Source organism: Adiantum capillus-veneris, chromosome 7, assembly GCF_014529385.1.
Source record: "Adiantum capillus-veneris isolate H3 chromosome 7, ASM1452938v2, whole genome shotgun sequence".
Lineage (NCBI taxonomy): Eukaryota > Viridiplantae > Streptophyta > Polypodiopsida > Polypodiales > Pteridaceae > Adiantum > Adiantum capillus-veneris.
In genome coordinates this window covers 98,508,507-98,652,685 of record NC_140937.1, presented here as the reverse complement: position 1 = coordinate 98,652,685, position 144,179 = coordinate 98,508,507, and the positions used below count along the sequence as shown (strand labels likewise).

Below are 144,179 nucleotides of genomic sequence, written 5' to 3'. Positions count from 1 at the left end.
AAAAAACTCTTGGGCTGATGTATGTGGTAAAAATGTGGTTCCTAATTTTTCACTCATGAAAAATGTATGCACAAACAAGTCTTGGACTAATGTATGTGGTAACAATGTGGAATTCCCGACGAGAAGTTAGAGACGCCTCCTTCTCTTGCCATTGTTATTGAAGGTTTCTTCAAAACCCACTTTGGCATGTCTGGACTTATGGTCTATGGAGCACACAGAGTGGGTAAGCAAGGAGCTTCTCATTCAAGAGAACGGCCAATTGTATACACCATGCCGGATGAAACCAAACAAAATATTATCCTTGATAATAGTTGGATCTATTTGAGGGATACAAAATGTTTTGTATGTGAAGATCGCACTATTAAGCAACAGAATATGCGTCGCAAGGCATATGAGAAAAAGAATAAGGAAAACAAGGATGTCTCTCACGAAGAAAATGTACCCAAGGAGGAGGCAAGTCCCTTGAGAAAATAGGGATGCACGACCTATGAGGCCGAGTTAAAATTGAAAATATGCTTTTGGAATCGCAATGGATATCCATGGAATGCGGAGATTGGCATTGATGAACTAACAAGCAAAGCCGATGTTGTACTACTTGGGAGCAATGATACACAAAGGATTAACGGCTTGGAGGATTACAATGTACATTCATTGATGTTGTCAAAAAACTCAAGCAACGAAGAGGGCAAGGAGGGGTAGCATGTATGGTTAAGAAAGGATTGGAAGATTTTGTATCAATTGTGAAAGATGACAAGTACAAACGTTATGTATGGCTGAAAATTATGACACCAAAAAGAGCACCCATTTTTCTAGCCGTTTGCTACATTCCTCATCATGATTCCCCTTTTTATGTTTGCATGGATAGAGATCATCCATTTTTTAATTTAGAAGAGGACAATGCTTATTTCAAAGGAGAAGGTGATGTTATTGTATTTGGCGATATGAATGCTCACACAAAAACATTGCAACATGATATTCAACAATTTGATATGTTATACATTTCAAGGGAGTTGGAAGAAGTCACTTGTATGATCGTACTTCAATGGATGAGAAAGAGCTGGATCACTATGGAAAGTTACTTTTACACATGTGTAATAGCATGGGTATGCTCATTGCCAATGGTGTATCTTTGTGGAGTGGAGCCAATGGATTTACATGTAGAAAACATAATGGGGATAGTGTGATTGACTATATGCTACTCTAAAGCATGTGGAGAAGCAACTAAGCATAATAATCTCAACCAAAGAAAAGAGAATTCATCACTTTTTATGGATTTCAAACGGGCACCAATGTACATTGAAATGGTTGAGAAAAATTCATGGATGACAAAGCTTCAATATGACGCATCATTGGAAACTACATGGGAAGCTTTCAAGAAAGTTATTTGTTCTTATACCGAAGAATGCTTTGCCATAAAGCATCTCCATGGTATCAACAAAGATAGATCACGCAAAAGGTGGTTTGATAAAGACCCGATAAAGAATGTCAAGATGCTCAAAAGTCCTTGATAAAGTTTGATGCAACTATGGACAAAGACAACTATCAAAGTCATTGCAGACATACAAGGCACTGATTCAAAAGAAGAGAAGAAGATGGAAAGTAAACCAACAACTTTCTCAAGTCCAAGAAAAGGCACATGCATATGCAAGATTTTGGAGAAACTTGAGGGGCAAGCGGATTGAGAATTTTGGTAACTTGAGTCTTGTGGATATGTACACACAATGTAAGCAATTATATGAGCAATCAAATGCTCCAAAAATACCATTTTATGGTTCACTCCCATGTATGCCTTCTTTTCTTACTATTAGGATGTATGCAGTGGGCTTGAAAATTTGGCCGCTCGCAAAGCGGGAGATCTTCAAGGTATGAAGCCGGAGATGATCAAATGGACGTAAGATTTACCCATGAGTGGATGTGTGATATGTTCAACCTTGCATTTCAACATGGTATGCCTTATGATTGCAGTACAAATTGGGTTAAGCCTTTGCATAAAGGAGGGGATGTAAAAAATGTAAACAACTACTAGACTATAATAACGATTGAGTCTCTTATGGCAAAGTTGTTTGGGTGCATAATGGAGATGAAATTGAGTGATTTGGTTGAAGAGAATGACAAGTGTGCAAAAGGACAAGCGGATTTTTGTCGATGTCATAGCATCATTGATCATCTTGTCACTCTTTGTTTTCTCATGGAAGAAAGTCGGTTGAAAGGCAAGCGATTGTATTATTGTTTTGTGGACTTTAAGAAAGCCTTTGATATGATTCCACGTAACAATTTGTGGAGAATGATGGGAGAACTCCAAGTGCCAAGTGAGTTTATACTTGCGGTTTCTTGAATCTATGAAAAGGTGATGTGCCAATTGCGCATGGGAAGAGGAACTTCAAAATTATTTGTAAGCACTATTGGGGTCAAACAAGGATGTCCATTGTCACCAACTCTCTTTGTTCTATGCACTGATCAATTGGAAAAAACGATACTTGACTTTATGCAAGAAGAAGGCATTGAAGAGTTCACTATTTGCAATGCGGTAATCATGCTTTTGTTGTATGCAGATGATGTAGTGCTTCTAGCACACAATTTAGAAGATGCACAAAAGCTTATGGAGAAGCCATGCATTGTGTACAACGATGAGACACTTGAAGTTGTTGAGAGCTTTAAGGCCTCGCGGTTACATCCAATCACAAGTGGCATGAATGTGCTATGTGTTGTTTGGAAGCGGGAAAGAGAGCATATTATGCATTTGAGAACATGTGTAATGCGAAAAACATCAAGTGTTGGGTTCTCAAGAAGTACCTTTTTGATGCATTGGTGACACCGGTTCTTCTTTATGGAGCTGAAGTGTGGGGTGGGAGCATCTCTAAGTCTACTTGGAAAGAGTTTGAGAATGTTCAAAAGCGTTAAAACTTTCTCCAAGTTAAGACACAATCATCACATATACTCCTACTTCTTAAGTAAAACCATGTTCTTTGCTGAAAGAGAAAATCGTACTCACATTTGCATGCTTGAGCCTATCCCCTTGTTGGTGATACGCACTATCGTAGCCATTTGGCTTAGCTCCCATTCCCTTCGATGTGAGACAGAGCATTGGGGCAATGGAGAAGAGTCAAATTGAATGTGCACATTATGCTCACTGCAAGTTCAAGAGTATGAGAACCACACACTACTAGAGTGCTCAGCTTTTGGTCACATCCGAACTTGCTTCTCTCACATTTTCAGTCATGACTTAGACCTACACACGTTCCTCTCCTAGCCACAGTTTCGGCTCTCCATTGCGACTCTCATCACCACAATTTAGAGTCACTCATCAACCATACACATACTACATCACATGTAACTTTGGTCCCATAGGTCATATTTGACCTTTGAGGATGATAATAAAATTTCTCTCTCTCTCTCTCTCTCTCTCTCTCTCTCTCTCTCTCTCTCTCTCTCTCTCTCTCTCTCTCTCTCTCTCTCTACAATGGCAAGAGAACTTGAAGTTGTAGAATCTCAAAAAGTGTAATGGTAGGAATCAATAGCATCAGCATATCTCATGGTCAAAAGCAATGAAATCCTCACAACCCTCCTTGGAGATCATCAATGTGTACATGAAGCATACAATCGTTCCCATCCTTCATGGCAAGAAGCGTGTGACAATGGCTTTCTCTTAAATTTACAAAAGATTTGTAGTTGAAAAGGCCATTCGAATGATTGCAGTCTTGGCAAGCAGTGGCCGGCTAAGAGAGAGAGAGAGAGAGAGAGAGAGAGAGAGAGAGAGAGAGAGAGAGAGAGAGAGAGAGAGAGAGAGAGGATAGAATCACGTGATTGGCTGACAGGTCATTGGAGTCTTGAGGAGGATCTGATGCCATGTAGGACTCGAAATCCTCTTCACTGTTATAGAATTTATTAGATGGTCAATCACTAATGATTATAGATCATGAAAAGTAAATTTCTTTCACACCTATACCCAATGCTTTGGCATCAATACACTGTACACTTTTCTTGCACACCTATGTTTTGTCTTACATGTCAATAGTAGAGTTATATTATCTCAAAAATGAATATACAATAAGCCTCAAACACATTGTGCGCCTTGAGGAGCCAAAATATACAACAGGGGGTAGACCTTTGCCTTTTCATAATCATTTACATAGATGTGATTCAAGGTGTGTATTGACTAGTAGCAAGCATCCCATAATTATCATTTATTGAGAATCCAATGTCGGAGGGTATTTGCTTCCACTTATTAGAGTCCTTGTTTTTTCTGAGAGAGAGAATGCATTCCCTACTTTCTTGTACAATTTCTTCAAATTTGGTCGTTCACAAGGTTTATTTTGAATACTTAAATGTTTCTTAATTTCCAAGTTAAGTTTAAGATATTAGAAGTGGACAATGTCTGTGCTCTTCGAATAGATGAAGGGTATTTTCTCTTTACATCCTGAGCATAGGTATGTTCCTATCCCCCTCTGGATTTTATCTTGATCCCACTTGTTATTGCCCTCCAAAGCACCTTCAACATGAAGATCGACATGGAGGACCCCAGATGTTAACTCCACCTACCACCCACTTAGACTCAGGCCATAATAGCCTCCATTGTTTGTTAAGTAAAGAGTACCAATCTATTTTGTAAATTAACTTGATGTATGTTCCCTTAGTTTGTGGTAGAAAAAAATTCATGTTATTGGTCCAATGTCAAACTTTCTAATCAAATTCTACCTCAAAAGTATGTGCAAGAACATTGCTCAGAACTTCAACCACTATAATGATGAGTAGTCTTTGAGGTTGTACTAGGTAGCCAGCTGGTCTGCTTCTTTCCAGCTGAGGATACTTCTATCCAACACTGAGTTAGATGTATTAATCCTTTGCCTATTTCCCTCCATAACGAGCTTAGTAAAACGCCTTTGCCTTGGATAGCCAATTCCTCTAAAAGGGATTTGTTTGCCAAGCACGTAATGGGGGTTTTTATGTCATCCCAAAACTCCTTGAATAACTTCGTTTTCATTCCATCCCATCCTTGTGAATTCTCATTACCCAAAGGATTGTAAGGCAGGCAAAAATTCGTCTTTGGTGATTATCTTTTCAAAGAGGTTTGCTTTTGTGGGTGCTATAGTTCGATTGGCACCATTAAGATGGCTCTCGCTTCTTCGACCTCTTTTGATTGAACTTTTGGTTGCCCTATGATTCATCTTATATGATCAAGCATCATTTTTTCCATTTCATCAAGTTCATGCACTTTGTCCCATGTGTCGTTCATAATTGTTGTTTTCCACTGGCACATGCTTGTGAGTTGAAGTGTTTAAATGGTATGTTGACTTTATACCACCCATCATCTTCCCTTCTAAAGATGGGCAAGAGAATACTCTTTTAAATTACCAGACCTTTTGTTTGTTGGTGAGGAAAGGAGGTGAATCAAAAGTAGGGGGTGGCCTTTTCAATGACATGAGAGGATTTCTTTTCCTTGGCTAGATGCTCTTTTGATTTTACATTAGTTTCAAGTCCGATACATCTTCTTTGATAAGGTAGAAATGAGGTAGAAATAGAAGGTCAAGCATGGTGCCATGGTAGTATGATGGAATGCTAACTTGGCATAGTTTGTTGACATCATTTTGGATGGTCATGTACCTCTACATCATCAACTACATATGCTAGTCTCTACAACAACCACCTAGAAGTTTCTTGAAAAGTACCAAAAAGGTAGGAGCAATTTCAAGAGGTTCAACAGGATGATTGGTAGGGGTGATATCAGCCATCTACATAGTGATCTCATGGAGAAATACAAAGAGAATTTTCTCTTCTCAATATGGACTACAATCTGGTCATGCAATTCTCCCTTATTCCACTTTTATCATTTCTAATGCAGGCGCCAAGTTGGCTACCTACAAATCTCTAGAGTGCACAAAAGAGATAAGATACCTGAAGCTACCTACTAGGAGATATATCCATGATATCTTCATGAAATGTGAAGAAAAAATGTTCTCCACATATGTCGCATCTACCTACTAAAGGTATCCATAGATGTAGATATTAGAGTAGTTTACTTAATGGAGAGAGATAATTTTTGCACATGAGAGATTATAGAGAGAGAGAGAGAGAGAAAGAGGGAGAGCGCACACAATATATGCGGTTCACCAAATGTGGCCTACGTCCACAGAAAAGTAGCCACTCAATGGCTTTAGTACTTCAAACTAAAAGTAGGCTACAAAGGGGTTATAACCTTACTGAAGCTCTTGCCTTACTTCACTCTCACCACCTCACACTCACCTTATTTCATCAACTTCACAATACACCACAATCCGTTTTGTGTGTAGAAGAGGCCTCCTTTTATAGGCCAAAAGGGTTGCCCTCTCTCATGAGAGGCAGCCGTGTGTAGCCGCCCTTGTGTAGACAAGTCCAACTTGGACTCTCCAATGCACCCATGTGTGGCCACCCTTAAGAAGACAAGTTCGCCTTGAAATCGGCCGCTGGCCATTGAATTCTACTACCAACCTTCGGCCATTGACTTTCCACCACCGATCGGCCACCGACCCAACCGGCCAACCGGTCGGCTGTTTTTCGACCACTTTTTGGTTGCCGTCCGGTCATCATAGTTGGACGGAAAGGAATATTTGGGTGAGGCTCGAGACTAGGCATGAATTTTTGGTTTTGTGGTGAGTGATTTTCTTACGCACGATGGCTTCTACTAAAAATTACAAGGGGTAAATCAGGCTCCATACTTAACAATCTCCCACTTGGAGAGTGATCTCCACATCAAAACTGTGATTTCTTTCCATCCTGGCTTCTTATCCTTGAATGCCGATTAAAGATGAGAAAAAGCTCAACTTCTCCTTGTTGACCACCTTTGTAAACATGTCTGCAGGATTTTCACTTGTGTGCAACTTTCCTAGCTTTAGTTGTCCCTCTTCCAAAAGAGTACGTATGAAGTGATATCTCACCTCAATGTGCTTTTTCCTTGAGTGAAAAGTTGAATTCTTTGCAAGATGAATGGCAGTTTGACTATCAATTGTACAAGACACAATTGTCTTGCTTGTATCCAAGCTCCTCCAAGAATTTATGAAGCCACATAATTTATTTTCTTGCCTCCGTCATTGCTACATATTTTGTTTCTGTGGTGGTAGAAAGTGAGACCACTTTTTGCAGCTTTGAAGCCCAACTTATTGTTGTGCCTCCAATTGTGAAGACGTAGCCAGTAATGTTGCTTCGAGTGTCTTTGTCACTTGCCATATCCGCATAAGCATACCCTTGCAAGAAAATGTTAGTGCCTCCAAAATACAGTTGGGGATCAATCCTTCAATCTCTCACCAAGTACCAATACTGTGTATATGGGTGGTGCACAATACCTACTTTGGTACTTACAATACCAAACTTGGTTTTTTTAGAGTACCAATTTTATTTTCTTTGTTCATTATAGTACCAAACCTTGGTACTTACAAAGTACCCAACTTGCGTGTTTTGGTGTTGTTACAAGTATGTTCTAGCATACTACAATACCTATTTTGGTAGTCTACAATAGCTCTAAAAGTACCTAAAAGTACATGAAAGTACTTCAGAGTACAAACACTATATCCCAAGGTAGTTGGCTTATTAATAAATCTAGTTCTCTGATCATATCATTGTCTCCCTTGTATTTGATTTGTGTTTATCTCCACTTCTTCTCTCACATATATCGTGGCACAAAGATTCCTTCACATCACCCACACTTTTTTCATATGGTATCACAACAAGTTGTAGTTCCTAAGAAGAGAGAGTTTGAGTGAGTGTAAAAATCCCCCTTCATCACATCACTTGTGAGAAGTTCAAAGATTGCAACAAGTCTACACAACGTGAGAGCTCAAAAGTTCAATGGCAACAGCTATGCAACTTGGAAAGTGAAGATGGAGTCTCTATTCTTCATTCAAGATTTTTGGGAGATCATTTTTGGGGAGAGATCAAGTGGAAGATATTATACTCAAGAGGATCTGGAGAAATGGGACCAGAAGGCTATGTTTGATGCCCACATGATAAAGTTGAGTGTCAATGATGACCTTCTCAATCATCTAATGGATGTGAAGAGAGTGGTAGCGGCTGAAAGTTGGTTTCTACGTTGTGATACTACCAATTCCCCAATCGATAGTACAGTTCGTTGTAGACATCCACTTGCACCCTAGGTTTATGTTACCCTTCATAGTGCCAATAAGCATGACCAAAAAGCTTTGAACACCATGGTCTGATTTTCATAGATGATAGAAGTGTGCAGGAGGACAAATAAAATTTCATAGCCGCAAAGCCTCTTTTCTAGTGGTTATAAGGTTCCTATCAGTTTCAAGTAAAGAGAGCGAAATATTATCTTATATAATTTAAGCGCTTCATAGACAACTGTTACCATATACATATGGTAGTGATGTGTGTGAACACACTAGGACCGCAGGGGCATTTTTTCCCTCTTTAGGAGGTTTTTTCCCCCGAGTATTGTATATATGCCCATCACTCTAGGGCTATCTATCTTTCCAATGCACACTAAGTAACACACTCTCTATTGTGCGCCTTGAGCTTCCTTCATCTTCTCCAACATGTGTGAGTTTCTCTGCAACCCTAATTCCAACAATTAGTAACATAGCAGGTTGCATCCTCTCGAGCTTAGTCGCTAGCTGCTCCAGCACACGCCTGCTCACTTTCTCCGATTTCAGTGAGCTTTACCAAGCGTTTGTAGGTCGCAAGTCTGCTCAAATTTTTTATTCGGGCTCATTTCGGCCTCCGTTTCCACTACATGCAGTAATGCACATGCTATTTCGTCATTTTGTGCAGAATTTTTGTCAGTGCCGTTTCCTGCATAACAGGTGCCTCATAGTCTTCTATGGTTTGTGCTATATAGCACATGTTGTTCCCCCTCCGTTTCTCCTATTTTTGGGTAGTTTTCACATCAGGTGCAACATTTACCATGGCTGACAATAACACAGATGTGTTCAAGATGTTGGCTGCTGAGGACAGGTTGGATGGGGACAACTACCCTATGTGGGCTTATATGATGCAACATGTTCTTGTGTCAAAGGGCGTCTGGAACATTGAGTAGGGCATTGATGTACGTCCTGGTTTTGAGGATGTAGGCGATGTTGAGGATGTTGCAAGTCTTGCTGCAAGGATTGCTACTATTAGAGTTGTTTTGCCTACGGCAGAACAAGCTCGTTGGGATGTAAAGGATGCATAGGCTCATGCATTGATTGCGTTGTCTATGAAGCGCACCATTGTTCCTCACATTCGTTCAGCAAAATCTGCAAAACAGGCTTGGGATATTCTAGCAGGTCTTTATGCAAGCCGCAATGAGGCTAAAATTGCTTTGCTGCGTAAAGAGCTGGAGTCGAAGATTATGCATGAGAAAGATGACATGGACACTTTCCTTGCTAGTATCAAGGATATCAATGAGCAACTTATCTCTACAGGTGAAGTCATCTCTGATAGTTTCCTTGTGCAGACTATTCTTGATGCCTTACCAGATTCCTACCAGACTTTTGCTAGTAGTTGGAGACTGATGACCCAAGGAAATCCTGAAGTTGTCAAGTTTGATGCATTATGCACATTGCTGTTGCAAAACTCACTTTCCAAAAAAAATAGGACTAGACCACGTTCAGTTCAACAGGCTTTTATTGCTTCTCAAAGAAAGGATGGTAACAACAATGCAGCCACTTCTTATGGTTCTGCTGCGAGTGGCAAACCTTCTGTTCCTAATGCTTCTGCTGGCAGCACTTCATCTCGCAATTCTGGTGATAAGGCCAAAAAGAAGATGCGTTATTGTAACGCTAATGATCACTTGATCAAGTCGTGTCCTAAGTTGAAGGCCAAAGAGGCTAAGAAGAAAGAGGGTGGTTCCACTGCAAATGCTAGTTCCACTACAAATACAGCCATTGTTGAGTCTTCTGTGAAAGGAGACTCTGTTGTTGATGTTGGTGCAAAATCGGCTTTTAGCGCAGAGGGCACTTACAATCCTTTTGTCCATGATTCATGCTTGTCAGTTGCTGCAGATTCACATGTGTGGTATTTCGATCGTGAATTGTTTACCTCTCTCGAGTCTGTCCCTCATGGGAATTCAGTCACTTGTGCCAACAATGCCTCTTATCTGGTTCAGGGAGTTGGAAAGATTGTGCTTACTGCTGCAAATGGCAGTTCCTTCACACTTGTTGATGCACTTTATGTACCTGGGATCAAGAAGAATCTCTTGTCTGTATCCGCACTTGCTAGACTTAGACTTGTAGTCAAATTTGTGGATGACAGATGTACAGTTCATGATCTCAGTTTTGGTGATGAAATTGTTGCATCTGGCCTTTTGTGCCGTGGGCTGTATAAGCTCACTTTGTATGACAAGTGTGGATAAAGTTTTGCAAATGCTATTGTAGATTCAAGGGCTATTTCAGATGCAAAACTTTGGCAGGCACGTTTTGGTCATCTGAATTTTGCCAGTTTGCTGCGTTTGCAGAAATCTGATATGGTTGCTTCTTTGCCGCCTCTTGAAGCACCTGTCAAACATGTTTGTGAAGGTTGTATTTTGGATAAGATGCAGCGTTCTAAGTTTCCAAAGGATGGTTCAGTTAGGGCCAAATGCAGGTTGCAGCTTGTGCATAGTGATGTTTGTGCTCGGGGCGGTCACTTATCAAAAGCTTCCTATATCACGTGCGTTCAAGAGGTTATTAATAATACCTCAATATACATACTATATTTACACTACGTGCCTATTTAAAAAACCCCCACCCCCATTTGTATGTATACATTTTGATACATTTTGATCTTTTAATAATCCTCTCCAGTTAACACACGTGATAGCGTACACATTCTAAAAAGTGACCGCCCCGGGTGTTTGTGGGCCCATGGAAACTCCGTCCTTGGATAATTACCTGTACTTCGTGACTTTCATTGATGATTACTCCAGGCATGCATGGGTATTTTGGCTTAAAGCAAAGTCCAAAGTTTTTATGTGCTTCAAACAATTTCTAGCTATGGCTGAAAATGTCTCGAAATGTACTATGGCCACCCTCCGTTCCAATCAATGGGGGGAGTATATGTCTCATGAATTTAATGCATTTCTGGCTAGTCGTGGGATAAAACACCAATGTATAGTGCCTTATACACCTCAGCAAAATCATGTTGCTGAGAGGAAAAACAGGTTTCTGAAAATGTTAGAGATCAGCCTATTACTGATGCAGATGTACATGATGTACTTGATAAGGAAAGGGCTGAAAATGAGCAGGCTAGCGGTATGTCAAAATGGCTCGTGCACACTTTGCGTGATAGTAAATTGGATGCACCCTTGTCTAGTCGTACTCATTCAGGCTCTCGCCATGAATCTTATGCATCAGATTGTTATGCTTTGGCTGTGTCTAGCTTACATGATGTTGAGGAGCCTCTGTCTTTTGATGAAGCACCGAATTTAGAAAATTGGATGGCTGCCATGCAATCAGAATATGATGCACTTATAGAAAATGACAGATGGACTTTATGTGATTTGCCTCTTGGCAAAAAGGCCATTGGTACGAAGTGGGTTTACAAGTTGAAATGCAAGCCGGATGGTGAGATCGATTGCCATAAGGCTCGACTTGTTGCAAATGGTTATGCACACAAAAAAGGCATAGATTCTGAAGAGACTTTTGCTCCCACTTTTTGTATGACTACTGTGCATTTTCTATGTGCATTGGTAGCTCATTTTGGTTGGAATGTACATCAATCAGACATTGTTACTGCTTTCTCTAATGGTGACATATTTGAGGAAGTTTATGTAACGCAGCCTTGTGGTTTTGTCATAAAAGGACAAGAGGACAAAGTGTGCAGATGTAAGAAGGCTTTGTATGGGTTGAAGCAATCTCCTCGTGCTTGGTATGAGAAAGCTGACACTCATTTGGTTAAACGAGGCTTTCGTAACAATCCAACAGAAAGCACATTGTATGTAAAGCGTGAGGGTGATGTACTTCTCATTGTGGCTCTCTATGTTGATGATTTGCTGATATATCACTGGACCAAATGAGAGACATATTGCTGAATTTAAGGCTGATTTGAATGCTACTTTCAAAGATGAAAGATTTGGGGCTGTTGCATCATTACTTGGGTATACAGTTTAAGCAGTGTGATGGTGGTATGCCTTGTGTCAAAAAAGTTACATAGAGACATTGCTATGTAAGTTTGGACTTGAGGATTGCAAACCTATTGCCACTCCCATGGTGACAGGTTTGAAGGTGAGTCTACATGATGCTGGCGATTCTACTGATGTCACTCTTTACCAAACTGCTGTTGGCTCCCTCATTTATGTATGCAACACGAGGCCGGATATTCAATTTGCAGTCTCGCAATTCAGTAGATTTATGCATAACCAAGGGTGTAAGCATTGGCAGGCTGTCAAGAGGATTTTCCGCTACCTTAGTAGCACTTTACATCTTGGCTTGTTTTATCCAAGGGGGGATCATTGGCGCTAGACTTACATGCTTTCTCGAACTCAGATTGGGCTGGTTGTTTTGACACGCGAGTGTCCACAAGTGGTTTTTGTTTCATGCTTGGCAGTTCATGTATATCATGGTTGAGCAAGAGGCAACCTACTGTGGCCACTTCGAGTTGTGAGGCTGAGTACAGGGCAATCTTCACAGCTACGGTTGAGTGTGTATGGCTCAGACGCCTTATGGATGATTTGGGTGTTGGACAGGACACTGCCAACACTATCTACACTGACAGTCAAAGTGCATTGGCAGTTGCGAGGAACCCAATTTTTCATGCTCGGACAAAGCACATTGAGGTGCATTAACACTATGTCAGGGAGAGGCTCTCAGCTGGAGAGATTAGCTTAGCTTATGTGCCAACACAGGACAACCTTGCAGATCTTTTCACAAAGGCATTGTCTCGTGAGAAGCTTGAAGCTTTCCACAAAGCTTTGGGCTTATTCCCCTTTGTGGACTGATCATGTCCTTAGGGCATGCCACTTTGCTTTACTCATGTGCCAGCTCTTGTTCACCGCATCACTCCAGGGAGGATTTGTTACCATATACATGTGGTAGTGATGTGTGTGAACACACTAGGACCTCCGGGGCATTGTTTCCCTCTTTAGGAGGTTTTTTCCCCCGAGCATTCTATATACGCCCATCACTCTAGGGCTATCTATCTTTCCATGCCCACTAAGTAACACACTCTCTATTGTCTGCCTTGAGCTTCCTTCGTCTTCTCCAAGCTGTGTGTGTTTCTCTGCAACCCTAATTCCAACAAAAACACAATCAATGCATGAGCCTACGCATACTTTACATCCCAACGAGCTTGTCTTTCGTAGGCAAAACAACTCTAACAAAAACAATCCTTGCAGCAAGACCTGACATCCTCAACATCGCCTGTATCCTCAGAACTAGGACGTACACCAATGCCCTGCACAATGTTCCAAACGCCCTTTGACACAAGAATATGTTGCATCATATAAGCCCACATATGGTAATTGTCCCCATCCAATCTGTCCTGAGCAGTAAACATCTTGAACACATCTGTGTTGTTGTCAGCCATGGTAAATGTTGCACTTGATGTGAAAACTGCCCAAAAAGAGGAGAAGGAGAGAGGGAACAACACGTGCTATATAGCACAAACTGTAGAAGACCATAAGGGACATATTATACAAAAAACGGCATTGACAAAATTTTTGCACAAAATGACAAAATAGCATGTGCAATACTACATGTAGTGGAATTGGAGGTCGAAATGAGCCCGAATCAAAAATTTGAGCAGACTGAGTTCTTCAAGTTGACCCAAATTTTTTGTGGACCTGCGAATGCTCGCCAATGCTCACAGAAATCAGAGAAAGTGAGCTGGCGTGTGTTGGAGGTGCTGGCGACTAAGCCCGTAAGGATGCAACCTGCTCTGATACCAATTGTTGGAACTAGGGTTGTAGGAAAACACACATAGCTTGGAGAAGACGAAGGAAGCTCAAGGCACACAATAGAGAGTGTATTACTTAGTTTGCAATGGAAAGATATATAGCCCTAGAATGATGGGCATTGTTGTGATGCTCCGCGTCCACAATGTTGGAACTAGGGTTGTAGGAAAACACACACAGCTTGGAGAAGACGAAGGAAGCTCAAGGCACACAATAGAGAGTGTATTACTTAGTGTGCAATGGAAAGATAGATAGCCCTAGAATGATGGGCATTGTTGTGACGCTCAGTCAGGACATGATTTTTGGATATTATCATTCCTCAGGCAGAATCATTGTGATTTCAAAGATATGCTCGGTATGGCAGTAGACAAAATGTATATCAAAGGTGGTGCACTTTGAGAAGCAGATCAAGTTTTAAAGTACTTTTTGGTAAAAAATTATTCCAAGAGATAGCCATGTGATGAGTTTTTTCTTTCACCAACAAAGCATTTGGAGAGTATAATGCAACCATTAATGTTTTCGGTTGATATGTAAGCTGAGTAAAGTACTTTGCGATGACTTATTCATCAAGTATACCAACGTGGCGTACTTCAAAAGCATAATAATTGCTTAGAGAGCTTATCGTTTGGGGTATTGTTTCTTAGAACGCATTGATTGCGATATATGCCAACATAGTTGTGGCAAGGAAGGACAGATGCGGGAGGAAGGTGTTTGTCCATTACAATTATCTATGCTTGCACCTTGACAATTGTGCTTAGTGATGCTTTGATCGATGTGAAAGCCAAATGTGGAGCTCTTACAATAGCACAAAAACTTCTTGATCTTTGGAATATCATCACTATGAGATCATAGAACCACAAAGGTGGACCAAAAGAGGTATATTATTTATCCAATTTCATTTTTCAAAACTAGACATATCAAGTCAAGTTGTGAGAGGTTTAGACATTGTCCTCGGGGTTCCAAATGCTTAATATGTAAGATCACTTCAAAGCCAAAAGTAAAGTCTTCATGCTCTACCTTAGGTCCACGAATTAGCCATCAGCCCAATGAGAACAACAAGTGTGAACATGCTTAGGAGTAAAGTTGGCAAGCCTCCTATGTACATCAATATGATTCAGTTTAAGGAGAGGACAACAACTTGTAAAACTTAAGAGCATGCAAAGTCGTAAGTCAAAGCTTAAAGGGAGGAGCTATGTATAAGATTTTCCTCATGTGACTAAAATGTGTATCTTTTTAGTCATATATGCACTCTAGTCATCATTTCAATCACCAAAAGTTAATATGTGGAGTCATGTACATAAGCCACCTAGACAAGGGATGCCATAAATGATACAACTATCTATGATGTATCCATGTTACCTAGCTCAACCTCTATACAAGAGACATAGATGTAGCCTCATTTCAAGCTCAATGCAAAGTGGTAAGAGGTTCCTCTCTCTCTCTCTCTCTCTCTCTCTCTCTCTCTCTCTCTCTCCTTAATTCTGGATCACATCCCAAGGAGGTTATGGGTATCAAGAGAGTCATGGAGGACATGATTAAGAAACTCCAAAAGACACACAAAAGAAAACTCTTGAGGTCGAGATGGATGCAAGACATCTAGAAGTGGTTCGGAAGATAGGATGCATTACACTTGCTTCACAATGCCTCCCCCATGCCTCCATAGACTCCAAAATTAATAAGTCTTTTCTACAACGCCAATATACCATGGCTTGGGAGCAATCCGAGGGGTTCAAACTCCATACAAAACCATGTCTTCTTCAAATAAGGAAATCGCACCAACCCTTACATGCTTGTGCCTATCCCCTTTCAGTGCAATCGGGACCATTTCTGCCATCTAGCTTAGCTCTCAACCTCTTTGATGTGAGATAGGGTGCTTGGGCATGGGCAAGGGGTCTTGTCGACTATGCACTTTATGCCCCCATCAAGTGCGCAAGTCTAAGCTTCGCACCCGACTTGAGTGCTCAACTTTTGATCACATTAGAGCTTGCTTTCCCCACATTTTCATTTATGCTCTTTCCCTACACACATCCATCTCCCAACCAGAATGTGGATTCTCTATTGCAACACTCATTTCCACAATTCTTGAGCATCAAGAGCCAATTATTAGCTCTACATACCCCACATGGTATGTTTTTTTTAATCCCATATTTCATATTGACCTTCAGGGACGATAATGATCTCTCTCTCTCTCTCTCTCTCTCTCTCTCTCTCTCTCTCCCCATGCACACACACACACACACTCACACTCACACACACAAAGCCATGAATGCAAGCTTTGTGAATTTCCTATAGTCCCCATCACTCAAAACATGCCTCTTATGCATCAAACTTTTTTGCTTTGGATATTTAGAGTATGTGTGTGATGAGAGCGAACCTGTTTCATTTGATGAGGCGCATATTTTGAAATTGGTAGGCTATTGAATATGATGTTATTATGAAGAACGACACTTGGAATTTGTGTGATTTGCCTCCTAGAAAAAAGCCCATTTCTACTAAGTGGGTTTACAAGAAAAAAGTCAAGCTAGATGATGTGAGTGTTGGTGTTAGCATACAAGACTTGTGGCAAAAGGTTACACTTGATAGAAAGGTATAGATTCTAATGGGAATTTTTGCTCCCCTTGATGTACGCCTACTATTTATAGTAATTGTGCATTGACTCCTCATACCAGTTTTCAATTGGGACATAAAAGTTATGTTTTCAAATGGTGACTTGAGTGAGAAAATATATAATACTATGCCTCATGGTTTTGTTAGAAAAAGACAATAAAACAATTTGTAAGTTGAAAACAACATTGTATGGTTCAATGAAAGCTCCTTGTGCCTGATATGAGATGATACATGCTTATTTTCCTTCACATGAATGAGAGCATTTTGTATGTTAAACGTACAAATGATATACTTATGTGATGATTGTTCTCTATATGACATGCTACTACTCATTGGACCAAAGAATAAGTGCGTTGTTGATTATAAGGTTGAGAGAGTGCCTTTGTCAACCTTAAAATAGTACATGCTTATTTTCCTTCACATGGTTTTCAAAATAGTACAAATGACATCATTTTGTAGGTTGAATGTGCGAATGATATACTTATGTGATCATTGTTCTCTATATGGCATGCTACTACTCATTGGACAAAATGAGAAGTGCGTTGTTGAGGTGTCAGATCTAAGCCTCTTGTATCATTATTTGTGAGAGGCTAGACGGAAGGGAAGCCCATGCTCCACCCAGTCATCCTACCTCTTCATATAGGCAGCCTTCGTGCCGGTTTCCTACTATCCCTTGGCCTCACATTACTCACCCCTCAGAGAAGTATTTTCGTCCTCAAAAACAAAAGTGGGGTATTTTTTCTTAAGAACACTAATGTTTTCCCAAGTGGCACCTTCTTCATGTCAACCGTTCCACTTAACTAATTCTTGGTGACGCACATGATAACAAGTACGTAAATCATGATAGTCAAGAATGTGATGCAGTTCATGTGTTTGAGTTGGAGGATCAATAAAACTGACCAAAATTTGATAATCAAATACATTGTCATCCCTATGCAATCATTTATGTAAATGACTTGCATGAAAAAACAGATGAATACGAGAGTGCCTAGATAAATTAAGTTTGTAGCCCATATCTCCAAGTCCCTTGAGTATTTTGAATAGGACACAATATTTAGGAGGTAAGTTAAGTGTAGGACCAATTCTCTGACTTTTTGAATGCTTTGAAACAAGTAAGAATGCCTCTTCACCTTCCGTGAAAGTGACTTGTCGATGTTTCTCATTAGCATATTTGTATATGTCTTATTCTTGTTGAACATTTTGACGAGCAATTTTTAGCATATCCATATAGTTTTGGATAAAGTCCTTGACTTGCTCAATTCTCTTAGTAGCCAATCCCACCGTAACTAGTGATCTAGGTTGAAAACCGTATATAAGCATGAAGGGACTAAACCGAGTCGTAACATGCTTTGCACTATTGTAAGAAAAGTTCCAAAATAGAGAGATATTTTTTGCAATCAAATATTTCTTGCCAACATATGCTCTTGCATATCGCCCCCATATCCTCTAACATCTGATTAACTTATTTAGTTTGTCCATCCATCTCTAGATGATGTGCAGTATTGATATTGAATTATGTTCCCAATTGTTTAAAGAGCACACTCCAAATATGATTGTTAAACTTGGGATCATGATCACTCAATATTGTTGGAAAATCCATATAACCTAGACAGATTTTCAACAAATAGCTTGGCTAACTCTGAAGTTTTGATGGTGGAATTGGTTGGAATAAAATTATAGATTTTAGTCAACCTATCTACAATCACCCGTACCGAGTCATGAGCCTCTAGACCCACAATAAAATGCATAGAGATACTCTCCCAAATACCATTAAGGATGCAAGAGACCTTTTGCCTTTATGCACTCTACTCTTTTAACTTGATATTTTTGGCAATGCAAGACATAGTCTTGAACATTCGGGTAAAACTGCCGTCGTATGAATGCATAAGTCTTCTTTATGCTTGGGTGCCTTGCACTAGGATTGTCATGGAAAAATTCTTCCATCTAGTTATCTCATCATTCAAATGAGGAGAACTGTGTCTGGAGAAAATAGACACACTACTAGCATTGGAGTGAGAAGGATCCCTCTTTTTGACATGACTCAATCCTTTGGAGTATGCATCATCATGCTCGCATGTACCCTAAAGAGACTCCAAAAACTCACTTTTTTGTTTCATAAATAGAAGAGAGTTGATCTCAAGCATTTTACTAAGAGCATCACCTATCACATTGTATCGTCCTTTGCAATACTCAAGATTTTCATCATACTTCTAAAGGATCTCAGCTAACTTGGCCTTTCAAACCTTCAAGTTGAATTGCTGTGTAAACCACTTTATACTTTCATAGTCAAACATGATTTCAAATTGAGCGAATAATATTGCACTTTTTCAGAGAGAACACTATTGCATAGAGATCTCTTTTTCATAAGAAAAATAATCCTGCTATGTAGAATCAAGTTTCTTGCTATCAAGCACAATTGTCTATTCTTATTGAAGAAGAACTATGCTAATAGATTGATTGCTAGCTTATGTCTCTAGCATGAAAGGTTTCATTGGATCCATAATAGCTAAGATGGATGCATTAGCTACAACAACCTTAAGTGCATCAAAGCTTTGTTGTTGAGCTTCTCCCCAATGAAATGCTTTGCCCTTGGGTTTCAATTAGTTCGTCATAGAAAAAGCAAGTATGGCATAGCTTTTAACAAACCTACAATAAAAACTCCCAAGAAAATTTGGATCTCTTTCAACTTTTTAGGAGAAGGCAATGTACGTATGGCATCCACTTTGGGTTGATCCATATGTAGGCATGCAACAGAAGTTAAATGTCCCAAATAGTGAATTTCTATCTTTCAAGAAATCACATCAGATTCTTTAGCATATAATTTATGTTGGCTAAGGAGATCAAACACCCGTTTCAGGTGTTGTAAGTGCTCTTCTTTAGACGGACTATACAATAAGATGTCATTGAGAAAAACAATGACAAACTTGCCTAGATATGGTTTCAAGACACTACCCACCATGAGCGTCATGAAAGTAGCTTCCACCTTACTTAAACCAAAATGCATAACCAAAAATTTGTAATGTCCAAATCTTTTTCAAAAATCATATTTAGGTATATCAACAAGCCTAATTCTTACCTAATAATACCATGACCGCAGATCTAATATCGCAAAAATACAAGCATTCCACCCATGACAAAGGATACTTATTCTGAATAGTAATCGTATTTGGGCCATGATAACCTAAGCACATGCACATACTACCGTCCTTTTTCTTCATCAGTAGAATGGGAGATGCCCATGGTGAAGAACTAGGTTGAATAAACCCTCTACTAAGGCAGTCTACAAGTTGATGTTCCACTTCAATAGCCTTAGAATGACTCATTCTGTAGGGTGTTTTACTAACATGCTTACTACCTGCAACCACATCTATGCCATGTTGCACAAAATGTGGTAGTAATAACCAAGGTGGTAAATCTTTTTGAGAAATCATTTTTGTATTCAATTAAAAGTTCCTTCAATGTATTAACAACATTTGCTTGATGTGGTGATAGAGAAGTAGCAAGAGAAGGACGAGAAAAAAGAGAAGCATGTAGTGTTGAGGAATCTTCAACCATAACCAAATTATTATCAACATTTGATAACAAATGACACAAGCGGTAACACAAAAATAGTTCATCTATTTCATCATTAGAAGAGAGCTTCATAAGCTTGATTGTACAAATGAGTGGTGAGAAAGGCATATCTTTTTCTCCCAACAACAACACTTGCACACCATTGGATTCAAACATACGACTCTTATGCTCATAGCTACGACATACTAATGATCTCAACCCATGCAACCACTCTTATGTTAACACCACATCTGCTCTATCATTACTTGAAAATCTAAGGTTGTCTAATAACCATGGATCTCAAGAAGTACACCTTTAGCTTATGTCTCCCACACTTTAGCATCATGGCCATTAGCTACCTTGTAGCAGTAGGAACTAGGTTTTCGAGGCAAATTGAGACATTTCACTAACTTGTAGTTAATGAAATTGTGATCCATCATCTATTAGGATTCTCATCTCGTGACCTTGGATAGAACCATGCATTCTCACAAGCTCGTGTGGCCAAAATTCGGTTGCCACATAGAGGTTGTAATACATTACTCATGAACTACTTTCATATGTGTTACTTCCATATTAGAGTACTGAGATGAGGATTCACGGGGAAGGGATTGTGCACAATTTTTCCATTACCTTAGGCAGAAAATTTCCCCTTGGGACAATCCTTTTTTCCATGCCCACTTCCTTAGCAAATAAAACCTAACTTATCTTTCTTTGCCTTTTCAAATTCCTTACTTGATAAATGGCCTCTAAGTCTTTTGGGCTTCTTGGATGCATCCAATGAGGCTACCATTTTCTTTTGTTTTGTTATGATCATGAGATGCACATGCATTTGAAATATCAGACATGTGTGTGCTATGCAATGCTTTTCATCTGGATCGTCATGACTATGGGCTTGCACTATAGCTTCCTCCAGTGTTTTGGGATCTTAGGATTTAACATGCTTCTTAAGCTTAGGACTTAACCGATGGATGAGCTTGCGTACCTTCTAGAAGGAAACTTAACCCTCTAGCTTGAGGATAACATCTCTATGATGAAAGATATATTCAAGCAATGTCTTATGCTAATGCATAGAATTCTTATCCTTCTCTATGATGAAAGATATATTCAAGCAATTAGTTATGCTAATGCATAGAATGCTTATCCCATGTACTCCAATTTTGAACACATCCTCGAAGGTAGACCATGTACATGGTATGATGCCCTTATCCTTGAGAGATATCCACCATTTATAAGAATTACCTTCTAGTGTCAAACTAGCTTGCAGTGCCTTAACCACATCCAAAATCCAACAAAGATTGTGAATACCATCCCATTACTCGATAATTCCTTTGTTGCTTTATTTCTCCTCTGTTCAAAAGATTGGCGGTTTTGTGTTTTTCAACAACTCATCCACCTCTTTCTGAGTGAGAATTAGCAACGTGTCCGAATTGGTACAGTAGCATGCAGCCGAGAGAAAAGGGGAGACCTAGAACCAAATTCTGCACGGTTGAGGGAGGTGAACAAATGTGAAACTATGCACACTCCCACATGAACTCAGCAAGCTGTCCCAATGTCAATTTGGTGTGGGGAAAAAATCACGACTATGTGTAGGGTAGAGAGCTTGCACACACCCATGACTCGAGAGCACTTGGGCTCCTTCTCCATGGCTTTGCTTCTTCCACCATGGTTTTCATGCATGTAGAAACCCCCAAAATGAATTGAAGCTCTAATGCCAATGAGAGGCTAGAGGGTAGGGAAACCCTCAACAGTGCGTGATTTGGTGCTAGGTCTCCCCTCAAATAAATATATTGAGGCATTGTTGTGTAAATTTGGCATTGAAGACTACAAGTATTAGATATGGATCAGGTTTGAAGCTTAGTCATCACAATGCATGAGATTACCTTTGTGTATGTCACATAACGTGCAAAGGTGCTCGTGGACTACTGGTACTGGTAGTAGAGCTTGATTGGGCATTAAGACCAGGTCACTAGAGAACCAATTCAAGTGTGTCTAGGGTTCAAGGATGAGGGCACCCAAGTTCCTCATGTCCATGTGGGTGGATGGGCTAGTGTGGACAAGTAGGTCACCACTATATAATTAGGTCTTGAGGTGTTACTTGCATATGATGTGCGGTGTATTGAGGACTCTCTAGCCCTCTATGGTAATTGGGCCTTGAATTTGAGCTCCTTACCTCCTCCCTTGGCCATGCTGGACTCTATGGCAGCATCATGGGCAACACTCTATTAGTTGTATTTTCGCTATTTTGTTTACATATGCATCATGTGGCTAGATATTCAATATGCAGTCTAACACATGACTAGATTTATGCATATTGTAGGTCTAAGAATTGGCATGTTGTGAAGCAAATATTTTTCTACTTAAGAGGAACTATACATCTTGTTCTGCTTTATCAAGAGTGATGGCCACTTATCTTGCCAACTCACTCAATCTTCATGTGCATTTCCCTTCTTCTCTCCCAAGCTTTATCGGCATGATTGCAACATTATGTCTAACACTTAAGCTCATTTATCTCCTCACTAATTTTCTCAAAAAATTTGCTTTATATGTGTACAATCTTTATATGCATGACTAGGCATCCTCCTTCATAAGAATGGTTTGTTGATGGCTTTGGCTCCTTGTCAGTAAGATCTTAAACATCCCTTGTTCTTGAATTATTGGGTCCCTCGTGCATGGTTGTCTTCGTCTTTTTCTGCACCATTTGTTGAACTACACTTCTTCTATTGTTAATAACGTACTTTGTATATAGAGAGGGAACATTGATTTTATTGTCACTATGTGAGTCATTGCTGTCAAATCTAGTCGTTCATTTCTCTTACATTGTTCTCTTTTTCTCTTTTTAGTGAGGTTTCCTTTCTTCTCTTCGACAATTTTGGTTTCTTGATCTCCTGTTTGAACTATAACATGTGTAAATCCTATTTGATTGAAACCTAGATGCGCTATGCTAAACATTTATATCGTTTTCTTTTTATTGTTCCGTGTAGAAATGACGCCTGAATAGAAAAAGATCATCATGCGAGCAATTCACAAAGAGTGCATATTGGCAATCTCGATGTGTGCAAACTTCATAATCCAATGTATTAATAAAAACGATATTTTTATTAAGGATTTTCTTAGCACGGTATGCAAGAATATAGAGCGGAAGCTACGTGAAGAACCTCGTCATGAGCTATTGGTACCATCAGCTATCAGAGAATTGATCCGCATCACAAATCACAACAATGCTTGTTGATAGTATGAAGATATGTTGCAGAGGTTTGAAAGAAGACATTCCTCCCACATGCAATATGACCAAGGTAGAGCTGTGGAGCAAGTAGTGGGAGGAACAGAAGGCAAAGGTGAAGAGAGTCAAAGTACAAGATTAATCCACTCTTTCCAAGCGAGTGAACATGGTGCTAGATGCGCAGGGAGCTATTGACAGGCAGATCGGATACTAGTGGCATAGAAACAATCATGCGCAGAGCATTGAATGTTGAGAGTGTCTATTTGATTGGAATTCCCCACGAAGCCTTAGTGGAAGTGTCATACTTGGATCAAGTTCATTTGGTGTTTGCAGCTTGTATACCATTAAGAAGATTTTTTTCTTTGCAAAACACATCAATTACATTGGTAAATGCTATAAGAGAGGACGAAAGAAAAATTTGACAGTTTTTAGCTAGAGCAGGGTATGCAAACAAACACCTCCTGCGTTACAAGCAAGAATGAAAAAAATTCTTGATCGTCTTAGCCAGTTTGCTACAAAACTTTTGATGGATGGAGTGGTTTCTACACATTGACGTGTGGCCACTATTACCATCTCATTTGCTTAATTAGACTTATGAAAAATAGGATGTGGAATCTGTTAAAAAAAAATCAAAAAGTGTGTATTACATATTTGGGATGGTCAATGAGTACAAATTCAAGCAAGCTCGACAAAGCATCCCTAGTGTAATAAGAAACCCATTCACTTTTGAAGAAGCACATTTTGAATATTAGCCCCTCACAACATTAGGAATTGTAATTTTGACTTAAAGTAGCAGTGTATACATTCAAGGGTTGATAAAAAAATATAAACTTTAGTTACAATTCCACGTCTCTTAAACTTGTGTTGAGTTGTGCAAGCATTGTTTTGCTATGTCTCTGTTTATTGTCTGTTCTTCTCTACTGAATCGTCTACATCTATTGTGAGGTTTTCCTTGATCTCGGCTATTGTATATTGAGATATGCCAATGTTGAACTCACCTTCATTTGATAGTCGTACGCCCAATTAAGCATTTCTTCTTCGTAGCCAACACTTTTGATATGATGCAATATCGTCTCATTGAAGAATATATAAACTAGTTTTTCAGCTATGTCTGCTAATAATTTGTTGCAAATTGTGCTATAACATACTTATACATACTTCAATTTCTCTTGGAGTTCAAATTTGCTACACATTATTGTACCAAAACTTTCATTGCGAGTGGACGTAGAGTCGAGTAATGCTCACCATCGTTCATCATCCATCACTTCTATGTAAGTTGCTCCTTGGCCATTGATTGAACGCGATCATTTGCAAAAGGTCCTTCTTTTAGCCTAAATGCTCTTAACCCTTTGATGTAATTAATATGATCTTGAGCATTGGAGTAGAACGTATTGATGACCTCATAGAAATCTATTGCAATTAGGGTTGTAAGGATGCACACATCTTGGAGAAGATGAAGAAGCTCAAAGCATACGACAAAGAGTATATTTCTTAGTGCACAATAGAAAGATAATTTAGCCCTAGAGTGATGGGCGTATATACAATGCACAAAGAATAAAACCTCAAAGTGAGTTAAAAAATTCTCCCGGCGGTCCTAAGTGCGTTCACACACATTCCAATAGGTTTGCAGTCCTCAAGTAGAATGCAAAGTATACACCAACCATTTTGGCATACCACTAGCCTCCCCTTTCCATATCAAAGTATACCTGCATCAATAATAGGCAGATCCATAACATTTTTAGAAACCCCTTATAGGTTGTACACTTGTCTCATTGGAATTCACATTCAACTTTCCACCATTAAAAAGGGGCAACAAAGTGTAATGAATGCCTTATGAGATTAGATTATTTTCTCAGGTACATAATAAGAATGGCTGAACAAAATCTTCCACAAACACATCTTGGGAAACTATGTTTCATTTGCAGATGGTATAGCCTATAAATTTTTCTCTCAATATGTAACCAACTAAAGCTAAACAACAAAAAACACACATGTGATCAATAGATGACTTCTTATCATGCCATGCTCCGTAAATAAAATTCAAGGCTTTGATAGAACACATGTTAAGTACATAAGTAGCACACATGATAGCCTCAAGCCAAAACGAATGTTGTAAAGCTTGACTCTTGATCATACATCATACCATCTCTATAAGTGACCTATTTTTCCTTTCAACAACACAATTTGTATATGACTCTACCATAGGTGTTTTATTACACGATTAGCCAAAAATTCTTTAAACTCATAAGACATATATTGGCCCCTCGATTTGAAGAGAGTGTGCCCATAGTACATTTAGAAACATTTCCATCCATAGCCAGAAATTGATTAAAGCACATGAATACTTTGAACTCAGCTTTAAGCGGATACGCCGACGCATGTATGGAGTAATCATCAATGAAATTCATGAAGTATAGGTAATTGTCTAAGGATGAAGTTTGTATAGGCCCACAAATATCACTATACACAAGTTGCAACCTGTATGCAGCCCTTATCGAATTAGGCTTTGAAAACTTGGAACGCATCTTACCCAAAATATAGCGTTCACAAGCATGATTAGAAGGTGCTTCAAGAGGTGACAAAGAATCAATAATATCAAATTTTTTCCAAACGCAGTAAACTGATAAAATTCAGATGTCCAAAATGCGTATACCAAAGTTTTGCGTGCAAAAAAGTCTTTGAATCCACAACTGCATTGCAAAATATTGCACACACTTGTCATACAACGTGAGCTTATATAACCCACAACACAAAATGTCTGATGCAACTATTTCATCACCAAAATTGAGATCAAGAGATGTACATCTGTCATCCACAAATTTGAGAACGATACTAAGTCTTGCAAGAGCAGATACAGACAAAAGGTTCTCTTTTATCCCCAGTGCATAAAGTACATTAATTAGCATTAAATAATTGCATTCACAACAATTAGCATAATCTTTTCAGTTCCCTTGACCGGATAAGAGGCATTGTTGGCACAAGTGACTGTAGTCCCATGAAGGAAAAATTCAAGAAAGGTAAACAAGTCATGATGTGAAGTAAATGTGCTTTGTAGCACCACTATCAAAGTACCACACATGTGAATCTACGGCAACTGACATACATGCATCATGGGCAGAAGGATCATAAGTACCCTCCACACTAAATGCCCACTCTGCATTTACATCATTACCATAATCTCTATTCCCAGAACATTCTACAATAGCTACACTTGTAGTGGACCCAGCCTCTTTCTTCTTGGTCTCTTTTGCCTTCAACTTAGAACATTGCTTTATCAAGTGATCATTAGCCTTGCAATGATGGAAACCCATCTTCTTTCGTACCTTTTTCACTAGAATTCCCAGATGAGGTACTACTGGCAGAAGTATTAGGAACAAGTGATCTGTTACATTGCTATTTACCACCTTTTCTTTAAGTAGCAACAAAAGCCTATTCAACTGCCAACTGTTTAGCCCTATTCTTTCTTGAAAGTGATTCTTGAAAAAAAAATGCACATAATGTATCAAAATTGATAGCTTGAGGGTTTCCTTGGGTCATAAGTCTCCAAGTACTAGCAAAAATCTGGTAAGAATCTGGCAATGCATTGAGAACAATCTGCACAAGTGAACTATTAGAAATGACCGCCTGCAAAAATAAGTTACTCCTTAATAATCCTTGATACCAACAAGGAAAGTGTCCATGTCATCTTCCTCTTCATTATCTTTGACTCCGACTCTTTACGCAACACTGCTATTTAGCCTCATTGCGACTTGATAAAGACTGCCAGAGTATCCCAAGTCTGTTTTGCTAACTTTGCTGAGCAAATGTGAAGAGTAATAGTGTGCTTTATAGATAATGCAATCAATACATGAGCCTGTGTATCTCTAACATCCAAACAAGACTGCTTAGCAATAGGCAAAACAACTCGAGCAGCAACAGACCTGCCAAAACCTAGAACATCCTCAATAACAGAAGGCGGGCATACATCAATGCCCTGCACAACATTTCAAACGTCCTTTGACACAAGAACATATGTCATCATGTAAGCCCACATTGGGTAATTATTCCCATCCAGTTTATCCTTAGCAGCAACCATCTTAAAAACATTTGTGTTGTTGTTAGCCATGACGAGTGACTGCACCTGATGTGAAAACTGCACGAAAACAGGAAACACAAAGTAGAGGTAATATGTGCTATTTAGCACAACCCAAAGGCCATTGTAAGGGACCTATTCTCTAGAAAATAACAATGAAAAAGTTTCTACACAAAAGGACAAATTTGTCTGCTCAGTACTACTTGTAGTGGAAACGAAGGCCGAGATGAGCCCGAATCAAAATTTTGAGCACACCAATCTCTTTGAGCATACCCAAAGTACTAATCGACTTACAAATGCTTACCAAAGCTCACCCAAATCGGAGAAAGTGAGTAGGCGGGTGCTGGCTACGCTGGCGACTATGCCTAGGAGGATGCAATCCACTATGATACCAATTTTTGGGACTAGGCTTGCAAAGATACACACACAGCTTGGAGAAGATGAAAAAAATTAAAGCACACAACAAAGAGTTTATTACTTAGTGCACAATAAAAAGATAAGTTAGCCCTAGAGTGATGGGTGTATATAAATGCACGGGAAATAAAACCTCCTAGTGAGAAAAAAATGCTATGACAGTCATAAGTGTGTTCACATACATCACTACCATATATATGGTAACAAAATCCTTGACCACCTTTGTATTTGCTATCAATTTTAAATTCCAATACTCAAGATCGAGCATGTAAGCCACACTATGGAGTGGACTATGAGCACTCTTTCACCTGGCACGTAAGTACTTTAGAACAAAAAAATATGTTGTTTATAATAGAAAACAAATTTTTTAACCTTTGTTGAACTGTCCACCAAGTCATCCATACTTTCCTTGAGTTTGGTGCTTTTTTATTAAGGTTGTGAATCGCAAACATAACATGCATAATTACGTGTTGTGTATCCATTATATTCATTCACCAAGCAAACTTGTTTATGGATCCCTGCAAACTCATAACCTTCTCTTTCACTCATTTGGACTAATCAAGTCGCCCATCGTCAAACGTCGTACAACCAAAAGTGTCAGTTACAATGTACTTATTATGTAGGCTCCAATGTATAGTAGTGGACGCAAACTCAAGTGGCAACATACAATTTCAATATACCTAATATGTACATCTTGTATATATCAAGCACTCTTTGTTGTGTTTCAAGATAAACTTCACAACTTGATGCGCGATGTTGATTATTTTGAGAAACCATGTAGTTTCTTCACTAGTGTACCAATCTTTTAGCGCCAAGTTTAAACTATGTATATTGCAACCATTGACATAAATGTGTGAAAATATTTTTTAAATATATTGTCAATATTTTTACAATTCTTTGCATTGTCCATGACTATTTGAACGACATGTTCAACATCTATTTCTTTAATTACACTCCACACACTAGCAATATAAGAACCATTTTCGATAGCACAAAAATTACCAATAACTTTTATGAACGTCTCTCTTCTTGGATACACCAACATAACATTGATCAATGGTCTTCTTTGAACATTAAACCATCCATCACTAATATCCGCACATTCTAAAAGCGATATATTGCTAAGAATGATTTTGAAAACAATCTTTTTTCCTTCAACGTAACATTTGTCCAAGAGATCATTCCATATCATTTCATATGAAGGGGCTGAAAAACTCAAATCGTATTCATCAATTTTTTTAATGCATGTTTTCAATGATGGCTCTCAACCATGACTAATGCACTTTCAGTGAAGAAAATTGCTTTTGCAAGCACAAATTATGTCAAAACGCCGCTCGAAAGCTTTGATGCAAAGATCTTTATCGTATTTATCCAAGCCTAACCTCACTGTCATACCTAGAAGAAACACTGCTAGGTATTTTGTCTCCTTACGCATGTTGTTCTATAGTGGTCCTTGGCATTAACACATGATTGACATGATTGGAATTCAACTCTGTTTGCACTTGGTATGCATTCATAACAAACCTCTCTAAATGTTGTCTCTTGCCACCCTTCTTATCCATCTCTTCTTTCAAATGATTTGCTGTTGTGGGTGCTTAAGGATATACACATATGGTTTGCAGTTGTGGGTGCTTAAGGATATACACATATGTTGTCTCTTGCCACCCTTCTTATCCATCTCTTCTTTCAAATGATTTGCAGTTGTGGGTGCTTAAGGATATACACATATGTCCCAACTCTTTTTAAGGCCACTCAAAAAATGCTCTCTAATACGTGGAGCCCCACCTAACTTTGTGACCATGCATAGTTTACATTTCTACTCTACATATCGATCACATATTTTATTTTTACAAATTTCCACTCTTTGCTAAGGGCTTTTTTTCTCTTTTCTGACTGTGTATTTCTTGTGCCAAAATTATCTTTCATTGATTGCAATTATAGATGAAGGTATAAGAACTATATATTCAATTTCAATTGTAAAAATATTTATTCACTTTTTAATATATATTCAAAATAAAAATTTCATTAAGAGAGCAATCAAATTTACACACTTTGCAATTTGCAAACAATAATTAACATTTATAAAAATCACATTGTCTTTATCTAGTGGTGGTAACTTTTATTATTTCCTCAATTGTTTTACATGCAACCATCACAACATTAAAATATATCGACATAAGAGTTTGAGAAAATGTCACTTTACACACACACACACACACACACACACACACACACACACACACACAAATTTAGATAAACGTAGGACCAAAAAAAAAAAAAAACTCAAGTATGGTAACGATGTTAATTATTTGCAATACATAAACGAAACTATGTATGATTTCAATCTCATGCAACAACAATCTTTCATAGTACACGATGCACTTTGTATCCACCGACATTATGCATAAAACAAAACTATGAAATCTTCAATGCAATTGCAAATAAATGATTGTAACCCCCTTACACATTTGATTAAATATTTAAGAACTCACTCTTATATTGTGTATTGACAAACAACATACATCAAACAAAGCGTATGATGGTATGAAATGCAAGACTCTAAGGATCTTTATATACTCCGTACACTAGTACATGATATCTAATTCTTGATTAAAGACTCGTTTTTAGTATATACTCATCTTTTAATACCAAATTTAACCCCTTTATGGACTGGTGGCTTCGTTGCAATGAACATGACTCTAAAGAGACCCAATTTGTTTAGCATCGTACCTTTATCTTACGCCAAGGCTTTTAATTTTTTACGATGTGGTTACCATATTAAGAATCACATCCAGCCCTGTATAAAGACTTGTCACTCAATAACCTTAGGTCAATTCACAAGGAGAATTAACTGTACCCAACACAAGGATATGTTCCCCAAGGATTTGCCTAGTCAAAAATATGAAAATGTCAACCTTTTTTTATATATTAAAGGTAACCCATCAGGATATGGAAAAAACCCAACGGGCTTATCGGTTTGAGCCGTGGTTGCAAGTTAACAGGAAGGTCACATGAATATCTAACGTGATCACGTGTTATAGAAAGTGATCACTCAAAGTTACATGTTCACGTGTTTGTGATCACGTTAATGAAATCTCTGATGACAATGAATATCACTAGGTTCCAAAGATGAACAAGAGGTGGATAATAAATGCCAAATATCAAGAGTGGTACACAAGATGCCTTAGTGTTATATAGACCTATGAGCCTCAATGAAAAGTACAAAGGTGGAACTCGGAAAACATAGGATGAAAAGATAAGGACATATATATTGCATATGTATAAAGCTTATTATAGTTATAACTGAGAGCATTTGACAAACGTTCCTATTGTTGTTTCTTTAATTTTCTTCCATTTTACAAACGTTTTTTCTTAATTAATCTTGATGTATCGAACATTTCCTTGGAAATTCAACGGTAATCCTTTTCTTGATTGAATTATAGCTAGGTACATTTAGCTTGGATTTGTTTGAGCAAGACCATTGAAGTCCCAAACTTGAAGTTTCAAAGAAAATGCATGCAATATTGAGGAGATCCATAGTTCTTGGGTGAGATGTCCTTTTCTTTGACACAATATATGAGACATCAAATCATTTGAGGTAGACTCATACGAGTTCTTAGAATCAGAGTGAGCAATGCCAAACCACATCAGTAACCTTTGTCAATAAGTGTGCATACTGCATTGAAGCGCATATGGAATTTCACATAGAGATAATCGTGATAGACTATTATTCTTTGCTCTTTATTGCATAAATTTTTGGCGATGCTCAACTACCAACATTTTTCTACCAAATTTGATCAAAGATTCAAAAAAAGGTTTTGAATAGGATTACCATTCTTAAAAACGATGGGTGCTATCACCCTTTACAACTTTGCTTTTAGTGCTTTTTTTTTGGGGGGGGGGGGGGGGGGGGGGGGGGGGGGGGTAAGGAGGGGTAATTGTTTTTTAATGCTTTGCAATATGGAGATAGTTTTCCTTTGGCATTGGTTTTTGTTGAGGCGATGTCTGCCTTCTTGCTTGGTCAAATTTCATTATTTCATGCTTCATAGATTCCTATGCCTTTGGGTAAGGCCGGCGGATATTGGTTTCATGAGGAGCGCGCTGTCAAGTTATGTCTGGTTTAGCTTGGAAGGTGCGGAGCCTATAGCTGTGAGAGTTTGTGATGAAAATCACAAACACTTTGTGAAAAAGTGTTTATGAAAAATCACTAACCCTCTTCTTCAAGATGGTTTAAAGTCTAAGAGCGTTCATAACAAAACAATCACAAACCCTCTCTCCTATTGCGCTTGAAATTTGCTTCTTGTTGAAAGTGAGTTCACGATGAAAAGATCACCAATTCACATCCAATTTTACTTAAAAAGATCAATTTGAAACACTTAAGTTTCAACCATGAAAACTCAACTCTCATACAAACACAAATTCTATTCAAAACACAAACCTCGTTCATGGAATCATGTAGCCTCGTCCCCAATTCCATAGTCGTAACAGCAAACAGTTGAAAGGAATACACAAGCTTCCACCTTCACGGCGATCATTTTTTTATTTTGCAAAGATTTAAGAGATTCTAAAATGAAATCCACACACCATTTTGATAGGGGAAAACCCTAATTCACTCCCTCACAAGCTCAGATACAAGATTGCGAAGAGGCGGAACTGCACTACACATAAATTGAGCAACCATGAAGAGAATTGAACAGTAGTGAAAAATTGCAGGTTTTTTCACTTAAAAGCAATACCCTCTCTCTTTCCCACAAAATTTTCAATTGATGTGTCAATTTTTGGGTCATTTTACCACTTTGAGCCAAAACTACGCCATTTTCAGCTCATTTTTGACCAAAAAAGACCATTTTCAATGTGAAAATCCCAAGCGGAGACAAAAAAATCCTTAAATTTGTGGTCTCACTCGCATAAGCATAAAAAGCATAGATGTGCATCAATTTTCATCAATATTCCATTTTGGGTCACTTTTCATGCAATTTTACGTTGTCCCGTGTCAACTGCTACTTTTGACAATTTTTACCCGCATCAATCTTTGTAGGCAAGGTGAGTGCCGCCATGAAACACTTGGAATATGTACATAACAAAACCAATATAAGCATCTTATCAAGTGGAAAAACACGCAAATGCACCACATCTAAGTCTACGACTCCCCAAATAGATATGTACATGATAGCGACCGCAATAGCCGCTTCAACATATATCACAATATACACATGATTTCTTTTATTTCCATGCATTAGAAGGTGTCAAAAGTGAGGTGAATGTTTTTATTTCACATTATGTACATGCCTCGGCACGACATTGCACATAATACATTGTTATGTTCTCACTCTGTAGCTATGCTCATTGCCTTGTGTGCTTCCTTGCCCGCTTTTGTTCGTCTGGTGGTTCTAACCACAAGACATGCTAGCTTTTGTATTGGTGTTGATAATTTTATATGGATGACTTTGCTGGTATCCCTTTGGGGGACTAGATATTTAGGTCTCCTATTTGGTGTGGATGGCACTTCAAAGCAGTTCTTGCTGGTTTTACACTCCGTTCATCACAAGAACTTTCACTGGTCAGTCACATATGTCGCCAACGATTGAAGTTTCAGGCACTATGTGTGGGGACATTGCAACGGAAGAGAGAGACATGTGCTAGGTGGCTTTGCATGCACTCATTATGCCCTGAGCTAAGGGAGGTTTGAGAAAGTGGTGTATAGCTATCGAAGCTCGGCATCCATTGGACTGTCCACCAAGCACTCTTTCCTAGGGATCAGTCTTACTCTTTTTGCACTATTCCTTAGCTGGAGCTCTTTCTAGATATGGTGAGATTGATCATAGGCATGCTATCAAAGTGAGCCATCCTCTAGTGCCTCCTCCTGGGTAGTGGAGAAGCTCCGTTGTCGGCTCCCAAGACATTGGTTCATTCCACACAGTATTTGATCCTCAAACAGGGCAGGATTTGGCCCTTTTGTTCATATTGCATTCCCCTTGAATGCAACCTTGATGTATAGACACTCTCCCAGATATCAAGATTCCTAATTGGAACAGGCTTTTTATAGCACTCCTAGGGGTTTTCAGGATGTAATAATTAAACTCTGTTCTTCTTCTGTTATAAAAGTGATAGTGGCAAACCTAATTTGAGCTCGCACATCATCACAATCAAAATCCAAGAGAAAGGTGTTTGACAATATCTTTGTATAGAAAGAAATAGGTTTCCTCCTAAGATCATCTCAACCTTGCTTGTGAACTTGGAACTGCTCTTCAGTGTCCGACAGGCACACACAAATATCTTGAAAATCCTGCCACATTGTCTGCAGCACATCTGTAGTATCTTGTATATATCATGTTTGTTCCTCGCTAGATGCATTGTGCTTATATTGAATGAAATCTAGAATACAATTTTATCAAGGACGTCAAAATTGCTAGTAAAAGAAACAAACAGTCCACCTTGTAAGCATTTGAATGATTCTTCTAAAATACTTAAGTGGCATCAAACCTTCTAACAAGAGCTGAATGTGTCTCATAATTCTTTCTTCGACAATTCACCATGACCTGTGTGCATAAGTGCCATCAACTTATATTCACCATGCATAATTCCCCTGGATATTGAAAACGGGAGGCAAAAACTTGCCAAGCAACCATTAATATGGAAGTCATAAACAAGATATGGCAATCTCAATGCATGGACCCATCAAACTGGTTCTTCCCTTGACGCCATCCCCGCATTCCTTGTAAACAGCACTTTACACCTAAAATTATGATACTTCTTGTCATCATTTGAAAAATCCATAACCCATCAATCCCAAAATTGAAGAACTCCTGAACTTAAGGATAATATATATTGATCGGCAAAACTATGAAAATAATAAGCCTGGAGAAATTTTTTGAATTACACACAATTTTCAAGGTCGGAGCAGAGGTCCTTGCCTACGATATTACTTTACACTATGCTTATTCTAAAGATATCTGGAACTGGTTTGGTGTATTGGATCAAATGCAGCTGAATAAATCCCTTCAGCACTTGTAACCTTGCCAGGGCAAGAGTTCGCCCTTCTGATACCGAGAAGATAGGAAAAACTCGGTAAAGAGAATCAAGAAAGATCCAGCTTTTGCTTGATGGGTGAAAGGGCATTGCTGTTATGGATGCTTAATGCTGATAGGGTATGAAGAGCCCCTCACTGCAATTTTTGCCCCTATATAATCAGAGGTACAGCAAGTACTTAATGCTCTCGAGTCACCCCAGATAGAACTGATGGAGCCCCTTCTCCACAGACTTCATCCTACCAGGTCTTCAAGTTTATCACCATCTTACCCAACACCTTTCAACTAGCAACAGCTTCTTGTAAATCAGCTCCTATACTTCCTCCACCTTTGAGAAAACAATAGTTTTGTTAGCCAAATATGTTTGCTGAGCGCGAGCTAACATGAAGGCTGGTTTGCGTGCATTTGGGCAAACCACTAGCAGGTAACAGATGCACAACATTTGCACACAGATCATGGTGAAACCAGCACCAGGACACAAGATTAAATATCAAAGTCTTGTTTTACCTGTGGCAGACTCATCAGCTCAAGAACAGCCTTTTTTGGTGTGAGTTCATTCTCTAGAATACGAGCTACTGCCGTCAAAACAGGCATTTGAACGCGGTATTTGCGGGCAAGTGCAATGACTGCTCCTGCTGTGGGAACGCCCTCAGCAACCTAAATAAATTAAAACAATCCCAAACAAAGTACCATTAGAGCTTTCCAGCATATAAAAAAAGGAAAATTTTCAGAAGAAATAGAAACACGGTATAGCTTCTTACCTACCTGATTCATGGAGGAGAGTATGTCGCTCAGTGACTCCCCTGAACCAAGCCTTACACCAAGACTCCTATTTCTTGAAAGATTAACAAAGCAGGTGAGCATTATATCACCTGTTCCAGATAATCCTGCAAGAGTTGTAGCCTTGGCACCCATCTGCAAATGCAAAAGAAAAAAGAAAAAAACAGATTTGCTCTCTCTCTCTCTCTCTCTCTCTCTCTCTCTCTCTCTCTCTCTCTCTCTCTCTCTCTCTCTCTCTCATGGTCTCCCTCCATTGGGCTACCCATTGACCCCTTTCACATGGCCTCTACAGTGGCTATAGCCTGCCTCCCTCTCAACATGAAGTTCTCGATTACCAACAAGCGGATATCAACACTTGAAGTTGAAGTGAAGGAGTGGAAGAAAAAGATGGAGGCAACCTTTCTTCAAAAGATGGGAGGAATGGAAAGAGGAGAAGAAGAACCTATGCGAAAGGATTTCTTGCGTCGAAGAGCAAGCGGCTTCACAAGAAGCCACAATCCGAACTCTCCAAGGTGAACTTGCAGCAAAAGGTGGGCGGCTCGAAGAAGGAGAAATTCAGCCATCCAGATGGAAGAATTGAATACCATGAGAGAAGAAGTACGGGTTATCACGGAAGATGAGGAGAAGAAATCATGGGCCGTGGTCATCTCCGCAACAGAAAAGGAAGTAGAAGAGGCCGAAAAATGGATTGAGGTCACCAAGAAAGGGAAAGGTAAGGAAGCTCCTTGTACACCCACTCTTATTAACATGACCCTCGAAGAGGAACAAAGGAGGAGGACGCGGGCTCTACATGTGAGGGTAACCGGCCTCAAGGACAAACAATGTGGAAAAAGAGGCCACAATCCTCACATCCATGATGGGGGTGGATATGCCTTCACACACAAAGGCATGGAGAGTGGGTAAGAAGAGTGGTGGCCCGGGAGAATCTTCAAAAGAAAGAGCTCTCATACTACGCTTCCCCTCCATCAGGCCCCTTGACAGCTTATGCCACATGTGGTGGGATACAGATGGGAGAAAGCCCACAGGACAGTCGCGAGATCTGAGCATGGGAATAGAGGTTTAGGAGGAGTAGCACTGCTATTTAGGGAGGAGTTACAGCATATTGTACTAGAGAGATGATCATGCTAGATACATGTGGGTGAGGCTGAGAGCCGACACAGGCCGATTTCTATACATTGCCATATGTTACCTTCTCCCAGTACGGCAGCATATGCTGCATCTAGAGGACACTCGCCTTTCTCTATACTAGATGATGATATATGGGAGTTTTCTAGGGATGGTGACATCATCCTCCTAGGGGACTTCAATGCCCGAACGGACAGCTCTCAGACAGTCTTCTACGACACTTCAGATGAGATGCTTAGAGAGCTGGATGTGGGTGACTTGGGGCTTGAAAGATGCTCACATGATAGACAGCAAACGGAGTATGGGAGATACCTCACGGAGATGAAGACAACACATGGGTTAGCCATACTTAATGGCTTACAGCGATTTCCTGGAGCAGCCGGTTTCACATGCTTTCCACACAGACACGAGGCCAGTATAGTGGACTATGTTATGGCACAGCCGAGCTTTATTCCTTGTATCCAGGATTTCATAGTGGGAGTAGTAGTGGATCATGCTCTTTTGACATTGTCCGTTTCATTTCAGTATAGTACAGTCCAGACATCAGGAGGCAGGTCACATACCCATTATACATTTACACCAGAGACTGACTCGGCTTATATAGAGAAGATCTATAGCCATCCATGCACAACTAGTCCTGGTCTCTCAGTGGAGGAGTGCACCACTTGTGACTTTACTGATTGAGACACTGCATGGTGCAGCATCAGAGGCATACCCACACTCAGCCGGGTTGGAGGCGACATTGAGGGAGCATGCCCCAAAATAGTTGGTATGATGAGGAGTGTAGAGAGATGAGAGTCCAACTCCAGAGAGATCTTCTTTTAGGAATCATCACTTACAAATAGTCTCGGATTGCTTCTCGGCACCTTGTGCGATGGAAGAAACGAGCTTACTTGGCCCAGATGGAGCGAGACTTGTATCAGCTGTTCTTGAGTAGAGACTCAGGAGAGGCATGGCGATTCTTTCATGAGCACTCCCCTCCCCCAGTGATTACTTCTCCTGATGTGTGGGGCCAGTATGCGACATCGTTATATACAATTCCAGATCCTACTGAGCCATGCCCACCTGCCAGCACCTTCTTTGCCACTGAGATGGTAAAGAGAGCCATTGACAGGATGAGGACCAGCAAGGCATATGATCATGATGGTCTAGTAGCAGAGCACTTTATACATGCTAGAGATATGCTGGTAGAGGTTCTTGCAGTGTTGTTCAATCGTGCCATGTGTGAGGGGTTACCTGAGATTTGGAGGTTGTCTACTATTGTGCCTATCTTCAAGGCAGGTGATCCTACAGAGCCTGGGAATTACCGCACTTTTATGGTTGGGCACACATTGGCATGGTTGTATGCATCCATTCTTGAGCAGCATTTAAGTAATTGGGCAGAGGGTGAGGGTGTACGAGCAAAGGGCCAAGCCGGTTTTAGGAGGGGTTTCTCCACTCTTGATCATATTCTGACACTCAGAGCCATCATTGAGGAGGGCAGGTCACATGGGAGATGGATTTATTGTAGCTTTGTGGATTTCCGCAAAGCATTTGACATGGTACCGAGAGCTCGATTGATGCGTAGACTGCAGGAGATGGGGGTGCCCATAGTGTTGATTTGGGGGATTATGGCTCTATACAGATCAGTGATGGGACATGTACGCACTCTGGAGGGGATGTATGATTTAGTTCACTCCACCATTGGGGTGAAACAGGGTTGCCCATTGTCTCCTACTCTATTTGGTATGTATGTTGATGAGGTGTCTGATTACATTGACAGAGAGGGTGATAGAGGTGCCCAGCTGGCAGGGACGTGGATCCCATTGTTGTTATATGCTGATGATATTGTGTTGATCTCTGACTCACCAGAGGGTATGCAGCGACAGTTGGATGCATTACACAGTTTTGCAGAGGATAGTGGGTTGTCTGTAAACCTTGGTAAAACCAAGGTTATACACCACACCACAGTGGATCAGGAGATCAGCACCGAATTTCACATATGGTCAGGAGATTGTAGAGTATACAGATGCATACACTTACCTTGGGGTTATCTTCATAGGGCCGAGGTTTTCTTTGGGGAGAGCAGCAGAGACTAGACTGACTAGAGCTTATGCGGCCTTGGGAGGCTTGGAGAGGATGTGTCACCAGGTTCACTTCCAGGAACCTCGGACAAAGTTATGGCTCTTTGATACTTTAGTAGCCTCAGCTATGTTGTATGCGCTGCAGATATGGGGACCTTCTGTAGGCCAGGATGGTTGGAGACGTATGGAGAGGCCCTTGGTATCTATGATCTCTCGACTGATCAGATCCAAGGCCTCCGTGCCCCATGCTATCATTCGAGTAGAGCTAGCTGCCCCTCCTATGGAGATTGAGGCGCTTACCAGATCAGTCTCCTTTGTGCACAGCTTGTGGGATACTACTAGAGACAGATTTGCTAGATTGGCCCTTGAGTCTTCCAGACAGTTAGCTCTTCAGGGGGACACTTCATGCTAGTATGCACAGATGACATCATGGTTTCAGATGCATGGCTTCACCATGGACAAGCTGCAGTAATCTCTTCAGACACCCTCGATGTCTCTTACACGGGTGGAGATTACTAGACTCATTCGTCAGGATCTGATCTAGCTTGATACCAGGAGGACATGGATAGAGCTGCCACAGGAGTTGGGCACGAAGATGGCTTTCTATAGAGAGCATCTTCTCCACCTCACTGGAGATGGGTTTGTGATTCGACCCAGCTACATGGATACACATATGTCTCATGGTTTGTGGTGTGCCATTGGTCAGATACGAACATCCTCACATCAGCTGGAGATTGAGACTGGTAGATTCAGAGGGATACCATCAGACAACAGGATATGCCGCTTATGTGGGCTAGAGCCAAAGACAGAGCTACATTACATATGTCATTGCACAGTATATTATGAGACATGGGGCCGTTTCCACTGCTTATTCAGAGGGGGTTTCGGTCCTTTCTCTAGGGTCATGAGTTATGAGGATCAAAGATGTCTTGGGCTATATCTACTTGAGTTACACAGATATATAGAGACGCTTTATTGGGGAGAGCTAGAGAGAGACAGTCCCAGAGACAGATTACAGATTTCTTTTCACTAGATTTGGGACAACCAAAGGAGCAGCCATCACTGCAGAGCTCGGCCCACACTCATTCGACCACTACCGGCACTCTCATCGACCGAGCACTGGAGCTATGGAGATCCAGATGCTACACAGCATCGATGGAGACTACAACAGAGGATTCGAGCCATACTCTCTCGACATCCAAGAGTTCAGATGAGGATGGATTCTAGTAGTAGTAGTATTTTTGCTCTAGTCTTTTTGTACCCAGATATGGTATCAAATTCACAATTTTGTAACAGCTTGGTCTCATAGGTCATTTTGGCCTTTTGAAGACGTTAACATAGCATTTCATTTCATTTCATCTGTGTGTGTGTGTTGTGTGTGGAACTCCTGCGCGTAAAACTTTCTGCTCTGTCGCGAATTACTCCTGCGCGCTACTGTGCTCTCTGAGCCTGCACCAACGGGGGTGTGCGAGTGTGTGTGAGCGCTCTGCCACTGTCGCGAAGGCCTCCCTGTTCCTATTGTGGTGTTCTGCGCCAGCGCAAGCGATTCAGAGTGCCCGCGAGGTCTCCCACTTGCCTTGCGTAACTGCTCCGGGCCTTGTCTTTGCTGACCTCAGCCTGCTCGTCAACTGTCAGCCCAGTGCAACCTGCTACAGCAATTGCGCCACATACTCTGCAACCAGTGACAGTTTGAATTTTCCAGGCAGAGACAATACACTGTTTCCTAGATAGTTTTTTAGCTTTGATTCTAAATCCTAAAAGTCCATATCAGTATTCAGTTTTCCAGGGTTTTTTGCGAGATGTATGTTCTCTGTGGGAGATGTATTTCTGAGGGCTTTGTAAAAGGATATTGCAATTCAAAATACAAAAAAACTATTTTGTTTTGGTCTTCGTTCGTGGTTAGCTTGTTGTATCTCAGAAATTCAGTGTGTTTTCAAGCGTCGGAAAGCCATGGACAATGTCTCAGAGAGTGCTTCTGAAATCAAAAGCTGCCTGTATGAAGACTTTGAAGAGGCCAGGAAACCATGGAATGGACAGGCACCTGCCCTTGAGGTGCGATTCCTGTACACGACTTGATGGATCCGATCGTGCAATATGCCATGAATGCGGTCATTTTGTTTTTCCCGGGCAAAATGCCTATTGCGCAGGATGTCGGACAATGGGTTGATTTTCTTCTCAAACGCCAGGCTATCCGAGGAGTTTATTTTGGTGCTTGGGGTTTCTATGAGGTTTTACTGGCAGACACTGAAGCTAGAAACCTTTTGTTGGAGATGTCCGCTCTTTTTTGGCACGCAAATGACTCATGTTCTTCCATGGGCACTTACGAAGGACTATCAAAGCCTTATTCGTCACAAATGTCCTGTGTGGGTGGAAATTGTTGATTTCCCTCGCACATGACGGCATTTCCTTCCGTTGTTGGCTGCTCAGCTTGGCAAGGTAATCTGCCCTCCGAAATTGGATGCGAATACCAATAGGTTTTGCATCCTTTGGGACACGGATAAGCATACCCCGGATAGAATTATGGTGGATTCAGGGGATCCATGGGTTGGCAAGCGTCCCTTTAAACTCAAATGGGGCAAATTTGCAAACTCTTGCTTCCGTTGTGGTAGATTTGGTCACATGCAATCTGAATGTCCTGAACCAGTTCTCCAACCCCCTCTTTCGGCTGTTCCTGCCTCTAAATTGAATGGTGTTTCTACTGTGAAGGCAATTCCCAATGTAGACAAAGGGAAAAACAAAAATCCGCAGTCTGCTGATGTAGGGAATGTAAATGCAGGGAAAGGCAAAAATGTTGGGTCAGGTGATGTTGGCTCATGGGCGGTGCCTAAAAAGATAGTGAAAATTCGTACTCCACCTTCCTCCCGTAATTATGTTCCTCTGGTTAATGCCAACAAGAATGTATCGTTTAAACAGCTTCCCTGCAATGACAATCGCACATTGATTGATGCCTGGGAAAAAGCGATGCATTCTTATAAGGATGTGCTTTTGGGTGAGGCTTCCACCTCTCAAGCAGTTCCTATGGACAAGTCTCCTGTTTTCACTCAGCGGACGGGTTCTAGCATAGATGTGGTGGATGGAGATGTCCATATGGGCATCGTGACTTGATCCAAAAAAAAATTGCCGCTGTACATATGGTTTCTAATGCACAGTCGCATTAAATGCATTACATACAATGTGCGTGGGTTATGTAACCTTGACAAATGGCGATTGACCTGGCACTATGTACATACATGTAGGGCAGAGTGGTTTTGCAAGAACACAACCAGCATGACTTGGTTGGTCAGTGTTCCTATTTTGCTGGTTATTGGATCGCATATGCTGGTTTGCAAGATTATTCAGATTTATTGATGCTGGTTCGACATGAGCTTCAGCCAGCTCTCTTGTACAATGATCCGCAGGGCCGCTGGGTGGTGGTTCATTGTCTGTTGAACGGTCACGTTTATGAATTTGGAGGTGTTTATGTACACACAACATCTGGGCAACGGGCTACTTTATGGCGAGATATCTCTTCTCGTTTGTGGACTTCAAATGCATTCCTTTGTGGTGATTTTAATAATACCCCTGCGATGCATGATAGTACCATAGGTAATTCACATATGTTGTCTGCGGAAAGGCGAGAATGGGATAATCTGTTTGCTACTGCTACGATGATTGATTTATGGCGGCATTTGCACCCACATGTTTTTGGATTTACTTTTCAGCATGTTGCTCACTCTTCTTATCGAGCGTGGTTGGATCGATGGTCTTTGCTCAATCTGCAACAATATGAGGATTTTGTGTGTGAGGCCAGCATCGATTACACCTTGCAGTTATCTGATCATTACCCTGTTTTGTTGAATGTGAGTTTTGGGCAGTCTCTTTGTGATCGACCTCTTTCTAGGAAATGTCTGTTACATATTAACAATGCCTATCTCACTCATGCGGCTTTTCGAAACATGATATCTGATATTATTCCCCCGCTTTTTGCTCCCATGCATTTACATCTTGATGTTGCCTGGCATTGCTTTGTTATGAGGGTGCAAAGTGTCATTCATGACTATGGCATGCATTATATGTAGTGCACTCGGGGGGATGTTAAGGATGCGAAGCAAGCTTGTCAACAGTTGCAAGTGTTGGCTGATTTGCGGCCTTTGTTTGACTCTGAGATGTCAGAGTTACATTCAGCATAATGACAAGCGTAAACTTGCTAAATGGCAGACGCGTGCCCGTCAACTGGCTTTCATGGATAAAGGCTATGCTTCGAAGCAATTTTTTAAGCATTTTCATCATACGAGGGTCTCGCAAGCAATCAAGCGGGTTATGCTTTCCCTAGGTGTTTGGACTTCTTCGAAGCAAGAACTTGTTGATGCCATGGTTTTGCATTATCGACAGGTGTTTGTTGCTCATTCTCAAGCATCCTCGGTTGTTTGCCATGCGCGTCAATTGATGCTTTCCTTTGTTCGTCCGATCATATCCCCACAGGATGCATGTCCCCTTGAGGACCCATTTACTACCTCGGAATTGCGTAGTGCTTTGCTTGATTTGGGCCGTTGGCGGTCTCTTGGTTGGGATGGGCTTACTGTGGAATTCTTCCTCTCCTTTTGGGAAGCTCTTGAACTTCCGTTGCTTTTCATGATAAATGCAGCATGGCAGAAACAGGATTTGCCACTATCTTGGAAAGAAGGTTTACTTAAATTGCTGCCTAAGCAAGCACTTTGCGAGCAATTCTCTCATTGGCATCCGATTACATTGATGCCGGTGATTTACAAGATATTGGCTAAGATGCTGGTGCACCACATTAAGGACCATCTTTTTGCAGGACTCCATCAGGCTCAATATGGTTTCATTCCGCGTCGCCAGATTATGGACAATTTGGCTAATGTTATGATTGGGATGGAGTATGTTAAGTACACTCATCAGGATGTGTTGGTTATGCAAATTGACATTGAGAAGGCCTTTGACACTGTACAGTGGGATTTCATTGCTGCCACGATGAGGTGCCTAAGGTTTGGTCCTAAATTCGCAAATGTGGTATATTTCTTGTATGTATGTAGTACGTCTTCGGGGATCTTGGAAGGCGAATTGACAAAATCCTGGCCTCTTGGTTGTTCAGTCAGGCAAGGTTGCCCCCTTAGTGCTCTTTTGTATGCTATAGCCACTCACCCGTTGTTGATTTATCTTGATTACTTGACTTTTGTTGAGCGTCTTCATGGTTTGCGGTTACCTTCGAGTCGTACCTTTGTTGGCCAGGCATATGCAGATGATTTGTTGTTTATGCCTCGTAATCAGAAGGCTGATGTCGAAGTGATTATGGAAGCTTTGGAACTTTTTGGCATTGCGGCTAGGCTTAAAGTCAATTTTTGTAAATCGAAGCTTTTGCCTCTTTGTTCTTGTGATTGGCATAGTCTGCTGTGGCCAAGTAAGATTGTTTCTCCGAATATGATTACTAGGCACTTGGGTTATCCAATTGGATGGAATGTCACCCATTCTCAGAAAGTAGATTGGGTTATCTAGTGTTTGAATGTCAAGCTACACTATTGGAAGTTATCCACGTGGCCATTACATGTTCGTCTGCGAATTGTTCAGAGTATTTTGTTGGCTTATGTTCAGTTCTTTTTGCCGTTGATGCATTGGCCTCGTCATTGTCTTGATTCTCTTATGTCGGACATCATGTCCCATCTGTGGCGGATTCATGCTCAGAAGAAAGGCTTGCGTTTGATGTATATGGAGAAGCTTTACACTCCTAAACGCATGGGTGGCCTTAAGATTTTGGATTTGCGCAGGCATGTTCTTGCTCGGAAAGCTATGTTGTTGCCGACAATTGTGCAACAAATTCAGCCTTGGACTCTTATGTTTGCACACCTTGGTCAGCATGTTGTTACTTCCTCTTTTGGCCATTGGAAACCATCTATCTGGGAGGTGGTTTTCGGCAAGATGGAAGGGTACATTCCTGGATGTCCTCTTGCTTCCACTTTAGTGTCTGCTTGGAAAGAGGTTACGATTCACATTTCATGGAATCCTTGGCAGGAAGGTGATTCAATTCATTTGGAGAGCCTCCATTGGAGCCGAGCATTTTCTCTTACTTTGGTCGATCGCTCCCCTCGCCAGGCTTACTTTCTCTTTGGCCGTGGTGTTCGTGTGGTTGAGGATGTAGTCGATGAGGCTGGATATACTTTTGAGTTTCCTTTCGCCGCTCGCCGTTTTGGATTGGGTACGCATTACCGTCAGTTTTGGAGAGAACTTCAATGTATGTTGCTTGACTTTTTGCCAGTTTCCCCCTTACCTGATGGTGATCGCATGTCTGATTGGGATCTTCGGGAACCGCCTTTTCGAGATATTTCTGCGGGTCGCATTTATGCTCTTCTTCTACCACAATCATGGCTTGCTGATCATTGCAATCCTCTTTGGCACATGCACAAATCTGATCTCTGGTGGAGGAGGCTTCTCTCTGCCTTGTGGAAAATCCATTTGCCGTTGAAAGAGCGACTGTTTCTTTGGCGCTGTTTGCTTGGAGTGCTTCTTGTTGGCACTTTTCTTAGGGCGCATCATATTCGCCCTTCCTCTTGCGTCCATTGCTCCAATGTAGAAGAGGATCTTTGCCACTTGCTGTGGGATTGCTGCACTACTAGAGACTTCCTTCGCCGTGTATCGGCCTATATGCGGCTCTGCTTTCCTGGGGTTGTTTTTCACAAACAGTTCTGGGTAATTGGCATTTTCTCATCGACACTATAGCAGTTTGCGCTCTTCTTTATATGGGTCAGATACTCGGCTTATTGGACCCTGTGGAGTCTGCGTAATGCCTGCATGTTTCGTCATACTCATGCAGACCTGTTCCCACTCTTCAAGCTTTCCCTGAGGCAATCGTTACGATTTGCTTTGGAAGTTGGTGATATCACTGTAGAGATACATCGACTTTCCTATGACTGTTTCTAGCTACTCTGTACAGTTGAGTAGTTCTGTGTTCTTCACATTGTACATTACCCTTTTGGTGAGTTTTTCTCGCTTTGAGGTTTCCCACTGGTAAATTAATCAAATAGATTTACAAAAAAAATAGTGTAGGTGTGTGTGCGCGCGCGCTCTGTGCTTCTACGTGGGCCTCTGCTTGCATGCGTGTCTCTGCCTGCGAGGAAGCTAGTCTGCACGTGTCTCGCCTCTGCCGTGCTGCTGCCTCTGGAGACTCGTACGTAGAGCTGGGCTAAAGGCTCTGCGAGTGTGCGCGCGCGCGCTCTACAGGACTGTATATAGTTTTCTTGAGTCAGCAATCTTTGCTCGTAGCCTTCATCTAACGATTGATTCTGCACAGTGACAGATTGGGTTGATTTGAGCTTTTGTAAATGCAATTCAGCAGCAGACCATCAAAAATAAAGATTTGACTAGTGTTTACGCACGTCTCGGTGCAATGGTCGTCATGTATTCCCTCTGTGGTTTAATGTAAAAGATTTGTGGTTCTTGTAAAGAGCTAGAGGTTACTCGAAGAAAAAGAAAAGACAACAAAAATTTCTTTATAGCGCTAGAGATTTTATCTTTGGTTGAGTTTTGCCTCTTCATGTCCAAATCTCTATCTGTGTATAAGCGTCGGAAAACCATGTTCTTTTCTATTGGCACGTGGTGCCCGTCTCGTGACATGTGGAACGACAATCATGGGATCAGTTTATGTTGAATTGTAACGGATTATATTTGTGGCCCCTTTTGGATGCAGATAATCCAAAATTCACTTTTCAACATAATGTTCGATCTATGTATCGCGCTCAACTGGATCGTTGGTATCTTTTTCACATGCAGCAGTACGATGACTTTGTATGTGATATGAGGATTGATTATGCCATGTATCTCTCGGATCATTTCCCCATATGCTTGAAACTCCATTTTGACTCCTTTTTTGTCAATGACACCCCACCCAGGAAGAGACTTTTACATGTCAATAATGCTCATCTCAAGCATGAACTTTTTGGCACCATGATTGTGGACATCATCCTGCCTTCGACCTCTCATATGCACGTTGATATGGGCACAGCCTGGTTTCGCTTTGTTATGCATGTTCGATGTGTTATCCAAGCTTAAGGCAAGTATTATTTGTCACAATTGAGAGAACATGTTAAATAGGCAAAGGATACTTGTAGCATATTAATGCACTTGGCTACCAATTCCTCTCTTGCTGAGACTCAAAAGGTTGAGTTGCTCTTTGCTCGCACTATGCTACGGCGTAACGATGAGAGGAAATTGGCCAAATGGCACTCGAGCTTGCCAACAGGCTTTTACACATAAAGGATGTGCCTCTAAACAGTTCTTCTAGCATTTACATCATTCTAGACAGTCTCAAGCCATACGGAGAGTTATCGTCAGGGAGTGGACCTCCTCCTTACGGGAGTTGGCACAAGCCCTGCACTCTCATTATGGCAAGATCTTTGAGGTTGCTCCTCCTACGCAAAAAGCTTGCCAAGCACATCACTGGAATTGAATGCTAGCTTGCTTGATTTGGTCCAGTGGAAAGGTCCCGGATGGGATGGTCTTATTGTGGAATTTCTAGTCTTTTTGGGATTATCTAAAGCTGCCATTGCTAATCATGATGAATACGGCCTCGGAGCAACAGGAATTGCCCTCCTCTTGGAAAGAAGGATTGCTCAAGTTGATACCCAAGCATGCATTATGTGAAGAATTCTCTCACTGGCAACCAATTACGCTCATGCCCGTAGTATATAAATCGATGACCAAAATGCTGGTGAACCGACTCAAGTGCTTTTTGCATGAAGGCTTGCATCAATCTCAATATGGTTTCTTTCCACGATGTCAAATTACTAATTACCTCGCGAATGTCATCATTGGAATGAAATATGCAAAACACACTCAACAGGATGTCTTGGTCTTGCAAGTTGACATTGAAAGGCGTTTGATACTGTTCTTTGGGATTACATTGCACATACCATGCAAAAGTTGGGATTTGGGCCTAGGCTATCCCATGTCGTATTTTCCTTGTATGCACACACCACTTCTGCAAGTTTGTTGGATGGTTCTCTCATAGAATCTTGGCCTTCGGGACGTTCGGTAAGGCAAGGATGTCCTCTTAGTGCTTTGCTTTATGCAATTGCTACACACCCCCTGCTTAGGTATTTGGATTCCTTGACCTCCACTGGTAGATAGCATCTGGACAGCACTTTGTCGGACAGGCCTATGCGGATGATTCTTTATTTATGCCTCACAATTACTATGATGATGTACAATAAATTATGCATACTCTTCACTTGTTTGGATTGGCGGCATGCCTCAGAGTTAATTACGTAAATCCAAGCTATTACTTTTGAATGAGTGTGATTGGCATAAGATATTGTCGCCAAGGGACATTGTTCCTTTGCACACTGTAGTTCGACATTTGGATTATCCACTGGCTTGGGATGTATTAGTTGCACAAAAATTGGATTGGGTGCTCCAACGTCTATATTCCAAGTTAAATTAATGGAAACTGTCTATTTGACCACTACATGTGCGTCTCAGGATTGTCCAGTGCATTCTCATGGCTTATGTGCATTTTTATTTACCTCTGTTATCCTGGTCCCAATTGCGCTTGCAGTCCCTTATGTCTAGGATTTTGGAGCATTTCTAGCAGACCTCGTCTAGCATAAAGGGTCTTCGGCTTTTATCGATGGACAAGTTGTGCGGCTTGGAGGGCTGAATATTTTGGTCTTGCGACATCATGTTCTGGCTCGGAAAGCTATGCTATTGCCAGTCTTGATGGAGCAACGGCAACCCTAGACACTCATGGCTTCACATTTGTGTGCGCATATTGTCACGCCATCTTTTGGTCACTGCAACCGACATATTGGGACGTCATTTTTGGGAAGCTTGAAGGACACATTCCACGATGTCTCTTTACCTCTTCTCTCATTGTTGATTGGAAGGCTGTCATTGCATTTGGCATGGCATGGTCGACAATCATCTCTGGGTAACTCCCTTCGATTGGAGAGTCTGCATTGGAGTAGGGCATTCTCTTCAACTTTGGTTCAGCGGTCTCCTCACCAGGCATATTTTTCCCCAAAAAGGAATCTGCCAAGTGCATCACGTGGTGGATGACACAGGTCATGTTCTTTCGTTCGCAAATGCGGTGTCTCGTTTTTGGTTAGGTCTCCACTATTTTCCTCTTTGGTGGAAGATTTAAAGGATACTTGCTGATCACTCACCCATTCCTCCTTTGGATATGGACTCCCGCTTCTCTGATTGGAACCTTGCTACTACCAGTCTGGAATGCATTTCGGTCGGCAATGTTTATGCCCTCCTGCAATCCAATGTGTGGATTGTGTGTCATGGTTATTAGCTATGGTCACTCTCCAAGTCATTTTTGTGGTGGCAGCGAACACTGTCTAGCATTTGGCAGAGTCATCTACCTCTGAAGGAGCGTATTTTCTTGTGGTGCTGCTGACTGGGAGCTCTACCTGTTGGTAGCTTATTGCATGCACGGTATATTGCGCCTTCTCGCTGCCTAAGATGCTATGAAGCTGAGGAGACTGTGCCACACTTATTGTGGGGTTGTCGCTGCTCCAAATCCTTCATTAGGCAAGTCTCGACTGCTCCTTGGCTACGTTTTCCTTCCGGCATCTTTCACAAACGGTTTTGTCTTTTTGGGGTGATCCAGTCTCCGTAATCTCAATTTAAGGTGTTTTTTAATTAGGTCAGATTTTGGGTTTTGTGGGCCATTTGTCACCGTAGAAACTCAATAATGTTTCAAGGCACTAATGTCGACTCGTTTCCCTATTTCAAATTGTCGCTTGGTTAAGCATTGCATTTCGCTCATGATGATGGGGACATCACTCTTGATGCTTACATGATTTCCTTTGAATGTTTCTAGCACTCGGAGCCTTATGGTGCTCCACTTTTTGTATCTCTTATTTTTCGTGGGTTTTCCTCGCTTTGAGGTTTCCCACTTGTAAATTCCATCAACAAGATTTACAAAAAAAAAAAAGAATCCATTGTAAAAACCTCTTGTAGCAGCTCACAAGAGACAAGGGACTGAAACCCCTACGCCATGCCTCCAAAATCATCAGCAGCCACTCTTAACCTTTCCACAAGGATGTTGATCTACAACACAACCATACTTGTAAGAGAGGCAGGAGGGACCTACTCATTGTCCATCTCAAAAGCCAAGGGGAGGTCCCAGTTGCACATCTCTCTGACCAAACCTGTCATGGGGACGGGGACCACGTGCCAACGGAAAAGAACAGATTGAACAACTTTAAGCACTTCAAATAACAACTGAACTAAAAGAGATGCACAACACACGAGATGGGGAGTGGCGGAGTTCCACCTCAAGAGAGCATTGACCCCAAACTTGGCGCCCCTTTCGGTATTTCTTTATATTGCTTCAACTCAGTACAAGCCGATACTCCATGCTCTGCACCTTCACCCAGAAGCGTGCCAAAGAATGAACCCATGGAAAAAATTTAAAGGCCCTTGGCCTATGAAAAGCAGTTACATGAAAAGCTTCAAACTCAAAAGCAATTGGTCAAAAAGCTGCCAGCGCATTTTGCAAAAATCCATACAGTTGCTACATCATCAGCGTAAAACGCGGAAATTGGTACAGGTGCCACGTCAGCATGTCAACCCGTTTTGCGAGCTGTCCGTACAGCTGCCACGTCATCATGCTCCACGCGATTCTTCTGTGTGTGTGTGTGTGTGTGTGTGTGTGTGTGTGTGTGTGTGGATCTTGCTTTATCTTTAGGTCACTTGGGCCCTATCAGACGAGGTCCATAAGTTGGTGGGAGCTTCTTCTACTTCTTTTTCTTCTTCTGCTCCTGCTTCTTAGGGTTTAGGCCCCTCGACCGGGATGTGCAGCTTGGCTTCGTTCTTCAATGGCTTGACACGTGAGCAATTTGTGACATCCTCCCTTCTTGAAAGAAAGTAATCGTCCATGATTACTATATCTGTGCAAAACAACTCAAGTTAGCTCAAAAATCTCCGAGGGTCATTCTGAGGAACAATTCGGTTTTTCAATCTAGATTGGGGCTCTTGATATCTTGGGTCGTTGGTTTCCCAAAAAAATATCATCCAATAAGGAGTCTCACTAGATCGGAGCTCTTGATATCCTGGGTCGTTCGCTTCCTAGAAAAATCTCATCCAATAAGGAATATTCAGTGGTTGTCACATCACAATGCAACACAAATGCTCACATATGCGTGTTACAAGACATAGAAACATAAAGTTGCCGATGAACACTCACCCCGCAAATAACCATCTTGGTCTGGGCCATGAGCTGTTCAACGACTCCCTCATCACTCAGCCCGCAAATAACCTGAAAAGGTCCGGGCCATGAGATATAGAGGCCTTTTACGACCGAACGCCCCCTAGACTACAGCCTCTGTCGTTTGGAGGTGCTGATAGTAACCACTGATCAGACTTCTTAATACTCTCCCCGTGAATAACCACAAGGGTCTAGGCCATGAGTAAAAACATCACTTTTCAAATATTCAATACCCCCCCCCCCCCCCGGCAAATAACCACAAGGGTCCGGGCCATGAGTATGGCAAGCATTCTTAAACATCATTTCTCACTACTCCACCCGAGAGTAAATCACCAAGCATTGAAACCAGTATTCAAACCAGAGTCAAACAGTTGAAATCGGCACCAAGACAGGTTTAAAACAGATACCATCCATTTCAAACAATACTTCCTCAAACAAACAGAGTTCAAAAGTATCTAACTATAAAACAACTAGAGAATTCATTCAGGTTTTTGTTCGGACAGTCAAACTTTGAGGACAGCTAGCTTGCCCTTCTGCATTGGCGTAATGGTTCGGTTCAGGATGTGGAGAGTCGCATCATTCTTGTCGTGCCATAGCATGTCCAAGGGAATGTTGCAATTCCAACTTCATAATTTTTCATGATAGCCTTGGATAGCCACTGGAAGAGCACCAATGAGCGGTACCACTTTCTGAGCTTGCCTTGTGGCTAGCTCAACTTAAATGTTTCTCCACCCTCTGCATCATAATCAAAGTGCATCTGCTTCAAGAATTATGGATGGATGAAGCTCTTTGTAGCTGCGGGGTCAAAGAAGATAAGGGATTTCAAGCCGTTGACTTTGTCATATGCTCGACACAATTTTTTAGTTCTTTCAAGGCGTATGCCATAGATATCAAGTACTAGTCCAATAGCCGCTTTAGCTCGTTTGGCTGGAGATAGTCCGGGGGTTTTGTCGACCGTCGACGCGGGCGTCGGCTCCGATGGTTTGTCAGTGCGTTGGGGACAACCAAAATAGTTATATCCTATTTGAAAGCATCCAAAGCATCAATCTTCTTGTAATAAGGTATCTCGTAGTTGAGGCGTTTGACTTTCATGAGAGTCTCTAGAATTTGTTCGTTGTTGCCGTGAGTTCAGGTGATTGGCCGAAACTCTAGCTTGCCTTTCATCAATTTGTAGCCGAGTGCAGCATGGTCCATAAGCTCTTGCATCGTTGAGGCTTGCTCGGACAGGCAATATTCCTGCAACGGTGATGGTGGTCCAATGGTGTATCGCTCACACTGGTCCTCCAAGGAAATAAACTTAAAGAAGGACACTAGAAGGTAGACATCGAGAAACCTTTGGTTATAGTCGTCCATGGTCTTGTGTGTGTGTGTGTGTGTGTGTGTGTGTGTAGATGTATATAAGACTTGACTAAGGAGAAGGCTTTACTAAGCGATAACCTCAGAGAGATGTTATAAGGCTAGACTCGAGATACTATGAAACTCAACTCCAGATGATTTACAATGAGGCGCGGCCTCCTTTATATAGAGAAGTACCTTGGCTTGGGAGACAAGCTTTCGCCTTGGTGGACAAGGTAGTGGATGTCACTTTACATGAGTGGGTATCTTTTATGCTAGTGGGTGTCACTGTCCATGTTTATTACTTTACAAAGCGAACAGGTCAAAGGGTAGTGAGAGGTGGAGGATAAGAAGTGGTAATTGGAGAATCTCGCTTTTCTCTACACATTGAACGTAAGCACAGTTGTGTGGATTATGACATAAGTGATTGTCACAAGTAAGATTCTTCTTGCTTGTGTAAGCAATGATAGTATCCCACCGCTATCTATATATATTTATACTAGTACGGCCGGCCATCTTTGGCGGCCTCTCGCTCTCCCCGTCTCTCCCCTCTTTATCGCGTGCAAAGGGGCTTTTTTTAGTTTTGGACTTTAGCCTTCAGGTTGCAGATTGCGACACGTGTAAAGGGCTCTCCCTTCCGCCATATTATGTTAGTATATATATATATATATATATATATATATATATATATATATATACAGTCCATGATGGTTTATTACTTTACAAAGCAGACAGGTCAAAGGATAGTGAGAGGTGGAGGATAAGGAGTGGTAGGTGGAGAATCTTATCGCACACCTTTTTTCTACACACTGAGTGCTAGCACAACTGTGTGGATTATGACATAAGTGATTGTCACTAGTAAGATTCTTCTTGCTTGTGTAAGCAATTATATTATCCCACCGCTATGTATACATATACATACATATATATATACACACACACATATATATCTATGTGTGTGTGTGTGAGAGAGAGAGAGACGCCAATTGCATGCATCCAATACACATATCTAGGAACCATGCATGCCACAACATGCTGCAAAGCGACATTCCAAGGTTCGTTGCCCGACAACAAACCGCGAACAATGAGCATTGAGAATAAAACGCAACCCTGCATCACTGGATTGATAATCCCCAAGCCACCTTAAAATCGTGGCAAAGTGCATGAACGCCAATCAACTCTGGCCAAGTTATCTATAGCCACATCCGAATCTCCAAAAAGGAAACTCCTCATGGGACGACACAGTCTAGACAAACTCTTTGAATGCAAAATGCAACACGAAGCTGTGAACGAAGTTGTGGCCAAAAGCACTTGGTCGGCCATCACAGCAGACCAGCCAGTGACAAACGTGATGATGACCAAACTTCCGACCGATAGACTACAAAACTTGCATGAACACTAGGTTGGTAATGAGACACTTTTATGTCCTATTAAATCACCATTTTGCTTGAATTATTTGATGAGGTTGAAAATGAATTTTCAGGTGCTATTTATCCACAAATTTGTCTTCTGAGTTGAAAAAAACTTGACATTGTTTTGGAATATTGATCTCATCATTAACCTTACTCTTCCACAACATTTCTCAATCTAAACTGTCTGAAAAAACGGGTTCTGTTTTTGGCCTTTTACAATGTTTTGCAACTATACCGCTCTAAAATTCATGTTTGTCAGGTTCATGCTAGAGGATTAGCCTTAGTAGTTCTCAACATGTTCTGATGCTTCTAGGGAGAACAATTGTCAAAGTTGAAAGTTACGACCAAATTACAAGAATTGTGTAATCCTGTTTTTCAGCCAAATTTTAGCACTTCTATGATTTTTTCCCTAGCTTTCTTGATGTTCAAATGCAGTTTTCATTGTGTAAGTGGTATGTGTAACATAAAGCTAATCTTCCTTGAATTTTGGGACACCTAATGCCCTATATAGCATACTATATGACGATGTTTGAGTTTTTCAAAGGCAGAAGAATACAAGACATTGTAGTGTAACAAGTATAGCTTTCTTAATATTGCTAGTATCTTAGGCTAATTGTGTGCATTTTGTAGGTAGTAACCATATCTAATCATAAACTTCAAATTTGGCTAGATATTGAGTCGTTTCTATGGGATTCATTGCCCCTAAGATTTAACTTGGTAAGAGATCTATTATTCTGTTGACTTGCTCCATGGCTCCTTTTGAATCCAAAGGCCAAAAGGGAGATAAGAAAACATGTATATAGTATCTGTATTGAGCGTGACTAAAGAAACTTTGATGATAGATCCGCAGAATGGCCAAAAATGCATCTTTTTTGTACCTAATTCTTTTGCCAAAAAAACAAAATAGTGAGGCAAAAGCAACCGTATGTTTTGATCATCAACCCATTGAAGTTAACGAGAAAAATCCCCAATCTTATTTATATGCAATCAATCGTAAGAAAGTGTTGTTTTGGGTAAAATGGACTGGTCCATCAACGCTTGTTGTGACCAAGAGATGAGAAATTTTACAAGTTTCTCATTTTTGCCATATGGCGTAGTCTTTGAACTATAAGCTCATGAAAGGATTTTCCAAAATGAGTGGATCTACTATGGTTTTGGAAGCATTTTTCAAACCCTTGAAAGGACACTTTCATGTCCTGTTAGGTTACCAACCTAGTGTTAACTACTGGTTGACGGGGAACATCATTCCCAACCTGAAAGCCCAAATTCCGACGATTCTGGCCAGGTGCAAGCCACAAAAAACCATCTGCTTACCCCCATTGGTACTCATTCTGCAGTCCAATGGCAATCCCTTACGACTTTCTCTAATCGGTGAGAGCACCATTAGCCACACAAAATCTTTCAAGAGCCTAGTGCATTACCAGTATACCTATCGTTATCAGAATATCAAGGTCCCCAACTTGTGTCTTTGATAAACACCATGTTGCACAAACCTTGTACTTCATAAATTCCTTGACCCTAAGACGGAAACTCCATTACCCTGTCTAAAGATTGACCATCCACTTGGCAGAGGTGCTGCTGAAAATGTATGATAACAGCTCAAGCAAGTAAGACACTTGGTGCTTACTGGTGTCTAATGTGATTCTTGAACCAATCCTCTTTCCCTAATGACTGTTAATAACAATCCAATTTTTTAAAAGTTCTACTCTCTGGTCTAATAATTCTCAAAACCATGAAAAAGACAATATCGTTATTTGACATTAAATTAAACCACAAGGATTTAAATGTTGCTGTAACAACATGATGCACCTTCTCAGCCAACCATCGGATTTCAGAGCAACCTTGAGCAACCAGAGCTGCCATGCAATTGTTGCCTAGATTCATTCCCTCCACAATTCCAGCTGCTATCGCAAGAACATTCTTCAATGCTCCAGCAATTTCCACACCAACCACGTCACTGCAAACTTTCAATGCAGCAGTGTGAAGGGATATTGACCTTTTTCCCTGCATATCACAGGGGGACTATTATGGTAAGAGTTAGAAAATGACGTCATTCGCACCTGGATGTATTGATCCTCAAATAACGAGAAGCCAAAAGTTGCTGAGCAGCTCTTGCAAGTTCTTTATCTTTTGAAGCAACAACCATGGCTACAGTAAAAGCTAGATGAGTTAGCCTCCTATGCTGCCACAAAACTCAAAAAAATTAAAACAAGACATGATTTTTCTTCATCATGCCGTATTCTCCCACCAGTAGGAAGCTCGTCCATAAGCTCAATTGAAAAGGAAGGACCAGATATCACTGCTATAGGCTGTCTTTGATTGCCAAGTGCTCGAGGAATTACTTGTGACATCATCTCCAAGGAGGAGAGTTCCAAACCCTTGCTGACTGAAAAGAATGGAAGACTAGGAGGAACATATTCTGAAATGCTTTTCAAGAAATCTGCACTGTACTGTAAACAAGAAGGAATGAGGTATGATAGCAGCCCTCTCTCTCTCTCTCTCTCTCTCTCTCTCTCTCTCTCTCTCTCTATCTATATTATATATATATATATATATATATATATATATATATATATATATATATATATATATCGCGCCCTGTGTCATGTGACACATCCCAACCCTATGTGTCCGTGGACAAGCTACACCATAGCAGGGTTTCCGTCAAGTCCAGTCAAGTTAGATTAGAAGTGATCTGGCACTTTTGTGAGTCTATTTGTAGACCGTGCATGCCCAGTCACTTAGTGTAGATGCATATCCTCTGGTTGCACACTGCATAAGCATAAGCATTTCCATCAGATTCCATCAGAGTCAGTTTGGGGATTTTTCAGATGACTTTATCCCATTTTTCCCTATTTTTAACATTTTTCACATATTTATAAAGTGACTTTTGTTGGGTACTCAGTAGGGCAAAATGGGTAAGTTAATATATAAGCAAACCCAAGTTAGCACAAATTGGCAGATGAGCAAAGGCACAGCAGGCTTCCCCAAGCAACAGGTGTCCCTCCCTCTCTTAGCAAGATCCTCCCCAATATCCTTGGCGAGGCTACTCCATCCATTGGCGTTTTTCCTCTCCACTTGCATCTCCATCCTCTAGCGTTTCCAGACCAGCCATCGCCATCCCAAGTTCCCCACTTGCCCTGGAGTTTCCTCATTCCACTGGCAGCAGCACCCAGAAGCTACTAACGCTAGCCTTGCCTTTGCATCAGTAGCGTTTTTAAGGACCAAAACGCAGCAAGGGTTCAGCGATTCAGCCTGCAGGAAATTCAGCATTGTATCCTCAGCGATTCAGCCATTGAAACGCAGCAGAAACTCAGTACTTTCAGCCACCATCAGTCCCTTCAAAAACGCAACATCACCCCAAACACACCAATGTTTTCCTCATCATTTCAGCCTGGCAAAAACAGTCAAATTTCAGCCATAAAGTCACGAGGGAACAACAGTTGATTCAGCCCCCAAAGTAGCCCGATTCTCAGCCTTGCTCCTTTGTGGACATCAGATACAAGCGGATCCAGATCAGCCCTAAAGTTATCACCATCACCGTCGCCGGCATAGTCCAAATAGCATGAGTCCATGGCATTCGCATTGTACACCTTAGTGCAATCAAAGTAGACCACTCTCGCCGACGAGAGTGGGGCCTTTGGAGGAGGGTTTTACAACCTCTCGGGTGTCGTATCTTTTCTCTCTCCTTCTCTCAGTCTCATTCACTTGCACGCACAATATCCACTCACTTTGTTCGTGATCATAGTACTCTCCATATGACAGAAAGCTCTCTCTTTCCCTAAGAACTAAAAGGAACCTTGAGCAATAAAGATCACTAAGCTTGAGAAAATACAACATTCATTCTGTTGCACCTTACATTGGTATCAGAGTTTTGGAAGTGTTCTGCATTACTCAAGAATTTTTTTTTGCTTGTTGCAATCGCACGAACCACTTGGGCATGGCGATTCCTAATCGTGTTTTGTTGAAGAGTGACAGGAATCCCAAGAAAGAAGGGCTTGTCCAGCCTCCCCTTGTGTCTCTTTTCACTCATTGAGAGCGGACCGTGCACTTAGCGGCCGGCCAATCGACGTGAGGTGGGAAAAAACAACCTTGGTGTGAGCGCAAGGCCGCCAAGGGGTGCGCCCGCAGAAAAGGGTAGAACTCGGGTGAAGAGAAGATCCTTCTCCAACGCAATTTGCAAGCGCAAGAACCTCAAGAACCCAAGATCCTCACGGATCAAGGACCTTAAGAACCTCAAGACCCTCAAGAACCCAAGTTCCTCGCGAGCTTAAGACCCCAAGATCACAGTGCATGGTCGTCACCCGAAGCGGAATGGATACTTCGCATACAGGTGATGAGCATGAGAGAGGCGACGATGACTCGTCCCCACCCGGAGATGATTTCTTCAACCCTCCCCCTTCGCCATCTACGCCACCAAGTGCTCTAGAGTCAGTGGTCACGCAGATGATGGCCATGATGGATAGACAAGAAGCAAGTCGCCTTGCTCAGGAACGTGAGCGCATTGCTCTTGCCACAAAACAAGAAGAAAATCGACTTGCTCAGGACCGTGAGCGCCTTGCTCAGGAACGTGAGTGAATTGCTCTTGCCACAAAACAAGAAGAAAATTGCCTTGCTTTCGAACGCGAGCGTGATGAACGAGAAGCTAAAAGGGAGATTCGTCATCAAGAATTTATTTCCCACATGCTAGCCTCGAAGATCGAACCACCCAAAGATCGTGGAAGTTCGTCAAGTGGTGCAAGCTACGATGCAGATTCCAACCATCCATTTACAGAAAAGTTGACTTTCAGTAAGTATGACGATAAGATGGATGCTACAGTTATTCATTCTTGGTTGCATCAATTTAATGCTTATTTTGCGACAACTAAGAAAACAGGAAATAGCAAAGTTTTGACGGCAGCTATGTACCTTGCCGGTGATGCCATCAATTGGTACCATGCATGGCAAGAGGCACAACTAGCCACGCACCTCGAGGCAGTCGACGATTTCACGCCTCTCTCTTTTAGTTGGGCTGATTTCCAAGACAAGCTCAAGGCGCGGTTTATGCCCCCTCACTACCTCGCACGCTTGAAAGAGGATTGGCGTAATCTCAAGCAACATGGTATGCCAGTCATGTCTTTTTCTAACCGTGTTTTGCAGCTAGGCACTCAATCACGCAAGTCGGATGATGAGCGCAAAGAGGCTTTTCTCTTTGGGCTAGACGAATACATCAAGTTTGATGTTGAAGTCTTTGACCTTGCGGACCTCAACAAGGCGGTAGCAGTCGCTCTCGCCCAAGAGATGAAGCACAACAAGGGAAAGCCTAAGGAGAACAAGTCTTCTCAAGGGACATCTCAAAATTCTCAGACCACACAGAATGGTAAGAACGATAAGAATGGCAATTCTTCTAGCCCTTCTTCCTCTAATTCCTCGGAAAAGAACTCTAACAATGAATCTAAGGGTAAAGCTAAAGCACTTGCAAAACCTAAGCTAACCCCTGATGAAAAAGCTTCTCAAGGAATTATAGAAGGATACATAACGGCTGAAGAACAAGTGATTTATGCTAAAGAAGGTAGATGTTTAAAATGTCATGTCAAGGGTCACATTAAGAAGGCCCGTCCTAAGACACTCCCACCTAAAGAACCAAAGGCACCCACAACTACCACAAACTCTGTCACAACACAACCTGCATCTTCTCATGACTCTGACACACACATTGATGAATCTCTCTTGAAGTGTTATGGTCATGTAAAAGGACAGCGTTTTATCATATTGTTTTATCCAGGCAGTATGCATGATGTGATTAGTCCCCCTCTTGTTGAGAGAGCCCGCCTAGAGGTTAGTCAGAAATCTCCTCTTGAGGTTTCTGGCTTCGCTCCTGGTATGGACTCTATCATCACGAAGGAGTGCCTTGATGTGATGTTTACCGTTCAACAAGCTTCTTTTCGCAGGAAATTTCTGATGTCTCCTCTCTCAGGATGTGATATGATTTTAGGCATTAAATGGTTTCGTGAACTTGATGCTCACATTAAATTTGGTGCTAACACGATCACTTTACATTCCCATACTGATTCCCCCCTCATCATTCGTGCTGAGGAGGGCTTGCATTCTTTGCCTCTCATCTCCCATGTACAGGTAAAGCGTGAATTACGACGAGGAGCACAAGCGGCATTCATTTATGCTGCTCCAGTTTCCCAGAGCATTCAGGCTCCGGGTAAGTATTCGGAGTTGTTTACAAAATTTAAACATCTCTTTTTGCAGGATGATCTTCCACCTCATCTCCCACCACAGCGGCCGGAGGACCATCGCATTGAGCTTATAGAGGGAGCGTAACCTGTCAGTAAGGCTCCCTACCGTTTGAACAAGTCACAGGAGGAAGAGGTAGAGCGACAACTCACGGAGTTGGTGGCTAGAGGATTCATACGTCCTAGTGTAAGTCCTTTTGCTGCTTCTATTTTGTTCGTTCGCAAGAAGGATGGTTCGTCTCGTTTGTGTGTTGATTACAGGGCATTAAACAAGATGACCGTCAAGAACAAGTTTCCGATGCCTCGCATTGAGTGTATCTTGGATAGGCTCAATGGAGCAAAGGTTTTTAGCAAGGTCGATCTCAAGAGTGGATACCATCAAGTACGGGTATTCAAAGGCGACATTTTCAAGTCCGCCTTTCGTACCGAGCGAGGGCAATGGGAGTATATTATTATGCCTTTTGGATTGACACGAGCCGTGGGTACGTTCAATCGTCTCATGGTAGGTCGTTTCGGCGACATGGTAGGTGTATGTGTGTTCATCTTTTTAGATGATATTCTCATTTTTTCTGCATCGTGGAAACAACATGAAAGAGATGTTGAAAGGGTACTAACTCGTTCGGATGAGTGTCAGTTGTACATTGCAGCTAAGAAGTTTGAATTTTTTCTTACTGAAGTCACTTATCTAGGTTATATCATTTCTGCAGAAGGCATCAAGCTAGACCCCGCGAAGGTGGAACAGGTTCGTAATTGGGATTTGCCCAAAACTGCATATGACGTGCGTTCTTTTCTTGGTTTATGTCAAGCATATAGTTCGTACATAGAGAATTTTGCACGCATTGCTGCACCTATGACTGATGTTTTGAAAGGGGTCAAGACTCGCCGTCAATGCGTAGACTTGCCCGAGGCAGCCATTGAGGCTTTCGCAGCTCTCAAGGTTGCGGTGACAGAAGCACCGTGTCTTATCCTTGCCTCTTAAGATGACCCCTTTGAGGTATGGACGGATGCGAGCAATGTCGCCATAGGCGCTGTGCTCCAGTAGCTTTCCTTAGCCGGAAGCTCAATAGTGCGGAAAAGAATTATTCAATTTATGATAAAGAACTGTTGTCTGTCATTCACTCTCTTAAGCATTGGAAGCATTTTTTGTATGGTAGAGAGTTTATAGTGCGCACAGATCATCAAGCCCTCAAGTGGCTACAGTCTATGCCTAGTGCACATTGGAGTGATCGCCAAGCACGGTGGTCACAATTTTTTGAGCAATTTGGCGGATTGATTGAGTATGTGCCTGGAAAAGCTAACCCTGTTGTAGATGCGTTGAGTCGCAAAGGACAGATTTTGGCTCGAGTCAAGAACCACTTTTTCTATACAGGGTGAGTCTTTTAACAGCATGAAGAATCAGTATGTAGATTCGGAGTTTGGTAAGTATTGGTTGCAGGCTCTTGCTTCCCAAGGGCCCAGCAACTATCTCATTCGTAATGGATTGTTATTTTTTCATCAGCGTCTATGTGTGTTGCCCTCTCTCAGGCTAGCCATATTGCATGATGCACATGACTCTCTCACGGGTGGGCATAGGGGTATGAACACCACATTGGAAAAGATTGAACGATTTTTCTATTGGCCTAAAATGCGAAAAGATGTGTTTAGTTATGTCACACATTGCACTATATGTCAAAAAGTAAAAGCTCCTCGGGGTAAGCAGCAAGGCCTCTTGCTTCCGCTGCCTATTCCCGAGGGACCTTTTCAGGATATCTCTATGGATTTTGTGACTAACTTATCACCAAGTCAGCATTCAAGGAACAATCAATATTTAACTATTGTTGATCATTTCAACAAATTTTGCATATTGATTCCTTGTAAGGCCACAGTTACTGCACAAGATGTTGCACCATTGTTCATAAAGCATTGGTACCCCCTCTGTGGTTTGCCAAAGTCCATTGTTTCAGATAGGGATGTTAAGTTTACGTCCAACTTTTGGCGTGCACTTTTTGAAAATATTCGCACAAAGTTGAATTTTTCATCCGCTTTTCATCCACAGTTAGATGGTCAAACGGAAATTTATAATCAGTTGGCTTTTGATGTGTTGAAGTCTTATGTTCATGATCAGCAGTTTCAATGGGAGCTCTATCTCCCATTGGTACAGGCTATTCTCAATGATTCCTTCTCTTCTGCTATTGGTCGAACTCCGTATGAGGCAGCTTTTGGCCGCCGATTTGAGTTACTGTTGACTCGATCGGTCAGTCAAATGCCTGATGCCAATGCTGAGAGTCAGTCATTGGATGAGATTTCTGAGAGTGTGAAGCTTCGGCTAAGCAAGGCTCAGGAATCTTATTCTCGACAGGCTAACAAGCATCGTCAGGAGGTCTCAATCAAGGAAGGAGATTGGGTGTATCTACGAATTATGAGACAGCGTCTTAAGCAAGTTGGAAAGAAATGTCCTAAGTTATCTTTTCGTATATATCGTCCCTTTCCAGTCATCAAAAAGATTAATGAGGTTTCATTGAAATTAAAGTTGCCTAACTCATGGTCAATGCACAAGGTTTTCCATGTTTCTTGGTTGAAAGTGTTTCAGGGAACACCTCCAAAGGACGTTTCGGAAGAAGAAGAACCGGAGATCATCGATGAAGCAGAAGTCATGGAGCCAGAGCAAGTCTTGTTGCATCGGTTTCGCCATGGTTCGAAGAAACAAGTACGACAGTATTTTTTGAAGTTCAAAGATCGAGGAACCCATGAAGCGGTGTGGGTAGACGAAGAGTTCTTCAAGGATTATACAGAGTTGTTGGCAGATTACAAGGAAGCCATGCAGCTCGGTACCAGTACCTCACTTTAAAAAGGAGGGGATGTCACATGACACATCCCAACCCTATGTGTCCGTGGACAAGCTACACCATAGCAAAATTTCCGTCAAGTCTAGTCAAGTTAGATTAGAAGTGATCTGGCACTTTTGTGAGTCTATTCGTAGACCAGGCATGCCCAGTCACTTAGTTTAGATGCATATCCTCTCGTTGCACACTGCATAAGCATAAGCATTTCCATCAGATTCCATCAGAGTCAGTTTGGGGATTTTTCAGATGACTTTATCCCATTATTCCCTATTTTTAACATTTTTCACTTATTTATTAAGTGACTTTTGTTGGGTACTCAGTAGGGCAAATTGGGTAAGTTAATATATAAGCAAACCCAAGTTAACACAAATTGGCAGATGAGCAAAGGCACAGCAGGCTTCCCCAAGCAACAGGTGTCCCTCCCTCTCTCAGCAAGATCCTTCCCAATATCCTTGGCGAGGCTACTCCATCCATTGGCGTTTTTCCTCTCCACTTGCATCTCCATCCTCTAGCGTTTCCAGACCAGCCATCGCCATCCCAAGTTCCCCACTTGCCCTGGCGTTTCCTCATTCCACTGGCAGCAGCACCCAGAAGCTACTAACGCTAGCCTTGCCTTTGCATCAGTAGCGTTTTTAAGGACCAAAATGCAGCAAGGGTTCAGCGATTCAGCCTGCAGGAAATTCAGCATTGTATCCTCAGCGATTCAGCCATTGAAACGCAGCAGAAACTCAGTACTTTCAGCCACCATCAGTCCCTTCAAAAACGCAGCATCACCCCAGACACACCAATGTTTTCCTCATCATTTCAGCCCGGCAAAAACAGTCAAATTTCATCCATAAAGTCACGAGGGAACAACAGTTGATTCAGCCCCCAAAGCAGCCCGATTCTCAGCCTTGCTCCTTTGTGGACATCAGATACAAGCGGATCCAGATCAGCCCTAAAGTTATCACCATCACCGTCGCCGGCATAGTCCAAATAGAATCAGTCCATGGCATTCGCATTGTACACCTTAGTGCAATCAAAGTAGACCACTCTCGCCGACGAGAGTGGGGCCTTCGGAGGAGGGTTTTACAACCTCTCGGGTGTCGTATCTTTTCTCTCTCCTTCTCTCAGTCTCATTCACTTGCACGCACAATATCCACTCACTTTGTTCGTGATCATAGTACTCTCCATAAGACGGAAAGCTCTCTCTTTCTCTAGGAAATAAAAGGAACCTTGAGCAATAAAGATCACTAATCTTGAGAAAATACAACATTCATTCCGCTGCACCTTACACTCTGCCCTGCTTTGCTCCCGCAAACTCGCGCCCTACTGTGCTACCGCTCCTGCTCTCTCTCTCTCCCTGCGCTGCCCCGCCCCCCCTCGCACTACCTCTGCAACCCCCCCCCCCCCCCCCCCCCCCCCCCCCCCCCTCGCGCTCCGCCTGCCCCCGCCCCTGCTCACGCGCTGCCTCTGCTCCCCGCTCCCCGCCGCGCTGCCCCTTTGCTCTTCTACGCGTAGCATGTCCAGCTCTCCTACGCGTAGCAAGTCGAGCAGCCGACACACACACCCCCCCCCACCCTTCTTCTACGCGTAGGAAGTCAAAAAAAATAAAATAAATTTTTTTTGTCCATACTCTTATCCCCCCCCCCTACGCGTAGACCATTCTCTTTGCCATACCCCCGCCGCCCCCCCCCCCCCCCCCCCCCCCCTCTCTCTCTCTCTCTCTCTCTCTCTCTCTCTCTCTCTCTCTCTCTCGTCTGTACTCTATCGCTGCCCCTCCCTTGCCGTATCGCTCCCCCACTGGCCAGCTGCCGCGCCCGCTGCTAGTGTGGGTGCACACGTACGTTTAGTGACTCCTTTGCGGACGGCGATCAAGCATGAGGAAGCTGAACGATAAAGCCGACCCCCTAGAGGATGCCACTCAAAAGTGCAAAGAGGAAATGACAGAGATCATTACCAAGATGAACCGCAATCTCTTGGGCACAATAAACATACTCGAAGGACGCGTGCTGATCCAAGAGAGCAAGATAAGTACGCTGGGAGACCGAGTGACGACTCAAGAGGAAGAGATTGCGTCACTCAAGAAAGATCTCGCCGAAGCACGATCAAGAAACACACTGGAAGAGGGCGAACTGCAACCCTCAGTAATCAAAGAAATCAACACGATCAAGGAGTAAGTACGGGCCATCAAAGAGGGAGAAGAGCAACACAAAGAAATGACTACTTCTTGGATGGATGTTCTTACCAAAACTCAACAGAAGGCGGATGAAGCTGAGAAATGGATCAAGGTGGCCAAGAAAGGAAAAGGCAAGGAGATAACGCCCACGTCCACACCCACTATCATCAATCCGACACTAGAGGAAGAGCAAAGAAGATGGGTGCGCGCTTTACATGTGAGAATTTGCGGTCTTAAAGACAAAGGCAATGTGGACGAAGAAGTAAAAGAACTCACAGCCTTGATGGGGGTTCATGAGCCGACGCACACAAGGGCATGGAGAGTGGGCAACATAAAGAAAAATGGAAGCAGAGGAGAAACCTCAAAAGAAAGAGCACTCATCCTCCGTTTTCCCTCCATGGAAGCGAAGAAGTCCTTCTTGAAGAAAAGACCAACTCTTAAAGAGACTGGCATCTTTCTCGGGGATGATCTCACCCTCTCGCAGATCTCTCATATGCAGGAAGTAATGCTGGAGATTAGAGCGGCAAGGGGAAAAGGCAAGATTGCCTTTTACAGAGATGGAAAAGTGGTAATACTAGAGCGACACTCCACATGACGGTGCGAGACTTATGGGACCACACTCAAAGTGGCTGCCTGGAACTGTAATGGATCTATGCGTCTTGATGTGGGTGCTTTTGAGGACAGCTTTATTGGAAGAGACATCATCTTTTACTCTGAGACACACCAGGCCCCTCGGAAATCCATGCCTCACATCAGTGGATACAGGTGGGAGACAGCTTACAGACAGAAGACACGCTCAGAGCACAGAGGGCGGGGCTCGGGGGGAGTGGCAGTGTTATTTAGAGAGGATCTGCAGCCACTGATACATATAGCCCGCAGGGATGAGTAGGCTAGGTACATGTGGGTGAGATTGAAAGCAGAGACAGGCAGATATCTCTACCTAGCTATTTGCTACTTTCCCTCGAGTACATCAGTTTATGCATCACCCAGAGGATAGTCCCCTTTCTCTATTTTGGATGATGACATTTGGGAGTTCTCTAGGGATGGTGACATTATCATCCTAGGGGACTTCAATGCTAGGACTGCCCATCACCAGGCAGTGTTTTATGATACTTCAGAGGAGATGCTAAGAGAGCTAGATGTTGTAGAGACGGGGCCTGTCCAGACTATCACACGATGTGGAATACACTGAGTATGGGCGACACCTGATAGACATGGGCACCGCACATGGATTGGCCATCTTGAACGGCCTACAGAGATTTCCTGCTGCGGGAGGTTTTACATGCTTCCCACACAGACATGGAGCCAGCACAGTGGACTATGTCATGGCACAGCCGAATCTCATCTCTAGTATCCAGGATCTCACAGTTGGGCCCAGACCGGTCGAGGTGGCAGTGGATCATGCTTTGGTGTCGATGACCATCTCCTTCCAGTTCAGTGTAGCACACAGGCCACGGGTAGCAGCCCCTACTCGCTACACATTCACACGGGAGACGGATTCTGTATACATGGACAGGATCTACAGACGCCTATGCACTGAGGACCCGGGGCGACCTTTGGAGGAGCTAACTACTATACTGACACAGACATTACATGATGCAGCAACAGAAGCATACCCACACACCCAGCCTCAGCAGAGCCGCCGATCAGGGAGCATGCCTCAGAACAGCTGGTACGATGAGGAGTGCTGCTAGACTAGAGCCAGACTTCAGAGGGAGGTGCTTTTGGGGGATGTCACTCACAGGCAATCACAGATTGACTTCCGACGCCTGGTGCGGCGGAAGAAGAGGGCTTTTTTGGCTCGACTCGAGCAGGATCTATATCAGCTATTCTTGAGTCAGGACTCGCGTGAGGCATGGCGGCTCTTTCATGGGCAGTCTCCCCCCCCCTCTTGCTATTTCCTCCACAGAGACCTGGGGTCAGTACGCATCATCTTTGTACACAGTACCTGGACAGCCGCCCCTCCCCAACCCCCCCGATCCATGCCCACACACATGTGTTTTTTTCACCGCTGAGATGGTGAAGCAAGCTATTGACAGGATGAGGACTGGGAGAGCATATGATCATGATGGCTTGATCGTTGAGTATTTCATGCATGCCAAAGACCTACTAGCAGAGCTTCTAGCAATTATGTTTAACCGTGCCATGTGTGAGGGCCTACAGGACACTTGGAGCCTATCTACGATCGTACCTATCTTCAAGTCAGGAGACCCCATGGAGACTGGGAATTATCGCACTATTATGATTGGGCACACACTGGCACGGTTGTATGCATCCATTCTTGAGCAACAGCTCAGTAGATGGGCAGAGAGGAAACTATTGGGGTGAAGCACGGCTGCCCGCTCTCTCCTACTCTTTTCGGGTATGTATGTGGATTTCTGACTACATTGAGAGCGATGGGGATAGAGGTGCACAGTTGGCAGGGACATGGATTCCACTTTTGTTATATGTTGATATAGTGTTGATCTCCGAATCTCCAGAGGGAATGCAACGTCAATTAGATGCTTTGCATATGTTTGCCCACGAAAGTGTTTTGTCTGTCAACCTTGGTAAAACCAAGGTTATGGTGTTTAATACCACCCCACAGTGGCTCAGGAGGTCAGCACCTACATTCACTTACGGCCAGGAGATTGTGGAGTACACAGACGCTTACACTTACCTTGGAGTGGTTTTTAGCCGACCAACATTCTCACTCAGAAGAGCAGCAGAGACCAGACCGACTAGAGCCCACACAGCATTAGGTAGATTGGAGAAGATGTGTTTGCAGGTTCAGTTTCAGGAGCCCCGGACGAAGCTCTAGCTCTTTGACACTTTGGTGGCTTCAGCATTGCTCTATGGAGCTGAGATATGGGGACCTTCATTGGATCACCGCGGGAGGCCGGGTCGCACAGACGGATGGGGGAACATGGAGAAACCTCTCGTCTCTATGATCTCGCGGCTCTTTAGAGCCAAGGCATCAGTACCACGGGCCATTATCCGAGCAGAGCTAGCGGCCCCCCCACTAGTGGTGGAGGCGCTCACCAGATCAGTCTCCTTCATAAACCGCACATGGGAACTTCCTAGAGACAGATATGCTTGCATAGCACTTGAGTCCTCTCGACAGTTAGCCATACAAGGAGATACAACATGCTGGTATGGGGAGATGACATCATGGTTTCAGGCGCATGGGTTCAACATAGATAGGCTGCCACCATTCCAGTACTCATTGGAGGCACCATCTCTCACTCTTACACAGTCAGAGATCACTAAGCTCATCCGCCAAGACCTGACCCAACTAGACACCAGGAGGACATGGATACAACCAGCACAGGAATTGGGCACGAAGATGGCTTTCTACAGAGACCACCTTCTCCAGCTTACGGAAGATGGTTTTGTGACGAGGCTCAGATACATGGATGCCCACTTGTCTCATGGGATACGATGTGCTATTGGCCAGTTACTCACATCTTCTCACCAGCTACGGATTGAGACTTGGAGATACAGCGGAGTACCAGCAGAGGCCAGGACATGCCCCTTGTGTGACATGGAATCTGAGACAGAGCTGCATTATACATGCCGTTGCCCCGTCTACTACGAGATACGAGGCCGCTTCCATTGCTTGTTTAGAGAGGGTTTTGGACCACTCTCAAGAGTCATGGGATACGAAGATCAGAGATGCCTGGGTTTGTTCTTGCTCGAGCTACGCAGACACAGAGATAGCCTGATGAATGGCGAGGCTAGCCAGTCTCAAAGACCGATCACAGACTTCTTCAGAGCAGACACGGGACAGCCGCAAAAGCCACTCCCACAGCAGAGCTCCCCCTCGTCTCACACCAGAGGCACACTGATCGACCGAGCGATTGAACTGGGGAAATCCAGGCGCCCACGACTGCGGAGGACTACACAGCATCAACGGAGGCTACGTCAGAAGATTCGGAGCACACTGGCCAGACATGCACGACGCCCGGTCAGACTACTAACCATGGAGGAAATTGATGAGATTCGCCAACGACCGATGCTAGATCTCTTGTGATTCAGCTATCCCAACAAGCCGCCCATTTTTGCTTAGTTTTTGCTTAGTTCACATCGACCAATCTAGGATCCCATAGTATATATCTTTGTTTCGTATTGTGGTTATGTTATTTTGTTACTTTGACTTTGTATCAGATCCACCATCTTGTAACTTTCTGGTCTCATAGGTCACTACGGCCTTTTGAAGACATTAATATAACATTTCATTTCTGTGTGTGTGTGTGTGTGTGTGTGTCAGCTCTCTCGTAGTCATGATGGATGGATGTGGGTGCCTTTGAGGATAGCTTTTGGGACAGGGACAATATATTCTTCTCAAAGACTCATCATGCCCCTGGACAAATGATGCCACATGTGACGGGATATAGATGGGAGACAGCTTGCCCGACAGCATGGGAGCAGAGGATTGGGGGGAGCAGCACTATTATTCAGAGAGGAGCTACAGCCACTTCTACACATTGTACGATGAGATGATCATGCTGGATACATGTGGGTGAGGCTAAGGGCCGACACAGACCGATTTTTTATATATTGCCATATGCTACTTTCCCCAAGTACATCAGTCTATGATGGGCATAAAGGGTAGTCACCTTTCTCTGTCCTAGACGATGACATTTGGGAGTTTTCCAGGGAGGGTGACATAATCCTCGTAAGCGACTTCAAGGCCCGGACGGGCAATGCTCAGACAGTCTTCTATGACACTTCAGTGGAGATGCTTAGAGAGCTGGATGTAGGAGGTTTGGGGCTTGGTAAACATTCATAGGGACACAGAGTAGACAGAGTATGGGAGACATCTCACGGAGATGGCGACTACACAAGGTCTCACCATGCTTAATGGCCTACAACATTTTCCTAGAGTGGCCCGTTTGGTGCAGCAGTGGGTCATGCTCTCTACAATTACTCTCTCCTTTTAGTACAGTACAACCCAGGTGTCAAGAGGGAGGACACATACCCGCGATACATTTACACCAAAGATTCACTCTATTTATAGAGAGGAGATCTATAGTCATTTATGTATAGCAACCAGGCCAGGACTCTCACTTGAGGACTGAGGCATTGCATGGTGCAGCAGCAGAGGCATACCCACACACTCAACCTGATCAGAGACTTCGTTCTAGGAGAATGCCTCACAAAAGTTGGTATGACGAGGAGTGTAGAGAGATGAGAGCACAACTTCAAAGGATCTTCTCCTAGGGGTCATCGATCACAGACAATCTCGGATAGCCTTTCCGTGCCTTGTGCAACAAAAGAAGCAAGCGTTCCTAGCTCAAATGGAGCGAGACTTATACTAGTTGTTCTTGAGTAGAGAGTTGGGAGAGGCACGACGTTTCTTTCATGAGCACTCCTCTCCCCCAATTATTAGTTCTCCTGATGTGTGGGGTCAGTATGGAGCATCCTTATGTACAGTCCCTAGACAAACACCCCTTCCAGGTCCTCCTGTGCCATGCCCATCTATGAGTACCTTCTTTACCACTGAGATGGTAAAGACGGCCATTGACAGAATGAGGACCAGGAGGGCATATGATCATGATGATCTAGTCGCAAAGCACTTTATACATGCTAGAGATATGCGGCATGCGTTCTTGTAGTTTTGTTCAATCGTGTCATGTGTAAGGGTCTACCTGAGACTTGGAGACTGTCTACTATTGTGCCTATCTTCAAGGCAGGTGATCCTACGAAGCTTGGAAATGTGCAAATCACCTTAGAAGTAGTCAAAAATAGAATTTTGGTGTGGATAAAACGTTTGAGTATCAAGGATCAAACCTACAAAATTGGGAGAAATTCGGAGTCATTTTGTCACAAAATGATGACGTGGCATGTGCCAATTTATACCCGTGGCAATTTTATAAGCTGTCCAAACTTATGGGGGTCCCGTCCCATCACCTAGGGGTTCTCTTCCCTCAGTTTTGCTGGGAGCATTGAGCAGAGAAGAACCTCTGACTTTGTACTTGATCAAGCACTAATATAAAAACAAATAGTGAAAGGGGCGCAAGAGTTTGGGGCCAATACCTCTGGGCACGGAACTACGCCGGGCCGTGTCGTCTCTCATTAAATTGTGATTAAGTTTATTAAGTGATTCTCATGTGTGTCGTGCAAAATTTCCGACTTAGGGTGTCCAAGTATGTTACATTAGTATTAGAGCTCAATTGATTTTCCTCCCCAAGAGAATCTGATCCATTCTATCGCAACACACATGGATTCAATCGACAAATCCCGCAAGGATCTAAACAACCCACCTGACAACTCCGCGTCAAGAGAAAATACAGAAGATTCAAACGGACGACGAAGATTCAGAAGAAGAGTACGGGCCACCCCAGCCACGGAGTATGAACGAATGGAGATGCAGCATCAACAACAGGTTGATGCCTGTGCTCGGCGGATGCTCCAGTATTCTAAAGATCCTCAATATGCAAAATTTTTTATCAGTCATCCGATTGGACGAAATGCATTCTTGATGGTGTATGATCATCAATTCACCTTTGAAGTCAGCTTTGAAAAAAGCCCCTGTTCCGCGGATGTACACAGCAGATGAACTTGACAACATAGTCGACAGAGGAGTCAACCGACACTTGAAGACCAAGAAGCATTCAAGGGAACACAGTCGATCAACAGGCTACCCTAGCTACTTGGGTCACAAGTCTAATTTTGCAAATGCACAAAAAACAAAGAAGCGTGTACGCCTCGAGGGTGTGTCTAGTGTGTCCTCATCCTCTTCTAATTCCATTGATGAGCACAGAAAGGGTAAGAAATGGCGAAAGATCCAAAGACACGGAAAGAACAAGAAGAAGGCCAAGAAAAGCAGATCCCACAAAAGATCTCGGAAATATTTAGATAGCTCGGAGAAGACCTCATTTTCTTTTGAGAGTTTGGACTCCAATGAACCGATGTTTTATTCTAAGAGGAAGCATTTGTACAGAGCCAACCAATATGACTTTCTCGAGGATGAGAGCAAGAAAACCAAAGATTTCAAGGAGGGTGGACAAGCACTTAAGTTTGATACTTTTTCAGGCTTCCTAGATACCCACAAGGCTCTCTTTTATTCAACAATTCGACATAGCTTATTCAAGAGGGCGCTATTCAGAGCACTCCAAGGTTCGAAGGGCAGCATCCTATTTGAAAGGAAACACACAAACAAGGTAGTCCACTCTCTTGCTACGAAAGGAAGCACTGACAAAGTGGCTGCAATTCAAGCGCCTTTTTCACTTCCTCTTGGCTCACTCAGGAGTACAAACGTGATGTGATCACCGCTTACAATCACCTTCGAATGATCAAGGAAGATACTTTGGATACTTATTATCAGAGATTTTGGGATACCTTTTTACCAACCTCTTCATTTAAAAAGATTACTTTTAAGGAACAGATCGAGCGATTTTGTTGTGGTCTACCCAAAGAGATACGAGATTACTGCTTACTGAAGAAGTCCGAGTGCATACAACAACTAATGGGGCATGCTAAGCAAGGGTTTGCTATGCATTCGGTTACTCTTACGTATCCAATTGATCAACCTTTGACAACTAGGACCAGACGAATAATGGTAGCAGAAGAAGAGGGAAGTTTCAGAAAAAGAAAGATACACGTCCCTCACTGACAGAGGAACAGAAATCCGAGTACTCCAATGTCACGTGACATGGCTCTGTGTGCCACGTGGACATGCTTCATCAACTTCCAAAGCCAATTTTCCCCTTCTTCCTAGATAGGGGTGTCTAGAATCCTACGAGGATTAGCACCGGCAATTTTTGTGAGCCTGTTCGCAAGACCTGCATGTCCGCACAAGTCCATTGGATTAGGTTTTCCAGTTTTGGAACCCTCTTGCATAAATGGTTTGTATACACGTTTTGACAGATGTTATAACACTGCGGTGGGCATCTCGGATGACGAGCATGTAGCTCCAGGTTAGAGGAATCCGTCGAGCCATTCCCCGCGTCGACCTGATTCTCGGATGGTGAGATGTGCGACAATTTCACCCAGTTCAGATACCCCGGCCCAATTTTAAATAAATCAATTTATTGATTATTGATTTATTTGTTGGAAAGTTTGGTGGACAGTTGCCCTACCCAAGCCTAATAAAATTTATAAGGCTTATCTTTCACCTGTAAAGGAAACCAAGGGAGCTAGCGCTAGAAGCAGATTAAGGAAGCCCTAAGTGAAGAAAGCAGAGGCAGCCAGCGTTTTCTGCAATCAGCCCTCAACTAGCGTTTCTGCAATTCAGCCCTCAGGCCAAGCGTTTCAAAATTCAGCCTCGCATTAGAAATTTTCTGCCCTGGCAGCAGCTCAGCCTGGCATTAGCAGATTTCAGCCTTAGCAGTAGATCAGGCCAGCGTTTCAGTTTTCAGCCCATCCTCTTGCGACGGAACTTCTCGAAAGCGGCCTGCACGCGTTCCCCGTTGCGGTCCGGTATTTTGGCAGCCCTTTGAGCCTCCCCTCGGCCATTCCCTCACCAGCATCGAGTGCTCCATTGCTGTCCATCATTGGCATCATCGAGATCTGTGTTTTCAGCCCTTCATTCCTCTCACATCGGGAGTGCAAACCAGCCCTTTGGCGGCCATCCGCAATCCCACATCGAGAAGGATCCAAGGTGCATCAAATCAGCCCAGGAGATGCCTCTTCCTGCGGAGTTACCTCAGTGATTTGTCGTCATCGAGTCAGTAGAGTCTGCATTGAGGTATTGCATTGTGTATACGTCCCATTTACGCAATCTAAAGCAAATACCACATCAGTGCAGTGTGGGGGGCCCTTGAGAGGGTTGGATGGACCCCATCAGGTGTCGCTCTCTTCTTCTCTCTCTTTCTCTTTCTCTCTCCCTCTACACATCTCTATTGCATTCTCTCAACCCCTCTCTTCAAGGAAAAGTAAAAGGAACATTCGTTGAAGCACAAAGCATTCACTAACGCCAAGAAAGAAGTCGAAGGATTTTTGGAAGTGTAAAACTAGATCTTCACCATTTCAATTCCGCTGCACTTGACATTCAAAACGGGGTACTGCTTTGAATGTGGGGAACACGGACATATATCAGCACGGTGCCCCAAAAAGGCACCCAAAGGACAATCAAAAGATAGGCCAGAGAGTTCCAAAGCAACAAAGGAGCGTGGGAGAAAAGGAAAGATGAAAGCAGGACTAGTACTAGATTGTGTGGGGACCGACCCTGATCAAATGGATGAAAAACTGAACTTTGCCACGCATGGGGCAAAGTGCGAGACCAAAAACCCCTCATCTTCTTTGACGGAGGAGCCAAGGCCAACTTTATTTCACCCGAATTGGCGGCTCGACTTGGAATTACACCCGAGGAATGGGGCCACACGTAGAGGCTGTTCTAGTGGCACCCAGACGGGATGTTGCCATTACACTTGTCATTGGCAAACTTCGTTTGAATCGTCAGGGGTATCTAGGGCACAAGGACTTTTATATCATGCCTCTGGAAGGGTGTGATGTTCTCCTAGGAATCCCTTGGTTCCACAAGAACAACATTGTGGTCGATTATAGTGCAAGGAAAGCGACTTTGAAGAATGAGAAGGGCCGAGATTGTACTTGATGTAAAGTTGAAGAGCGAGTCCGTCCCACTTGTATCGGCTTCGATCGTTTCCACATTAATGAAATCCAGTCTTTTTGTTTACTTGATTTTCTTGAAAGAATTGAATGACGAACAAAGATCAAATATGTTGATGTAGAAAAGGACTGGCAAGAATTTCTACATGCGCAGGCTGACTGTTTCTCTGAAGGCCTACCACCTCCACGCCTTGAAGACCGTACGATTGATTTGATTCCCGGTAGTACACTGTCACCTTTCTGTTCACCGGTATTGCTAGTACTAAAGAAAGATGGATCTTGGAGAATGTGCACTGACTATAGGGCTCTCAATAAAATCACCATCAAGAATAGATTCCCTGTCCCAAGGATTGATGATATTCTCGACAGACTTCAAGGGTCCTCTTGTTTCAGTAGAATTGATCTAAAGAGTGGGTATCATCAGATCCGAATTGCTCCTGGAGACATCTACAAGACAGCATTAAGGACGAGTTTTGGTTTGTACGAATATTTCGTGATGCCATTTGGCCTTGCGAATGCTCCAGAACATTCAACCGTATGATGGATAGGATTTTCAGAGAGTACCAATCGTTTGCGTGCACTTTCTTTGATGACATTATCGTCTTCTCCAAGAATAAAGCAGAAAACAAACACCACCTGTTACAAGTTTTCCAGGTACTACGGAAGCATAAATTGGTTATGAATGCAAAAAAGAGTGAATTTTTCTTGCCTGAGATACATTTCTTGGGACACATCGTCTCAGCAGAAGTGGTAAAGATGGACACGGCCAAAATTGAGAAATGTTTATGAGGCTCGAAGCTTTCTTAGCTTGTGCTCATATTATCGGCGGTTCATTCGAAAATTTGCAAAGATAGCTTCTCCTTTGCATGTATTGACATAGAAAAGGGTTCCTTTTACATAGGGCCCGCCGACAAAGATTGCAGCCTTTCAGACTCTCAAAAAAAAGTTGACTACAGGACGAGTGTTGGCCTTTGCCAGTGTCACAAATTGATGACATGGCATGACCTTATAAGTGTTCCAACTTATAGGGTTCCATCCGACGGGGCCCTAGGGACACTAGGACAGTAAAAACGGATTGGCTGCTGGCTGTACGGATGTCGCAAATCGCGCTGACGTGGCAGAATGTTGCATTGACAAATTGTACGGATTTCCGCAAATAGCGCTGGCTGCTTTTGAGCCTACTGCTTTTGCTGTGGACTTCCTAAAGAGATTCGAGATTACTGCCTTGAGCAGAAGTTCAATTCTATACAACAACTGATGGGACATGCTAAGCGGGGATTCTCGATACATTTGGGTAACCTGACCTACCCCACTGATGAAGTTTCAACACCAAGGACCGGACAGAACTCGACAAATGACAATAGAAAGAAGAAGAAGTTCCAGAAAAAGAAGGATGCACGACCCTGATTGACTGAGGAACAAAGAGCAGACTATCTCAAAGAGGGGAAGTGTTTTGGTTGCGGGGAACAGGGACATATCTCCGCAAAGTGCCCCAAAAAGGCACAGCGAGGACAATCAGAAGATAGGATAGAGAGCTTCAGAGCAGCAGAAGAACGTGGCAGAAAAGGCAAGATGAAAGCAGGACTGGTACTAGATTGTATATGGACCGACCCGAGTCAGATGGATGAACGCACAGAACTTTGCCGCGCATGGGGCAAAGTAAGGGATCAGGAAGGGAGCCAAGGCCAACTTCATTTCACCTGAATCGGCGGCTCGACTTGGAATTATGCCCGACAGGATGGGGCCACTGGCGGAGGCAATTCTAGCGGCGCCCGGACGGGATGTTTCCATTACACCTATCATTAGCAAATTTTGTTTGCATTGTCACGGGTATTTAGGGCACGAGGACTTTTACATCATGCCTTTGGAAGGGTGTGACGTCCTCCTAGGAATCCCTTTGTACCACAAGAACAACGCTGTGGTTGACTATCGGGCCAAGAAAGCGACCTTGACGAATGAGAAGGGCAAGAAAATTGTACTTGATGTAAAATTGAAGAGGGAGTCCGTCCCTATTGTATCGGCTTCGACCATTTCCAAAATTACTGAAATCCAATCTTTTTGTTTACTCAATCTACTTGAAAGAATTGAATGATGAACAAAGAACCAATATGTCTGAATTGGATAAAGAACAACAAGAATTTCTGCACACACATGCTGATTGTTTCTCTGAAGGCCTACAAGGCGAGTTACCTCTACCTCGTCTTGAGGACCACACCATTGACTTGATTCCTGGAAGCACACCACCGAACCGGACACCTTATTGAGTTAGCAGAGCCCAGAATGAAGAAATCATGAACCAAGTGAAAGAACTTCTAGAAAAGGGTCTCATCCAACCTAGTACATCACCTTACTGTTCTCCTATTTTGCTAGTGTTAAAGAAAGACGGATCTTGGAGAATGTGCATTGATTATAGAGCTCTCAATAAAACTACCATCAAGAACAGATTCCCGATTCCAAGGATCCATGATATTCTTGACAGACTTCAGGGATCCACTTGTTTCAACAAGATTGATTTGAAAAGCGGATATCATCATATCAGAATCGCTCCGAGAGATGTCTACAAGACAGCCTTTCGGACAAGCTTTGGTTTATATGAATTTTTGGTAATGCCTTTTGAACTTACAAATGCTCCAGCAACTTTCAATTGAATGACAGATAGGATTTTCCGAGAGTATCGGTCTTTTGCGGCACCTTCTTTGATGACATTATAGTTTTCTACAAGAATGAAACAGACCACTGACACCATCTGCTACATGTCTTTCAAGAATTGCGTAAGCATAGATTAGTTATCAATGCCAAAAAGAGCGAGTTTTTCTTATTGGAGATACATTTCTTGGGACACATCGTCTTAGCAGAAGGAGTACAGATGGATCCGGTCAAAATTGAGACTCCACAATCTGCCTGACCTAAAGAATGTTTGTGAAGTTCGAAGCTTTTTGGGTTTGTGCTCTTATTATCGGTGGTTCATTCGGAAGTTTGCAGAGATAGCTTCACCTTTGCACTTATTGACTCAGAAAGGAGTCCCTTTCTCGTGGGGACCGACAGAGGTGACTGCTTTTCAGACACTTAAAGAAAAATTGACTACTGACCAGTGTTGGCTTTGCTAGATTTGCAAAAGCCGTTTGAAGTTTATAGTGATGCTTGTGATCGTCGTCTGGGAGCGGTCTTGATGCAAGAAGGCCATGTAATTTCTTATGAAAGCAGCATGTTCTTACGGCCAAAATTAGTAGCACAGGTTTATGAGAAGGAGCCATTGGCAGTGATCCATGCTCTTACACAGTGGTGACACTATTAACTCGGAGCCGGTTTCACAATTTTTACAGATCATCAGAGTCTACGCTGCTTCTTGTAACAGAAGCAGCTTTCGGAAAAGCAGATGTGATGGGCTAACATCTTGTCACAGTTTCACTTCCAGGATTGTCCATGTTCAGGGACAGAAAAATTTAGTGGCAGATGGATTGTCTCGAAAGCCCCTAGTCTTGGCTATTTCCGCGATTCATCACAAAAGCTCCGAGGATATGGTTGACCAGTACGCCACAGATCCTGACTTTGCGGACATTTTTACTTGGATACAGTATGGGGAGACAGTTCTAGGGTATTCCATACGGGATGGCTACCTGATGAAGAAAATGATGGTGTGTGTGTTACACAGCCTTTGAGGGAAAAGGTCTTGACAGAGTGCCATTGTCCACCTTTTACGGGTCACCGCGGCATCGATACCGCGGAGGGGGAGGGGGAGGTGCAAGGTTGGGGAGTGGCGACCAGGGCAAGGGAGAGGCAAGGCAAGGCGAAAGGCGGGTAGGGCAAGGTAGAGGAAGGGCAAGGCTAGACGGGGCAGGCCAAAGGTGGGCAGGACAGGATAGGGGAGGGGCTGGGGCAGGATAGGGAGAGGTGGGGCGAGGCCAAAGGCGGGCAAGACAAGGTAGAGGAAGGGCAAGGCTAGACGGGGCAGGCCAAAGGTGGGCGGGACAGGATAGGGGAGGGGCTGGGAAGGGCGGCGAGGCCTGAAAAGGCTTAGGTAGCGCAGAGGTAGCGCGCAAGAAGGTTAGGGCAGCGCGATGGTAGGGCCAATGGAGTAGTAGTGTTGCACAAGGTGGGACAAGGCTGCAAGGGTAGAGGAGGCAGTGCTAGAGGGTTAGGGTTAGGGTTTCGACAAGAGAATATTAAGGTTTTGTTAGGGTTCGCGTAATCTCTCTCTCTCTCTCTCTCTCTCTCTCTCTCTCTCTCTCTCTCTCTCTCTCTCTCTCTCTCTCTCTCTCTCTCTCTCTCTCTCTCTCTCTCTCTCTCTCTCTCTGTGTGTGTGTGTGTGTGTGTGTGTGTGTGTGTGTGTGTGTGTGTGTGGATAGTTTCCCACAACGTTAAAATTCTCTTCCTCTTCTTCTTCTTCTTCTCTCTCTCTCTCTGTCCTCATCCAATGTCTCAAGTGTAGCATCCTCTCCCCAATGGAGCAACCATCACAATCTTCGGAATAGGTGGCATGAGTAAGGCAGCAGTGTAACAGGGAACGGGGGGAACACAACTGTACGCTCGCTGCTGCTGTATCCCCTGCCCTTCCCCCCCCCCCCCATCGCTGCCCGCCTGCCCTCTCTCTGCCCCCCCCGCCAGCCCTCGCTGCCCCCTCGCTGCCCTGCGTGTCCGCGCGCTGCCCCTCCCCAGTTGTGGCAGTTCGCGGCACTGCCGCTGCTGCAGCCCCACCCGCCACTGCCGCCCCTGCCATCCGCTGCCGACCCCCCCTGTTGCGCTGCTCCCGCCATTGCCCCCGCCCATTGCTGCTCGTGCTCTCGCAGTAGCCGTCTCCACCCGCCCCCCCCCCCCCCCCCCCCCCTCCCTTTGACCCGCCTGTTTTTTTCTCCTCACTGTTACATCTTGCACATCGGTACTCTCAGCATTGACTCCTTTTTTGGGGCAATGCCTGGCGTGTCAAGTTGCAGATTCCGCCCGCCATCCTCTTCTTACGCCACAGCAGTAGACACAGATGGAGGCTCCAGCTTCGCCATAGAGGGACTCGCCTGAAGCCCCCTCGCCCGACCCCGCTGAGCCCACCATTCGACTTGCTCTTTCGCCGACAGAGCAAGCGAGCCTTGCCGCAGAGGTAGAGCACTTGCAGGCGACTTCGGTCATCTGCAAGGTTCTCGGCACCCGACCTAGCAGAGGAGAGCTGCGAGACCTTCTCCAGGCCCGCCTTCTCGCAGAGGTGGGCAAGATCCTGGATGTCCATATTCTCAAACGGGGGTACTACCAGATCGAGTTCGAGACTTCCGAGATGGCCTCCAAGGTCATAGCTATGAGTCCACTGGCCATCCGAGCATCACGCGCCCACTTTCGACAGTGGCGACATGGTTCTGACCCGACTTCGGATGTGCTAGTAGAGGAGGCAGACATCCCCATCTCAGTCTGCTTTCCGGGTTTACGGAGGGAGTACCTTCCACTCTTCTCCAGGATTGGTTCCGCCATCGGGACAGTCTTGGAGACACCTCGTACGGCAGCATCAGTAGCTGCCAAGGCGGCCGGCATCCCTTCAGTTCGAGTTTTGGTCAGAGATACCCACACGCTCCTGAAGGTCATCCTTCTGCCTCGGGTGAGTGGGGGTTGGTTTAGACAGAGTGTGGAGTACTCGGGTCTCCCGAACCAGTGCTTCATTTGCAGACAGATGGGCCACCTAACGAAGGCCTGTCCACGGAGGAGGCCACGACCTGCACCTCAGCTTCAGCCCCAACCTGCCAAGGCTGGGCCGCAGCCACAGCCAGCGGCACAGCGCACAGATTCAGAGCCACCCTCCGAGCTTGAGGCTCCAGCGGAGGAGGGGTGGCAGCAGGCCCGTGGCCGTCGACGCCAGGGGCCACAGCGACAGCCTGGCACTCAGAGTGGCCCTCAGGTGCCTACTCAGCAGCAGTGGGTTCCCACGGGGAACCGCTTTGGTCCTCTTGAGCAGGAGGAGCCCCCTACACCAACATCCACCTCCGCTTCACCCTCGCCAGCCGCCCCCCCTTCAGAGTTCCCCTCCTCCTCCTCATCCCCCCCACCTTCTGCTCCCGTCCACTCCCCTCCTCGCCCCCCTGCCTCTGTCGCCCCACCCCGCTTCTCTTCTCCTCCCCTCCCCCCCCCCCCCCAGCTCCTTCTCCCCCTCCTCTTGCTTCAGTACCACAGTCGACTCAGGAGACTGGTCCCTCGCCGGCGGCTAGGAGATCTCTTGGCAGCGCTTTTGCCACGAGTCGCCTAGCGAGAGAGGGTCAGCCTTTCTTGCGGCACCCTCTACAGATTCAGACATCTTCCCTTGCAGCTATTCCTCGGGGACTGACGAGCATTGACCTCCGACGCCGCTGGGATTTCTTCGATTACGGGTTCACTCGCTTTCTCGGCGATTCCGCAGCAGACCACGAGGCAGCCTGCTTCAGGGTCCATGCTTTGTTCCTCGCCGCTAGGGGGACAGAGGCCTTGGACTCAGCAGTTGGTTTCTCTTTCCCCCTCTGTGGTAGGACCGAGACAGAGTGGTCCCTCGACTTAGTGGTGGGATGGTTGCATACACAGGTTCTTGAGTTCTCTCACCACATGGGAGAACTTGGAGTTACAGATTTGCTGCAGACTTTGTGGCCACTGGCCAAGTTTGCGGTGACACCCCCAGATTCAGCAGGATGTAGGCACATTGTGGTGTACTTTTTTGCTGATACGCAGTGTTTGCCTTGCTATGTATACATTCATGAGGACTCCTGGACAGAGGAGGTTGCTTTACGCACCGCTCGCTCTGCTTGGGCTTGGGCCAAGCACTCACTGTAGTCTCGCCTATCTAGAGGACGCTCGGATGCGGATTACTCCCCATCCAAGCCAGCTTCGAAGATAGCCCGTCTTGCTGCTGCGGCATCATCTGTTCTATCTCGTTCCCCATGAGGATCGTCTCGTGGAACGTGCAGGGCCTAGGTGGGCCCCAGTTTCAGCGACAACGGGGCCGATTGCGTCAGGAGCTTCAGCGTTGCCTTGTGGGAGGAGAGATTGATCTCCTTATGCTTCAAAAGCACCATTTGTCTGAGAGCCGCATTCGGCGATGTGGTCAGATTTTGCGTGGACGTTATGATACCTTTTGGTCAGCTGCTTTTGGACCTGGAGGCATCCAGGGAGGGGTATGTATGACTATTGCGGACTCATTGCAGCAGGCCATTGTGGGCAGAGGGATTATTGTGCCAGGCAGGGCTCAATGGATCACTATGCAGGTTCAGGGTGGCCTTGTGGGCTTCCTGAACATCTATACGCCCAATGTGGCGAGTGCTCGTGCAGAGTTTTGGTCACAGATTGTTGAGTCCTTACCACAGGTTGACCATTGGTGTGTAGGAGGGGACTTCAACATGTTGGAGGACCCTTCTGACAGGATCGGAGGCAGCCATGCTACTGTGCATGGAGTCGAGTTAGCAGCTTGGGAGAGGTTGTGTATGACTTTGAGGGTCTCGGATACATGGCAGCATACTGGCTTTGTGAGGCCTCCTGAGAGTCTTGCCTTCTCTAGATCGGACCGCAAAGTGGGAGGAGTGAATCTATTGCGGATAGATCGCTTCTACACTAGTGACCACTTCAGTGACCTGGGGGGATCCGTGGGCATCCTGGCAGGGACTTCCTTCTCGGACCATGCACCAGTGATCCTCACAGTGGCAGACAGGCAGAGGAGTGGGAGCACGATGCTTCGCATCCCAGAGCGGGTCTTGTTGGACTCAGCACTCAGAGAGAGGGTAGAGGCTCTCTGGACAGAGGGCATGGACAGCCAGGCTCTACCTGCAGACAAAGTGGCCTTAGGCCTAGCTCAGCTTAGCCACTTTTTTCTCCAGGAGTCTCTGGCTCGACGGGCTGCAGCGTCTCAGATGAGGCATTGCTTCACTACAGAGGATGCAGGAGCAGCATCCAGACAGTCCATGGTTGGAGGAGCAGTTACAACAGGCTCGACAGGAGCTTGCTTGCACACAGGAGAGGCGTCATGAGTTTGCCTTTCACCGACACGCATCTCAGTGGACTCAGGTGGGTGACAGAGTTACAGGTGCCTTTTTTGAGACACTGGGACCTCGGCACTCACATGCCAAGGTCAATCAGTTGAGGAGACCCGATGGGTCAGTTGCTTGTGAGCCCGAGGATATGCGTACAGTTGCTACTGACTTTTATCGTGAGTTACTGTCAGCTGAGCCCCAGTCAGAGCGACAGGATGCATGCAAGGAGCAGGTTTGGGCACAGATGCCTTGTCTTGTTACTGAGGAGATGCGCCAGAGGCTAGAGATGCCTCTTCAGCTTGAGGAGCTGCACACGGCTCTTAGGGCCCTCCCTCGTGGTAGCTGTCCCGGTGAGGATGGGCTGACTCCCAGCTTCTTCTTGGAGTACTGGGACCTGCTTGGCCCAGATCTTTGTAGTGCCTTTCAGTACATTCTGCACACAGGAGTGATGCCGGATAGCATGAGTGAGGGCCTGATTTACCTTATTCCAAAGGAGGGTGGCTCCTTGGATGAGATTCGACAGTGGCGCCCCATCACCATCCTCAACTCAGCCTACAAAATTCTTGCCAAGGCTCTGAGTTTGAGGATTCAGCCACTTTTGGAGAGCCCTATACATGGGACTCGGACAGGTTTTGTCAAGGAACGCAGTATCCTTGACAACATCTTCACTTTTTGGGAGGCTTCTGCCCTTGCACGGCTCCGTGGGGAGGACCTTGTGATTCTTCTTCTCGATTTTGAGAAGGCATACGACAGAGTTGACTGGGACTTTCTAGAGGGCACGCTACGTAGGATGGGCTTCTCAGATGCTTGGATCAGAGGGGTGTCAGCTTTGTACAGACAGGCTCACAGTCAGGTGCTTTTGGAAGGAGGTAGAGGTGAGCGCTTCATGCTCACACGATAGGTCAGATAGGGTTGTCCTCTTGCCCCTTTTCTCTTTCTGTTCTATGCGGAGGCGATGAGCAGATTTTTGGTGTCACAGCAGGTTGGTCTGAGAGGCTTAGCACTCCCTATACGGGGAGATGAGCTTCTGGACGCTGAGTTTGCCGACGACTCAGCCTTGTACTTAGAGGGCCAGGAGGCCAATCTACACAGATGTGAGCAGGCTTTGGAGACCTTCTGCTGTGCATCGGGCCCATTGATCAACTGGAGAAAGACAGTGGCTTTCTCGGTTGGCAGTGCTCCTGTGCCAGATTGGATGCCAGGAGAGGGTTTCAGGTGGATTCCTCCAGGGACTGCAGTTCGGTACTTGGGTTGTCAGGTTGGTTTGGACTTGTCCCCCGAGCAGCAGATTACTCCTCTTCTCCTGTCCATCAGGAGAAAGCTGTTACATTGGAGCTCAAGACGACTTTCGCTGGCTGGTAGAGTAGTAGTTGCCAACCAGGTGTTGTTGGCAACTATGTGGTACATCACTCCTTGCTGGATCTTCTCGAGTTCTTGTATCAGCCATGTAGAGAGGCTGATCAGGAACTTCCTTTGGTCAGGTCGCGATACTCAGATTGCCCGAGCCAAGGTGGCTTGGTCAGTCATCACACTTCCTTGTTCTCAGGGAGGGCTTGGGATCATTGATCCTGTACAGCAGAGCAGAGCCCTTCTTGGGAGTTTGTCGTCAGAGGACTTCTTCCAAGCGAGGAGCCCTGGAAGGAATTCTTGTTGCAAAGGCTTCGTGCCAGGGTGCCTCAATCAGGAGGCCCTTGGCAACCTTCGACCAGATGGATCTTTACAGAGTTGCGCCGAGTTGGTTTGAGCAGGAGACTGGAGGATAGATTTGCTGTGAGTTTGCTTCGATCTTGGGAGCTCTTAGGGCGTGGCCTAGAGCAGAGACAGCCGACGTGCACGGAGGAGCGCCTACGGCAGCCCCTCGTCTGGAACCCCATGGTTAGCACTCAGAGAGGCCACTTGGTTGAGAGTCGGCCTCATGTTTCTTGGGGTCCCATGGCGGCAAGTCCAGCGTGTTCTCTAGGTGACTGGCTAGAGTTCACAGGTTTGTCAGAGGAGGTGCAGGCTGTCCAGCTACAGGGCATGAGAGGGGTGCAGAGCATGTGTCAGGACATCTCAGAGTCAGTTCCAGCTGAGTGGCTCACGCCTCTCGAGCCAGTAGCACCCCGGTGGATGGGAGCCTTCACACGACTGGAGGTTCTCATTTCAGTCAGGGCTTGCTCAGAGACTGTCCCAGCCCTGTTCTTCGAGCTTCAGGGTGGGGGACGATTACAGCGATTTGCAGTAGAGGCCCCGCAGGTAGCAGAGTGCTGTTTCCAGAGGATCCGAGTTGTGGGCATCTGTGGGAGGACTTGCGTCATAGACCCTGACCCAGCAGCTCTTGAGACTGGACACTGGAGGCTATGGGCTTGGGAGTGTTGTCCACTGGCACGAGTACAGTGGGATCCTGGTGAGTGGCTATGGAGGGACCCCTTCTCTTCTGCAGACCGCCCAGGAGTCCCCTTCTTTTAGTACACTGTTCGGCTTGGACATCATATACTTGCAGCACAGAGAGAGGCCCGCCCCGCTGCAGCACGTCATTGGCAAGAGGAGGGCCTCACAGTCGAGTTCTTGGCAGCTTTTTGGTAGAGGCTGTGGGACTCCAGACAGCCGAGGCGCGTCACTTTGTTCCAGTGGCTGGTTGCACACAGAGCCACAGCAGTAGGGAGCTAGCTTGTGCATAGTGGTCTCTCGGCGGCATGTGCAGCCTGTGACCAGTTGGTGGAGAGTCAGCGTCACTGTCTGTGGGACTGTCCCTCGGCCCAGCAGGTGTGGCTACGTGTTCTTCGGCTGATGCCTGCCCTCTCCACGGCTTGACAGTACACTTGGGGGCAACGGCTTGGTCCACCCTCACGGGCCCAGCACTTCAGTTTGAGCTATCTTCCACCAGCAGGATGATAGTGATACAGGGGGGGTGACCTACACTCCAGCCTGCTACAGAGCTTACTCCACAGGAGTGGTGCAATGAGAGAGAGGAGTGTTGGGAGCTCATCAGCGGCCTAGCTCTTTGGTTCATCTGGCGGGCCCGCTGTTTCCGCATCTTTGAGGCTCGTCCTGTGCCACCAGTAGAGACTGTTCGTGACTTTTGGCTAGAGCTGATCCATACTCTCAGAAGACAGCTTGAGGGACTATAGGGCAGCTCCGACCGCATGCGGGAGCGCCGCGAGGCTTTTCTTAGACTCTGGCGCTCTGGGCCTTTCTACACCATAGTCCAGGGGGTGCTCAGATGGCACTACTGTCCACCTGTGTGGCTCTTCCCTCCTCCCATCTCTTGATTTAGCCTCATTGTATATATGCTGTTTTTTCATTGGGAGAGTCTCCCCATCATGCTTGTTGTAGCCCTCTCTCGCAGAGGTGGATGTAGCCCTATGAACAGTTTTCATTAACTAATAGAAGGATCTATTTCTCGGAAAAAAAAAAAAAAAACGAGGGGAACACAGCCCAAACGTTCCGAAACGGCGTTCCGGACGAGTCCCGTTCTCGAAACGGAGATGGGAACGGAACGCCGTTCCGGAATGGGATGTAACTGGAACGGTGTTCCGGAGTGGGGGGAACGAGGCGGAACATGAGGCGGAACGGTGAAATGCGGGGCGGAATGGGCAAAAGTAGGCATTTGGGGGATGAAAAGTGGGCTTTTGAGGACAGATTTGGGGTTGTTCGGGGAACATATTTGGTGCAATTTGAGGACAGGTTAGGGGGCAGATTTGGGATTGTTTAGGAGTTTATTTGGGACTAAGCTGAATGGAGGTAATTCAAGCCTTACTTTAGGTGGACCATTCCGGCCCCGTTCCCGTTCCCCCCCCCCCCTCCTCCTCCCCGTTCCCGTCCCGTTCCGGACCCTCCCGTTCCCGTTCCCTGTTCCCATTCCGGGTAACTATGTAAGGCAGCTCCCAAGAAGACTGAAGCTAGCTATCTAACAGCCTCTGTCCAACCATTGTGCATACCAAACAGCATGCCTCAAGCTCAACCTCGGATGTCATGGGAGAGGGCGTTTACTGCAGCCGAAGAAGCCAATGCTAGGCTAGCCTCATCCAATGTCTCGAGGTAAACCCTGTAGCATCCTCTCCCCAATGGACTGGCCATCACAATCTTCAGAATAGGAAGCATGAGTAAGGCAGCTCTCAAGAAAACTGAAGCTAGCTATTTGGCAGCCTCTCTCCAACCATTGTGCATTCCAAAACAACATGCCTCAAGCTCAACCTCTGATGTCGCAGGAGAGGGCCTTTACTGCAGCTGAAGAAGACTATTGAACCTGCTTTGGACACTTCCGCCAGTAATGGCCTCTCTCTCCACAATTACTGCAATGCCACTCAGCTTTCAAAGCTTCATTCTTGTTCTTGTTGTTGCTTTTCTTCTTACCCTTCTCCTTCTTTTTGTTGTTGGCGGAACTTGTGAAGGTTTCGAGCCTAGATTTCTCTTGCATTGAGCCACTCCTCCTAGTCCAATACCATTGGGACAATCTCCCCCAAGTAATAGTGTTCAGCCATCCACTAGTAACCAGCAAAGAATAGAAGCTAGAGTAATGGGAAGGCAACTGAGCCAAACACTGAATAGCCATGTCCTCAAAACTGATCTTTTTTTTTTGCAAAAAGTGGGGCTTGCGACCCTTTGCATTACATAAAAGTCGACCAAAGGTCCATATACAAGAAATATGCAAAAACCCCTGAAAGATATACAATGAGATCATGGGAACAAACACCCGTACCATAGGATAGAGTGTGGCTGTGGAATCCTACACAAATCTACCAAAAGCTCTGTGTCCAAACTGATCTTCTTGTCCATATGAGAGCTCGTATCTACTCCTTCGTCATGCTCCAAGCAGCTCCTCGGCAAGGCACCTCTTAGGGGTGATGCAGGAGGGTCTGTGGAGGCTAGACATATGCACTAGTTGGCTGAAAATGGCTGCTGCTTTGATGCAAACTAGCATCAATTGGACTGATCGGAGTTTGCACCTCATTGAAATTACTTTTAAACTGGTTCTACATAGACCTACAGGCTGAAAGTCTGCAAACAGAGTGAGTGCCCTAGCTGCTATCAAAACACAGATGTTGGCTTTGCCTTGGGCGACTTTTCCACAGCAAATGAGCCTAATAATTTTTTGTCTCCAACTTTAAAAATAAACCCCCCTGAAACTGATAACTGTACCGAGTCACTACAGTTGAATCTTTACCCAATATCCCAATTAAAAACACAACACATGAGACGCACATACACTCACGCATGTTCTTCACCACGAACAAGCGAACTACTAGTTTAGACTCCTAACTAATGGTGCCAGTTGCTTGATTGCACATTGTACACTCTATTATTCAAAGAGGGTTATGCACGGGTTCTAGCAAAACAAATGGAACTGTATGAACATGCAGGTTAATGCAAACAGGCTCATGATGGGTTGCTACAAATTGCCCTGGGCTTTCCTAGTCTATGGGTTAACTCTGGGTTATACTAGCATGACAATGTAGCACATCGATCCATGTGCATGTAAAATCATCAGCTTGTAAATTTGCACGAAAATGTATACCTTCATGTTGAAAATTCTTGAGAATTGTAATGTACTTGTTGGTGTTGATCTATAAGATTGCATGATTTAGGGGGACATAACATAAAGATGTCCCACTAGCACGTTTGACCATCGACCTCTACAAATCATAATTTACTTTGGGAACATCTATCCAAGTCTCTCCTCTTTACCTCTCTACTTGATCTTTCTCTGTCCCTAATCTTAACATTATCCGTGCTGAGATCATGAAAGCAGCACCAAGACGAACATATGAAGAATCTGCATCTATCCTGATACATAAATGTGCACTCTCTCACACTGTATATGGATAGAGTTAAAGGGACAAAGAGAAAGACAATATATTCAAGATTAAGCTCCCTCAAGCAATGCGTACAGTTGTGCAATGTGCGTTGTATGAATTCTTTTATTATATATTACTCCCCGTAAATGCAATTAACAAGTGCAAAGAACTATCTTTCAGAGAACTGCTTGAATCCCTTGTTAAACCACAAGTGCACGTCTCTTAAGTTTTTACCTGGACCGGCACAGCATGAACGCAATATTCGGAGTCCTTAAATGCCTCTTCTGGATGTATTGTTGCAACAATATTGTCGGGTAGGATGTGTCTTGGAAAATACTTTCTGCATTGCCAAAATTTCACAGGCTAGCAAGAGGTTTATAACACAATTCAATCTGTACGGTTGAATACACATAATTTTAAAGAGAAAAACTAGCTGAAAGTTGACATACAAACCTATTGATATGGTCATTATTTATTGAGTCACATAGTGAAGAATCTCTTAAGAGTAAGCTGACTTGCATCTCGGATTTATTTCTTGCCAATAAGACAGCCATAGCGGTTCCAAAAGAACCTCCTCCAATCACCACCACCTGCTCCATAAATCTCTGTCTCTCTCTCTCTCTCTCTCTCTCTCTCTCTCTCTCTCACAGGCTACTCTTCCCAAATGGGTCCCTCAATGAACCCATGTGAGCCCTATTTATAAGTTTGAGAAGGGTTACAAAAAAATTTTATCAAATAGAGAAAGGGTAATAATGACATGCACTCTTAACCATGTAAATATACCTGTTTATTAAAAGTATTACAATTACCATAACATTAAGACTTTACTTCTATGATAGTCCCATATACACACGATCAACACTCAAAGATTAACAATGGACTAAGTTCTATGGTGGGTTTGCCTGTACTGAAAACATAATTTTGAAAGAGGAATTTTGCCTCACATCTAATGGCCAAACACCAAAAAATGAAAGGAGACTATCAACGTCAAGCCTGCTAATGCACACCCGAAGGCAACAATCTGAAAACTGTAAAAACTAGATACACCTAGCCACATGGAAAAGTGTAGAAAAGTTTAAGCCAAGGTGAAAGACGTCTTCTAAACAGAGTAAAAAGTTCCCTGGCAAGCTAATTGGAGAGAGGATGACAGTCGCCTCTGAAAGATAGGCACTTCCAGTGAGAGTGCACGTATGCGGAAGCGTGAGAGAAAGAAAGAAAGAAAGAAAGAAAGATATATTAACGTCTCGAAAGAGCCAAAATGGCCCATGAGACAAGAAACTATACATCTGGTAATACATCTCTCGACTACTGAAATTGAAACTGAGAGAGAGAGAGAGAGAGAGAGAGGAGAGAGAGAGAGAGAGAGAGACAAACGCAAGGTATGGTAAAGAGGGGGCGATCAGCCCCCCATGACTACCATGAGCAAAAGACCCAATACAATCAGCTTTGTGATCTCTGTGAGATGAGATGTGGAAGTGGGTACCCCCCAGCCCCATAAATAGGTGCCCAAGGGGAGGTAGGGCAAGGACTGATAAAAATCCCCACGACCCAACAGAAAAATGATATATGGAAATATATGTGGGCGCCCGAACAAAATGGGCGGCCGGTCCCAAACTCGGGCGGCCGGACCAAGCCAGCCCGAAGACATACTAGCCGTACAAGTATGCCCTAGGCCTGTGAAGCAGTAGAGTGGTGTAAGTCTAACACCCCCTCTTAGCACCTGATGCTGAACAAACCGCATGAAGCCGAAGATGTGAGGAAAATGATGAAGATGTTTGCTGCGATGTCCACTGAAGGACAATACTCCGGCGAACTCCGCGAGTGTAGCAGCAGTCTGGGGTGTCCCAACCGCCAAGAAATCTCCGTGGAAAGATGCCATCACGAGCAGTGTAGCAAACTGATGTACTCCGTCGTCGATACTGGGTGAAGATACTGCGTGAAGATCCCGAACTGAGTGTGAAAACAACTCCTTGTCGTAAAAGAAATGCCAATAGACCTGCAAGTGTCCTGCCCAATAGGATCTGTGGTGTCTATGGTCAAACCGTCTGGAGAAAATGGAGAAGCCCAGGAACCGTCATGAGAATGCACAGAAGCCTGTCAATGCATGAACCTATAACCAAGTGTGGCCAGGTGGCTAAGCTGTGTAAAACTCCAGGAAGGCCAGATGTAGTAACCTACGCAATAAACGTCCTCCAAATCAAGGAAAGCCAGACTAAGCAGTCTGCACTGTAGAAGCTATCGTAAGCTGCACCAGTCACCGATAGGCCGCACGGACCACCACCGGATGGTGTCCTATCAGTAGGTAGGGTAATCCAAGATCAGGGGAAAGCTAGGCTCAACAGTCTGAGCTGTGAAGGGCCTCTTCTCGCCTCTGAGAAGAGGTGTGGTCAGACCAAACTGCTGCACCGTAATCATCCTGTAGAAGTAGGGAAGCCAGACTGAGCAGTCTGCGCTATGAAGATCCTCTGAGAAGAGGAAAGGCCAGACCAATCTGTCTGCGCCGTCTTGCTTGTATCTCTGCCTCCAATCCTCCGGTGTCAACCAAAACAGAATCCACACCAACGCCACCAAACCGCATCTCAATGTGGCTCTTATGTGAATGAGCTGGGAGTGGCCTACTGTCCAGGTCGGGGGATAAGTCTTTTGTAAGGTTACCGAGGGTGAGTATAAGCAACTCTAAAGGTAGTAATCCAAATGATCAGGAGTGTAGAAGAGCAATAGCACTACCATCCAAGCCAAGCTCCGGGTGACTCCGAATGTAGTCACGTAATGCCTGATCTCCCGCATCTCGTGGGTAAACTCTCCAAGAGAGTCCAAAGCACTGAAGTCCCACTCCAGTTAGTAGATCCAGGCAATGAACCTGTCCAAGAAGAGATCCAAGATCCTCTCCTTAAGTCCATGTCGATGCTCCTACCTAAGCAAGTGAGATCCAAGATCCTCTCCCTAAGTCCATGTAGATGCTCCTGCGTAAGCAAGTGATCTGATGTGTCGAGGTCAAGTGGTAAGTGTCTGTCCACCCAAGATGGTACTGTCCTCTCTAGGAATCTCGGAATTCCATATGCCATGAGCATGGCCATATCTGGTGTGAACTCCTCTCATGATTGCATAGGTGTGTCCATAGCAAACCACAAGTCACCACCCCCTCTGGAGTGCGCAACCACCGAATGATGGCTGGAATGAATGGATCTCCCAAGGATCTGACGCCCGTGTATGATCAAGCCAATGTCGAAGCTACCGTGTGTTGCAGCAGTCACTAAGAAACCGCACGGACCACCACCGGATGGTGTCCTGGCAAGAGGTAACTTCATCCTCTGTGAAAAACACAAGCCATGTGTTTGCTGTCCACCCAAAAACGCAACTACGAGGTGATGAAAACGATGCTGTCCAGCGAATTTCACCGTGCTCGTACACTCCCGGAAAAATCTGGAGCGATGCAGAGGGTGTAGGGAGGGGTGGTGAATCGCTGTCACTGCCCCAGATGGGCTGAAAACAGAGAAAACAGCAAGGGGTAATGGCTGAAATCTTATGAAGACGAAGAGGATACTCACCGGGAATGCACCAGATGCAAACCAGGTAGGTGGTGGTGAGATCCGAGGTCCAGAAGCTGAGCGCTGCCCTCCTGCTGCAAAAACGCAGGTCAATTTGCAGCTCACGTTTGCTGCACTTTTTGGCACCAAAAACCTTCTGTTTGCTGGCAAAACAAAGGCTTGATGGGTACCCTAGGTGCCCAGCGACTTGTGGAAGGTGTCAACGACACAAAGTGACCAATAAAACCGCCGAAAATGGGCTCGAAACCCAAAAACGTAGGTGAAGGTCAAAAACGCAAATGGATCTGGAGGAGTTTTCCGCAACAAGATGTCTAGAAATGGTAGCGCTAGCAGGGAAATCAGCAAATCTGATGTTTCTTGCAAAAACGTAAGTGGCAAAGCATTCCTTCGCGATGGAAGTTGTCCATATGATGGCGCCACCCCCTCTTGCAGAGATCGTTGGCTGTTTTGCAGAAACGCTGGCTGTTGTGATCGCTTGGGAAGAGGAACCTCTTGCTGAAAAGCGCCTTGGAACAATGCAAAGCCTGAAGCTGCTGACACCATGTGAGAGTGCGCGTGTGCGGAAGAGAGAGAGAGAGAGAGAGAGAGAGAGAGAGAGAGAGAGAGAGTAGACACAAACGCAAGGTATTGTGACGAGGGGGCGATCAGTCCCCCCATGACTACGATGAGCAAAAGACCCAATACAATCAGATGTGTGATCTCTGTGAGATGAGATGTGGAAGTGGGTACCCCCCCTGCCCAATAAATAGGTGCCCAAGGGGAGGTAGGGCAAGGCCTGATAAAAATCACCACGACCCAACAGAAAAATGATATATGGAAATATATGTGGGCACCCGGACAAAGTGGGCGGCACGTCCCGAACTCGGGCGGCCGGACCAGGAGAAACCTAGACTATGGGTGGCCAGCCCGGAGACATACTAGCCGTACAAGTATGCCCTAGACCTGTGAAGCAGCAGAGTGGTGTAAGTCTAACACTTCCACCAAAAGCATATTCAGCAATTGTAAATCAAAAACCTGAACCACCAAAAGCCACCAACGATGAAAAGGACAAGGAACATCTACAATGGCAAGAACTTGAACGACGGGCATTGCTCGCCAACTGGTACAATCTGATAGCAAGAAGCAAAGGATAAACAGAAGGGAGAGAGCAATTGATGACAAAGATGAGGGAGAAGAATCAACTGACAGCACCAAGAAACTGCAAAAGGGTGTCCAAAGGTGAGCAACAAAATACTGCACTCGAGCTAACAAGGAGCTATTAACCAGTCCACTTGCTGAAGGTGGCTCCTGAGGACCAGTGCTAGGGAGGGAGCTCCAAGAAGGCAGTGAAGAAGGCTCTAATGACACCACCTTTGAAAACCTGATGTAGAAACCTAGTAGAGCGAGCAAAGAGCAGAGCAATAAGCCAACAACAAACTCAAACAAGCCAATGTAAAGAGCACAAGAAAGCGAGGATGCACAGATTAAACACTTCATGTTCAAGCTCTGCAAAAATTCAGCCATCAATTGAAGCTGCTCCTGCAAAATTTCGGCCAACATGTTCCAACAATTGCAAATAGTTGCACATCAGCCCTGCAATGGCCAAAATTAGTGACATGATAAAACAAATCTGGTGAGCCATCCAATATCATAGCAAGACCTCGCAAATATGGAGTCCTGCAATGCAAAAAGAGCAACATGGCCTCAACAAAAAGCAGAAACAGGTAAGGTGCCAAAGGGCATCCTTGCCAGATAGAGTGAGATAGGTGAAATCTCCGCCCAATGTGGCCTTTTATTGTGAGAGCACTGAAGCGATACGATATATATTATAACGCAACAACTCCAGAAATCCACTGCAAAAGGAAGCCCATCCTCTGCATGGTGCCCTCCAGAAAACCCCAATCAACTCTATCATAAGACTTCTCAAAGTCAAGAAGCATGATAGCTACTTGCTGTTCCAACAGTCGTGCCTACTCAACTGCCTCATAAATGGTGAAAACTTTGTCCAAAATGCATCGATCATGCACAAAACCTCTCTGTGAAGCATGGATGAGATCAAGCAAAAACGGTCTCAAGCACATGCCCTGACAGCCTTAGTGGGAAGCATCTCTCCTGTAACAAAAATATGTTGCAAACTAGAGAGCAAAACAAGATTAAGCACATCCCAAAACTACAAGAAAAACTCTCATGTCAACCCATCCTTTCCGGGACAAGAGGCATGATCAATACCAACCATTGCATCATGCATCTCCTGCATCGTGAAAGGAGCCAATAAATTGTAACGCATAGCCTCTGGAACCAGCTGAACATGAGACCAAACCTTCTCTCTTGCATGCATAACATCAACAGCCAACTGATCTGCAGTAAACAAAAGCTCAAAATAATCTGAAGGTATGTCAAGGACCTCATCATAATCCGTATGTAACCTGTCTATAGAATCACGCAAGGCCCTAAAAGAAGTCCCCATGGAACGCTCCCTGAAATGTGCACAGACATCCTTATTCATCCTATCCACCTTGGATATCCATGTCGGTACCAAAGCATGATAGGAAAATCTGGATTTCTCTGTCTAAATATGGCTAAGAGTCTGTCTAGTGTCAATCTTGCACTCACCCAAAAACCCATTTTTAGGAGACATCTCAAGTTGTCTACAAATGCATCCCAAACGACCCAATAACTCTCCCCCTGCAAAACAGAGCTCGTCGCTATGTCCCAACCGCCTGTTTACAAGCCTAAGAAGACGTAGTAATGCATGCAACCAAATGAGTCGCTATCTGTAGAACTAATAAGCGACCAAACATCCTAGACAATAAAACATCTTGCAACACCCAGTCAGGGATGTTTGATCCTCTTTAAGGCATAAAGGAAGTCTGAAATCTTAAGTGCAAACAAACTCGGGCATGCTCAGATAGCACCGTAGTAAGCCAAATCGTAATTGTCCAACCATGAGATGCTACCCAAGAGCCAATGTAAAATCCATCTAATCTCCCTAGCAAGCGACAGGAGACAACCGGACTGTCTCCTGAAATGTAACCGCAGGCAATGCAGAACAACAAAAGAGTAAATTTCAGCTTTGCAAACCAGAATCTCAGCACATAGATAATGTAGATATTAGAGAGAGTAATTAGGAGATAAGAGAGACTCAAAGGTAGAGATGGGGTCGAGAGAGATGGAGACAGAGCCTAAGTGCCAAGTGTCTGCACTTTCTTCTTCTGATTGAGCCTCTAATGGGTTGTTTTTGGACAAGTGGCGAGTTCCTCATCTGTGTGTGTGGGCGTCTTGGCTGAAAATGGCAGCTTTTGGGGCTGCCATGCACCGGCATGCTTGAACTGCCCTTCGCTAGGATTGTCTGCTTCCTATTATGCTTGAACTAGCCCTCACTAGGATCGCCTAGTACTTGCTATCCTTGAACAGCAGTGATCCAGTGTTTTGCAACAGCAAACTTCAGTGATTCAGCAAGTACATAAGCAAACTAGCGCTAGCACTTTTGGGCAGAAGAGGCAACAGGAACTTCGGTTCGACAGGCAACTTCTTAGCAGGAAACACACCCCCCCCCGCCCCCCCCAGCAGACCTAGCGTTTTTGCATTGCAGTAGCCTGGCGACGGCAAGACCTTAGGATAGCCCTAGCGTTAGCAAATTCCCCGCAACAGATAGTTTTCAGCCCTAGCATTTTTGCATCAGCATAACACTTCAGCGTTTTACAGATTCACTGCGATGGAACGCCAAGAAGCATCAGCGTTTTCAGTTTTCAGCAGTCAGATATGGCAGTAGAAGTCCCAAACCTCACAGATCTCACCTTCCTGCAGTAGATCCTTGCCGCACGGTCAGATCCAGCGCAGTTTGCAGATTCAGCCCGGAAAACGCAGATTTCAGCATCTGCGTTTTCAGCACGTCATCGTCGCATCGTCGTCATCGACATCGTCACCGACATAGAATCAAATATCAACAGATAAAGATTTGCAGATTGCAACCATTAGCATTTTCAAATTTCAGCCCCCGTCTCGTCGTCGTCGTCCTCATCGTCGTCGACATCGTCGGCAAGTCCAAGCATTGTAGAGATTTGTGCAATCAATAGTAGACTGCTCTCGCCATAGAGAGTGGGGCCTTCGGAGGAGGGTTTGACAGCATTCTGGTGTCGTATTCTTCTCTCTCTATCTCTCAATCTCAGCACCTTCATTCACAGTGTTTATCCACTTTGTTTGTTATCACTTGCACTCTCTCATTAAAGGAACGGAAGGCTCTCCCTCCCGTAAGTAAAAGGAACCTTGAGCACAATTCGGAGCACTCATCTTGAGCAAAGTTCAACATTCACTTCCCCTACACCTTACATTGGTATCAGAGCTTTGGCAGTGTTTTGTATCACTTAAGGAAAGAACCACATAATTGTTTTTTGCTTGTTACAGTCGCATGTAACCCAAGTTCTCTTGGGCATGTCGATTACTAATCGTGTTTTTGAAGAGTGACAGGAAACCCAAGAAAGAAGGGCTTGTCCAACCTCCCCTTGTGCCTCTTTCACTCATTGAGAGCGGATCGTGCACTTAGCGGCCGGCCAATCGACCTTGGTGTGAGAGCAAGGCCGCAAAGGGGTGTATCCGCGGAAAAGAGAAGAACTCGGGTGAAGAGAAGATCCTTCTCTAACACAGATTGCAAGCTAAAGAAGAACCCCAAGAACCCAAGAACCTAAGACCCACAAGAACCCAAGTTCCTCATGAACTTAAGAACCCACGACTTCAGTGGATGGTCATCACCCGAAGCGGAATGGATACTTCGCATGGAGGTGGTGAGCATGGGCGTGGCGAAGAAGAGTTTTCCCCACCAGGAGGTTTTTCTGACCCTCCCCCTTCCCCATATACGCCAAGGATTGCACTAACTCCTATGGAGGCTTTCGATAAGATGATGATGGACAGGAAGTTAGAACACAAAGCAAGATAAGCAGAAAGAATGACCGACTTCGAGCGTGAGCGCGAGCAAGCACGCTTGGAGGCCGTAAAAAGAAAAGCAGAAATACAGCATGAACACGAAGAAAGAATGGCAGCCACAGAGCATGAGCACACCGAAAGGAAAGCCGCCTTGTTCCGATTCTTTTCTCAAGTACAGGCACAGATGCAAGAGATTCGGGAAAAGGAGACTCTCGCAGTCTCTTCTTTTCCAAAGCATGACACACATGATTTGCATGATCAAGATGTGATTTCTCACGAGCATGATGATTTGTATGATCACGATGTGATTGTTCACAAGGATAATGGTTTAGTTGATGCTTTTTCTAGCGAAGCTAACCTCGTTGCAGAGTCGATCAATCACGACGAACCGAGATATTGGCTTTCGAGTCGAGTTCCACAGCACCCCACATGCAGATTTGATTGATCACAAAGAACCAATCTTGGCTCTCGAGTCGACGTCCAAAGAACCCCCAAAGGAAGTATTATGTGTTCGAATGATAAGTCAGCAAGGATTGTTCGAGTGTTTCATTCGTGATGTTTTCTTGTATTTTAGTCACCGTCCTTATGTGATCCCTTTTCACATGCATGACATATTGTACGCTCAGCACGATTCACTCATGAATGAGCACGGATGTATGCGGATTCATGAAAAGATGAAATGTTTGCATTCAAGGAATTCACATTCCATGTCTCTTCCTTGGCATGACACAATATCCGAAAGAGAACAAGAAGGATTGAGCATAAAGCATCGGCATTTCCATTGTGTTTTGCCACAGTTGATAGATTTAGATCAGAAAGTCAAGATTCGACCTCATTGTTTGCGTGTGTTTGATGAACGGTTTGGCACTCCGCCAGTTTGTTCATCTACATTATTGCATGCACAGTTTTTTTGAAAGATTGGTATTTTTCCAGTCACTTTACATGGAATGGGTATGTTCATGTTTTTGTGTTGGAAGTGGTTTCAGGAATTTTTATCCTCGGAGATTCTTGAAGAAGGTAGACGCATGACTATAGACAAAGTTGAAGCATTGAAGGAGCCACAGATGACTTTGTGTCGCTTTCGGCGTGGCCCAAAGAAGCAAGCGTTGCAGAGTTTTATGAAGTTCAAGTATCGCCCAATCCACACATCAGAGTGGGCCGGCGAAGAGTCCTTTCCAGGATTCTAGACACTGTTGGCAATCTCCCTCGACGCCATACAGTTCGGTACCAGTACCTCACTTTGAAAAGGAGGGGATCTCACGTGCACATCTAACCCTATGTGTACGTGGACAAGCTACTTCTTGACATGGGTTCAGTTCACTTCAGTCGGCCTAAATAAAGAAGTGTTCTGGCACTTTTGTGAGTCTATTCGCAGACCGTGCATGCCCAAACACTTAAATTAGATGCATATCCTCTGGTTGCACACAGCATGATCATCAGATTTCCATCAGAACCCATCAAGAGCATTTTTACAATGCATAGACCTATTTTCCCTATTTTTGACATTTTTCACTTATTATTTTTTAAGTGACTTTTGTTGGGAACTAAGTAGGGCAAATTTCATAAACTTGTATATATAGAAACCTAGCGCTAGCACTTTCTGGCAGAAGAGGCAGCAGGAGCACTTGCTCAACAGGCAACTTCTCAAGCAAGAACCAGCAAAGCCTGGCAATTTTCAGCAAGAAGCCCAGCGTTTTGAAGGCCCCCACTTCAGCGTTTTCAGCAGCCACTCCCCTCGCCAGCAGCCCCTCACATTAACGCTTGCAGACTCAGAAACTCCAGCGTTTTCAAAGGCCTAAGTTCAGTGTTTTTCAAGCTATCAACCTCAGCGTTTTTTAGCCTGGAATATCAGCGATTTCAGTCCCCCTAAGTCCAGCGTTTGTGTCCAACAGAACCAGCGTTTTGTGTCCAGCAGGCCAGCGTTTTTGAAAGGCAGCATTTCTGCGTTTTAGGACAGCAGTGATCCAGCGTTTTGCAGCAGCAAACTTCAGTGATTCAACAAGTACATAAGCAAACTAGCGCTAGCACTTTTGGGCAGAAGAGGCAGCAGGAACTTCGGTTCAACAGGCAACTTCTCTGCAGGAACCCCCCAGTAGACCTAGAGTTTTTGCACCAAGACCAAGATCAGCCTAGCGTTTTTGCATTGCAGCAGCCTGGCGACAGCAAGACCACACAACAGCCCTAGCGTTAGCAAATTCCCCGCAGCAAACAGTTTTCAGCACTACCATTTTTGCATCAGCATAACACTTCAGCGTTTTGCAGATTCACCGCGACGGAACACCAAGAAGCATTAGCGTTTTCAGTTTTCAGCAGTCAGCAGATCCTTGCCGCACGGTCAGATCCAACGCAATTTGCAGATTCAGCCCGGAAAACGCAGATTTCAGCATCTGCGTTTTCAGCGCGTCGTCGTCGCATCGTCGTCATCGACATCGTCACCGACATAGAGTCAAATATCAACAGATAAAGATTTGCAGATTTCAGCCATTAGCATTTTCAAATTTCAGCCCCCGTCTCGTCGTTGTCGTCGATATTGTCGGCAAGTCCAAGCATTGTAGAGATTTGTGCAATCAATAGTAGACCGCTCTCGCCATAGAGAGTGGAGCCTTCGGAGGAGGGTTTGACAGCATTCTGGTGTCATATTCTTCTCTCTCTATCTCTCAGTTTCAGCACCTTCATTCACAGTGTTTATCCACTTTGTTTGTGATCACTTGCACTCTCTCATTAAAGGAACGGAAGGCTCTCCCTTCCGTAAGTAAAAGGAACCTTGAGCACAGTTCGGAGCACTCATCTTGAGCAAAGTTCAACATTCACTTCCGCTGCACCTTACAAGAAGAGTTTTACGACACTCTTGAAAAAAAAGTCAACCAGCTGACAAAGAGGAAAAGGCACTCTCAGAAGAAAAACAAATCAAAGGATTACCCTCGCTACCTAGACAAGAAATCAACTTTCGAAAAGGCTAGTGGATCCAAGAAGCGTGTTCGCGTCGAGGATGATCCAAGTTCTCCGGCTTCATCTTCGTCTTTAGAAAGTTCAGAGGATTCTTACTCGGATTCCAATGAGGAGGAAAAGAGGACGAAGAAGTGAAGAAAGGCCAAGAAAAGAAAGAAAAGCAGATCCAGGCAGAAGTCTAGAAAGCGCAGAAAGAATTCTAGCAGTTTTGAGGACATCTCGTCCTCTTCAAATAGTTCGAACAACCATTCTTGTGCCTTTGAGACTATCTATGGTAAGAAACAGAACCACCTCATGAGACCAACTCAGTATGATTCCTTGGAAAGGAAGAAAAAGAAGACCAAAGAGTTCAAGGATGGGAGTCATGCCATACGGTTTCACATTTTTTCAAGCTTCAAGGATGCCCATTGAGCTCTTGCCTACATACAACAATTTGACACAGCTTTCTCTGGGGGGTCATTTCTCAAAAGCCTCCAAGGTACGAAAGGGGGCGTCTTTCCGTAAAGGTAATGCTCAAACATGCTCTCAATAAAGTTACCATCAAGAACAGGTTTCCAATACCCAAGATCAATGATATACTTGACAAACTACAGGGTTCTTCACCATCGCTGCTTGTTGCTGTTGTCCGTACCCCCCTGCTCTCGCCATCGCTATCCCCCCTGCCCCCGCCCTCATGGTGCTTCATCCCCTTCCTCCTTCCCGCAGCCCTCAGCCCGCCCCCTGCGCGCTGCAGCTGTCCGCAGCTCCCCCCAGCCCCACTAGCCCGCCACGCCACTCGCTGCCCGCTACACCTTCCGCTGCATCCTCCCGCCCGTTGCCCACCCGTCCCGCCCGCCGCTACCCAACCCCCCGCCTGCCTATCGTGTGCCTCGACCACCAGCTTTCTTCTACATTCCATCGACTCCTCTTTCCAGCTTGATTGGTCTCGCCGGCACCCTCGACGTGCTCGGTCCAACACGATCTCCGCTTTCTTCACAGCAGCAGACACAAATGGAGGCTCATGCTCCGCCACAGAGGGACTCCACGGAAGCCCCTTCGCTCGACCCCGCTGAGCCCACCATTCGACTTGCTCTCTCACAGACAGAGCAAGCGAGCCTAGCAGCAGAGGTGGACCGCCTGCAGGCGACTTCCATCATCTGCAAGATTCTCGGTACGAGACCCAGCAGAGGAGAGCTGCGTGATCTTCTCCAAGCCCACCTTCTTGCAGAGGTGGGTAAGATCTTGGACGTTCAGTTCCTCGGACGAGGCTATTATCAGATCGAGTTTGAGACCTCCGAGATGGCATCCAAGGTCATCGCCATGAGCTCATTGACCATCCGAGCAGTACCAGCCCACTTTCGACAATGGAGACATGGTTTTGACCCTGCTTCAAATGTTCTAGTAGAGGAGGCAGACCTTCCCATCTCCGTCTGCTTTCCTTGTTTGCGGAGGAGTACCTACCAATTTTGTCCAGGATAGGCTCAGCGATTGGGACTATCCTGGAGACACCTCGCACGGCAGCCTCAGTAGCTGCCAAGGCGGCCAGCATTCCCTCAGTTCGCATTCTGGTTAGGGACACCCACACTCTCCCAAAGGTCATCCTACTTCCTCGGGTGAGTGGGGGTTGGTTTAGACAGAGCATGGAGTATTTGGGCCTCCCGAATCAGTGCTTCATTTGTCGACAGATGGGCCATCTTGCGAAGGCCTGTCCACGGAGGAGGCCCCGACCTACACCACAGGCCCAGCCCCAGCCTTCAAGGACTGGCCAGCAGCAGCAAGCAGAGACACAGAGCACACAGGCAAAGCCACCCTCCGAGCCTGGGGCTCCACCGGAGGAGGGTTCGTGGTCGACGATGATAGGGGCCTCAGCGACAGCCTGGCACTCAGAGTGGTCCTCAGGCGTCTGCCCAGCAGTAGTGGGTTCCCACAGGGATTTGGTCCTCTTCAGCAAGACGAGGTCCTTGCTCCAGCCTCCACCCCAGCTTCACCCTCAACAGCCCCCCCTCCTCCTGAGGTTCCCCCCCCTCCTCTTCAGCCCCCCCCCCCCCCCCCCCCCCCCCCCCCCCCCCCCGCGCCTCCTGTTCCCTCCGCCTCGCCTCCCTACTTTTGCCGATCCCCCTCGCCCCTCTTCTCCCCCCCCTCCCGCTCCAGTCCCACAATCGAGCCAGGGGGCAGGGCCGCCTTCGGCTGCTAGGAGATCTCTTGGCAGTGCCTTTGCTACGAGTCGCTTGGCGAGAGAGGGTTAGCCTTTCTTGCGACCCCCTCTTCTGGTACAGTCGTCTCCCTTTGCAGCAGTTCCTCGTGGTCTGACGAGCTTCAACATTCGGCGCCGATGGGATTTCTTTGCCTACGACTTTACACGCTTTCTCAGCGACTCCTCACCAAACCTTGAACAACCTGCTTCAGGGTTCATGTTATGTTCCTTGCAGCTAGGGGGATAGAGGCCTTGGACTCAATGGTTGACTTCTCTTTCCTCTTTGCGGCAGGGACCAAACTGAGTGGACTCTCGACTCAGCGTTGGAGTGGCTACAGACACACGCCCTAGAGTTCTCTCATCACATGGGAGACCTAGGAGTTACAGACATGCTTCAGACTCTTTGGCCGTTGGCCAAGTTTGATGTGACCCCTCTAGATGCAGCAGGATGTACACACATTGTGGTTCACTTCTTCGTTGATACGTAGTGCCCGCCATGCTATGCACACATTCATGGGGACTCCTGGACAGAGGAGGCTGCTCTACGCACAGCTCGGTCTACTTGAGCTTGAGCCAGGCACTCTTCGCAGTCACGCCTATCTAGAGGACGCTCGGATGCGGATTACTCCCCATCCAAGCCAGCCTCGAAGATAGCACGTTTAGTTGCTGCAGCAATATCTGTTCTCTCTCGCTCCCCATGAGGATCCTCTCATGGAATGTGCAGGGATTAGGTGGACCCCAGTTTCAGCGTCAGAGGGGCCGACCACGTCAAGAGCTTCAGCGATGCCTTGTGGGAGAAGAGATTGACCTCTTTATGCTACAGGAGCATCATCTGTGTTAGAGCCGCATTAGACGTTGTGGTCACACTTTTGCGTGGACGATATGATACTTTTTGGTCAGCTGCTTTTGGACCTGGAGGCATCCACGGTGGGGTATGTATGACTATTGTGGATTCTTTGCAGCAGGCCATTGTGGGCACAGGGATTATTTTGCCAGGCACGTCTCAGTTGATCACTATGCAGGTTCAGGGTTGCCTTGTGGGCTTCCTAAACATCTATGCGCCCATTGTGGCGAGTGCACGAGCAGAGTTTTGGTCACAAATTGTTGAGTCACTGTCGCAGGCAGAGCAGTGGTGCATAGGGGGTGACTTCAACATGTTGGAGGACCCCTCTGGTAGCCATGCTACTGTGCATGGAGTTGAGCTGGCAGCTTGGGAGAGGTTTTGTATGACTCTGAGGGTTTCGGATGTGTGGCAGCATTCTAGCTTTGTGAGGCCCCCAGACAGCCTGGCCTTCTCTTGTTCGGACCGTAGAGTGAGAGGAGTGAATCCATCGCGGATAGATCGCTTCTACACTAGTGACCACTTTCGTGACTTGGGTGGGACAGTTGGCATTCTGGTAGGGACTTCCTTCTCGGACCATGCACCGGTGATCCTCACAATGGCAAATAGGCAAAGGAGGGGGAGCACGATGCTTCGCATCCCTGAGAGGGTCTTGTTGGACTCTACACTCAGAGATCGAGTGGAGGCTCTTTGGACAGAGAGCTTAGACATGCAGGATTCTCCTGCTGACACAGTGGCCTCAGGACTAGCTCAACTTAGTCGATTCTTTTTTCAGGAGCCTTTGGCTCGCCTGGCTGCAGCGAGAGAGGAGGAGCAGCGTCTTTGACGTCTTCGACGGGGCATTGCTTCCTTGTAGAGGATGCAAGAGTAGCATCCAGACAGTCCTTGGTTGGAGGAGCAGCTATTACAGAAGGCTCGCCCGGAGCTTGTTAGCACAGAGGAGCGGCGCCATTCCATCGATAGGCATCTCAGTGGACGCACGTGGATGACAGAGTGACTGGTGCTATCTTTGAGGCAGTGGGACCTCGGCCTACGCATGCCAAGGTCAATCAGCTGAGGAGGCCCGACGAGTCAGTTTCTTCTGAGCCAGAGAACATGCGTGCAGTTGCTACTTACTTTTACCGTGGATTACTGTCTGCAGAGCCCCAATCAGAGCGTCAGGATGCATGCAGAGAGCGGGTGTGGGCACAGATGCCTTGTCTTTGTGACTGAGGAGATGTGTCAGAGGCTTGAGCTACCACTTCAACTTGAGGAGTTGCACACGGCTCTTAGTGCACTCCCCCGTGGTAGCTGTCCAGGTGAGGATGGCTTGACTCCCAGTTTTTTCTTGGAGTACTGGGACTTGCTTGGCCCAGATCTCTGTAGTGCTTTTCAGTACATCTTGCACACAGAAGAGATGCCTAACAACATGAGTGAGAGCCTGATCTACCTCATTCCCAAGGAGGGTGGCTCCTTGGATGAGATTCGATAGTGGCGCCCCATCACCATCCTCAACTCAGCCTACAAAATTCTTGCCAAGGCTTTGAGTTTGAGGATTCAGCCACTTCTAGAGAGCCTTATACATGGGACTCAGACAGGTTTTGTCAAGGAGCGTAGTATCCTTGACAACGTCTTTACTTTTTGGGAGGCTTCTACCCTAGTGCGGCTCCGTGGTGAGGATCTAGTGATTCTTCTTCTCGATTTGAGAAGGCCTACGACAGAGTTGATTCGGACTTTCTGGAGAGCACTCTACGCAGGATGGGCTTCTCAAATGCTTGGATCAGAGGGGTGTCATCTTTCTACAGACGGGCACACGGATAGGTACTTTTGTCAGGAGGTAGAGGTGATCGTTTCATGCTCACACGTTCGGTCAGACAGGGCTGCCCTCTTGCCCCCTTCCTCTTTCTGTTCTATGCTGAGGCGATGAGCAGGTTTTTGGTGTCGCAGCAGGTTGGTTTATGGGGCTTAGCACTTCCTATTCAGAGAGATGAGCTACTGGACGCTGAGTTTGCAGACGACTCAGCCTTGTACTTGGATGGCCAGGAGGCCAACCTTCACAGGTGTGAGCAAGCTCTAGAGACCTTCTGTTGTGCATCTGGCGCACTGATCAACTGGAGAAAGACAGTGACTTTCTCAGTTGGTAGTGCTCCTGTGCCCGATTGGATGCCAAGTGAGGGTTTCAGGTGGATTCCCCTAGGGACTGCACTTCGGTACTTGTGCTGTCAGGTTGGTTTGGACTTGTCTCCTGAGTAGAAAATTGCTCCCCTCCTCCTCTCTATCAGGAGGAAGTTGTTACATTGGAGCTCCGCACGATTTTCTCTGGCAGGCAAAGTTGAAGTGGCCAACCAGGTATTGTTGGCTACTATGCGGTACATCACTTCTTGCTAGATCTTCTCGAGTTCTTGTATCAGTCAAGTAGAGAGGCTGATCAGGAACTTCCTTTGGTCAGGGCGTGATACTCAGATAGCCCGGGCCAAAGTGGCTTGGCAAGTCATCACTCTTCCTTGTTCTCAGGGAGGGCTTGGGATCATAGACCTAGAACAGCATAGCAGAGCCCTTCTTGGAAAGTTCATCGTCAGAGGACTTCTTCCAGGTGAGGAGCCCTAGAAGGAGTTCTTGCTACAGCGGCTTCATGCTAGGGTGCCTCAGGCTGGAGGCCCCTGGCGACCTTCGACCAGATGGATCTTCACAGAGATGCGCAGAGTTGGCTTGAGCAGGAGATTGGAGGACCGCTTCCTATGAGTTTGCTTCGATCTTGGGAGGCCTGGAGCACAGTCAACCTACTTACACGGAGGAGCGCCTGAGACAGCCCCTTGTTTGGAACCCCATGGTTAGCACTCAGAGAGGCCACTTGGTTGGTAGTCGGCCTCATGTTTCTAGGGTCCCATGGCAGCGGGTCCAGCACGCTCTTAGGTGATTGGTTACAATTTTCAGGCTTGTCAGAGGAGCTGCAGGGCTTTCAGAGGTAGTACCAGCTGAGTGGCTCACACCTATCGAGCCAGCAGCACCCAGATGGATGGGAGCCTTCATGCGACTGGAGGTTCTCATCTCAGTTCGGGCTTGCTCAGAGACTGTACCCTCCCTGTTTTTCGAGTTATAGGGTGAGGGACGCTTACAGCGAGTTGCAGTAGAGGCCCCGCAGGTGGTAGAGTGTTGTTTTCAAGGGATCCAAGTGGTGGGCATCTATGGGAGGACTTGTGTCATCGATCCTGACCCAACAGCTCTTGAGACTGGACATTGGAGACTGTGGGCTTGGGAGAGCTGTCCACTGGCACGAGTATAGCGGGATCCTGGAGAGTGGCTTTGGAGGGACCCTTTCTCTTCTGCAGACCACCCAGGCGTCCCTTTCTTTCAGTTCATTGTTCGACTGGGACGTCACATACTGGCAGCACAGAGAGATGCTCGCCCTGCTGCAGCACCTCATTGGCAAGAGGAGGGTCTCACAGCTGAGTTCTTGGCAGTTTTTTGGGAGAGGTTGTGGGACTCCAAACAGCTGAGGCGAGTCACTTTGTTTCAGTGGTTGGTCGCACACAGAGCTACAGCAGTTGAGAGCTGGCTTGTACATAGTGGTCTCTCGGCTCCATGTGCAGCTTGTGACCATCTTGTGGAGAGTCAACGTCACTGTCTTTGGGACTGTCCTTTGGCACAGCAGGTGTGGCTTCGTGTTCTTCGATTGATGCCTGCTCTTTCCACGGCTCCGCAGTACACTTGGGGGGCAGCTGCTTGGTCCACTCTCACAGGCCCGGCACTTCAATTTGAGCTATCTTCCACCAGCAGGATGATAGTGATGCAAGGGGGGGGGCGACCTACACGCCAGCCTGCCACAGAGCTTACTCCACAGGAGTGGTGCAGTGAGAGAGAGGAGTGTTGGGAGCTCATCAATGGCCTGACACTCTGGTTCATCTGGCGGGTCGCTTCTTCCGCGTCTTTGAGGCTCGCCCTGTATCACCAGCAGAGACCGTTTGCGATCTTTGGCTAGAGCTGATCCACACTCTCAAAGGACAGCTTGAGAGACTCCGAGGCAGCTCCGACCGCATGCGGAGCTCCGAGAGGCTTTCCTTCGACTCTGGCGTCCTGGGCCTTTTTTCACCATGGTCCAGGTACTCAAATGGCACTATCGTCCACCTGTGTGGCTTTTCCATCCTCCCATTTCTTGATTTAGCCTCATTGTACATATATTGTTTTTTCATCGGGAGAGTCTTCCCATCATGGTTGTTGTAGCCCTCTCTTGAAGAGGTGGTTGTAGCCCTCTCTTGAAGAGGTGGTTGTAGCCCTAGGGGCAGTTTCATTAACTAATAGAAGGATCTTTTTCTCGGGAAAAAAAAAACTACAGGGTTCTTCGTGTTTTAGCACAATCGATCTGAAAAGATGCTATCATCAGATCAAGATCGCTTGTGGAGATGTATACAAGACCGCATTCAGGACATCCTTCGGGTTATAGGAGTATTTAATGATGCCTTGCAGTCTCACTAATGCTTCTGCAGCATTCAATAGAATGATGGACCAGATTCTTAGAGAGTTCAGCAAACACTTTGTGGGCACCTTCTTTGACGACATCATTGTATTCTCCAAGAATGAAGTAAATCTTAGTAAACATCTCTTACAAGTTTTTGAGGCACTACAGAAACACAAATTGGTGATCAACGAGAAAAAGAGTGAGTTCTTCTTGCCAGAGATATACTTTATGGGACACGTCGTCTCAACAAAGGGTATTCAGATGGACCCAGCCAAGGTAGAAACCATTTGGAATTGGCCAAATTTAAAGAACGTGCATGAAGTTAGAAAATTTTTGGGTTTGTGCTCGTATAACCAATGGGTCATTAGAAAATTTGGGTGATTGCTTCGCCTTTGCATTGGGGACTCTCAGAAATTGCCGCATATAAGACACTCAAAGAGTAGCTAACAACTAGTCCTATTTTGATATTGCTAGATTTATAGAAACAGTTCGAGGTTTACTACGATGCTTGTGGAAGCCGTCTAGGTGTAGTCTTAATGCAAGAAGGCCATGTCATAGCTTACCAGAGTAGAATGTTTTCTAGACCTAAGAGGATTGCACAGATCTATGAAAAGGAGCTGTTAGGAGTGATACACGCTCTGACTCAGTGGAGGCATTACTTGCTTGGAGCTGATTTCATAGATCTTGCAAATCATCAAATTTTGAGATACTTCTTGTCCCAGAAGTAGCTTTCGAATATTGCAAATGCGATTGACGAACATTTTGTCTCAGTTCCATTCCCAGATCGTTCACGTTACGGGACAGAAGAATCACGTTACGTTACATCATCAGAACTTTGAAGAAATGCTCAATCAGTAAACTGCAGATCTTGATTTTGCACACATCTTTGACCAGATACGAAGTGGGAAGACAGTTGCAGGATATACTATCAAGGAAGGTTATTTCATGCGGAAAACCATGTTGTGTGTGACACGAGCTTTCAGGAAAAAGGGGTTAACGGAGTGTCACATTCCTCCTTTTGTTGGGCATAGAGACATCAAGGGTACCTTGAAAGCGGTTAAAAAGTATTCTACTGGCCTCAGCTCAAGAAGGATGTGAACGAATTTGTGCACGTGTTTGGTGCGTCAAAAGATAAAGTTTGATAGTCACAAATCGACACGACTCCTATAACCTCTACCCATTCCTAACGGGCAATCGGAGATCGCTAATTCAGTGGTTTTAGAATTGTTGAAGTCTTATACGTCTAATGACAAGACCCAATAGGAAAATGATTTGCCTCTAGTGGAGTTAACTTACAACAACACTCTTCACATGTCTATGGGAAAGGCACCATTCAAGAATTCTAAGGGTGCCAGAGAGATTCCACAGATTCTAAGCACCAAGGACATGATTTTTGAAACAGATTAGTATACGCAAGATCTAGAGGAGGCTTTGCAAAAGTTTCAAGCACAGCATAACAAGGCAGCAGACAAGCATCAACGCGAAGGAGAATGATCGGGTGCTCCTTTGGTTTGAGAAAGCACGCCTGCAGAGGCTCATGCCTTTCTCTGCTCCTACTCCCTCACTAAGAGGAAGTACACCTGCAAACAAATACTTAGAGATCATAACATGAAAATCGTTACCTTCAAAGTCTCGACACTCGAAACGCAACTCGGTTCTCGGATCTCGAAAAGCAATTCCCCGGAAGAGATCTCTACATAGAAAATCCTCTCTTCCAATCCTACACACAAAAGAGGTGTGTTCTCGGGTTCCTTCTCATAAATCAGCCCCGTCTACGACGTTTATGGGCTGAAAACAGAGAAAAACAGCAGCTTGTCGCGATTGAAACACGCTCCGTAGGCACTTCTTTGCGAGGGAACTCGCGCACTGGATCCTGGCGTCATCTGGTACACTTGGGGCAGCCATGGGCATCACTGGCAACGTCTTCTTTGCGGATGAAATCTGCAACAGCATCTTCTTCTTGCAAAAACTGATCTTCCCCTCTGAGTGAGGGCGTGTGATGCTTTTATAGCTCCTGGCCATGGCACGAAGAGCAGAGCGCAGACTGCTCACGTAGAGATCGCGGCCCTTTTTTTTTGGGGGGGGGGGGCCATGTTCTGCCAAAAAAAGAGAGAGAGAAAATGTTGGCTGATTTGTTGCCTTATTTATCAGATGGCTGCCCACTTATTAAGTGGGCGGCTGGCATATTTTAAAAATAGTTTGAATCTGCCAAAAAACTCAATAAAACCTTATAAGTTAAAAACAATGATTTCCCAGCACTTTCCAGCCGTCCCTGGATGCAATCACATGCACAGTTGCAATGCAAACATAGACTTCCTCGTGAGAAAGCATCTGCTTTCCCGAAAAGCAATCCTGCTTTCTCAGAAAGCATCCGTTTTTCCTCAAAGTTTCCTCTGAACCCATCTTCATTCAAGTGCTTGCTTTTTCTTGTGCACAATTCTAACACAATTCGGAATTTCCTCTCGACTATGGATATTCCCTTTCCGATGCACCCATCACCCACCTTGTGACGCATCAAGAATACCAATCACCTAGTTCTTTCCTGCCGAACTTACGGTACAATCTCCTTCGTGATGATTTATGTCACCCATCCTATGGCACATCAAAGATGTTCGTTCCCGGATGGTCGAATACTTCTTCCCGATGCTCCCTGTCACCCATCCGATGTGACGCATCAGAAGTACCTGTTCCTGGTGGCCTTAAAGATATTCCCGTTCATAGTGCTCCCGTCATTACTCTAAATGACGCACTAGGAATACTCTGTACTCGGATGTCTCCACTGAGAAAAACCCTCTCACTTAAAATTCCAATAATTCATTAAGAATTATTTTTCCTTGGTGTTCCAAGCGAGAAAACCCTCTCACTTATAAATCCAACAATTCATTTAGAATTATTTTTCTATCAGATAAAGCCAATTTAGCAACAGATTCTCATGTCCTAGCACACAAGGAAAGAAAAGTAAAGGGTAAGCTGATCCGCCGATATTAGGTCAAGTTTAGGAACTATCCGACTTTTGATGCAAAGTAAATGGAGGAGGAATACTTACCAAATTCTCCTCGCTTACTAGAGCCTTACCTTGAGGCTTTTGGTTTAGCACCGACTGTCACGAGGACGTGGAATTCAACCTCTACTTACTTGGAGAAGGAGAGGGAGCTCTTGCACTTTGCATAGCACACAATGAGATTGTGTGTGAGTGTGTGTGGGTGAGTATACCCCCTAAGCAACCCCCTAGCTTGCTTGGGTCGACAACCCCCCCCCCCCCCCCCCCCTTTGTAGCTCATGCTTGAAGCTCATTGGACCCCTCCATGCCAAGCCAATCACAAGCAGGAGGCATTACAAGCAACAAGGGTAGCCTTGGGACAAGTGTTCCCCTTTCCCCTTTGAAAGAGAGGACTTGATAAATGCAAAATCAATTAATTAAATCTCCTAAATTATCATTGGACCCCTTGGGTGGCCAACCAATAGGCTTCAGGCACACCATGAGGGCAACATGAGGAGGAACTTGACAAGTGTCCCTTTGCTTTCTTTGTACCATGCATGCCTTGTGTGAGTGTGGGTATTCTCTCTCATCCCTCCTCTTGTAGGGCTCGCCCCCTCCTTGTAAGGATTGAATCTTGACCTTTTGACACCTCAAGCCCCTCATGCATAGGCCCAGTTCCCACCACAAGCTTGGCCCTTAAGCACTTTAAGCTTGACCCATCTCACCTCAAGTGCAACCCTAGCATCTCAAGCATGACAAGCACCTCAAGCATCTCAATCATTAAGCACCTCAATCATCAAGCACCTCAAGCACCTTAAGCTTGGGCCGGGTTCCCACCTCAAGCTCAGCCCTAGCTTACCTAAGGTCAAAGCACTTTTACACAAACTATTGGAGGTCTTCAATGAAGCTAACCCTAAGGTCTTATGCTCCATTGGTTAGCCTTGCTCTTTGATAAACCATCTCTCATTTGGGCCCCTTTACCATTGGCTCTGTGTTGAGGTAGATCTATAAGCACATGTCTATATCTTAACCCTTGTTCCCGTTTATTCTAACACATTAAGTGATCAGTTTAATATGAGAAAATCATTTGGGTTGGTTAGATATTAGATTTTATGACAATGGCCAATGTGAAACAATAGTTTCACCCGCAAATGAGAAGTTGGTCGGCACTGGAATTCCATTAGTAAAAGGATGTTTAGGCTCAATTCAAAGTCATTTAGGTCCCCTCGTCGCACTTAATAAGTTGGTGGATACTAGGAAATTAACTCAATTGAGGCACAGTGCCAAGGTGGGGTCACCCAGAGAAAATATGTCACAAGACAGGCATCACGTGCCAATAGAAATGAACAGACCGAGCAAACTTTTAACACTTCAATAACAACTGAACTAAAAGAGAGAGACGACACGCGACACAGAGTGGCGGAATTCCACCCAAGAGTATTGGCCCCAAACCTTGGCGCCCCTTTCGGTATTTCTTTATATTGCATCAACACAATACAAGCCGATACTCCAGACTCTGCACCTTCTCTAGGAAGCATGCCAGAGAATGAGCCCTAACCTCATATTTAAAGGCCCTTGGCCTAAAAAGCAGTTACAGTAAAAAGCCTTCAAACTCAAAAGCATCTGGTCCAAAAGCAAAGCCAAAAAGCTGACAGCGTAAATCACGGAAATCCGTACAGCTGCCACATCATCAACCAACGCAAATCGCGGAAATCCGTACAGTCTACCACATCATCATGCCAGCGTAATTTTTGAAATCTACCACGTCATCAGTTTTTGCATGTGTACGGGTCCTGCTTTATTTTAATCCTTTATGTCACTTGGGGCCCCATCGAACGAAGTCCCCATAAGTTGGGAGGACTTCTTTTGTTACTTGTTCTTCTTAGGGTTTAGGCCCCTCGGCCGGCATCTGTAAGTTAGCTCCATTCTTTAGGCTTTGACACGTCAGCAGTTTGTTACAAAATCACCCGAGAACTGGGCTATATTGCATTTTTGGAGGTGGTTCCAGTGGTGAAAGATGGTCAGATGACCAGTGAGAGTATGCTCTCCTGCTACATGGTCGACTGGTGCTCTTGAGCTCCTGGCTTGTTTTTTTGCTAATTTCGCATGCGCTAGGCTTGCCTAAATACTCCCCAATTGATGGGTCGAGTAGTCATTAGTCAGCCCCACGATTCACCTTTTATTTTATTAAGTGAATGTCACTTATAACATTAAGTGTTAAGAGGTGGTTCATGTGCAGTTATAAAACTCGGTTCATGCGGGTGATAATGCTCATGCTATGGGTTGTGCAATCAGAGGGTATGCAACTACTCTAAGTGCCTGGACATGCACAGCTTGCGCACAGGCTCACAAGGGTGCCAGAACACTTCTTAGGCTTCCTAAACCCTAGAAATAGGAACAGTTTGTCCACGTACACATAGGGTTAGATGTGCACGTGACATCCAAGTTGTGTCATGTTGGGATCTTGTTGGGATGCATCCAAAGAGATGGCGAGCAAAAGGTGGTTAGCCAAGATTTAAGAAGGTACACAAGCCAGAACATGGGCTCAATTCAAAACTGAATTTTATGAACAATTTCTTCCGCCTGACTTCGAGGACATTCGGAAGGAATGGAACTGGCTCGCCTAGCAAGAACATGAAAAAGTCACAGCCTATGTTGACAAGTATTGGTCAATTCTTCTGAAAGTTACGCATTTCATGAAGACTTCCGACGAGGAAAAGATGCGGAGATTCGGAACAGGCCTTCTGCTAGAATTAGGGTTGCAGAGAAACACACACAGCTTGGAGAAGACGAAGTAAGCTCAAGGCACACAATAGACAGTGTGTTACTTAGTATGCAATGGAAAGATAGATAGCCCTAGAGTGATGGGCGTATATACAATGCTCGGAGGAAAAAACCTCCTAAAGAGGGAAAAAATGCCCCGACAGTCCTAGTGTGTTCACACATCAGTACCACATGTATATGGTAACAAATCCCCCCTGGAGTGATGCGGTGAACGAGAGCTGGCACATGAGTAAAGGGAAGTGCCATGCCCTAAGGACATGATCGGTCCACAAAGGGGAGTAAGCCCAAAGCTTTGCGGAAAGCTTCAAGCTTCTCACGAGACAATGCCTTTGTGAAAAGATCTGCAAGGTTGTCCTGTGTTGGCACATAAGCCAAGCTGATCTCTCCTCCTGAGAGCCTCTCCCTGACATAGTGGTAATGCACCTCAATGTGCTTTGTGCGAGCATGAAAAAATGCGTTCCTCGCAACTACCAATGCGCTCTGACTGTCAGTGTAGATAGTGTTGGTAGTGTCCTGTCCAACACCCAAATCAACCATAAGGTGTCTGAGCCATACACACTCAACCGTAGCTGTGAAGATTGCCCTGTACTCAGCCTCACAACTCGAAGTGGCCATAGTAGGTTGCTTCTTGCTCAACCATGATATACATGAACTGCCAAGAATGAAACAAAAACCACTTGTGGACACTCGCGTGTCAAAACAACCAGCCCAATCTGAGTCCAAAAAAGCATGTAAGTCTGGCGGCAATGATCCCCCCTTGGGATAAAACAAGCCAAGATGTAGAGTGCCACTAAGGAAGCGGAAAATCCTCTTGACAGCCTGCCAATGCTTAGACCCTGGGCTATGCATAAATCTGCTAACCTGTGAGACAGCAAACTGAATATCTGGCCTCGTGTTGCATACATAAATGAGGCAACCAACAGCAGTTTGGTAAAGAGTGACATCAGCAGGATCGCCAGCATCATGTAGACTCAACTTCAAACCTGTTTCCATGGGAGTGGCAATAGGTTTGCAATCCTCAAGTCCAAACTTACATAGCAATGTCTCTATGTAACTTTTCTGACACAAGGCGATACCACCATCACACTGCTTAAACTGAATACCCAAGTAATGATGCAACAGCGCCAAATCTTTCATCTTGAAAGTAGCATTCAAATCAGCCTTAAATTCAGCAATATGTCTCTCATTTGGTCCAGTGATCAGCAAAATCATCGACATAGAGAACCACGATGAGAAGTACATCACCCTCACGCTTTACATACAATGTGCTTTCAATTGGACTGTTACGAAAGCCTCGTTTAACCAAATGAGTGTTAGCTTTCTCATACCAAGCACGAGGAGATTGCTTCAACCCATACAAAGCCTTCTTACATCTGCACACTTTGTCCTCTTGTCCTTTTATGACAAAACCACAAGGCTGCGTTACATAAACTTCCTCAAATATGTCACCATTCAAGAAAGCAGTAACAAAGTCTGATTGATGTACATCCCAACCAAAATGAGCTGCCAATGCACATAGAAAACACACAGTAGTCATACGACAAGTGGGAGCAAAGGTCTCTTCATAATCAATGCCTTTTTGCTGTGCATAACCCTTTGCAACAAGTCGAGTCTTATGGCGATCGATCTCACCATCCGGCTTGCGTTTCAACTTGTAAACCCACTTCGTACCAATGGCCTTTTTGCCAGGAGGCAAATCACATAAAGTCCATGTGTCATTTTCCATAAGTGCATCATATTCTGATTGCATGGTAGCTATCCAATTTTCTAAATTTTGTGCTTCATCAAAAGACAGAGGCTCCTCAACATCATGTAAGCTAAACACAGCCAAAGCATAACAATCTGATGCATAAGATGCATGGCGAGAGCCTGAACGAGTACGACTAGACAAAGGTGCATCCAATTTACTCTCACGCAAAGTGTGCACCAGCCATTTTGGCATACCTCTAGCCTACTTATTTTCAGCCCTTTCCTCATCATGTACATCTGCATCAGTAATAGGCTGATCTAAAACATTTTCAAAAACCCCCATAGGCTGTACATTTGCCTCGTTGGAAATTACATTCGTATTTTCACCACTGAAAAGAGGCAACAAAGTGTCATAAATGTCCTGTGAGCTTACATTACTGTCTCTAGTACATGACAGCAAGGGCTGAACAAAATCTTCCACAAACACTATATCCCGTGAAACCAGAATACGCTTTGTTGCAGATGATATAACCTGTAACCTTTGCTTTCAGCACTATAACCAACAAAAATTCATTTGACAACCTTATCATCCAATTTTCTGCGCTGTGTTTGTGGCACCAAAGCATATGCCAAACAGCCAAAAACACGCATGTGCTCAATAGAAGGCTTTCTATCATGCCATGCTTCATATGGAGTAATAGACTACAAAGCTTTCGTAGGACACCTATTAAGTACATAAGTGGCACACATGATGGCCTCAAGCCAAAAAGAATGCGGCAAAGCTTGACTTTTGACTATACATCGTGCCATTTCCGTCAGTGACCTGTTTTTCCTCTCAGCAACACCATTTTGCTGAGGTGTATAAGGCATTGTACATTGGTGTTTTATCCCACGACTAGCCAGAAATGCATTAAATTCATGAGACATATACTCCCCCCCTCGATCGGAACGGAGGGTGCCCATAGAACATTTCGAGACATTTTCAGCCATAGCCAGAAATTGTTTAAAGCACATAAAAACTTCGCGCTTCGCTTTAAGCGGAGATACCCATGCATGCCTGGAGTAATCATCAATGAAAGTCACGAAGTACAAGTAATTGCCCAAGGACGGAGTTTGCATGGGCCCACAAACATCACTATGCACAAGCTGCAACCTGCATGTGGCCCTAACTGAACCATCCTTTGGAAACTTAGAACGCTGCATTTTACCCAAAATACACCCTTTACAAACAGTTTGACAGGCACTTCAAGAGGCGGCAAAGAAGCAACCGTATCAGATTTCTGCAAACACAGCAAATTGGCAAAATTCAAATGACCAAAACGTGCATGCCAAAGTTTTGTATCTAAAATAGCCCTTGAATCTGCAACAGCATTTGCAAAACTTTGTCCACACTTGTCATACAAAGTGAGCTTATACAGCCCACGGCACAAAAGGCCAGATGCAACAATTTCATCACCAAAACTGAGATCATGAACTGTACATCTGTCATCCACAAATTTGACTACAAGTCCAAGTCTAGCAAGTGCAGATACAAACAAGAGATTCTTCTTGATCCCAGGTACATAAAGTGCATCAACAAGTGTGAAGGAACTGCCATTTGCAGCAATAAGCACAATCTTTTCAACTCCTTGGACCGGATAAGAGGCATTGTTGACACAAGTGACTGAATTCCCATGAGGGACAGACTCGAGAGAGGTAAACAATTCACGATGTGAGGTTATATGCTTTGTAGCACCATTGTCGAAATACCACACATGTGAATCTGGAGCAACTAACAAAAGCATGCATCATGGACAGCACGATTGTAAGTGCACTCTGCGCTAAAAGCCCATTCTGCATCAACGTCAGCAACACAGTCTCCTTTCACAGAAGACTCAACAATGGCTGCATTTGTAGTGGAACCAGCATTTGCAGTGGAACCACCCTCTTTCTTCTTAGCCTCTTTGGCCTTCAACTTAGGACACGACTCGATCAAGTGATCCTTAGCTTTACAATAATGGCAACGCATCTTCTTTTTGCCCTTATCACCGGAGTTTCCAGACGAATTGCTGCCAACAGCAGCATTAGGAACAGAATTTTTGCCACTCACAGCAGAACCATAAGAAGTGGCTGCATTGTTGTTACCACCCTTTCTTTGAGAAGCAATAAAAGCCTGTTCAACTGCACGCTGCCTAATCCTGTTTTTTCTGAAAAGTGACTCTTGCAATAGCAATGTGCATAATGCATCAAACTTGATAACTTCAGGATTTCCTTGGGTCATCAGTCTCCAAGTACTAGCAAAAGTCTGGTAGGAATCTGGTAAGGCATCAAGAACAGTCTGCACAAGGGAACTGTCTGAAATGACTTCACCTGCAGAAATAAGTTGCTCATTGATATCCTTGACACCGGCAAGGAAAGTGTCCATATCATCTTTCTCATGCATAATCTTCGACTCCAGCTCTTTACGCAGCAAAGCAATTTTAGCCTCATTGCGACTTGCATAAAGACCAGCCAATATATCCCAAGCCTGTTTTGCAGATTTTGCTGAACGGATGTGAGGAACAATGGTGCGCTTCACAGACAACGCAATCAATACATGAGCCCGCGCATCCTTTACATCGCAACGAGCTTGTTCTGCCGTAGGCAAAACAACTCTAATAGCAGCAATCCCTATAGCAAGACCTGCAACATCCTCAACATCGCCTACATCCTCAGAACCAGGACGTACATCAATGCCCTGCACAATGTTCCAGACGCCCTTTGACACAAGAACATGTTGCATCATATAAGCCCACATAGGGTAGTTGTCCCCATCCAACCTGTCCTCAGTAGCAAACATCTTGAACACATCTGTGTTGTTGTCAGCCATGATAAATGCTGCACCTGATGTGAAAATTGTCCGACAATAGGAGAAACGGAGCGGGAACACTATGCTATATAGCACAAACCGTAGAAGACTATGAGGCACCTGTTATGCAGAAAACGGCACTGACAGAAATTCTGCACAAAATACGAAATAGCCTGTGCACTACTGCTTATAGTGGAAACGGAAGCCGAAATGAGTCCAATCAAAAAACTGAGCAGACTAAGCTCTACAAGCCTTCCCAAAAATTTTGTCGACCTGCCAACGCTTGCCAAAGCTCACTGAAATCGGAGAAAGTGAGCAGGCGTGTGTTGGAGCAGCTGGCGACTAAGCCCGGGAGGACGCAACCTGCTCTGATACCAATTGTTTGAATTAGGATTGTAGAGAAACACACACAGCTTGGAGAAGACGAAGGAAGCTCAAGGCACACAATAGAGAGTGTGTTACTTAGTATGCAATAGAAAGATAGATAGCCCTAGAGTGATGGGCGTATATACAATGCTCGGGGGAAAAAACCTCCTATAGAGGGAAAAAATGCCCCGGCGGTCCTAGTGTGTTCACACGCATCACTACCACATGTAAATGGTAACACCTTCTATCTCCGCTTCGCAAGAGCATGAAGATGTACCCCCACAATACCCTTAAGCAGATGATGGAGTCGGCAATCATCGCCGAGGATCTACATTCCACTGGCACCCCCAGATGGATGGAACATGGCACGTACTGTGCAAGGCAAAGAGCGGTTTATGATGACCATGGCGACCAAGGCAAAAAGCGTCCCCCCGAGGACCTGGGTTAGCCTAAGAAGCTAGAGGGTACCGGAAAACGGCTCAAGTATCTCATGTCAAGTACAAACCTTCACAAACTAAGGAAGGTGTTTCTACTGTGGTAAGAAAGGACACATGAAGACCGACTGTCCTGTTCAGCAACAATGGCAGGAACAAGCTAGTCTCTCACAACCAAGTGAGTATGAATCCCGCAAAGATCCAGTTGATACAAGATTGGCCAACTCCCATACGGTACATGATGTACGTAGCTTTTTGGTTCCTATTACCAGAGATTTATCCGAGGCTTTGCTCAAGTAGCAGGTCCACTCCATGACCTAACAAATGGGGATCGAGACAACAAGGAGTATTTGATAGGCTCAAGTATTTCTTAAGCCATGGACCTATTTTGATGGTGTTAGACTTGAGGAAACCATTCGAGGTTCATTGCGATGCTTCAGGAGATTGCATCGGCGTATTGCTTAACCAAGAAGCCCATGCAGTGGCTTATTAAAGTAGACGGCTTAAGGATGCAGAATTGCATGCCTCGATCTACGAGAAGGAACTTATGGTTTTGATTCACACCTTGTCTACTTGGAAGCACTATCTTCTAGGAGCTAACTTATAGTACCCCGGCCGAGGGGCCTAAAACCTATTTTTAAATAAAGCAAGGCCCAATTTGCGTGAAGATGCGGACGTGGCAGCCTTGTACGAGCGTTCCGCGATTTTGGCTGACTACTGACATGGCACCATACGGATTTCTGCCATTTCCGTTGGCTGCCCTAGGGCCAGTTTTTGGGGCCTAGATGCTTTTAGACATAAAGCTTTTCATGTAACTGCTTTTGGAAGGCATAACTCTGCATCTCTAGATCAATAATTCCCAAGCGAACCTCAGATCGGGTAAAATGCATGTAAGCCAAGCAACTCTGGCCCGAGTATCTGTAGTCCCATCCAAACCTCCAAAAGCACATTCCTAATGAAACGATGCACTCTAGACAAACTCTTTGAATGCACAATCTAACACGAGGCAATGAACCAAGCTAGAGCCAAAAGCACATGGTTGACCACCAAGGGAGGACCAGCCAGTCACATGGACAGAACTAAGATTCACCTCATGATGCCGTGACTAAGGCAAGGGTAGATCATCACAAAGGTACTTCAAGCGCCATCTATGTTATTCCCTCCTAAAACCCACACTCCACTTTAGGTTCTATTTTCAGTTGGCATTCGCTGATCCCATTTTTATGTTTCAATATGTCTCCCAGCTTTCATTTGAACACTTAAGATCCAGTTGATGAGCAAAATGTTTTGCTGACCATAAAAGAACTGTTCAAGTATCCAACCACCATCAACTAGTTTAGATTACTTTTCATGGCAGTGAACAACTAGTGCGCTAGTTCCCAACATTGGCCTATGGAAAGTCAAACAAAAAGCCATGCCATTGCATGAAGAACATATGAGACATTGATGCAGATGTGGCTAATGATTTGTAAAACAGAGTCTTTGATTGAAACTAAGAGGGAAATGAAATTCTAGTCAATCAATTTTAGAAGTTATCACGTGCAACGCCCAAATGAAACAGCACCATACCTATATACCAAATATTACCTTTTTTGTCTTTTGCAGCACATTGGTAGCCTTGCGTGCATTGAGAAGCTGCCATGACCTGGACCATCGAACAAGAGCCTCCCATGCGGTCCTCACAACCTTGCTTCGAGTCTGTGATGATGCAGCTATTGCAGGTGACAAACTTTGAGGGGCATCTACCGCCTCAGAAGAAGTCAGATATGTTGATGCACTTCCTATGGGTAAGCAGTAACTTGTACTGCAGAGCTCACTCCCAGGGACATCTTCCGTTTGCAACCTACTTCCAGGCAAACATGATGCAGCATCTACTGCTGCTGCGAAACTCGCCGTGCATGCTCCATCAAAACCAGAAGCTTCCTTTACCCTCCTACCTGAAAAGCTTTTAGTGCTGGTCTTTCCGGATTCCCACCCATCAAAGGCAGGAGCTTCAGCAAACCGGCCTTCTGCGGGTCTGGAAGGCTCCCAACGTCCAAATTTTTCAACAATGGAGGACTCTACTTTCGAAAATGAAGAATCAGAAGCTCTTATATCCACAGGCGAGCCTTCATGCAGGCAAACGTTGCAGCTTGAGGAGGTGTAAATGAACGATTTCGGGTGCGAACCCTGGCAAACAGCATGTGCATGATCGCAAGGAATGTAGGAACGAGGGGAGGTCCTCATTGGACCAGAAAACACGGCACGCGCGTGAAGTCGAGGAAGAAAAGGAGGGGCATTGGCAGCCATAGCTCATCAGCACGTCTTGAGTAAGGTTGGTCTTTGGCGCTATCCATACATGTATATTGTCACATCCGCCATTTCATAAACTTTCTTTGTCCAACAAAATTGCTGGTTTGGTGTGTACAGTGTTTCATTGGACCTTAATTTTCAGGTCAACAACATCTACTGGCTCCGCTTTTAAAAAAAATCAATAGTTTTGAAGATTTCCCCCACAACGCAAAGCCTATATTGCTCTGATCTCTCTCTCTCTCTCTCTCCTTCCCCCTCCTCCTTTTCATGCTCTTGTTCCCCTCCTCTCTACCCTCGTTGGTGCACACTATAGGATCAGCTTGCCCTAGCATAGTCGTTCGAATCCACAACCTCCAAGGTTGCCACCAACTCCATTCTCTCCACATATTTCTAACATGACCAACCTTGCCGCAGCCACGGGCAACTCTCCCAGGTTGTCAAATGCTCCTTTTCTCCTCCCCTCTAGGAGACTCAGGGATAGAAGAGAGCTCTCTGGTTATTGGTAGCCTCCATGCCCAAGGGCAAGGTGGACTATAGTGCTCGGCTATCTCCCTCTAGGCGGCATGGAAGGAACAAAGGCGACAGGGTGTAGCGAAAGAGAAACAATAGTCACACGCAAACAGACAGATCGAAGAGAGAGAGAGAGAGAGAGAGAGAGAGAGGGGGGGGGACGACCCATGCAAGTCAACTAATGAATTGTGTGTATGTGTGTGGAAGAGAGGAATCGGTTGTCTCATGCAAACATTATGAGCGGCACAAGATACAGATGAGATAGAGAGTCTCTCAAGATTCTTATCTTCTTTAAATTTTTCAAAATCGTTGTTGCATACTCAGCCTCAGCCTTGTCGAGCAGTGTTCATTGAGGTCAAAGTGTCCTTCCAAAGCCTTATAGAGCAGTGTTCATTAAGGTTAAAGTGCCCTTCCAAAGCCTTTTTGACTTGCAAGAGATGGGGATAAGAAGCTAGTCAAGCTTGTGATATGTAAAAATGAAACTATAAAAAATAATGCACCCTACATTTGAAGGGCAATTTTTGGGAAAAAATTTTGTTTTAAGGTAAAAATACTTGCACAATTTCAATGGGATAGTGCATAATTTGCATTCCAAGAGGTGGAATTATACTCAAATTTGTATTGCCAAGATACTCAAGGGCAAAAAGAAATGTCTACCCTTCTTATAGAAGGGCGAGTAGTTGGGTATTCTTCCTATGGAAGAAACGGGCCACCCTTCAAAAATGAACACTGCAATATAGTTATAAATTGCCCTCTGTATATCTTAGATTTTCAATAATTCTACATTGCCTCAACAATTTGCTTTGCTAAAAGATTGGCTTTTTGTGAGCAATGCCTAGGCCATATCCATAAGGCTGATAGATGTCAAACATTCTAATACAACCAAGGGTAAGAGTTACTCTAGTACAAGGTAACAAAGAAGGACTATCTTTGGGCTTATGTTTGGAAACATTGCTTGGATAAGACATTATTCTCTTGGGCAGGAGAAACTAGGTTCTACACCTTCTTCTCTTTTTATGTACTACAACAACAAGTAGCTTCCCATGCTCCTTGACATGAGCTAGGACTGCCCTTAGCCTTTTCCATTCACATCTATATTGTGTTCCTAGAGATTAGTCCAAAGGAGTGATTGTGCTCTTTCTTTCTAATGGATTTTGGCTCGGTGGAAAACATAATCTAGCTTTATAATTGAGTTTTGATGGTGGTCAAGGAGCACATGCCTCTAAGTCCATGATTTATCCCAAGAGTTTAACACTTTACTAAGGCCCTATGCTAGCCGAAAACCTTAACCCTTATCACCTTTTTGGGTACATGAAGAGTGTTTTTCTTTTTATAAATGATAAAGCTATTGGGACTTTTTTTCGTTTACCAATGATAATGCTACCCACCATCAAAATAGGCCATATTAGTCATGGGACTTCATCTTGAGAGAAAACTTAATCCACTGTCGCATCGCATCGAAGCACAACTTTTATCTTGAGATCCTATTTTTTAGGAAAAGTGCAAATGCTACAAAGCTTCATTCTCCTTGCACAAGAGCTTATTTGGCAAGCCATCTTGGATTGAAGGTCACCCATACGTTGTCATTGACCTCCCATATATGAAGGATTCTAGGAGAGGCCCATTGAGAGTGATCATCCAAGTTTTAGGTTCTACAAATCGAAAACAAACCTTAAAATAACCACTTCAATTTTGAGGTCATAAGTAGTTTGAAGCTTCAAAGAGTGGACAAAGGAGGCACATGAGAACTGTGGTAAAGTATCTTCTTCGACTTCCAAGGCCTATTAAAGTGGCAAGGCATACCAGCATCAACTACAAAGATCACAATTTTAAGAGGAGTCTTCAACAAAGAGTAAGTGATTTTCTCTTTTACCTAAGGGATTGACCACAAGAAGTTTATCATACCATGTGAGTGCAAGGGAGGGGGGGGGTTTGAAAGGCTACATAAGCGTATAAGTTAAAGGTAGGCTCCAAATAATTACCTTCCTAAACTTGAAAATAAGGAAAGGGGTGGTTAAACTTAAAAGGGGAGGAGTATCATTTCTCGTAAGAATGGATGCGCAAGTGAGCAACATTCCTATCCTCTAACTCAAGAAACAATATTTACATAGATACAAAAGCTACTACCAACACGTTGTATGGATCCAGGTTGTTTCCTCAAAAAGAGTTCTTATTTAGTGCATGATTTTTCAAATAATTGTTTTGTTTCTTCTTGAAAAGCATGCCTTTGTTTTTAAAAATGGGTTAAATAATTTTATTGTAGAAGAATTCTCTCTTTGATTCATCATGTCACGTAAATTCAATCGAGTCAAATCTTATATATAATAAGTCATGGATATAATATTCTTGAAACTTGAAAACCATAAAAGTGTATTGTCTTCTCGCAAGTGGAAATCCCCATTTTATATAGAGTGGATCCCGTTGGAGCTTTTTTTAATCATCACTCTATCATTTCTTATTACGCCAGTTCATTATGTATGTCACGTGTCTCATGTATACATTGTTGGAATTAGGGTTGTAGGAAAACACACACGCTTGGAGAAGACGAAGGAAGTTGTAGGCACACAACAGAGAGTGTATTACTTAGTGTGCAATGGAAAGATAGATAGCCCTAGAATGATGGGCATATATACAATGCACATGGGAAAAAACCTCCTAGTGAGGAAAAAAAGGCATCGGCGGTCCTAAGTGTGTTCAAACACATCACTACCACATGTATATGGTAACAAATTCCCCCTTGGAGTTATGCGATGAACATGAGCTCGCACGAGACTGGCACATGAGTAAAGGGAATTTCCATGCCCTGAGGACATGATCAGTCCACAAAGGGGAGTAAGCCCAAAGCTTTGCGAAAAGCTTCAAACTTCTCACGAGACAATGCCTTTGTGAAAAGATCTGCAAGGTTGTCTTGTGTTGGCACATAAGCCAAGATGGTCTCTCCTACTGAGAGCCTCTCTCTGACATAGTGGTAATGCACCTCAATGTGCTTTATGCGAGCATGCAAAATTGGGTTCCTTGCAACTGCCAATGCGCTCTGACTGTCACTGTAGATAGTGTTGGCAGTATCCTATCCAACATCCAAATCAGCCATAAGACGTCTGAGCCATACTCAATCATAGATGTGAAGACTGCCCTGTACTCAGCCTCATGACTAGAAGTGGTCACAATAGGTTGCTTCTTGTTGAACCATGATATACATGAACTTCCAAGCATGAAATAAAAACCACTTGTGGACACTCGCGTGTCAAAACAACCAACCCAATCTGAGTCCGAAAAGCATGTAAGTCTGGCGGCAATGATCCACCCTTGGGATAAAACAAGCCAAGATGTAAAGTGTCACTCAAGTAGCAAAAAGTTCTCTTGACATCCTGCCAATGCTTAGACCCTCGGTTATGCATAAATCTGCCGACCTATGAGACTGCAAACTGAATATCCGGCCTCGTGTTGCAAACATAAACGAGGCATCCAACAACTGTTTGGTAAAGAGTGACATCTACGGGATCACCAACATCATGAGGTTTGCAATCTTCAAGTCCAAACTCACATAGCAATATCTCTATGCAACTTTTCTGACACAAAGCAATAGCACCATCACACTGTATACCCAAGTAATGATGCAACATCCCCATATCTTTCATCTTGAAAGTAGCATTCAAATCAACCTCAAATTCAGCAATATGTCTCTCATTTGGTCCAGTGATCAGCAACTCATCTACATAAAGAACCACAATGAGAAGTACATCACCCTCACACATTACATACAATGTGCTTTCTGTTGGACTGTTACGAAAGCCACCTTTGACCAAATGAGTGTCAGCCTTCTCATGCCAAGCACGAGGAGATTTCTTCAACCCATACCAAGCTTTGTTACATTTGCACACCTTATCTTCTTGTCCTTTCTTGACAAAACCGCGAGGTTGTGTTAAAAATTACTTCCTCAAATATGTCACCATTCAAGAAAGCGGTAACAATGTCTAAGTGATGTACATCCCAACCAAAATGAGCTGTGAATGCACATAGAAAATGCACAGTAGTCATACGATAAGTGGGAGCAAAAGTCTCTTCATAATCTATGCCTTTTTTATGTGCATACCCCTTTGCAACAAGTTGAGCCTTATAGTGATCAATCTCACCATTCGGCTTGCGTTTCAACTTGTAAACCCACTTCATACCAATGGCCTTTTTACCAAGAGGCAAATAACATAAAGTCCACGTGGCATTTTCTATAAGTGCATCATATTCTACTTGCATGGTAGCCATCTATTTTTTTGAATTTTGTGCTTCATCAAAAGACAGAGGTTCCTCAACATCATGTAAGCTAGACACATCCAAAGCATAACAATTTGATGCATAAGATGCATGGCAAGAACCTGAACGAGTACGACTAGACAAAGGTGCATCCAATTTATTGTCACACAAAGTATGCACCAACCATCTAGGCATACTTCTAGCTTGCTCATTCTCAACCCTTTCCTCATCAAGTACATCATGTACATCTGCATCAGTGATAAACTGATCTGTAACATTTTCAGAAACACCCATAGGCTATACATTTTCCTCCTTGGCATTTACATTCGTACTTCCACCACTGAAAAGAGGCAATACATTACTGTCTCTAGTACATGACAGCAAGGGCTGAACAGAATCTTCCACAAACACAACATCCCGTGAAACCAGAATACGCTTTGTTTGTAGATGATACAACTTTATAACCTTTGCTTTCAACACTGTAACCAACAAAAATACATTTGACAGCCTTATCATCCAATTTTCTGCGTTGTGTTTGTGGAACCAAAGCATATGCTAAACAACCAAAAACACGCATGTGCTCAATAGAGGGCTTTCTATCATGCCATGCTTCATATGGAGTAATAGACTGCAAAGCTTTCATAGGATACTTCATATGAAGTAATAGACTACAAAGCTTTCATAGGACACCTATTCAGTACACAAGTGGCACACATGATGGCCTCAAGCCAAAAAGAATGCGGCTAAGCTTGACTTTTGACCATACATCATGCCATTTTTGTAAGTGACTTGTTTTTCCTCTCAGCAACACCATTTTGCTGAGGCGTATAAGGCATTGTATATTGGTGTTTTATCCCACGACTAGCCAGAAATGCATTAAATTCATGAGACATATACCCCCGCCTCCCCCTCGATCGGAACGGAGGGTGCCCATAGTACATTTCGAGACATTCTCAACCATAGCCAAAAATTGTTTGAAGCACATAAATACTTTAGAATTTGCTTTAAGCAAGCATGCCCATGCATGCCTAGAGTAATCATCAATGAAAGTCATGAAGTAAAGGTAATTGCCTAAGGACGGAGTTTGCATGGGCCCACAAACATCACTATGCACAAGCTGCAACTTGCATGTGGCCCTATCTGAACCATCCTTTGGAAACTTCGAGTGTTGCATCTTACCCAAAATACAGCCTTCACAAACGTGTTTGATGGGTGCTTCAAGAGGCGGCAAAGAAGCAACCATATCAGATTGTTGCAAACACTGCAAACTGGAAAAATTCAGATGACCAAAATGTGCATACCAAAGTTTTGCATCTAAAATAGCCTTTGAATCCACAATTGCATTTGCAAAAATTTTCCCACACTTGCCATACAAAGTGAGCTTATATAGCCCACGGCATAAAATGCCAGATGCAACAATTTTACCACCGAAATTGAGATCATGTATTGTACATCTTTCATCCACAAATTTGACTACAAGGCCAAGTCTAGCAAGTGCACACACAGGCAAAAGATTCTTCTTGATCCAAGGTACATAAAGTGCATCAACAAGTGTGAAAGAACTTCCATTTGTAGCAATAAGCACAATCTTTCCAACTCCTAGAACCGGATAAGAGGCATTGTTGGCACAAGTAACTGAATTCCCATGCGCAACAGACTCAAGAGAGGTGAACAACTCACGATGTGAGGTAATGTGCTTTGTAGCACCACTATCGAAATACCACACATGTGAATCTATAGCAACTGACATGCATACATCATGGACAATAGGATTATAGGTACACTCTGCACTAAAAGCCCATTCTGTATCAACATCAGCATCACAGTCTCCTTTCACAGAAGACTCAACAATAGCTGCATTTGTAGTGGAATCACCCTCTTTCTTCTTAGCCTCTTTGGCCTTCAACTTAGGACATTGCTTGATCAAGTGATCATTAGCTTTATAATAATGGCTATGCATCTTCTTTTAGCCCTTATCACGAGAATTTCCAGATGAACTACTACCAGGAGAAGCATTAGGAACATGTAATTTTCCACTCGCAGAAGAACCATAAGAAGTCGCTGCATTTTTGCGGCATTGTTGTTACCACCCTTTCTTTGAGAAGCAATAAAAGCATGTTCAACTGCACGCTGTTTAGTCTTGTTTTTTCTGGAAAGTGACTCTTGCAACAACAATGTGCACAATGCATCAAACTTGATAACTTCAGGATTTCCTTAGGTCATGAGTCTCCAAGTACTAGCACAAGTCTGGTAAGAGTCTGGCAAGGCATCAATAACAGTTTTCATAAGGGAACTTTCTGAAATGACTTCACCTACAAAAATAAGTTGCTCATTGATATCTTTAACACCAACAAGGAAACTGTCCATATCATCTTCTGTAAAGAATGAGGATGAAAGAGAGCTACACAAGACAAGCACAAAGCACACAGAGATGGAAAGCTTCTTCTTCTTCTTCACAGAAAAGAGAGTACAAAATGACTTAGTGCTAAAACTGAAAAGTAGCACATATGTACATGCGGTCACTAAGTGTGAACTCGCTAGAAGCATACTAGGCTGGCACTATAAGTGTAGTCCAACTGTAGAATCACTGGCAGAGATCCTCCGTGTCGATCACCTAACGCGCCAGTGAGTAAATGCCGTAAGCGGCCAAGACCCGTAGTGGATGCCAGCTCAAGATGTAGAGCTCGACATCTCAACACTCCCCCTTGAGCTCTGCATGTCGCAGGGTCCAAGCATAGTCCGGAAACGTCGAAGCTTCTCAGCTCCGAGGGCCTTGGTAAAGATATCCGCTATCTGCTCCTCTGTGCTGACGTAGACCAAGTCGATGTCGCCTGCCAACACTCGCTCTCGAACGTAGTGGTAATGGACCTCTATGTGCTTGGTCCTGGCATGGAACACTGGGTTCCTAGCCAGCTGCATGATGCTGAGGTTGTCACAATGGATGACAATCTGCTGGTCCACCTGCACTCCCAAGTCCTCAAGTAATGTGCGTAGCCAAGCTACCTTGCACGCTGCAACTGCTGCACCTCTGTACTCGGCCTCTGTGCTCGATAAAGCAACCGTAGGCTGCTTTTTGCTGCTCCAAGTAACAGCAGCACTCCCAAAAGAGAACATGAATCCACTTGTAGATCTCCTATCAACAATGCTACCTGCCCAATCTGCATCTGTATACCCATACAATGCTAATGGAGCATCTGTTGCATAGAACAATGCGTAGTCGAGAGTCCCTTGCACATACCGAAGTGTGCGTCGTACTCCATCCAAATGTGGCTTCCTCGAAAGCTGCATGAACTGACTCTCCAAGCCTACTGTGTAGCTCAAGTCTAGCCTCGTGATAGTCAAGTAGATTAGACTACCCACAATCTTCCTGTACATGTTGACATCCTCAACAACATCACCCTTCTCTGCACTCAACTTTGCATTCACATCCAAGGGAATAGAAATTGGCTTACAATCAGCCATACCATACTTTGACAACATGTCCAAAGCATATTGTCTTTGTGACAGCCATACACCCTCTGGAGTCCTGATCACCTCAATGCCAAGAAAGTAGCGAAACTCGCCCAAATCTTTCATTTCAAACTCCTGTTTGAGAAGACCCTTCACATGGTCAATCTCCATAGCATTGTCACCCACAATAATAAGGTCATCTACATATATGGTAATGACCACAATTCCCACATCACTCTCACGTACATAGAGTGAATGATCAACATGAGCTCTCCTAAACCCAATACTGACAAGATACTTGGCAATCCTGTCATACCATGCTCTAGAGCCCTGCTTCAAACCATACAAAGCTTTGAGAAGTCTGCATACATAATCTGGGTAACCTAGATCGACATAACCAGGTGGCTGATCCATATACACTTCCTCTTGCAACTCACCATTCAAGAAGGAATTCTTTACATCCATTTGATGCATAATCCATCCTCTAGATGCAGCCACTGCTATGACAGCTCTCACAGTTGTCATCTTTGCCAGTGGAGCAAAGGTCTCCTCATAGTCTATGCCATACGTCTGTGCATAACCCTTTGCGACCAGCCTTGCCTTGTGACGCTCAATGTTACCATCAGCCTTATGCTTGGTTTTATACACCCATTTACAGCCAATAGCTTTCTTGCCACTTGGCAATGGCACCAACTCCCATGTGTCATTTGCTTCCAATGCAGCCATCTCTTCATTCATTGCATCATCCCAATGCACATTTCCAACTGCATCTTCAAAACATGTGGGCTCCACATCCTGTTGTTATGGAATTGATATTTTATTATTTGTTGCAGCTGACAGGTGGAAAAGACTGGGACCGAGCTAGGCCTATGCGAATGAAAGTATATACATTGTACATTTTATTATTCAAGTGCTCTTTTATGAGCTTTGGCCACTTATGACCGGCCGGCCAGTTTGTAACCAATTTGACCATTCAAGAAATCTATAAAACAAATACGTGCAAGAGGGAAATGGTCACTCTTGCACGGGGGGAGATTGCACCCAGGGTCTGTGTACTTCTTCTCTCCTCTTCCCTCTTCTCTCTCGCCGTGCCGGTGTAGCACTCCGCTCTAGGAGGTGCGCCTGCACGTGCTCTCTCGTTCTATCACGCTCTCTTTCTCTCTCTACTCATGTACAACTTGGATTATGCGTTGTGTGATTCGAGGTATGCAGATTTGTTCGTTTCATGGCTTGTAGTATATTGTATTTGCTATTTTGCAGGGCCCGCGACGCTTCCGACTGTAGCAGTGGTATCAGAGCAAGGGCTACGCTCCAAACTAAATATTTTAACAAGTAACAGCTAAGTTTTTTTTTAAATGTTTTTAGACTCCATTAATTGTTTCAATTAGCATTGATTGCATGATACAATTAGTGATCTTCATAATTAAAGATAATTTCTACTTTATTATCATGATATTAGTGATTGATAAGAGTAGGAGAATTGTACAGGAGTAGAATAGCACAAAGATAAATTCAATTAAAGGTTATTTAAGGTGGATTAGCGAGTAGAAGAAGTCTTGATGATTAATTGGATGACTAGAAGAAAAGGGAGTAATAAGGCGAAGAAGAATTAGATCATATTTTTTCATGTCTCAGGAACAATACAGAGAAACCTCGAAGATCTTTTCGATAAGATATGAACTCAACTCTTGTTACACTTGCGGAAAAAGGGCTGACCAATCCACCCATGTTTGCGAAGCAAAAGAGGGGGTGTTCTTAGGTTGTACCAAATCCTTACACATAGCACATACGATCGATCCCATAGCCACTTTTAAAATAACAAGAAAAATATAGATAACAGAGAAGGGGCATTATTGCATATTATTAACATGGTAATACACCATACTATCTATTTGATGAGTATTTGATGAGCTCCAACTAATGGTTGTCGTCAGAGTCGCCGGCAGCAGCATTACCAGTAAGCCCGGACCTAGTCGTCACCAACACTAGCAATGATGACCCATGCCTTTGCTACCCAACCATAACCCCCAGTCCCTACCCATGCAACACCACTCTCTATCTCTCTCTATCTATTGCTAGCTAACCAACCAGTTTCTCTCACTCACCCCAACCACCCTTCTCCAACTGTCTCAACCTCGGCATGCTGCAAGTGCCACCCTCCTCCGCTCACTATCGCTCCCACCCACCTACTGAGTTCTCCACCCACCAACAGCCCACATGCAAAGGGCCGCAGTAAATCTCTCTCTCTCTCTCTCTCTCTCTCTCTCTCTCTCTCTCTCTCTCTCTCTCTCTCTCTCTCTCTCTCTCTCTCTCTCTCTCTCTCTCTCTCTCTCTCTCTCTCTCTCTCTCTCTCTCTCTCAACATCTGTAGTCGCTGCTGTGACGTACCTTCTCTCTCTATCTCCCATGCAGCCATCAAAAACTTGTGGACATCCAGTTTTCTCTCTGCGCTCACTCCCTACCAGCTGTCTATCATGGGCCATACACACCATACAACAAAAGGGGCGGCTCTCCTCAGTTCATTCGACACAAATTGTAGCAGTGTCCTCGTCTGCATGGCGCCCACAACCACCAATCGAATACTAGGTGTGCCGACAGACATACACACACACTCTAGGTTCTCGAAAACTGCCACCAACAAACTGGCCTTCACAACTAACCCAAGCAAGAATTTTCACTGGCATCGATTGCCTCTCTCCCTTACGTCGACTGCCATGATATCGATGCCACACACAGACCCAGCCTTTTTACCAACCCCCCCCCCCCCCCCCCCCCCCCTACATCACACACCATGCAAACCGACAACCACTCCTACCTTGAAGTCGAGTGGGTTGCAGCTCTTATCCACGGAAAATCCATCGTGCACCAACCTCTTCGCCCACCACTAGCCGCAGCCTTTTTTTTCGACCCCCAGTAGCCCCATACTCATGCAATCAACGAGCGGAAACCTTTCTCTCTCTCCCTGATCGTCTGCAACAGGCAAACGGTCTCCACCCGAGTTAAACTCTCTCTCACTCCCTCTCTCTCCTCAACCTGTATCTCCCTCTCTCATAGCAGGGGATGGTCAATTTTCTCTGGCCGCCGCTGCTCATTGCCATCATCGTCATCATGGCATCTGTCCTTATTATCATTGTTGATGCTCTGAGATACTGCACCAGAAATTCAGTTGCTAGGCTTGTGTATGGTAGGTGGGTCCCTGGATCTCATTAGTTGCGCCCTCCTGGGTTCTGTTTCCACGTAGCTTCTCCATGATATTCATCTTCAAGTACATTATCAACATAGTCACCGCATCATTTCTGAAGCTTGTATACAGCCTTTTGCACAATTACACACCCTATATACTCACACGAGTCATTAAGAGTTGCGTCCCTACTTCATCACTGTGGGATTCAGCCTTAAGGCCTCCTTATAGCAAATCCCTCAATTATAGGTCAAGTTTGGACGTAAATTAGAGGGTCCTATAGGTGCTCATGGCGACGATCCTCCTCATCAGCTCTTTCTCTTCTACAACTGCCGGCACATGGGCCGGATCTGGCCGAGGCAGTTACGCTGACATGTGTGATGTCTCGACAAGAGCATATTATCAAGGCAACATGATGGGCAATGAAGTGCAACAGATTCTTTATGACACCACCACTGGTGTTGTATTGTGCTCAACTATGGGTGCCTCCTACTACGATTGTGCTTTGTGCGATGTGGCTAACACGTATACCCATAGCTGCAACACCATAGCCCACTGTTCCCATCATGACACCATCTAACTTGGGTATCTCTCACTTACTAAGTATCATCATCTTATTTGAAGCCATCCTAGGCTCTTCGACATTGCCAAGGGAAGGTTGATCTCGATTTACTTTATGAATCTTTGATCTCTGATTATTGCTTGATGAAAACGAGAATAAGAAGGGTGGATCGGAGTGGTCAAAGACAGCAATAGTGGGTGGCGGTGATGGTGACCAGAAACACTGTACAAGGGTGAAGATGAGCTTGACAGCTTTAGGATACTCGTCCCTAGTTGCAGTTCAGATGCAACGCTTGTTTTCAACCAATCCAGGGGGCATTAATTTAAGATATCTTTACTACCAATGGTTTTTCCATTCTCAACTTATTATCAAAAGGCTTTGTACACTTTTATCGTCTTGTGCTTTTGTATAACCCTAACTCCATTGACCTACTCATAACTCATTCGTGAGGATTGGCCTTACCTAGGCCACAAGGTGCTAAAACATATCAAGCTCAAGTGTAATTTTTTTTAAAAAAAATTTCGCACGGCATCAGGTCATCTACCTATTAACCATCATCAATACCGTCTATTTATTTATTTTTAAATTTATATATATATATTTTTTTTTTAAAAAGAAGAGATAAAGATTATGTTGAAGCTCCTAGAGGCAGCTGCCATTGATGGCGCTATACATAGCTAAAAAGGAAGGGTAGTTGGTGTAGTTCCCTTGCTAGGTATGACGGCGCTATGGAGGGTGAGTGGGAGTTGGGACTATATTGACGCACCAAAAATCTATATTCTCATCCCTAATTCTAGCTCTACCTAACAAATAATTTGTCATAAATAAAGGCTTCTAGGCAAAGGCAGTTCAAGATCAAATTACTTTTGGGTTGTTTGTGCAATCAGTCACGGTTAATCATCGTAGACGTCTGTCAGTCCTCAATGTAATTTTATCTCCCACATTGCACTATAAAATCGAATTAGATCTCCTTACCTACATTTTTTTTTCTGCCTTGTTCGTGGTTTTTTTCTATCTGTGCTATTTCATTAGGACTGCAACATTTTCTCACATTTCCATTTTCGTAGGGCTATGCCTAACTTTTAATTTGTGTTCCAGATTCATTTAATTTATTTTGCGATTGTTGAATCGAAGTGATAACACTGTATGTTCTTAATATGTGATCGCACACTAATCTTGAATCAAATTCTCAACAAACAACATAGTTTTATTTTATTTCAAATTACTAACACAAAATTAACATATTTTGGAATTGTTAATTATACTATGGTGCAAGTTTGATAGTAGCAGTTCTCCTTAGCGTCTACAAATCTGTTTGACACGCCTCAGATGCAAGTTACGGTCATATCTCTCTCCACAAACACACTGGCTCACATAATTTTGATGCACTGTACCCTCAAGGTATATACATTAACCTCACTCCCCTTTTCATAATTGCTTTACTGACAATCTTTTATAGATTAGGCAACCCAAAATCTCTCATGTCATCACTAATACTTATAAAATGGAATCTCAAATACATCACTCCTATTTTTAAATTTCATTTCTCTACATTATCTACTCACTGAATACTCCAAATGCTTCTATCATGGCTTCTAATCGTACTACAAGTACTTTTTGTAAAGATGATTTGTCAATAAGCCCTGCAGCTACTCATGTGAGCCACAGTGTTTTGGGATAGTGCACGGCAATTTGTAAGTGCCTTGATATACTGCACTGCGATGTCAACATAATAACTATTTTTTCTCCTTTATGCCTTGTCTAGTCCACTGATCACAAGCACACAGATCCGCCGATTTAGGTAGTGTGTCAATGCTCATCTAGTGCAGATTCGCCGATTTAGGCAACACCAATTATTTGTGCAGATCCGTCGATTTAGGCAGCACACTGACAAATTGCAAAGTCACAATGGTAAATGCAGATTCGCCGATATAGGCAGCATTAGTGCAGATTCGCCGATGTAGGCAACACGTCTTATTGGTGTAGATTCGCCGATTTAGGCAACACCGATCACAAAATCATGCTGTAGTGGCTGGCCACCACTGCAATTGGTATGATTTTGTTACCCGGGTACATAATGAAAGTTATTTGGATTTGGACTTATATTGTGGAATTGGAATTGGATTGGGATTTGGTATCTGATGATTATGTTATCACGGCAGTGTTTATGTGATGAGACTTGACATTATGAGATTAATGATGAGTGTGACCAATGATATCCTGATTCATCAGGATATGACATATACTGCCTATTCTAGTGGTATGGGACACTAGAATAGGTAGTATGTGGATGACGGCAGGCATAAGCAATATTGTCTAATTTTATGAAATTTGTTACTATTTGATACAGATTTCTAATCATTGTTTTTGACAAGTATTGTTTGCAGATTTCTATCTTCGCAACTGAGGACAGTTGCTTTCCAACGGAGAGGTATGTTATGGAATTGATATTTTATTATTTGTTGCAGCTGACAGGTGGAAAAGACTGGGACCGAGCTAGGCCTATGCAAATGAAAGTATATATATTGTACATTTTATTATTCAAGTGCTCTTTTATGAGCTTTGGCCACTTATGACCGGCCGGCCAGTTTGTAACCAATTTGACCATTCAAGAAATCTATAAAACAAATACGTGCAAGAGGGAAATGGTCACTCTTGCACGGGGGGAGATTGCACCCAGGGTCTGTGTACTTCTTCTCTCCTCTTCCCTCTTCTCTCTCGCCGTGCCGGTGTAGCACTCCGCTCTAGGAGGTGTGCCTGCACGTGCTCTCTCGTTCTATCACGCTCTCTTTCTCTCTCTGCTCATGTACAACTTGGATTATGCGTTGTGTGATTCGAGGTATGCAGATTTGTTCGTTTCATGGCTTGTAGTATATTGTATTTGCTATTTTGCAGGGCCCGCGACGCTTTCGACTGTAGCACCTGTATCACCTTAGCCATGTAGGCTTGGTGATGCGCTAGATACCCATCATAAGTCAATTTTTGAACTAGATTTCTGACTCGATTAGATCTGCGCGGTCTTGGGTCACTCCTTTGCCCTCTAGCATCTTCTTGTACTTTCCTTACACCAGGTGTCCTGACAGCCGGAATTCCAAATTCCTCATCAAGACTTTGTTCAGAACTATCTGAATCCATGTCTACATGTGAAAAACCTGATGATGCATCAGCCATAAAGGGAGGTTCATCAACCTTTTCCTTTCCTTTTCGCGATACATTCCCTGTACCTGCTGGTGGAGTAACCTGCGTACGTAGTCTACCATTCCATGGCTTCTCAACAGAGCCACGAGAAGAGGACTCTTGTGGTCCACTCAAAACCTGTGACTCTGGCCTCACATTTTGTACAACCACATCATCTTTTACATCAACCCCAATAGTGCCATGTGCATTACTGTACCAGCTGCTCATCTCATCAAAGACTACATCTCTGCTCACTTGTAATTCTCGTGTAGTAGGATTGTAGCACCTGTACCCCTTTTGTTCAAGGGAATATCCCACAAGAATACATTTCTCTACTTTAGGATCCAATTTCCTACGCAACTCATCTGGTACATGCATGTAAGCTATGCAGCCAAACACTTTCAAGTGTGCCAAATCAAGCTTTGTACCTGTAAACTTTTCCTCAGGCGTTACATCATGCACCGCAGATGTAGGTGTCCTGTTCATAATGTACACAACTGTATTTACAGCTTCAGCCCAAAAATGATGAGGCATGTTCTTCTCATTCATCAATGCACATGCAACCTCTGCAATGTGCCTGTTTTTCCTTTCTGCGACCCCATTCTGCTGTGGAGTATATCTGCATGTAAACTTCCTGCGTATACCATGCATTCGCAGAAAATCTAAAAAATCATTGGAGAAGTACTCTCCCCCTCCATCTGACCTCAATGTCTTGATTTACATATCTGTCTCCTTCTCAATCATGACTTTGAAGTCCTGAAAGTGACCAAACACTTCACTTTTGTTACGCCTGAAGTAGACCCATACTTTCCTTGCATGGTCATCAATGAAAGAGACATAATACCTGCAACCATGTATACTTGCAGTATCGGTTGGACCCCAAACATCTATGTGCACCCCCTCAAGTGGGTTTTTACATACATTGCGCTCATGTGGAAATGAGCCCTTTGACTGTTTTCCAAACTGGCATGCTCCACACACTTTATGCATTCCATCCACCTTGAATTTGGGCAAAACTTTTACAATATGTTTTGATTGCATGCTGCGCAATCTCTGCTCATTGACATGGCCAATGCGTTTGTGCCAAATGTCAACATCAGCCACAACACCTGTGCCCTGTGCAAATAATGCAGCTTTTACCTCAGGCATGTCTACATTCAGCGTAAACATTCTACCCACACATTTGCCCTCTGTGATCAGCTTACAACCATTCTGGAAATCTTCTACATAACAGCTATTTGGATTGAAGCAAACCTGCAAACCCTGCTCAACCATTTGTCCAACAGAAACAAGATTCTTTGTAATGTTTGGGACATGAAGTACATCTACTAAGTACTTTGATTTTCCACTCTTCGTATTTAGAGGTATGTCCCCTACATGAGCAATGTGGTGAGCTGTGTCATCTCCTGTCTGCACATAGCCTGGCACATCTGGTTTGCGCATATCTCTAAACCACTCTCCACGAGACGTCATGTGATTAGAGGCACCTGAATCCACATACCAAACATCATCTTGGGTGGATTTCTCTGCAGTCATTGTATTCATTACATGCTGCATAACAAACATGCGCTCGTTTTTGCTGTCATCTGCATCTCTGCTAGTAGATGCATAGTTGCCATGTTCTCTCTTTCCACTTGCTTTTCCCTTTGGACAGTCACGTGACATGTGACCTCTTTCACCACAAGTCCAACATTCTCTGCTATCTCGAGTATGTTGCTGCCTGCTTGATCCTGCACCACGACCTCTTTGACTCCCCCTGCCTTGAGACTGGTTTCCCCTACCACCTGTATTGTTTTGATTTGATTGACCTTCCAGAAATTGGCCCCTGCAACCCCTTGGGCCTCGACCACGACCTCTACCTCTACCTCTGTTGGATTTAGAATAGAAGGCCTGTTCAAAATTATTTCTGCCATGAGAAGAAGATGTGTCAAGGTTCCTCTCCTCAACAATAAGCATAGAAATCAAATCTTGGAACACGGGGATGTCGTCTCTTGTATTCATGGAAGACCTGAAATGTACATACTCATCTCCTAGACCATCCAAGCATGCACGGACAATGTCATCGTCTTCCACTGAGACTTTAATAGATCCAAGAGCCTCAATGATACTCTTGATCTTCAAGGCATAATCATTGATTGAAAGGTTGTTCCTCTTAACCTGACTTAGCTCCGACTTTAGTTGAAGCTTCCCGGCCTTGGTGTTCACCTCGAACACTCTGCCTAAGTTTTTCCATGCAATGGCGGGGGTTTCAGCATCCTGTAGATAGCCCATCATGCCATCTGTGATGCTCATAGAAAGCCAATACATCACTTTGCTCTGGCCTTGTTACCAGTCCCTCAAAGCTTTCCTTTGTTCTACTGTAGCATTTGCCTCGGGAATCTCTGGTTCCTTTTCATTGTCTCCTTCTACATAGTCCCAATAACCTTTTCCTTTTAGGAAATTAGTTATTCTGAACTTCCATGCAGGGTAGTTATTTTTCTCAAGCTTCTCAGTAACAATCTGACTCAAACCGTCAGACATCTTGAAGCACTAAGACAAAATAGCTACAATCTACAAAAACCTACAAATCTGCTGAACCTGCTATCGTGGTACCTGTAACGCTTTCTACACTCAACAAGTGTCCACAATCAAGCGTACATACAACCACTGTACTTGTACAGTAAATCTCTGTGTACTGCACTTTGGAGACCTCTTCAGAAACTTGTACGCATCTGGTCGTGGATTGCGAACGAAGGGATTGTGATGCTCTTGCTCTCTTAGCCTCTCTTGCCTGCACTAGGCTCTGATACCATGTAAAGAATGAGGATGCAAGAGAGCTACACAAGACAAGCACAAAGCACACAGAGATGGAAAGCTTCTTCTTCTTCTTCACAGAAAAGAGAGTACAAAATGACTTAGTGCTAAAACTGAAAAGTAGCACATATGTACATGCGGTCACTAAGTGTGAACTCGCTAGAAGCGTACTAGGCTGGCACTATAAGTGTAGTCCAGCTGTAGAATCATTGGCAGAGATCCTCCGTGTCGGTCACCTAACGTGCCAGTGAGTAAATGCCGTAAGCGGCCAAGACCCGTAGTGGATGCCAGCTCAAGATGTAGAGCTCGACATCTCAACATCTTCCTCATGCATAATCTTCGATTGCAACTCTTTACGCATCAATGCAGTTTTTGCCTCATTGCGGCTTGAATAAAGACCAGCCATAATATCCCAAGCCTATTTTGCAAATTTTGCTGAATGAATGTAAGGAGTAATGGTGTCAGATGGAAATAAAACTTTGTATGGATGTGTAATGCACCATATATCCCATCCCTACAAAGTTGCATTGGCATCCCAATTCATCTCAATGGTCTTGAGTTGCATAAAAGCTTTCATCGTGAAATGACCGCCCGAAAATTATGTTTGTGTATCATTATTCTTAAGTACAATGCTAACCAAGGTAATAAACCACAAGATAGAAAAGTAGCTAGTAGTGGACTTTCTAATCACTATATCACTTGCAAAATTAGAACTAAAGATGCCTTGATGGTTAAATTAGTGCCCATGTATTCAATCTCCTAATCAAGAGTGCCATTAGTGTACTTTAGCATTTTCTTTCCATATTCCAATGGTTATCAACGATAAGAGCTTGTATATACTGACTTGGCTTGCCAATCCCCTAGCCAATGTCTAACCTAATGATGGTAAGATACAAAACTTCCAATCAAGCTTTGATATAAAGTGAAATCCTTAAAGATCTTTTGTTTAGTTGCAATTCCATTGTTTTCCATTAGATTCAAAAAGTCCTTTGGCTACAAAGATAAGTACTGTAAACTACTTGTGTAGAACAGGTACATCTATTGAAACACTCAAACTAATCTCACACATGCATGTGGAGGTGTTGATTGTACCATGTTGTTTCTAATATGTTTTGTGTCTTTTTTTAATCTCATTTGTGTGTTCACTAATGTATTTGATCTTGCTTTTGCTTATTTGTTGCTTGAAGGTACTAATATGTAAGTACATCTTGTAAGCACATGTACACACATTGAAAATTGAATTTGAAATCGACAAAGGCCACGTCTACTAAAGTCTATAAGAAGGAAGGGTTCAATGTAGTGTCAATACATTTGCATAGACTCATAGGACAAAGACTACAATGAAAGACAAGTTGAAAAACATAATGATTGTGGGGAAGAATATTCAAACAAAGTTCTCTACTAAACTTTGACAAGAAATATAACTAAAAAACTTAGATAGCCCTTGGATAATGCGAATGAACAAGAAGAACAATCATACTACGATGTCACCAATTTTTTTGTAAAAATTAGGTAATAATTAGAAATTTTCTCAAATAGAGCATACATGAGAAAAAATGTTGCCTATACAAGCCGAGGAAAACTTTTCAACTTTTTGAATTAAAAGACAAGAAGACAATGATCTTACGACCAAAGTGATGTTAAACAAGGAAGAATGAGAAACTCACTACCTCATGCCAGTAAGTGCTCAAGCTTGCATTGAAGAATATATTAAGAGGATTCTCATGATCCGACCATTAAAAAAATAAAATATTAAAAATCATAGATGTGTCAAACCATGACGATAAGGCTTATCAAATACATTGGTTCGATCTTCCAGACCATATAGTTTAAAGACATGTAACACTTAAAAAACTATACTAAACTGTAAAACCGAGATGTTCTCAAAGACATTGGTTCACATTTTGATTGCTAACACTAGTTCTATCCAAAGTTGATAAAATATGGTACAACTAAAGCTAAGTGAAGGTGTAAAGGTATTGTTAAACACACCCAAAATTCTTTGAAAAATCCCTCAATAGTTACATGGTAGATACACTAAGCTTTTTTTACATGTATTCAAAGACTCTTGATATTTTTTACTTCTCCAAGCTAACTAGTAAAGTTCAATTTTATAAATATTTTACTAATTTTAGAGAAATAAAATTCTAATTTTTTCATTTTTTTAATGTAATTTTTGTATTTGAAAACTTGTTTCATACCCTAATCCCATATGCAAGAAGTTTCATGAGGTTTTTATGTTATATACAAAAATTGTGTCTCATTTACTTAAGTGATTGATCCGAGCAGTTTTTGTGTCGAGCCAGTTTCGTGGCTCATTATAAGTTTTGTGTGAGAGAGAGAGAGAGAGAGAGAGAGAGAGAGAGATGACTAACGAGTGACAGACTGAAAATTGAAGTTTATTTTTGTGATGAATTAATAGTCAAAGTTCAATATGTTTAAGAGAAAAAAAACATTATTGTGAATGAAATATTAGCTTTTCAATAAAATTTGTTAACATGATATAGAGATGAAATAAAAGAGAATGATAGACTTTTTAAGATGGATTTTTTTGTTTGTTGATGTTATTGTAATTAATATTATAAAAAAATTAGTTTTTTTGCCTGTCTATAATTATAACTAATTCTATGAAGAGATAGTTGACAAAATTTTATGATGTTACTCTTTTCTTATATATATGCGTTATGATCAGATACGAGATTTTTGACAAAAACATTCAACATGAACATTTATAGACATCATGAAAATTTGTATATAAAATACTCTGCACGATCGCGTTATCGACCAAGTATCTTGTGTACATATTCCACATACATAGCACTCAAATAAACATTGAATATATATATATATATATATATATATATGTGCATACACTTTATACGGTGTTCATATGGTCGGATCAATGATTTGGAACATCACATGTATGTATAAAAACATGATTTTAACAAACGATACTTTTTAGTTGCTCTACCGATCGACTGCCACTCGAATTTAAAGACGTTATTCAAGTACAAGCATCAAATGGCCGTATTACCGATCGATGTCCATATGTTTTCTTGCATTGAGAAGGGAAGTTGACTCACCATAATGATACTAATATCGTCTCATTACCGACTAGTGCGCTTACGATGCGCCAATACACCATATTTCCCACATAATCGACTTTTTTTTTTTGGACACCAACCTTGAAATATTACTCAAGTTTTTGGCGAGAAAATGAATCTAAATTTATGAATTTGGGCAGCAAAATATTTTAAAATTAAAGTTGATATTTTTTCAACAAAAAATTTAATTTAGACCTTAATTGGTCATTTTTTTCAATATCACATGTAAGGATAACAAGAACATCTCTTATAACTTTTTATATAATAGAAAGAAGTGATTTAAGTAGTGCCACTTAGACTTTTCAAATAAGTATCAATGTCACAACACACCTTATATGTACTAGGGTTTTGCTAGGAGACAACATCTTGTTGAGTAGGGTAAGGTTTTTGAAATCTAGATGAAAACTAAATGAGGAAGTGTGAAGATCTCAGACCTCCTACATAAAATCTAGTTAATCATACATAGGTCAATCATAGAAAAGTTAGGAGAGTGAAAAGAAAAGTAATTATGATGATAGGAGCCCATTAAAATTCCATGTAACAAAATTTTACAACCACATGTAGGCTTTAATATTTTGGGTCCCATGTCATAATGTGATGTGTTTCGTCAAACCTACTTGGCCCTCAATCTCCCCTACCATCAAGTTCTTCAGTGGGCATATCTTTGGCAACTAGCTACCCCAAAATACAAAAACTTATACCAAAGTCTGGCGAAAAACATCTTTTTTTTATTAAAAAAAAGCAAAACTCACAATTGTGAGTGAATTATATTTATCAACCCAAATAATTACAAGGTCTTGTCATGCTCGTGTTGAGCCATGACATCATCCACGGGTCATAATTACAACGGCTATCAGGGCAGCCATCCCACCCAACTCTCCCCCTTATCCTTGATAAAAAGGGTCCCTTATCATGTTCTTCTGAGATCTTTTAATTACCGATAGTCAAGATTTTCCCCCGTCCTAGGCGTGCCCTCTACTGTCAACAAAGCCCAAGTAGTCCTAGACCAATCCTCCAAGTGTTGCTTGCATCCGGGCGTCCATATTAGCACTTTGCTTTCTTGTATAATTTCTGTGAAGCTTGCCACCTCAAGACCTCCTTGAAACACACGGCGGTTCCTTGTCTGCCATACATTATGTAAGAAGACGTACCTGACGATTTGAGTGCTGATGAGGATGTCAGGATCACCTGAATTCTTCCCTCCAAGGAAGAGATCGGTCTTGTAAAAACTAATTTTTCATGTTCTTTGGACCCACTTACATATTTTCCCTGCGAGGCCTTTGATAGTTGGGCAATCCATGAAGAGGTGAGCCAGATCTTCACTAGCCAACTTGCATCCCAAGCATCAATCTGACCCAATCCCTCTTTCCTGAATCTTTACCCATGTCGGTAGAGCACCCCAAATTACCTTCCACAAAAATACCTTCATGTGCTGCGGAACCTTTGGCTTCCAGATGTTCTCCATTACTTGCTCCCACTTTCCTCCAGCCATTGTTTTTTCCATATCTTGTTAAGGGGGCTAGACCAATTCTTCTTATGCATCATTGTCTGGTAGATGTCTTTAGGATGGGGTTTCCAGAAGAGACTGCTTTCGGGCCATTTCCAGGCATTCCAATCTAACTCCGAATCATAGATAGGCATCAGTATATTGTCAAGCTCTTTCCTCACTTTGTGGACTAGCAAGACCTCCAAGCTATTAAATTGGTAATGGGTAAGTAGAAGGTCAGTGGTTTTCCAACTCTTGTTGTCATTGTCCCAGAAGTGCCCAGTCTATTCAGACCCTTATTATTCAGCTTCCTGGCTGTCTCTATCCAATAGGGAATTTGTGGTGGATCTACAACTTTGGAAAGCCAGGGGGACCAATGCAAAATGGAGTTCTTGAAGTATTTGGTTTTTTCCTCCCACTTTAAGACTCCTGTTGTTCTATTGCATTTTCTTACCAATTGTCATGTGCTGCCCCCCAGTCTTAGGGTAGTCCACGTCGGGGCTAACAGCTTGTCATGAAAATCCACCCTTCTCCACTTTCCCCCTTGCGAGCCAATTTTAGCTGCTTCTATCATATCTTTGATCATGACAGCCCAAACTTGATCCTGTTTAGCCAAGGAAACAACGAATTTGGCACAACAAGCTTCTGCATGGTCTACAGGGTTGAGAATTCCGAGGCCTCCTTGGTTCACCGATCGAGCAACTGATTCCCAACGGGCCCATTGCCATGGCCTAGAAGATTTCGTGTTTTTTTTTCCATAAAAACCTTTTCATTGGTTTTAAGAACTCTTTCTAGTGACACTTAGCCATCTTGAGAATCGGGCTAGTGAAGGCAATATAAGGAATCATAAAGGCATTTATCACTTTTATCCGACTTGGGAATGAGAGAAGAGCATACTCCCACCTACTCATTTTTGTTTTGATTTTTTCAAGCACCCACTCAAATCTTTGCTTGTGAATTACGTCCACCCCCAAGGGGGCTCCCAGATGTCTGAAGATATTCCCTTTTGTGACAATCTCCTCCGACCAGTCAGAAGGGTCAAATGAGTCATTTTCCGATAGGGAGATCAGCCTTGACTTCTCTATATTACATTGGGACCCCGAAGCTACCGAGAATATTTGTACAATCTCCAGAGCTTTCTTGATGACCTGGGGGCACGCCTTCAAGAAGAGGAGAGAATCGTCTGCAAAAAGTTTTGCTAGGAGTTGGCTATTTCCTGGCAAAGCCAGGCCTTGAAACTCCCCTCATTCCGCACTAGCTTCGAGCTTCATGATTAAAGGATGTGATCCTATGGCGAAAAGTAGG

At 44.0% G+C, this 144,179-nt stretch overlaps 1 protein-coding gene across 2 annotated transcripts; it reads right to left on the bottom strand.

The window, feature by feature from the left end:
• Nucleotides 1-34,509: 34,509 nt before the first annotated feature.
• Nucleotides 34,510-120,424, bottom strand: GLY1 (NAD-dependent glycerol-3-phosphate dehydrogenase family protein). Of its 2 annotated transcripts, XM_086516315.1 has the most exons (9): nucleotides 119,660-120,422; nucleotides 88,601-88,737; nucleotides 88,382-88,487; nucleotides 55,899-56,100; nucleotides 55,711-55,798; nucleotides 55,460-55,607; nucleotides 35,496-35,645; nucleotides 35,238-35,387; nucleotides 34,510-35,058 (listed from the first exon to the last, which is right to left on the bottom strand). In XM_086516315.1, exons 1-9 carry the CDS (start codon nucleotides 120,359-120,361, stop codon nucleotides 35,044-35,046), a joined length of 1,698 nt encoding a protein of 565 aa, XP_086372441.1. In that variant the 5' UTR covers nucleotides 120,362-120,422; the 3' UTR covers nucleotides 34,510-35,043. The 2 variants fall into 2 exon arrangements, with proteins under 2 accessions (XP_086372441.1, XP_086372442.1); XM_086516316.1 differs by lacking the exon at nucleotides 34,510-35,058 and having other exon boundaries at nucleotides 35,251-35,387; nucleotides 35,492-35,645; nucleotides 119,660-120,424.
• Between the last annotated feature and the right edge of the window lie 23,755 nt (nucleotides 120,425-144,179).

Coding starts and splice junctions, on each gene's coding strand:
- GLY1 (XM_086516315.1), bottom strand. CDS start 120,361: ATGGCTGCCAATGCCCCTCCTTTTCTTCCTCGACTTCACGCGCGTGCC. Junction 35,646..55,459: donor TCCGATGGTTGGCTGAGAAG/GTGCATCATGTT, acceptor TTGCATTTGCAG/ATGGGTGCCAAGGCTACAAC. Junction 35,388..35,495: donor TACTCTCCTCCATGAATCAG/GTAGGTAAGAAG, acceptor TAATTTATTTAG/GTTGCTGAGGGCGTTCCCAC.